Genomic DNA, 144179 nt, shown 5'->3' with positions numbered 1-144179 from the left:
ACATGGCCAAATATCACGGGTGTACAAGAAATCACCGGTGATTTACAAGGAGATGTTCAGCTGGAACAGCCAGAGTCATACCAGCAGCAAGATTCCGGAATTTTCCTAAGAAGCCTTGAAAGCAGTGAAACGCTTCTATGGTGCAATAAGTCAGAACCTCATTCTGAGTGTTCCCGGCAGAGGTCATTCGGCTGAATACAACCGTGGAGTAATTTGAGCCAGATGTAGGCAGTGCCGTTCATAGTGCTGGATGGACAGTGGTGGCGTGCCAAAAAACTGAGCTCTAGTTCTCAAAACTTTCACAATGCCATCAGTTGACGTTCAACCCACTGCTCCATTTGAGTAGAGTGTAGCCGTCAAAGTTGGAATCAGTAGTTCTCAGGTGAGAAGAACGGGAAGCAGATATACCCAGTCCGCTGGCAGTGTCCTACCGGGACCAGCCTATCTGGCTGCCATGCCTGAATGTTTGCAACCGTCGCAGAGCTAGGCAGTCGCAATTGTGCAGCAATGCAAACTGCATAACCTGGCCAAATATCAGGGGTGTACAAGAAACCACGGAGGATTTACAAGGAGATGTTCACCCGGAACATCCGGAGGCCTGCTGGCAGCAAGATTCCAGAATTCTTCCTAAGCAGCCTTGAAAGTACTGAAACGCTCCTATGTTCAATTATCTCAGAACCTCATTCTGAGTGTTCCCGGCAGAGGTCATTCGGCTGAACCGAACCATGGACTAATTAGAGCCAGATGTAGGCAGGGCCGTCCATAGTGCTGGATGGACAGTGAGGTGGGCCAAACAACTGAGCTCTAGTTCTCAACATTTTAACAAATTGCCATCAGTTGAGGTTCAACTTACTCCTCCGGTTGAGTAGAGTGTAGCCGTCAAAGCTGGAATCAGAAGCACTTAGGTGAGAACGGGAAGCAGATATACCCATCCGCTGGCAGTGTCCTACCGGGACCAGCCTATCTGGCTTCCACGCCTGAATGTTTGGAACCGCGGCAGAGCTAGGCAGGCGCAATTGTGCAGCAATGCAAACTGCATAACCTCCCAAATTTCACGGGTGTTCAAGAAACCACTGTGGATTTACAAGGAGATGTTCACCAGGAACAGCTGGAGGCCTGCCGCCAGCAAGATTTCGGATTTCTTCAGAAGAAGCCTTGAAAGCAGTGAAACGCCCCTATGTTGCAATAACTCATAACCTCTTTCTGAGTGTTCCCGGCAGAGGTCATTCGGTTGAACACAACCGTGGACTAATTAGAGCCAGATGTAGGCAGTGCCGTCCATCATGCTGGATGGACAGTGGTGGCGTGCAATCAACTGAGCTCTAGCTCTAAACACTTTCACAAACTGCCATAAGTTCAGGTTCAACTTACTGCTCCAGTTGAGTAGAGTGTACCGTCAAAGCTGGAATCAGTAGCACTCAGGTGAGAAGAACGGGAAGCAAATAGACCCAGTTCGCTGGCAGTGTTCTACGGGGACCAGCCTATCTGGATGCCAGGCCTGAATGTTTGTAACTGCGGGAGAGCTAGGCAGGTCCAATTGTGCAGGACTGCAAACTGCATATCCTGGCCAAATTTCACGGGTGTACAAGAAACCATGGGGGATTTACAAGGAGATGTTCACCCGGAACAGCCGGAGGCCTGCCGGCAACAAGTTTCTGGAATTTTTTTTGAGAAGCTTTGAAATCAGTGAAACGCTCCTATGTTGCAATAACCCAGAACCTCATTCTGAGTGTTCCTGGCAGAGGTCTTTTGGCTGAACAAAACCGTGGACTAATTAGAGCCAGATGTAGGCAGTGCCGTCCATAGTGCTGTTTGGACAGTGGTGGCGTGCCAAACAACTGAGCTTTAGTTCTCAACACTTTCACAAAATGCCATCAGTTGAGGTTCAACTTACTTCTCCGGTTGAGTACATTGTAGCCTTCAAGGCTGGAATCACTAGCACTCAGGTGAGAAGAACGTGAAGCAGATATACCCAGTGCGCTGGCAGTGTCCTACGGGGACCAACCTATCTGGCAACCACGCCTGAATGTATGCAATCGCGGCAGAGCTAGGGAGGTGCAATTGTACAGCAATGCAAACTGCATAACCTGGCCAAATTTCACGGGTGTACAAGAAGCCACGGGGGATTTACAAGGAGATGTTCACCTGGAACAGCCGGAAACCTGCCGGCAGGAACCTTCCCGAATTCTTCCTAAGAAGCCTTGAAAGCAGTGAAACATTCCTATATTGCAGTAAGTCAGAACCTCATTCTGAGTGTTCCCGGCAGAGGTCATTCGGCTGAACACAACCTTGGACTAATTAGAGCCAGATGTAGGCAGTGCCGTCCATAGGGCTGGATGGACAGTGGTGGCGTGACAAACAACTGAGCTCTAGTTCTCAACACTTTCACAAAATGCCATAAGGTGAGGTTCAACTTACTGCTCCGGTAAAGTAGAGTGTAGCCGTTAAATCTGAAATCAGTAGCACTCAGGTGAGAAGAACGGGAAGCAGATATACCCAGTCCGCTGGCAGTGTCCTACGGGGACCAGCCTATCTGGATGCCACGCCTGAATGTTTGCAACCGCGGCAGAGCTTGGCAGGCGCAATTGTGCAGCAATACAAACTGCATAAACTGGCCAAATTTCACAGGTGTACAAGAAACCACGGGGGATTTACAAGGAGATGTTCACCCAGAGTAGCCGAAGGTCTGCCGGCAACAAGATTCCGTAATCCTTCCTAAGAAGCATAGAAAACATTGAAACGCTCCATGTTGCAATAACTCAGAACCTCATTCTGAGTGTTCCCGGCACAGGTCATTCGGCTGAACACAACCGTGGACTACTTAGAGCCAGATGTAGGCAGTGCCGACCATAGTGCTGGATGGACAATGGTGGCGTGCCAAACAACTGAGCTCTAGTTCTCAACACTTTCACAAATTGCCACAAGTTGAGGTTCAACTTACTGCCCGGTTGAGTTGTGTGTAGCCGTCAAAGCTGGAATCAGTAGCCCTCAGGTGAGTAGAACGGGAAGCAGATATACCCAGTCCGCTGACAGTGTCCTTCGGGGACCAGCCTATCTGGATGCCACGCCTGAATGTTTGCAACCGCGGCAGAGCTAGGCAGGCGCAATTGTGCAGCAATGGAAGCTGCATAACCTGGCCAAATTTCACGGGTGTACAAGAAACCACGGGGGATTTACAAGGAGATGTTCACCCGGAAAAGCCGGAAGCCTGCCTGCAGCAAGATTCCGGAATCCTTGCTAAGACTCCTTGAAAGCAGTGAAATGCTCCTATGTTGCAATAACTCAGAACCTCATTCTGAGGGTTCTCGGCAGAGGTCATTCGGCTGAACACAACCTTTGACTAATTAGAGGCAGATGAAGGCAGGTCCGTTCATAGTGATTGATGGACAGTGGTGGCCTGTAAAACAACTGAGCTCTAGTTCTCAACACTTTCGCAAAGTGCCACAAGTTGAGGTACACCGTACTGCTCCGGTTGAGTAGAGTGTAGCCGTCAAAGCTGGAATCAGTAGGACTCAGGTGAGAAGAACGGGAAGCAGATATACCCAGGCCGCTGGCAGTGTCCTACGGGGACCAGCCTATCTGGCTGCCAAGCCTGAATGTTTGCAATCGCGGCAGAGCAAGGCAGGCGCAATTGTGCAGCAATGCAAATTGTATCCTCTTGCCAAATTTCCAGGGTGTACAAGAATCCACGGGGGATTTACAAGGAGATGTTCACGCAGAACAACCGGAGGCCTGCCGGCAGCAAGATTCCGGAATCCTTCCTAAGAAGCCTTGAAAGCACTGAAACGCTCTTATGTTGCAATAACTCAGAACTTCATTCTGAGGGTTCCGGACAGAGGTCATTCGGCTCAACACAACCGTAGACGAATTAGAGCCAGATGTAGGCAGTGCCGTCCATAGTGCTGGATGGAGTGTGGAGGCGTGCCAAACAACTGAGCTCTATTTCTCAACATTTTCAAAAATTGCCTTAAGTTGAGGTTCAACTTACTGGTCCGGTTGAGTAGAGTGTAACAGTCAAAGCTGGAATCAGTAGCACTCATGTGAGAAGATAGGGAAGCAGATATACCCAGTCCGCTGGCAGTGTCCTACGGGGACCAGCCTATTTGGCTGCCAGGCCTGAATGTTTGCAACTGTGGCAGAGCTAGGCAGGCGCAATTGTGCAGCAATTCAAACTGCATAACCTGGCCAAATTTCTCGGGTGTACAAAAAACCACGGCGGATTTACAAGGAGATGTTCACCCGGAACAGCCGGAGGACTGCCGGCAGCAAAATTCCGGAATCAATCCTAAGAAGCCTTGAAAGCAGTGAAACGCTCCTATGTTGCAGTAACTCAGAAACTCATTCTGAGTGTTCCCGGCAGCGGTCATTCTGCTGAACACAACCGTGGACTCATTACAGCCAGGTATAGGCAGTGCCGTCCAGAGTGCTGGATGGACAGTGGTGGCGTGCCTAACAACTGAGCTCTAGTTCTGAACACTTTCACAGAGTGCCATAAGTTGAGGTTCAACTTACTGCTCCTGTTGAGTAGAGTGTAACCGTCAAAGCTGGAATCAGTAGCACTCAAGTGAGAAGTACGTGAAGCAGATATACCCAGTCTGATGCCAGTGTCCAACGCGGACCAATCTATCAGGCTGCCACGCCTGAATGTTTGCAACCGTGGCAGAGCTAGGCTGGCGTGATTGTGCAGCAATGCAAACTGCATCACCTGGCCAAATTTCACGGGTGTACAAAAAACCACGGGGGATTGACAAGGAGATGTTCACCCGGAACAGCCGGAGACCTGCCGGCAGCAATATTCTGGAATTCTTTTTAAGAAGCCTTGAGAGCAGTGAAACACTCCTATGTTGCAATAACTGAGAACCTCATTCTGAGTGTTCCCGGCAGAGGTCATTTGGCTGAACACAACGGTGGACTAATTAGAGCCAGATGTAGGCAGTGCCGTCCATAGTGCAGGATGGATAGTGGTGGCGTGCCAAACAACAGAGCCCTAGTTCTCAACACTTTCACAAAGTGCCATCAGTTGCGGTTCAACTTACTGCTCCGGTTGAGTAGATTGTAGCCGTCAAAGCTGGAATCAGTAGCACTCAGGTGAGAAGAACGGGAAGCAGATATACCCAGTCCGCTGGCAGGGTCCTACGGGGACCAGCCTATCTGGCTGCCACGCCTGAATGTTTGCAACCGCAGCAGAGCTAGGCAGGCGCAATTGTGCAGCAATTCAAACTGCATAACCTGGCCAAATTTCAGGGGTGTACAAGAAACAACGGGGGATTTACAAGCAGATATTCACCTGAAACAGCCCGAGGCCTGCTGCCAGCAAGAATCCGGAATTCGTCTGAAGAAGCCTTGAAAGCAATGAAATGCTCCTATGTTGCAATAACGGAGAACCTCATTCTGAGTGTTCCCGGCAGAGGTCATTCGGCTGAACACAACCGTGGACTAATTAGAACCAGATGTAGGCAGTGCCGTCCATAGTGCTGGATGGATCGTGGTGGCGTGACAAACAACTGAGCTCTAGTTCTCAACACTTTCACAAAGTTCCATCAGTTGAGGTTCAACTTACTGCTCCGGTTGAGTAGAGTGTAGCCGTCTAAGCTGGAATCAGTAGCACTCAGGTCAGAAGAACGGGAAGCAGATATACCCAGTCCGCTGGCAGTGTCTTACGGGGACCAGCCTATCTGGTTGCCACGCCTGAATGTTTTCAACCGAGGCAGAGCTAGGCTAGCGCAATTGTGCAGCAATGCAAACTGAATAACCAGGCCAAATTTCACGGGTGTACAAGAAACCACGTGGGATTTACAAGGAGATGTTCAACCGAAACAGCCGGAGGACTGACAGCAGCAATATTCCGGAATTCTTCCTAAGAATCCTTGAAAGCAGGAAACGGTCCTACGTTGCAATAACTCAGAATCTCATTGTGAGTGTTACTGGGAGAGGTCATTCGGCTGAACACAACCGTGGACTAATTAGAGCCAGATGTAGGCAGTGCCGTCCATAGTGCTGGATGGACAGTGGAGGCTGGCCAAACAACTGAGCTCTAGTTCTCAACACTTTCACAAATAGCCATCAGTGGAGATTCAATTCACTGTTCCGGTAGAGTAGAGTGTAGCCGTCAAAGCTGGAATCGGTAGCACTCAGGTGAAAAGAACGGGAAGCAGATATACCCAGTCCCCTGGCAGTGTCCTACGGGGACCAGCCTATCTGGCTGCCACGCCTGAATGGTTGCAACCCCGGCAGAGCTAGGCAGACGCAATTGTGAAGCATTGCAAACTGCATAACCTGGCCAAATTTCACGGCTGTACAATAAACTCCCGGGATTTACAAGGAGATGTTCACCGGGAACACTCGGAGGCCTGCCGGTAGCAAGATTCAGGAATTCTTCCTAAGAAGCCTTGAAAGCAGTTAAATGCTCCTATGTTGCAGTAACTCAGAAACTGATTCTGAGTGTTCACGGTAGAGGTCATTCGACTGAACACAACCGTGGACTAATTAGATCCAGATGCAGGCAGTGCCGTCCATAGTGCTGGATGGACAGTGGTGGCGTGCCAAACAACTGAGCTCTAGTTCTCAACACTTTCACAAAGTGCCATCTGTTGAGGTTCAACTAACTGCACAGGTTGAGTAGAGTGTAGACTTCAAAGCTGGAATCAGTAGCACTCAGGTGAGAAGAACGGGAAGCAGATATACACAGATCGCTGGCAGTGTTTCACGGGGACCAGCCTATCTGGCTGTCAAGCCTGAATGTTTGCAAGTGCGGCAGAGCTAGGCTAGGACAATTGTGCAGCAATGCAAACTGCATAACCTGGCCAAATTTCATGGGTGTACAAGAAACCACGGGGGATATACAAGGAGATGTTCACCTGGAACACCCGAAGGCTTGCCGGCAGCAAGATTCCGGCATTCTACCTAAGAAGCCTTGAAAGCAGTGAAGCGCTCCTATGTTGCAATAACTGAGAACCTCATTCTGAGTGTTCCCAGCAGAGGACATTTGACTATACTCAACGGTGGAGTAATTAGAGCCAGATGTAGGCAGTGCAGTCCATAGTGCTGGATGGACAGTGGTGGCGGGCCAAACAACTGAGCTCTAGTTCTCAACACTTTCACAAAATGCCATCAGTTGAGTTTCAACTTCCTGCTTCCGTTGAGTAGAGTGTAGCCGTCAAAGCTGGAATCAGTAGCACTCAGGTGAGAAGAACGGGAAGCAGATAGACACAGTCCTCTGGCAGTGTCCTACGTGGACCAGCCTATCTGGCTGCCACGCCTGTTTGTTTGCAACTGCGGCAGAGCTAGGGAGGCGCAATTGTGCAGCAATGCAAACTGCATAACCTGGCTAAATTTCTCGGGTGTACAAGAAACCACGGAAATTTACAAGGAGATGTTCACCCGGAACAGCTGGAGGCCTGCCGGCAGCAAGATTCCGGAACTCTTCCTAAGAAGCCTTGAAAGCAGTGAAACGCTTCTATGTTGCAATTACTCAGAACCTCATTCTGAGTGTTCCCGGCAGAGGACATTCACCTGAACACTACCATGGACTAATTAGAGCCAGATGTAAGCAGTGCGGTCCATAGTGCTGGATGGACAGTGGTGGCGTGCCAAACAACTGAGTTCTAGTTCTCAACACTTTCACAAAGTGCCATAAGTTGAGGTTCCACTTACTGTTCCGGTTGAGTAGAGTGAAGCCGTCAAAGCTGGAATCAGTACCCTTCAGGTGAGAACGGGAAGCAGATATACCCAGTCCGCTGGCAATGTCCTACGGGGACCAGCGTATTTGTCTGCAACGCCTGAATGTTTGCAACCTCGGCACAGCTAGGCAGGCGCAATTGTGCAGCAATGCAAACTGCATAACCTGGCAAAATTTCATGGGGGTACAATAAACAACGGAGGATTTACAAGGAGATGTTCACCCGGAACCGCCGGAGGCCTTCCGGCAGCAAGATTCCGGAATTCATCCTAAGAAGCCTTGAAAGCAGTGAAAGGTTCCTATGTTGCAGTAACTCAGAACCTCATTCTGAGTGTTCTCGGCAGAGGTCATTAGGTTGAACACAACCATGGACTAATTAGAGCCAGATGTACGCAGTGCCGTCCATAGTGCTGGATGGACAGTGGTGGCGTGCCAAACAACTTAGCTCTAGTTGTCAACACTTTCACAAAGTGCCATAAGTGGAGGTTCAGCGTACTGCTGCGGTTGACTAGAGTTTAGCCGTCAAAGCTGGAATCAGTAGCACTCAGGTGAGAAGAACGGGAAGCCGATATACCCAGTCCGCTGGTAGTGTCCTATGGGAACCAGCCTATCTGGCTGCCAGGCCTGAATGTTTGCAACTGCGGCAGAACTAGGCAGGCGCAATTGTGCAGCAATGGAAACTGCATAACCTGGCCAAATTTCACGGGTGTACAAGAAACCACGGGGGATTTAAAAGGAGACATTCACCCGGAACAGCTGGAGGCCTCCCGGTAGCAATATTCCGGAATTCTTCCTAAGAAGCCTTGAAAGTAGTTAAATGCTCCTATGTTGGAATAACTCAGAAACTGATTCTGAGTTCCCGGCAGAGGTCATTTGGCTGAACACAACCGTGGACTAATTAGAGCCAGATGTAGGCAGTGCCGTCCATAGTGCTGGATGGACAGTTTTGGCGTCCAAAACAACTGAGCTCTAGTTCTCAACACTTTCACACAGTGCCATCAGTTGAGGTTCATCTTACTGCTCCGGTTGAGTAGAGTGTAGCTCTCAAAGCTGGAATCAGTAGCACTCAGGTGAGAAGAACGGGAAGCAGATATACCCAGTCCACTGGCAGTGTCCTACGTGGACCAGCCTATCTGGCTGCCATGCCTGAATGTTTTCAACCGCAGCAGAGCTAGGCTGGCGCAATTGTGAAGCAATGCAAACTGCATAACCTTGCCAAATTTCACGGGTGTACAAGTAACCACGGGGGATTTACAAGGAGATGTTCACCCGGAACTGCTGGAGTCCTGCGGGCAGCAAGATTCCGGAATTCTTCCTAAGAATCCTTGAAAGCAGTGAAACGGTCCTATGTTGCAATAACTCAGGACCTCATTCTGAGTGTTCCCGGCAGAGGTCATTTGGTTGTACACAAAGGTGGAGTAATTAGAGCCAGATGTAGGCCCTGACGTCCATAGTGCTGGATGGATAGTTGTGGCATGACAAACAACTGAGCTCTAGTTCTCAACACTTTCACAAAGTGCCATCAGTTGAGGTTAAACTTACTGCTCCGGTTTAGTAGAGTGTAGCCGTTAAAGCTGGAATCAGTAGCACTCAGGTCAGAAGAATGGGAAGTAGATATACCAAGTCTGCTGGCAGTGTCTTATGGGGACCTGCCTATCTGGTTGCCACGCCTGAATGTTTGCAACCGAGGCAGAGCTAGGCTGGCGCAATCGTGCAGCAATGCAAACTGCATAACCTGGCCAAATTTCACGGGTGTACAAGAAACCACGGGGGATTTACAAGGGGATGTTCACCCGCAACTCCTGGAGTCCTGCGGGCAGCAAGATTCCAGTATTCTTATTAAGAATCCTTGAAAGCAGTGAAACGGTCCTATGTTGCAATAACTCAGAACCTCATTCTGAGTGTTCCCGGCAGAGGTCATTTGGTTGTACACAAAGGTGGACTAATTAGAGCCAGATGTAGGCCCTGACGTCCAAAGTGCTGGATGGAGAGTGGTGGCGTGACAAACAACTGAGCTCTAGTTCTCAACACTTTCACAAAGTGCCATCAGTTGAGGTTCAACTTACGGCTCCGGTTGAGTAGAGTGTAGCCTTCAAATCTGGAATCAGTAGCACTCAGGTCAGAAGAATGGGAAGCAGATATACCCAGTCCACTGGCAGTGTCTTACGGGGACCAGCCTATCTGGTTGCCACGCCTGAATGTTTGCAACCGAGGCAGAGCTAGGCTGGCTCAATCGTGCAGCAATGCAAACTGCATAACCTGGCCAAACTTCACGGGTGTACAAGAAACCACAGGGGATTTACAAGGAGATGTTCACCCGAAACAGCCGGAGGACTGACAGCAGCAGGATTCCGGAATTCTTCCTAAGAAGCCTTGAAAGCAGTGAAACGCTCCTATGTTGCAGTAACTCAGAACCTCATTCTGAGTGTTCCTGGCAGTGGTCATTCTGCTGAACACAACCATGGACTAATTAGAGCCAGATGTAAGCAGTGCCCTCCATAGTGCTGGATGGACAGTGGTGGCGTGCCAAACAACTGAGCTCTAGTTCTCAACACTTTCACAAAGTGCCATAAGTGGAAGTTCAGCGTACTGCTGCGGTTGAGTAGAGTGTAGCTGTCAAAGCTGGAATCAGTAGCACTCAGGTGAGAAGAACGGGTAGCTGATATACCCAGTCTGCTGGCAGTGTCCTACGGGGACCAGCCTATCTGGCTGCCACGCCTGAATGTTTGCAACTGCGGCAGAGCTAGTCAGGCGCAATTGTGCAGCAATGGAAACTGCATAACCTGGCCAAATTTCACAGGTGTACAAGAAACCACGGGGGATTTAATAGGAGACGTTCACCCGGAACAGCTGGAGGCCTCCCGGTAGAAATATTCCGGAATTCTTCCTAAGAAGCCTTGAAAGCAGTTAAATGCTCCTATGTTGCAATAACTCAGAAAATGATTCTGAGTTCCCGGCAGAGGTCATTCGGCTGAACACAACCGTGGAATAATTAGAGCCAGAGGTAGGCAGTGCCGTCCATAGTGCTGGATGGACAGTGGTGGCGGGCCAAACAACTGAGCTCTAGTTCTCAACACTTTCACAAATTGCCATCAGTTGAGGTTCAACTTACTGCTCCTGTTGAGTACAGTGTAGCCGTCAAAGCTGGAGTCAGTAGCACTCAGGTGAGAACGGGAGGCAGATATACCCTGTCCGCTGGCAGTGTCCTATGGGGACCAGACTATTTGGCTGCCACGCCTGAATGATTGCAACCAAGGTAGAGCTAGGCAGGCGCAATTGTGCAGCAATGCAAACTGCATAACCTGGACAAATTTCACGGGTGTTCAAGAAACCACGGGGGATTTACAAGGAGATGTTTACCCGGAACAGCCGGAGGCCTGCCGCCAGCAAGATTTCGGATTTCTTCTGAAGAAGCCTTGAAAGCAGTGAAACGCACCTATGTTGCAATAACTCAGAAACTCATTCTGAGTGTTACTGGCAGGGGTCATGCGGCTGAAGACTACCATGGACTAATTAGAGCCAGAGGTAGGCCCTGACGTCCATAGTGCTGTATGGACAGTGGTGGCATGCCAAACAACTGAGCTCTAGTTCTCAACACTTTCTCAAAGTGCCATAAGTTGACGTTCATCTTATTGCTCCGGTTGAGTAGAGTGTAGCCATCAAAGCTGGAATCAGTAGCATTCAGGTGAGAAGAACAGGAAGCAGATATACGCAGTCCGCTGGCAGTGTCTTACGGGGACCAGCATATCTGGCTGACACGCCTGAATGTTTGCAACCGCGGCAGAGCTAGGCAGGCGCAATTGTGCAGCAATGGAAACTGCATAACCTGGCCAAATTTCACGGGTGTACAAGAAACCACGGGGGATTTACAAGCCGATGTTCGTCAGGAAGAGCTGGAGGCCTGCCAGCAGCAACATTCTGGAATTTTTCCTAAGAAGCCTTGAAACAGTGAAACGGTCCTATGTTGCAATAACTCAGAACCTCATTCTGAGTGTTCCCGGCAGAGGCCATTCGGCTGAACACAACCGTGGACTAATTAGAGCCAGATGTAGGCAGTGCCGTCCATAGTGCTGGATGGAGAGTTGTGGCGGGCCAAACAACTGAGCTCTAGTTCTCAACATTTTCACAAAGTGCTATAAGTTGAGGTTCAACTTACTGCTCCTGTTGAGTAGAGTGTAGCTGCCAAAGCTGGAATTAGTAGCACTCAGGTGAGAAGAACGGGAAGCAGATATACCCAGTCCGGTGGCAGTGTCCTACGGGGACCAGCCTATCTGGCTGCCACGCCTGAATGTTTCTAACCGCGGCAGAACTAGGCAGGCGCAATTGTGCAGCAATGCAAACTGCATAAGCTGACCAAATTTCACGGGTTTACAAGAAACCACGGGGGATTTACAAGGAGATGTTCACCCGGAAAAGCCGGAGGCTGGCCGTCAGCAAGATTCCGGAATTCTTCCGAAGAAGCCTTGAAAGCAGTGAAACGCTACTATGTTGCAATAATTCAGAAACTCTTTCTGAGTGTTCCCGACAGAGGTCATTCGGCTGAAAACAACCGTGGACTAATTAGAGCCAGATGTAGGTAGTGCAGTTCATAGTGCTGGATGGACAGTGGTGGCGTGCCAAACAACTGTGCTCTAGTTCTCAACAATTTCATAAAGTGCCATAAGTTAAGGTTGAACTTACTGCGCCGGTTGAGTAGAGTGTAGCCGTCAAAGCTGGAATCAGTAACACTCAGGTGAGAAGAACGGGAAACAGATATACCCAGTCCACTGGCAGTGTCCTACGGGGACCAGCCTATCTGGTGGCCACGCCTGAATGTTTGCAACCGCGGCAGAGCTAGGCAGGCGCAATTGTGCAGCAATGCAAACTGCATCACCTGCCCAAATTACACGGGTGTACAAGAAACCACGGGGGATTTACAAGCTGATGTTCAACCGGAAGAGCTGGAGGCCTGTCAGCAGAAACATTCTGGAATTTTTCCTAAGAAGCCTTGAAAGCAGTGAAACCCTCCTATGTTGTAATAACTAAGAACCTCATTCTGATTGTTCCCGGCAGAGGTCAATCGGCTGAACAGAACCGTGGACTAATTAGAGCCAGATGTAGGCAGTGCCGTCCATAGTGCTGAATGGACAGTGGTGGCGTGCCAAACAACTGAGCTCTAGTTCTCAACACTTTCACAAAGTGCCATCAGTTGAGGTTCAACTCACTGCTGCGGTTGAGTAGAGTGTAGCCGTCTAAGCTGGAATCAGTAGCACTCAGCTGAGAATATCGGGAAGCAGATATACCCAGTCTGCTGGCAGTGTCCTACCGGAACCAGCCTATCTGGCTGCCACGCCTCAATGTTTGCAACCGCGGCAGAGCAAGGCAGGCACAATTGTGCAGCAATGCAAACTGCATAACCTGGCCAAATTACACGGGTGTACAAGAAACCACTAGGGGATTTACAAGCTGATGCTCAACCGGAAGAGCTGGAGGCTTGTCAGCAGCAATATTCCGGAATTTTCCATAAGAAGCCTTGAAAGCAGTGAATCGCTCCTATGTTGCAATAACTCAGAACCTCATTCTGAGTGTTCCCGGCAGAAGTCTTTCGGCTGAACACAACCGTGTACTAATTAGAGCCAGATGTAAGCAGTGCCGTCCATAGTGCTGGATGGACAGTGGTGGCGTGCCAAACAACTGGGCTCTAGTTCTCAACACTTTCACAAAATGCCATAAGTTGAGGTTCATCTTACTGCTCCGGTTGAGTAGAGTGTAGCCATCAAAGGTGGAATCAGTAGCACTCAGGTGAGTAGAACGGGAAGCAGATATACACAGTCCGATGGCAGTGTCTTACGGGGACCAGCCTCTCTGGCTAACAAGCCTGAATGTTTGAAACCGCGGGAGAGCTAGGCAGGCGCAATTGTGTAGCAATGGAAACTGCATAACCTGGCCAAATTTCACGGGTGTACAAGAAACCACGGGGGATTTACAAGCCGATGTTCATCAGGAAGAGCTGGAGGCCTGCCAGCAGCAACATTCTGGAATTTTTCCTAAGAAGCTTTGAAAGCAGTGAAACGCTCCTATGTTGCAATAACTCAGAACCTCATTCTGAGTGTTCACGGCGGAGGCCATTCGGCTGAACACAACCGTGGACTAATTAGAGCCAGATGTAGGCAGTGCCGTCCACAGTGCTGGATGGAGAGTTGTGGCGGGCCAAACAACTGAGCTCTAGTTCTCAACATTTTCACAAAGTGCTATAAGTTGAGGTTCAACTTACTGCTCCTGTTGAGTAGAGTGTAGCTGCCAAAGCTGGAATCAGTAGCACTCAGGTGAGAAGAACGGGAAGCAGATATACCCAGTCCGGTGGCAGTGTCCTACGGGGACCAGCCTATCTGGTTGCCACGCCTGAATGTTTCCAACCGCGGCAGAGCTAGGCTGGCGCTATTGTGCAGCAAGTCAAACTGCATAACCTGGCCAAATTTCACGGGTGTACAAGAAACTACGGGGGTTGTACCAGGAGATGTTCACACGGAACAGCCGGAGGCCTGCGGGCAGCAAGATTCGGGAATTCTTCCTAAGAAGCCTTGAAAGCAGTGAAACGGTCCTATGTTGCAATAACTCAGAACCTCATTCTGAGTGTTCCCGGCAGAGGTCATTCGGCTGAACACAACGATGGTGGATTACTTAGAGCCAGATGTAGGCAGTGCCGTCCATAGTGCTGGATGGACAGTGGTGGCATGCCAAACAACTGAGCTCTAGTTCTCAACACTTTCACAAAGTTCCATATGTTGAGTTTCAACTTACTGCTCCGGTTGAGTAGATTGTAGCCTTCGAAGCGGGAATAAGTAGCACTCAGGTGAGAAGGAGAGGAAGCAGATATACCAGGTCCACTGGCAGTGTCCTACGGTGACCAGCCTATCTGGCTGCCACGCCTGAATATTTGCAACCGCGGCAGAGCTAGGCAGGCGCAATTGTGCAGCAATGCAAAATGCATAACCTGGCCACATTTCACGGGTTTACAAGAAACCACGGGGGATTTACAAGGAGATGTTCAACCGGAAGAGCTGGGGGCCTGCCAGCAGCAAGATTCCGGAATTCTTCCTAAGAAGCTTTGAAAGCTGTGAAACGCTCCTATGGTGCAATAACTGAGAACCTCATTCTGAGTGTTCCCGGCAGAGGTCATTCGGCTGAACACAACCGTGGACTAATTAGAGCCAGATGTAGGCAGTGCCGTCCATATTAGTGGATGGAGAGTGGTGGCGTGCCAAACAACTGGGCTCTAGTTGTCAACACTTTCACAACGTGCCACAAGTTGAGGTTCACCTTACTTCGCCAGGTGAGTAGAGTGTAGCCCTCAAAGCTGGAATCAGTAGCACTCAGGTGAGAAGAACGGGAAGCAGATATACCCAGTCCACTGGCAGTGTCTTACGGGGACAAGCCTATCTGGCTGCCACGCCTGAATGTTTGCAACTTAGCAGAGCTAGGCAGGCTCGATTGTGCAGCAATGCAAACTGCATCACCTGGCCAAATTTCACGGGTGTAAAAGAAACCACGGGGGATTTACAAGGAGATGTTCACCCGGAACAGCCGGAGGCCTGCCGGCAGCAAGATTCCGGAATCCTTCCTAAGCAGCCTTGAAATAAGTGAAATGCTCCTATGTTACAGTAACTCAGAACCTCATTCTGAAAGTTCCAGGCAGAGGTCATTCATCTGAACACAACCGTGGACTAATTAGAGCCAGATGTAGGCAGTGCAGTCCATAGTGCTGGATGGACAGTGTTGGCGTGCCAAACAACTGAGCTCTAGTTCTCAACACTTTCACAAAGTGCCATAAGTTGAGGTTAAACTTACTGCTCCGGTTTAGTAGAATGTATCCGTCAAAGCTGGAATAAGTAGCACTCAGGAGAGAAGAAAGGGAAGCAGATATACCCACTCTACTGGAAGTGTCCTATGGGGACCAGCCTATGTGGCTGTCACGCCTGAATGTTTGCAACTGTGGCATATTTTACGGGTGTACAAAAAACCAAGGGGGATTTACCAGGAGATGTTCACCCGGAACAGCCAGAGGCCTGGCTGCAGCAAGATTCCTGAATTCTTCCTAAGAAGCCTTGAAAGCAGTGAAACGCTCCTATGTTGCAATAACTCAGAACCTCATTCTGAGTGTTCCCGGCAGAGGTATTTCGGCTGAACACAAACGTGGACTAATTAGAGCCAGATGTAGGCAGTGCCGTCCATAGTGCTGGATGAACAGTTGTGGCGTGCCAAACAACTGAGCTCTAGTTCTCAACACTTTCACAAAGTGCCATCAGTTGAGGTTCAACTTACTGCTCCGGTTGCGTAGAGTGTAGCCGTCAAAGCTGGAATCAGTAGCACTCAGGAGACAAGCACGGGAAGCAGATATACACAGACCCATGGCATTGTCCTACGGGGACCAGCCTATTTGGCTGCCACGCCTGAATGTTTGCAAGTGCGGCAGAGCTAGGCTAGCATGATTGTGCACCAATGCAAACTGCATAACCTGGCCAAATTTCACGGGTGTACAAGAAACCACGGAGGATTTACAAGGAGATGTTCACACCGTACAGCTTGAGGCCTGCCGGCAACAACATTCCGGAATTCTTCCTAAGAAGCCTTGAAAGCACTGAAACGCTCCTATGTTGCAGTAACTCATAACCTCGTTCTGAGTGTTCCCTGCAGAGGTCATTCGGCTGAACACAACCGTGGACTAATTAGAGCCAGATGTAGGCAGTGCCGTCCATAGTGCTGGATGGACAGTGGTGGCATGCCAAACAACTGAGCTCTAGTTCCCAGCACTTTCCCAAAGGGCCATAAGTTGAGGTTCATCTTACTGCTCCGGTTGAGTAGAGTGTAGCCGTCAAAGCTGGAATCAGTAGCACTCAGGTGAGAAGAACGGGAATCAGATATACCCAGTTTGCTGGCAGTGTCCTACGGGGACCAGCCTATCTGGCTACAACGCCTGAATGTTTGCAAATGCTGCAGAGCTAGTCGGACGCAATTGTGCAGCAATGCACGCTGCATAACCTGGCCAAATATCACGGGTGTACAAGAAACCATGGGGGATTTAAAAGGAGATGTTCACCCTGAACAGCCGGAGGCCATCCGGCAACAAGATTCCGGAAATCTTAATGTGAAGCCTTGAAAGCAGTGAAACGCTCCTATGTTGAAATAACTCAGAACCTCTTTCTGAGTGTTCCCGGCAGAGGTCATTCGGCTGAACACAATCGTGGACTAATTAGAGCCAGATGTAGGCAGTGCCGTCCATACTGCTGGATGGACAGTGGTGGCGTGCCAACAACTGAGCTCTAGTTCTCAACACTTTCACAAAGGGCCGTCAAAGCTGGAATCAGTAGCACTCAGGTGAGAAGAACGGGAAGCAGATATACCCAGTCCGCTGGCAGTTTCCGACGGGGACCAGCATATCGGGCTGCCACGCCTGAATGTTTGCAAACGCGGAAGAGCTAGGCAGGCAAAATTGTCCAGCAATGCAAACTGCACAACCTGGCCAAATTTCACGGGTGTACAAGAAACCACGGGGGATTTACAAGGAGATGTTACCCGGAACAGCCCGAGGCCTGCTGGCAGCAAGATTTCGAAATTCTTCCTAAGAAGCCTTGAAAGAAATGAAACGCTACTATGTTGCAATAACTCAGAACCTCATTCTGAGTGTTCGCGGCAGAGGTTATTCGGCTGAACACAACCCTGGACTAATTAGAGCCAGATGTAGGCAGTGCCGTCCATAGTGCTGGATGGACAGTGGTGGCGTGCCAAACAACTGAGCTCTAGTTCTCAACACTTTCACAAAGGGCCATAAGTTGATGTTCAACTTACTGCTCCAGTTGAGTAGAGTGTAGCCGTCAAAGCTGGAATCAGTAGCAATCAGGCGAGAAGAACGGGAAGCAGATATACGCTGTCCGCTGGCAGTTTCCTACGGGGACCAGCCTATCTTGCTGACACGTCTGAATGTTTGCAACCGCGGCAAAGCTAGGCATGCGCAATTGTGCAGCAATGTAAACTGCATAAACTGGCCAAATTTCACGGGTGAAAAAGAATCCAAGGGGGATTTACAAGGAGATGTTCACCCAGAACGGCCGGAGGCCTGCCGGCAGCAAGATTCCGGAATCCTTCCTAAGAAGCCTTGAAAGAAATGAAATGCTCCTATGTTACAGTAACTCTGAACCTCATTCTGAGTGTTCCCGGCAGAGGTCATTCGTCTGAACACAACCGTGGACTAATTAGAGCCAGATGTATGCAGTGCCGTCCATAGTGCTGGATAGACAGTGGTGGCGCGCCTAACAACTGAGCTCTTGTTCTCAACACTTTCACAAAGTGCCATAAGTTGGGGTTCAACTTACTGCTCCGGTTGAGTAGAGTGTAATTGTCAAAGCTGGAATCAGTAGCCCTCAGGTGAGAAGAAAGGGAAGCAGATATACCCAGTCCGCTGGCATTGTCCTACGGGGACCAGCCTATCTGGCTGCCACGCCTGAATGTTTGCAACCCCGGGAGAGGTAGGCAGGCACAATTGTGCAGCAATGCAAACTGCATAACCTGGCCAAATTTCACGGGTGTATAAGAAACCACCGGTGATTTACAAGGAGATGTTCAGCTGGAACAGCCGGAGTCATACCGGCATCAAGATTCCGGAATTTTCCTAAGAAGCCTTGAAAGCAGTGAAACGCTTCTATGGTCAAAAACTCAGAACCTCATTCTGAGTGTTCCCGGCAGAGGTCATTCGGCTGAACACAACCGTGGAGTAATTAGAGCCAGATGTAGGCAGTGACGTCCATAGTGCTGGATGGACAGTGGTGGCGTGCCAAAAAACTGAGCTCTAGTTCTCAAAACTTTCACAAAGTGCCATCAGTTGACGTTCAACTCACTGCTCCATTTGAGTAGAGTGTAGCCGTCAAAGCTATAATCAGTAGTTCTCAGGTGAGAAGAACGGGAAGTAGATACACCCAGTCCGCTGGCAGTGTCCTACCGGGACCAGCCTATCTGGCTGCCATGCCTGAATGTTTGCAACCGTCGCAGAGCTAGTTAGGCACAATTGTGCAGCAATGCAAACTGCATAACCTGGCCAAATTTCACTGGTGTACAAGAAACCACAAGGGATTTACAAGGAGATGTTCACCCGGAACAGTCGGAGGCCTGCCGGCAGCAAGATTCCAGAATTCTTCCTAAGAAGCCTTGAAAGCAGTGAAACGCTCCTATGTTGCAGTAACTCAGAACCTCATTCTGAGTGTTCCCGGCAGAGGTCATTCGGCTGAACACAACCGTGGACTAATTAGAGGCAGATGTAGGCAGTGCCGTTCATGGTGCTGGATGGACAGTGGTGTCGTGCCAAACAACTGAGCTCTAGTTCTCAACACTTTCACAAAGTGCCATAAGTTGAGGTTATACTTACAGCTCCGATTGAGTAGAGTGTACCCACAAAGCTGGAATCAGTAGCACTCTGGTGAGAAGAACGGGAAGCAGATATACCCATTCCGCTGGCAGTGTCCTACGGGGACCAGCCCATCTGGCTGCCACGCCTGAATGTTTACAACCGTGGCAGAGCTAGGCAGTTGCCATTGTGCAGCAATGCAAACTGCATAACCTGGCCAAATTTCACGTTTGTACAAGAAACCTAGGGGGATTTACTAGGAGATGTTCACCTGGAACAACCAGAGGCCTGCCGGCAGCAAGATTACGGAATCCTTCCTAAGAAGCCTTGAAAGCAGTGAAACGCTCCTATGTTGCAGTAACTCAGAACTTCATTCTGGGTGTTCTCGGCAGAGGTCATTGGGCTGAACACAACCGTGGACTAATTAGAGGCAGATGTAGACAGTGCCGTCCATAGTGCTGGATGGACAGTGGTGGCGTGCCAAACAACTGAGCTCTAATTCTCAACACTTTCACAAAGTGCCATAAGTTGAGGTTCACCTTACTGGGCCGGGTGAGTATTGTGTAGCCGTCAAAGCTGGAATCAGTAGCACTCAGGGGAGAAGAACGGGAATCAGATATACCCAGTCCGCTGGCAGTGTCCTACGGGGACCAGCCTATCTGGCTGCCACGCCTGAATGTTTGCGAATGAGGCAGAGCTAGGCAGGCAAAATGGTGCAGCAATGCAAACTGCATAACCTGTCCAAATTTCACGGGTGTACAAGAAACCTCCGGGGATTTACTAGGAGATGTTCACCTGGAACAACCGGAAGCCTGCCGGCAGCAAGATTACGGAATACTTCCTAAGAACTCTTGAAAGCAGTGAAATGCTCCTATTTTGCAATAATTCAGAACCTCATTATGAGTGTTCCCGGCAGAGGTCATTCGGCTGAACACAACTCTGGACTAATTAGAGCCAGATGTAGGGAGTTCGTCCATAGTGCTGGATGGACAGTGGTGGCGTGCCAAACAACTGAGCTCTAGTTCTCAACACTTTCACAAAGGGCCATAAGTTGAGGTTCAACTTACTGCTCCGGGTGAGTAGAGTGTAGCCGTCAAAGCTGGAATCAGTAGCAATCAGGCGAGAAGAACTGGAAGCAGATATACGCTGTCCGCTTGCAGTTTCCTACAGGGACCAGCCTATCTTGCTGACACGTCTGAATGTTTGCAACCGCGGCAAAGCTAGGCATGCGCAATTGTGCAGCAATGTAAACTGCATAAACTGGCCAAATTTCACGGGTGAAAAAGAATCCAAGGGGGATTTACAAGGAGATGTTCACCCAGAATAGTCGGAGGCCTGCCGGCAGCAAGATTCCGGAATCCTTCCTAAGAAGCCTTGAAAGAAGTGAAATGCTCCTATGTTACAGTAACTCTGAACCTCATTCTGAGTGTTCCCGGCAGAGGTCATTCGTCTGAACACAACCGTGGACTAATTAGAGCCAGATGTATGCAGTGCCGTCCATATTGCTGGATAGACAGTGATGGCGTGCCTAACAACTGAGCTCTTGTTCTCAACACTTTCACAAAGTGCCATAAGTTGGGGTTCAACTTACTGCTCCAGTTGAGTAGAGTGTAATTGTCAAAGCTGGAATCAGTAGCCCTCAGGTGAGAAGAAAGGGAAGCAGATATACCCAGTCCGCAGGCATTGTCCTACTGGGACCAGCCTATCTGGCTGCCATGCCTGAATGTTTGCAACCGTCGCAGAGCTAGGCAGGCACAATTGTGCAGCAATGCAAACTGCATAACCTGGCCAAATTTCACTGGTGGACAAGAAACAACGGGGGATTTATGAGGAGATGTTCACCCGAACCAACCCGAGGCCGCCGCCAGCAAGATTCCGGAATTCTTCCGAAGAAGCCTTGAAAGCAGTGAAATGCTCCTATGTTGCAATAACTGAGAAACTCATTTTGAGTGTTCCCGGCAGAGGTCATTCGGCTGAACACAACCCTGGACTAATTAGAGCCAGATGTATGCAGTTCCGTCCATAATGCTGGATGGACAGTGGTGGCGTGCCAAACAACAGAACTCTAGTTCTCAAGACTTTCACAAAGTGCCATGAGTTCAGGTTCAACTTACTGCTCCGGTTGAGTAGAGTGTAGCCGTCAAAGCTGGTATCAGTAGCACTCAGGTGAGTAGAACGGGAAGCAGATATACCCAGTCGGCTGGCAGTGTCCTACGGGGACCAGCCTATCTGGCTGCCACGCCTGAATGTTTGCAACCGCGGCAGAGTTAGGCAAGCACATTTGTGCAGGAATGCACGCTGCATAACCTGGCCAAATATCAGGAGTGTACAAGAAACCACGGGGGATTTACAAGGAGATGTTCACCCGGAACTGCCGGAGCCCTACCGGCAGCAAGATTCCGGAATCCTTCCTCAGAAGCCTTGAAAGCAGTGAAACGCTCCTATGGTACAATAACTCAGAACCTCATTCTGAGTGTTCCCGGTAGAGGTCATTCCGCTGAACACAACCATGGAAAATTAGAGGCAGATGTAGGCAGTGCGGTCCATAGTGCTGGATGGACAGTGTTGTCGTGCCAAACAACTGAGCTCTAGTTCTCAACACATTCACAAAGGGCCATAAGTTGAGGTTCAACTTACTTCTCCGGTTGAGTAGAGTGTAGCCGTCAAAGCTGGAATCAGTAGCACTCAGGTGAGAAGATCTGGAAGCAGATATACCCAGTCCGCTTGCAGTGTACTACGGGGACCAGCCTATCTGGCCGCCACGCCTCAATGTTTGCAAACGCCGCAGAGCTAGTCAGGCGCAATTGTGCAGCAATGAAAATTGCATAACCTGGCCAAATTTCACGGGTGTACAAGAAACCACGGGGATTTACAAGAAGATGTTAACCCGGAACAGCCAGAGGCCTGCCGGCATCAAGATTCCGGAATTCTTCCTAGGAAGCCTTGAAAGCAGTGAAACGCTCCTATGTTGCCATAACTCACAACCTCATTCTGAGTGTTCCCGGCAGAGGTCATTCGGCTGAACACAACCGTGGACTAATTAGAGCCAATTGTATGCAGTGCCGTCCATAGTGCTAGATGGACAGTGTTGGCGTGCCAAACAACTGAGCCCTAGTTCTCAACACTTTCACAAAGTGCCATAAGTTGAGGTTCAACTTACTGCTCCGGTTGAGTAGAGTGTAGCCGTCAAAGCTGGAATCAGTAGCACTCAGGAGGGAAGAATGGGAAGCAGATATTCCCAGTCCGCTGGCAGTGTCCTACGGGGACCAGCCTATTTGGCTCCACGCCTGAATGTTTGCAACCGCGGCAGAGCAAGGCTGGCGCAATTGGGCAGCAATGGAAACTGCATAACCTGGCCAAATTTCACGGGTGAACAAGAAACTACGGGGGATTTACAAGGAGATGTTCACCCAGAACTTTCGGAGTCCTGCCGGGAGCATGATCCCGGAATTCTTCCTAAGAAGCCTTGAAAGCAGTGAAACGCTCCTATGTTACCGTAACTCATAACATCATTCTGAGTGTTCCAGGCAGAAGTCATTGGGATGAACACGACCGTTGACTAATTAGAGCCAGATGTATGCAGTTCCGTCCATAGTGCTGGATGGACAGTGGTGGCGTGCCAAACAACAGAACTCTAGTTCTCAAGACTTTCACAAAGTGCCATAAGTTGAGGTTCAACTTACTGCTCCGGTTGAGTAGAGTGTAGCCGTCAAAGCTGGTATCAGTAGCACTCAGGTGAGTAGAACGGGAAGCAGATATACCCAGTCGGCTGGCAGTGTCCTATGGGGACCAGCCTATCTGGCTGCCACGCCTGAATGTTTGCAACCGCGGCAGAGTTAGGCAAGCACAATTGTGCAGGAATGCACGCTGCATAACCTGGCCGAATATCAGGAGTGTACAAGAAACCACGGGGGATTTACAAGGAGATGTTCACCCGGAACAGCCGGAGCCCTACCGGCAGCAAGATTCCGGAATCCTTCCTCAGAAGCCTTGAAAGCAGTGAAACGCTCCTATGGTACAGTAACTCAGAACCTCATTCTGAGTGTTCCCGGTAGAGGTCATTCCGCTGAACACAACCATGGAAAATTAGAGGCAATGTAGGAAGTGCGGTCCATAGTCCTGGATGGACAGTGTTGTCGTGCCAAATAACTGAGCTCTAGTTCTCAACACATTCACAAAGGGCCATAAGTTGAGGTTCAACTTACTGCTCCGGTTGAGTAGAGTGTAGCCGTCAAAGCTGGAATCAGTAGCACTCAGGTGACAAGAACGGGAAGCAGATATACCCATTCCGCTGGCAGTGTCCCACGGGCACCAGCCTATCTGGCTCCCACGCCTAAATGTTTGCAAGCGCGCCAGAGCTAGGCAGGCACAATTGTGCAGCAATGCAAACTGCATAACCTGGCCAAATATCAGGAGTGTACAAGAAACCACGGGGATTTACAAGGAGATGTTCACCCGGAACAGCCGGAGCCCTGCCTGCAGCAAGATTCCGGAATCCTTCCTCAGAAGCCTTGAAAGCAGTGAAACGCTCCTATGGTACAGTAACTCAGAACCTCATTCTGAGTGTTCCCGGTAGAGGTCATTCCGCTGAACACAACCATGGAAAATTAGAGGCAGATGTAGGCAGTGAGGTCCATAGTGCTGGATGGACAGTGTTGTCGTGCCAAACAAGTGAGCTCTAGTTCTCAACACATTCACAAAGGGCCATAAGTTGAGTTTCAACTTTCTGCTCCGGTTGAGTAGAGTGTAGCCGTCAAAGCTGGAATCAGTAGCAATCAGGTGACAAGAACGGGAAGCAGATATACCCATTCCGCTGGCAGTGTCCCACGGGGACCAGTCTATCTGGCTCCCACGCCTAAATGTTTGCAAGCGGGGCAGAGCTAGGCAGGCGCAATTGTGCAGCAATGCAAACTGCATAACCTGGCCAAATTTCATGGGTGTACAATAAACCACGGGGGATTTACAAGGAAATGTTTACCCGGAACAGCCGGAGGCCTGCCGGCAGCAATATTCCGGAATCCTTCCTAAGAAGCCTTGAAAACAGTGAAACACTCAAATGTTGCAATAACTCTGAACCTCATTCTGAGTGTTCCCGGCAGAGGTCATTCTGCTGAACACAATGGTGGACTAATTAGAGCCGGATGTAGGCAGTGCCGTCCAGAGTGCTGGATGGACAGTGGTGGTGAGCCAAAAAACTGAGCTCTAGTTCTCAACACTTTCACAAAGTGCCATAAATTGAGGTTCAACTTACTGCTCCGGTTTAATAGAGTGTAGCCGTCAAAACTGGAATCAGTAGCACTCAGGTGAAAAGAACGGAAAGCAGATATACCCAGTCCGCTGGCAGTGTCCTACGGGAACCAGCCTATCTGGCTGCCACGCCTGAATGTTTGCAACTGCGGCAGAGCTAGGCAGGCATGATTGTGCAGCAATGCAAGCTGCATAACCTGGCCAAATTTCACGGGTGTACAAAACACCACGGGGGATTTACGAGGAGATGTTCACCCGGAACAGCCGGAGGCCTGCCGGCAGCAATATTCGGTAATCCTTCCTAAGAAGCCTAGAAAGCATTGAAACGCTACTATGTTGATATAACTCAGAACCTCATTCTGAGTGTTCCCAGCAGAGGTCATTCGGCTCAACACGACCGTGGACTAATTAGAGACAGATGTAGGCAGTGCCGTCCATAGTGCTGGATGGAAAGTGGTGGCGTGCCAAACAACTGAGCTCTAGTTGTCAACACTTTCACAAAGGGCCATAATTTGAGGTTCAACTAACTGGTCCGGTTAAGTAGAATGTAGCCGTCAAAGCTGGAATCAGTAGCACTCAGGTGAGAAGAACGGGAAGCAGATATACCCAGTCCGCTAGCAGTGTCCTACGGGGACGAGCCTATCTGGCTCCCACGCCTGAATGTTTGCAACCGTGGCAGAGCTAGGCAGGCGCAATTGTGCAGCAATGCAAACTGCATAACCTGGCCAAATTTCACGGGTGTACAAGAAACCACGCGGGATTTACAAGGAGATGTTCACCCGGAACAGCCGGAGGCATGCCGGCAGCAAGATTCCGGAATCCTTCCAGAGAAGCATGAAAGCAGTGAAACTCTCCTATGTTACTGTAACTCAGAACCTCATTCTGAGTGTTCGGGACAGAGGTCATTCGGCTGAACACAACCGTGGACTTATTAGAGACAGATATATGCAGTGACTTTCATAGTGCTGGATGGACAGTGGTGGCGGGCCAAACAACTGAGCTCTAGTTCTCAACAATTTCACAAAGTGCCCCAAGTTGAGGTTCACCTTACTGCTCCAGTTGAGTAGAGTGTAGCCGTCAAAGCTGGAATCAGTAACACCCAGTTGAGAAGAATGGGAAGCAGATATACCCAGTCCGCTGGGAGTGTCCTACGGGAACCAGCCTATCTGGCTGCCACGCCTGAATGTTTGCAACCGCTTCAGAGCTACGCAGGCGTAATTGTGCAGCATTGCAAACTGCATAACCTGGCCAAATTTCACGGGTGTACAAGAAACCACGGGGGATTTACAAGGAGATGTTCACCCGGAAGAGAAGGAGGCCTGACGGCACCAACATTCTGGAATTCTACCTGAGAAGCATTGAAAGCAGTGAAACGCTCCTATGTTCCAATAATTCAGAACCTCATTCTGAGTGTTCCAGGCAGAGGTCTTTGGGTTGAACACAAGCGTGGATTAATTAGAGCCAGATGTAGTCAGTGCCGTCAATAGTGCTGGATGGACAGTGGTGGCGGGCCAAACAACTGAGCTCTAGTTCTCAACACTTTCACAAAGTGCCATGAGTTGAGGTTCAACTTACTGTTCCGGTTGAGTAGAGTGTAGCCGTCAAAGCTGGAATCAGTAGCACTCAGGTGAGAAGATCGGGAAGCAGATATACCCAGTCCGCTGGCAGTGTCCTACGAGGACCAGCCTTTCTGGCTGCCACGCCTGAATGTTTGCAACCGCAGCGGAGCTAGGTAGTTGGAAATGTGCAGCAATGCAAGCTGCATAACCTGGCCAAATTTCACGGATGTACAAGAAACCACGGGGGATTTACAAGGAGATGTTCACCCGGAACAGCCCGAGGCCTGCGGCACCAACATTCTGGAATTATGCCTGAGATGCTTTGAAAGCAGTGAAACGCTCCTATGTTGCAATAACTCAGAACCTTATTCTGAGTGTTCCCGGCAGAGGTCATCGGCTGAACACAACTGTGGACTAATTAGAGCCAGAAATAGGCAATGTCGTCCATAGTGCTGGATGGACAGTGGTGGTGTGCGAAACAACTGAGCTCTAGTTCTCAATACTTTCACAAAGGGCCATAAGTTGAGGTTCAAATTACTGCTCCGGTTGAGTAGAGTGTAGCCGTCAAAGCTGGAATCAGTAGCACTCAGGTGAGAAGAACGGGAAGCAGATATACCCAGTCCGCTGGCAGTGACTTATGGGGACCAGCCTATCTGGATGCCAAGCCTGAATGTTTGCAACCGCGTCAGACCTAGGCAGGCGCAATTGTGCAGCAATGCAAACTGCATCGCCTTGCCAAATTTCCCGGGTGTACAAGAATCCAAGGGGGATTTACAAGGAGATGTTCACTCGGAACAGCCAGAGGCCTGCCGGCAGTAAGATTACGGAATTCTTCCTAAGAAGCCGTGAAAGTACTGAAACGCTCCTATTTTTCAGTAACTCAGAACCTCATTCTGAGTGTTCCCGGCAGAGGTCATTTGGCTAAACACAACCGTGGACTAATTAGAGCCAGATGTAGGCAGTGCCGTCCATAGTGCTGGATGGACAGTGCTGGCGTGCCAAACACATGCGCTCTAGTTCTCAACACTTTCACAAAGTGCCATAAGTTGAGGTTCAACTTACTGCTCCGGGTGAGTAGAGTGTAGGGGTCAAAGCTCGAATCAGTTGTTCTCAGGTGAGAAGAACGGGAAGCAGATATACCCAGTCCGCCGGCAGTGTCCTACGGGGACCAACCTATCTGGGTGCCATGCCTGAATGTTTGCAACCGCTGTAGAGCTAGGCAGGAGCAATTGTGCAGCAATGCATTCTGCATAACCTGGCCAAATATCACGAGTGTACAAGAAACCACGGGGGATTTACAAGATGTTCACCCAGAACAGCCGGAGGCCTGCCGGAAGCAAGATTACGGAATCCTTCCTAAGAAGCCTTGAAAGCAGTGAAACGCTCCAATGTTGCAATAACTCAGACCCTCATTCTGGGTGTTCCCGGCAGAGGTCATTCAGCTGAACACAACCGTGGACTAATTAGATGTACATGTAATCAGTGCTGTCCATAGTGCTGGATGGACAGTGGTCGCGTGCCAAACAACTGAGCTCTAGTTCTCTACACTTTCACAAAGTGCCATAAGTTGAGGTTCATCTTACTGCTCCAGTTGAGTAGAGTGTAGCCGTCAAAGCTGGAATGAATAGCACTCAGCTGAGAAGTACGGGAAGCAGATATACCCAGTCCGGTGGCAGTGTACTAGGGGGACCTCCCTATCAGGCTCCAACGCCTGAATGTTTGCAAACGCGGCAGAGATAGTCAGGCGCAATTGTGCAGCAATGCACGCTGCATAACCTGGCCAAATATCACTACTGTACGAGAAAACACGGGGGATTTACAAGGAGATGTTCACCCGGAACTGCCAGCGGACTGCCGGCAGCAAGATCCCGGAATCCTTCCTGAGAAGGCTTGAAAGCAATGAAACGCTCCTATGTTGCAATAACTTAGAAGCTCATTCTGAGTGTTCCCGGCAGAGGTCATTCGGCTGAACACAACCGTGGACTAATTAGAGCCAGATGTAGGCAGTGCCGTCCATAGTGCTGGATGGACAGTGGTGGCGTGCCAAACAACTGAGCTCTAGTTCTCAACACTTTCACAAAGTGCCATATATGCAGGTTCACCTTACTGCTCCGGTTGAGTAGATTGTACCCGTCAAACCTGGAATGAGTAGCACTCAGCTGAGAAGTACGGGAAGCAGATATACCCATTCCGCTGGCAGTGTCCTACGGGGACCAGCCTATCTGGCCGCCACGCCTGAATGTTTGCAACCGTGGCAGAGCTAGGCAGGCCAATTGTGCAGAAATGAATACTGCATAACCTGGCCAAATTTCAGGGGTGTAAAAGAAACCACGGGGGATTTACAAGGAGATGTTCACCCGGAACAGCCGGAGGCCTGCCGGCAGCAAGATTCCGGAATTCTTCCTAAGAAGCCTTGAAAGCAGTATAACGCTCCTATGTTGCCATAACTCACAACCTCATTCTGAGTGTTCCCGGCAGAGGTCACTCGGCTGAACACAACCGTGGACTAATTAGATGCAGATGTAAGCAGTGCCGTCCATAGTGCTGGATGGACAGTGGTGGCGTGCCAAACAAATGAGCTCTATTTCTCAACACTTTCACAAGAGCCATAAGGTTAGGTTTAACTTACTGGTCCAGGTGAGTAGAGTGTAGCGGTCAACGCTCGAATCACTGGCACTCAGGTGTGAAGAACGGGAAGCAGATATACCTAGTCCGTCGGCAGTGTCCTATGGAGACCAGCCAATCTGTCTGCCACGCCTGAATGTTTGCAACCGTGGCAGAGCTAGGCAGGCGCAAATGTGCAGCAATGCACGCTGCATAACATGGCCAAATATCATGAGTGTACAAGAAACCACCGGGGACTTACAAGGAGATGTTCACCCGGAACAGCCAGAGGCCTGCCTGCAGCAAGATTACGGAAACCTTCGTAAGAAGACTGGAAAGCAGTGAAACGTCTAATATTGCAATAACTCAGACCCTCATTCTGAGTGTTCCCGGCAGAGGTCTTTCGGATGAACACAAACGTGAACTAATGAGAGCCAGATGTAGGCAGTGCCGTCCATAGTGATTGATGGACAGTGTGGGCGTGCCAAACAACTGAGCTCTTGTTCTCTACGCTTTCACAAAATGCCATAAGTTGAGGTTCAACTTACTGCTCCGTTTGAATAGAGTGTAGCCATCAAAGCTGGAATCAATAGCACGCAGGTGAGTAGAACGGGAAGCAGATATACCCAGTCCGCTGGCAGTGTCCTACGAGGACCAGCCTTTCTGGCTGCCACGCCTGAATGTTTGCAACCGCGGCAGAGCAAGGCAGGCGCAATTGTGCAGCATTGAAAACTGCATAACCTGGCCAAATTTCACGGGTGTACAAGAAACCACGGGGGATTTACAAGGAGATGTTCACCCGGAAGAGAAGGAGGCCTGACGGCACCAACATTCTGGAATTTTACCTGAGAAGCCTTGAAAGCAGTGAAACGTCTAATGTTGCAATAACTCAGACCCTCATTCTGAGTGTTCCCGGCAGAGGTCTTTCGGATGAACACAAACGTGGACTAATGAGAGCCAGATGTAGTCAGTGCCGTCCATAGTGCTGGATGGACAGTGGTGGCGGGCCAAACAACTGAGCTCTAGTTCTCAACACTTTAACAAATTGCCATATGTGGATTTTCAACTCACTGCTCCGGTTGAGTAGAGTGTAGCCGTCAAAGCTGGAATAAGTAGCACTCAGGTGTGAAGATCGGGAAGCAGATATACCCAGTCCCCTGGCAGTGTCCTACGGCGACCAGCCTATCTGGCTGCCACGCCTGAATGTTTGCAACCGCGGCAGAGCAAGGCAGGCGCAATTGTGCAGCAATACAAACTGCATAACCTGTCCATATTTCACGGGTGTACAAGAAACCACGGGGGATTTACAAGGAGATGTTGATGCAGAACAGCCTGCCGGCAGAAAGATTCCGGAATCCTTCCTAAGAAGCCTTGAAAGCAGTGAAACACTACTATGTTGAAATAACTCAGAACCTCATTCTGAGTCTTCCCGGCAGAGGTCATTCGGATGAACACAACCGTGGACTAATTAGAGCCAGATGTAGGCAGTGCCGTCCAGAGTGCTGGATGGGCAGTGGTGGCGTGCCAAACAACTGAGCTCTAGTTCTCAACACTTTCACAAAGGGCCATAAGTTGAGTTTCACCTTACTGCTTCGGTTGAGTAGAGTGTAGCCGTCAAAGCTGGAATCAGTAGCACTGAAGTGAGAAGAACGAGAACAGATATACCCAGTCTGCTGGCAGTGTCTTACGGGGACCAGCCTATCTTGCTGCCACCCCTGAATGTTTGCAACCGCGGCAGAGCTAGTCAGGCGTGATTGTGCAAGAAGGCAAGCTGCATAAGCTGGCCAAATTTCACGGGTGTACAAGAAACCACGGTGGATTTACAAGGAGATGCTCACCCGGAGCAGCCGGAGGCCTGCCGCCAGCAACATTCAGGAATCATGCCTAAGAAGCCTTGAAAGCAGTGAAACGCTCATTTGTTGCAATAACTCAGAACCTCATTCTGAGTGTTCCCGGCAGAGGTCATTCGGCTGAACACAACATTGGACTCATTAGAGCCAGATTTAGGCAGTGCCTTCCATAGTGCTGGATGGACAGTGGTGGCGTGCCAAACAACTGCGCTCTAGTTCTCAACACTTTCACAAAGTTCCACAAGTTGAAGTTCACCTTACTGCTCCGGTTTAGTAGAGTGTAACTGTCAAAGCTGGAATCAGTAGCACTCAGGTGAGAAGAACGGGAAGCAGATATACCCAGTGCCTTGGCAGTGTACTACAGGGACCAGCCTATCTGGCTCCCACGCCTGAATGTTTGCAACATCGGCAGAGCCAGGCAGGCGTGATTGTGCAGCAATGCAAACTGCATAATCTGGCTAAATTTCACGGGTGTACAAGAAACGACGGGGGATTTACAGGGAGATGTTTACCCGGAATAGCCGGAGGCCTGCCGGAACCAACATTCTGGAATTCTGCCTGAGAAGCATTGAAAGCAGTGAAAAGCTCCTATGTTGCAATAACTCAGAGCCGCATTCTGAGTGTTCCCAGCAGAGGTCATTCAGCTGATCACAACCGTGGACTAATTAGAGCCAGACTTAGGCAGTGCCTTCCATAGTTCTCAACACTTTCACAAAGTGCCACAAGTTGAGGTTCAACTTACTGCTCCCGTTGAATAGATTGTAGTCGTCAAAGCTGGAATCAGTAGCACTCAGGTGAGAAGAACGGGAAGCAGATATATACAGTCCGCTGGCAGTGTCCTAAGGGGACCAGCCTATCTGGCTGCCACGCCTGAATGTTTGCAACCGCGGCAGAGGTAGTCAGGCCCAATTGTGTAGCAATGCAAACTGCATCACCTGGACAAATTTCACGGGTGTACAAGAATCCACGGGGGATTTACAAGGAGATGTTCTCTCGGAACAGCCGGAGGCCTGCCAGCAGCAAGATTCCGGCATCCTTCCTAAGAAGCCTTGAAAGCAGTGAAATGCTTCTATGTTACAATAACTCAGAAACTCATTCTGAGTGTTCCCGGCAGAGGTCATTGGGGTGAACACAAGCGTGGACTAATTAGAGCCAGATGTAGCCAGTGCCGTCCATAGTGCTGGATGGACAGTGGTGGCGTGCCAAACAACTGAGCTCTAGTTCTCAACACTTTCACAAACTGCCACAAGTTGAGGTTCATCTTACTGCTCTGGTTGAGTACAGTGTAGCCGTCAAAGCTGGAATCAGTAGCACTCAGGTGAGAATAACTGGAAACAGATATACCCAGTCGGCTAGCAGTGTCTTACGGGTACCAGCCTATCTGGCTGCCATCCCTGAATGTTTGCAACTGCGGCAGAGTTAGTCAGGCACAATTGTGCAGCAATGCAAAATGCATAAGCTGGCTACATTTCACGGGTGTACAAGAAACCACGGGGGATTTACAAGGAGATGTTCAACCGGAACAGCCTGAGGCCTGCCAGCAGCAAGATTCCTGAAACATTCCTAAGAAGCCTTGAAAACAGTGAAACGCTCCTATGTTGCAATAACTCAGAACCTCATTCTGAGTGTTCCCGGCAGAGGTCATTCAGCTGAACACAACCGTGGATTAATTAGAGCCAGATGTAGACAGTGCCGTCCATAGTGCTGGTTGGACAGTGGTGGCGTGCCAAACAACTGAGCCCTAGTTCTCAACACTTTCACAAAGTGCCATAAGTTGAGATTCTACTTACTGCTCCGGTTGAGTAGATTGTAGCCGTCAAAGCTGGAATCAGTAGCACTCAGGTGAGAAGAACGGGAAGCAGATATACCCAGTCAGCTGGCAGTGTCCTACGGTGACAAGCCTATCTGGCTGCCAAGCCTGAATGTTTGCAACCACGGCAGAGCTTGAAATGCGCAATTGTGCAGCAATGCAAACTGCATAACCTGGCCAAATTTCACGGGTGTACAAGAAAACACCGGGGATTTACAAGGAGATGTTCACGCGGAACAGCCGCAGGCCTGTCGGCAAAAAAATTCTGGAATTCTGCCTGAGAAGCCTTGAAAGCAGTGAAACACTCCTATGTTGCAATAACTCACAACGTCATTCTGAGTGTTCCTGGCAGAGGTTATTCGTCTGAACACAACCGTGGACTAATTAGAGCCAGATGTAGGCAGTGCCGTCCATAGTGCTGGATGGACAGTGATGGCGTGCCAAACAACTGAGCCCTATGTCTCAACACTTTCACAAAGTGCCATAAGTTTAGGTTCAACTTACTGCTCCGGTTGAGTAGAGTGTAGCAGTCAAAGCTGGAATCAGTAGCACTCAGGTGAGAAGAACTGGAAGCAGATATACCCAGTCCGCTGGCACAGTCCTACGGGGACCAGCCTATCTGGCTGCCACGCCTGAATGTTTGCAAGCCTGGCAGAGCTAGGGAGGCGCAATTGTGCAGCAATGCAAACTGCATAACCTGGCCAAATTGCACAGGTGTACAAGAAACCACCGGGGATTTACAAGGAGATGTTCACCCGGAACAGCCTTAGGCCTGCCGGCAGCAAGATTCCGCAATTCGTCCGAAGAAGCCTTGAAAGCAGTGAAACTCTCCTATGTTACAGTAAGTCAGAACCTCATTCTGAGTGTTCCCGGCAGAGGTCATTCGGCTGAACACAACCGGGGACTAATTAGAGACAGATGTAGGCAGTGCCGGCCATAGTGCTGGATGGACAGTGGTGGCGTGCCAAACAACTGAGCTCTAGTTCTCAACACTTTCACAAATTGCCATTAGTGGAGGTTCTACTTACAGCTCCGGTTGAGTAGAGTGTAGCCGTCAAAACTGGAATCAGTAGCACTCAGGTGAGAAGAACGGAAAGCAGATATACCCAGTCCCCTGGCAGTGTCCTACGGGGACCAGCCTATCTGGCTGCCACGCCTGAATGTTTGCAACCGCGGCAGAGCTAGGCAGACGCAATTGTGAAGCATTGCAAACTGCATAACCTGGCCAAATTTCACGGCTGTACAATAAACTCCCGGGATTTACAAGGAGATGTTCACCGGGAACACTCGGAGGCCTGCCGGTAGCAAGATTCAGGAATTCTTCCTAAGAAGCCTTGAAAGCAGTTAAATGCTCCTATGTTGCAGTAACTCAGAAACTGATTCTGAGTGTTCACGGTAGAGGTCATTCGACTGAACACAACCGTGGACTAATTAGATCCAGATGCAGGCAGTGCCGTCCATAGTGCTGGATGGACAGTGGTGGCGTGCCAAACAACTGAGCTCTAGTTCTCAACACTTTCACAAAGTGCCATCTGTTGATGTTCAACTAACTGCACCGGTTGAGTAGAGTGTAGACTTCAAAGCTGGAATCAGTAGCACTCAGGTGAGAAGAACGGGAAGCAGATATACACAGATCGCTGGCAGTGTTTCACGGGGACCAGCCTATCTGGCTGTCAAGCCTGAATGTTTGCAAGTGCGGCAGAGCTAGGCTAGGACAATTGTGCAGCAATGCAAACTGCATAACCTGGCCAAATTTCATGGGTGTACAAGAAACCACGGGGGATATACAAGGAGATGTTCACCTGGAACACCCGAAGGCTTGCCGGCAGCAAGATTCCGGCATTCTACCTAAGAAGCCTTGAAAGCAGTGAAGCGCTCCTATGTTGCAATAACTGAGAACCTCATTCTGAGTGTTCCCAGCAGAGGACATTTGACTATACTCAACGGTGGAGTAATTAGAGCCAGATGTAGGCAGTGCAGTCCATAGTGCTGGATGGACAGTGGTGGCGGGCCAAACAACTGAGCTCTAGTTCTCAACACTTTCACAAAATGCCATCAGTTGAGTTTCAACTTCCTGCTTCCGTTGAGTAGAGTGTAGCCGTCAAAGCTGGAATCAGTAGCACTCAGGTGAGAAGAACGGGAAGCAGATAGACCCAGTCCTCTGGCAGTGTCCTACGTGGACCAGCCTATCTGGCTGCCACGCCTGTTTGTTTGCAACTGCGGCAGAGCTAGGGAGGCGCAATTGTGCAGCAATGCAAACTGCATAACCTGGCTAAATTTCTCGGGTGTACAAGAAACCACGGAAATTTACAAGGAGATGTTCACCCGGAACAGCTGGAGGCCTGCCGGCAGCAAGATTCCGGAACTCTTCCTAAGAAGCCTTGAAAGCAGTGAAACGCTTCTATGTTGCAATTACTCAGAACCTCATTCTGAGTGTTCCCGGCAGAGGACATTCACCTGAACACTACCATGGACTAATTAGAGCCAGATGTAAGCAGTGCGGTCCATAGTGCTGGATGGACAGTGGTGGCGTGCCAAACAACTGAGTTCTAGTTCTCAACACTTTCACAAAGTGCCATAAGTTGAGGTTCCACTTACTGTTCCGGTTGAGTAGAGTGAAGCCGTCAAAGCTGGAATCAGTACCCTTCAGGTGAGAACGGGAAGCAGATATACCCAGTCCGCTGGCAATGTCCTACGGGGACCAGCGTATTTGTCTGCAACGCCTGAATGTTTGCAACCTCGGCACAGCTAGGCAGGCGCAATTGTGCAGCAATGCAAACTGCATAACCTGGCAAAATTTCATGGGGGTACAATAAACAACGGAGGATTTACAAGGAGATGTTCACCCGGAACCGCCGGAGGCCTTCCGGCAGCAAGATTCCGGAATTCATCCTAAGAAGCCTTGAAAGCAGTGAAAGGTTCCTATGTTGCAGTAACTCAGAACCTCATTCTGAGTGTTCTCGGCAGAGGTCATTAGGTTGAACACAACCATGGACTAATTAGAGCCAGATGTACGCAGTGCCGTCCATAGTGCTGGATGGACAGTGGTGGCGTGCCAAACAACTTAGCTCTAGTTGTCAACACTTTCACAAAGTGCCATAAGTGGAGGTTCAGCGTACTGCTGCGGTTGACTAGAGTTTAGCCGTCAAAGCTGGAATCAGTAGCACTCAGGTGAGAAGAACGGGAAGCCGATATACCCAGTCCGCTGGTAGTGTCCTATGGGAACCAGCCTATCTGGCTGCCAGGCCTGAATGTTTGCAACTGCGGCAGAACTAGGCAGGCGCAATTGTGCAGCAATGGAAACTGCATAACCTGGCCAAATTTCACGGGTGTACAAGAAACCACGGGGGATTTAAAAGGAGACATTCACCCGGAACAGCTGGAGGCCTCCCGGTAGCAATATTCCGGAATTCTTCCTAAGAAGCCTTGAAAGTAGTTAAATGCTCCTATGTTGGAATAACTCAGAAACTGATTCTGAGTTCCCGGCAGAGGTCATTCGGCTGAACACAACCGTGGACTAATTAGAGCCAGATGTAGGCAGTGCCGTCCATAGTGCTGGATGGACAGTTTTGGCGTCCAAAACAACTGAGCTCTAGTTCTCAACACTTTCACACAGTGCCATCAGTTGAGGTTCATCTTACTGCTCCGGTTGAGTAGAGTGTAGCTCTCAAAGCTGGAATCAGTAGCACTCAGGTGAGAAGAACGGGAAGCAGATATACCCAGTCCACTGGCAGTGTCCTACGTGGACCAGCCTATCTGGCTGCCATGCCTGAATGTTTTCAACCGCAGCAGAGCTAGGCTGGCGCAATTGTGCAGCAATGCAAACTGCATAACCTTGCCAAATTTCACGGGTGTACAAGAAACCACGGGGGATTTACAAGGAGATGTTCACCCGGAACTACTGGAGTCCTGCGGGCAGCAAGATTCCGGAATTCTTCCTAAGAATCCTTGAAAGCAGTGAAACGGTCCTATGTTGCAATAACTCAGGACCTCATTCTGAGTGTTCCCGGCAGAGGTCATTTGGTTGTACACAAAGGTGGAGTAATTAGAGCCAGATGTAGGCCCTGACGTCCATAGTGCTGGATGGATAGTTGTGGCATGACAAACAACTGAGCTCTAGTTCTCAACACTTTCACAAAGTGCCATCAGTTGAGGTTAAACTTACTGCTCCGGTTTAGTAGAGTGTAGCCGTCAAAGCTGGAATCAGTAGCACTCAGGTCAGAAGAATGGGAAGTAGATATACCTAGTCTGCTGGCAGTGTCTTATGGGGACCTGCCTATCTGGTTGCCACGCCTGAATGTTTGCAACCGAGGCAGAGCTAGGCTGGCGCAATCGTGCAGCAATGCAAACTGCATAACCTGGCCAAATTTCACGGGTGTACAAGAAACCACGGGGGATTTACAAGGGGATGTTCACCCGGAACTCCTGGAGTCCTGCGGGCAGCAAGATTCCAGTATTCTTATTAAGAATCCTTGAAAGCAGTGAAACGGTCCTATGTTGCAATAACTCAGAAACTCATTCTGAGTGTTCCCGGCAGAGGTCATTTGGTTGTACACAAAGGTGGACTAATTAGAGCCAGATGTAGGCCCTGACGTCCAAAGTGCTGGATGGAGAGTGGTGGCGTGACAAACAACTGAGCTCTAGTTCTCAACACTTTCACAAAGTGCCATCAGTTGAGGTTCAACTTACGGCTCCGGTTGAGTAGAGTGTAGCCTTCAAATCTGGAATCAGTAGCACTCAGGTCAGAAGAATGGGAAGCAGATATACCCAGTCCACTGGCAGTGTCTTACGGGGACCAGCCTATCTGGTTGCCACGCCTGAATGTTTGCAACCGAGGCAGAGCTAGGCTGGCTCAATCGTGCAGCAATGCAAACTGCATAACCTGGCCAAACTTCACGGGTGTACAAGAAACCACAGGGGATTTACAAGGAGATGTTCACCCGAAACAGATGGAGGACTGACAGCAGCAGGATTCCGGAATTCTTCCTAAGAAGCCTTGAAAGCAGTGAAACGCTCCTATGTTGCAGTAACTCAGAACCTCATTCTGAGTGTTCCTGGCAGTGGTCATTCTGCTGAAAACAACCATGGACTAATTAGAGCCAGATGTAAGCAGTGCCCTCCATAGTGCTGGATGGACAGTGGTGGCGTGCCAAACAACTGAGCTCTAGTTCTCAACACTTTCACAAAGTGCCATAAGTGGAAGTTCAGCGTACTGCTGCGGTTGAGTAGAGTGTAGCTGTCAAAGCTGGAATCAGTAGCACTCAGGTGAGAAGAACGGGTAGCTGATATACCCAATCCGCTGGCAGTGTCCTACGGGGACCAGCCTATCTGGCTGCCACGCCTGAATGTTTGCAACTGCGGCAGAGCTAGTCAGGCGCAATTGTGCAGCAATGGAAACTGCATAACCTGGCCAAATTTCACAGGTGTACAAGAAGCCACGGGGGATTTAATAGGAGACGTTCACCCGGAACAGCTGGAGGCCTCCCGGTAGAAATATTCCGGAATTCTTCCTAAGAAGCCTTGAAAGCAGTTAAATGCTCCTATGTTGCAATAACTCAGAAAATGATTCTGAGTTCCCGGCAGAGGTCATTCGGCTGAACACAACCGTGGAATAATTAGAGCCAGAGGTAGGCAGTGCCGTCCATAGTGCTGGATGGACAGTGGTGGCGGGCCAAACAACTGAGCTCTAGTTCTCAACACTTTCACAAATTGCCATCAGTTGAGGTTCAACTTACTGCTCCTGTTGAGTACAGTGTAGCCGTCAAAGCTGGAGTCAGTAGCACTCAGGTGAGAACGGGAGGCAGATATACCCTGTCCGCTGGCAGTGTCCTATGGGGACCAGACTATTTGGCTGCCACGCCTGAATGATTGCAACCAAGGTAGAGCTAGGCAGGCGCAATTGTGCAGCAATACAAACTGCATAACCTGGACAAATTTCACGGGTGTTCAAGAAACCACGGGGGATTTACAAGGAGATGTTTACCCGGAACAGCCGGAGGCCTGCCGCCAGCAAGATTTCGGATTTCTTCTGAAGAAGCCTTGAAAGCAGTGAAACGCACCTATGTTGCAATAACTCAGAAACTCATTCTGAGTGTTACTGGCAGGGGTCATGCGGCTGAAGACTACCATGGACTAATTAGAGCCAGAGGTAGGCCCTGACGTCCATAGTGCTGTATGGACAGTGGTGGCATGCCAAACAACTGAGCTCTAGTTCTCAACACTTTCTCAAAGTGCCATAAGTTGACGTTCATCTTATTGCTCCGGTTGAGTAGAGTGTAGCCATCAAAGCTGGAATCAGTAGCATTCAGGTGAGAAGAACGGGAAGCAGATATACCCAGTCCGCTGGCAGTGTCTTACGGGGACCAGCATATCTGGCTGACACGCCTGAATGTTTGCAACCGCGGCAGAGCTAGGCAGGCGCAATTGTGCAGCAATGGAAACTGCATAACCTGGCCAAATTTCACGGGTGTACAAGAAACCACGGGGGATTTACAAGCCGATGTTCGTCAGGAAGAGCTGGAGGCCTGCCAGCAGCAACATTCTGGAATTTTTCCTAAGAAGCCTTGAAACAGTGAAACGGTCCTATGTTGCAATAACTCAGAACCTCATTCTGAGTGTTCCCGGCAGAGGCCATTCGGCTGAACACAACCATGGACTAATTAGAGCCAGATGTAGGCAGTGCCGTCCATAGTGCTGGATGGAGAGTTGTGGCGGGCCAAACAACTGAGCTCTAGTTCTCAACATTTTCACAAAGTGCTATAAGTTGAGGTTCAACTTACTGCTCCTGTTGAGTAGAGTGTAGCTGCCAAAGCTGGAATTAGTAGCACTCAGGTGAGAAGAACGGGAAGCAGATATACCCAGTCCGGTGGCAGTGTCCTACGGGGACCAGCCTATCTGGCTGCCACGCCTGAATGTTTCTAACCGCGGCAGAACTAGGCAGGCGCAATTGTGCAGCAATGCAAACTGCATAAGCTGACCAAATTTCACGGGTTTACAAGAAACCACGGGGGATTTACAAGGAGATGTTCACCCGGAAAAGCCGGAGGCTGGCCGTCAGCAAGATTCCGGAATTCTTCCGAAGAAGCCTTGAAAGCAGTGAAACGCTACTATGTTGCAATAATTCAGAAACTCTTTCTGAGTGTTCCCGACAGAGGTCATTCGGCTGAAAACAACCGTGGACTAATTAGAGCCAGATGTAGGTTGTGCAGTTCATAGTGCTGGATGGACAGTGGTGGCGTGCCAAACAACTGTGCTCTAGTTCTCAACAATTTCATAAAGTGCCATAAGTTAAGGTTGAACTTACTGCGCCGGTTGAGTAGAGTGTAGCCGTCAAAGCTGGAATCAGTAACACTCAGGTGAGAAGAACGGGAAACAGATATACCCAGTCCACTGGCAGTGTCCTACGGGGACCAGCCTATCTGGTGGCCACGCCTGAATGTTTGCAACCGCGGCAGAGCTAGGCAGGCGCAATTGTGCAGCAATGCAAACTGCATCACCTGCCCAAATTACACGGGTGTACAAGAAACCACGGGGGATTTACAAGCTGATGTTCAACCGGAAGAGCTGGAGGCCTGTCAGCAGAAACATTCTGGAATTTTTCCTAAGAAGCCTTGAAAGCAGTGAAACCCTCCTATGTTGTAATAACTAAGAACCTCATTCTGATTGTTCCCGGCAGAGGTCAATCGGCTGAACAGAACCGTGGACTAATTAGAGCCAGATGTAGGCAGTGCCGTCCATAGTGCTGAATGGACAGTGGTGGCGTGCCAAACAACTGAGCTCTAGTTCTCAACACTTTCACAAAGTGCCATCAGTTGAGGTTCAACTCACTGCTGCGGTTGAGTAGAGTGTAGCCGTCTAAGCTGGAATCAGTAGCACTCAGCTGAGAATATCGGGAAGCAGATATACCCAGTCTGCTGGCAGTGTCCTACCGGAACCAGCCTATCTGGCTGCCACGCCTCAATGTTTGCAACCGCGGCAGAGCAAGGCAGGCACAATTGTGCAGCAATGCAAACTGCATAACCTGGCCAAATTACACGGGTGTACAAGAAACCACTAGGGGATTTACAAGCTGATGTTCAACCGGAAGAGCTGGAGGCTTGTCAGCAGCAATATTCCGGAATTTTCCATAAGAAGCCTTGAAAGCAGTGAATCGCTCCTATGTTGCAATAACTCAGAACCTCATTCTGAGTGTTCCCGGCAGAAGTCTTTCGGCTGAACACAACCGTGTACTAATTAGAGCCAGATGTAAGCAGTGCCGTCCATAGTGCTGGATGGACAGTGGTGGCGTGCCAAACAACTGGGCTCTAGTTCTCAACACTTTCACAAAATGCCATAAGTTGAGGTTCATCTTACTGCTCCAGTTGAGTAGAGTGTAGCCATCAAAGGTGGAATCAGTAGCACTCAGGTGAGTAGAACGGGAAGCAGATATACACAGTCCGATGGCAGTGTCTTACGGGGACCAGCCTCTCTGGCTAACAAGCCTGAATGTTTGAAACCGCGGGAGAGCTAGGCAGGCGCAATTGTGTAGCAATGGAAACTGCATAACCTGGCCAAATTTCACGGGTGTACAAGAAACCACGGGGGATTTACAAGCCGATGTTCATCAGGAAGAGCTGGAGGCCTGCCAGCAGCAACATTCTGGAATTTTTCCTAAGAAGCTTTGAAAGCAGTGAAACGCTCCTATGTTGCAATAACTCAGAACCTCATTCTGAGTGTTCACGGCGGAGGCCATTCGGCTGAACACAACCGTGGACTAATTAGAGCCAGATGTAGGCAGTGCCGTCCACAGTGCTGGATGGAGAGTTGTGGCGGGCCAAACAACTGAGCTCTAGTTCTCAACATTTTCACAAAGTGCTATAAGTTGAGGTTCAACTTACTGCTCCTGTTGAGTAGAGTGTAGCTGCCAAAGCTGGAATCAGTAGCACTCAGGTGAGAAGAACGGGAAGCAGATATACCCAGTCCGGTGGCAGTGTCCTACGGGGACCAGCCTATCTGGTTGCCACGCCTGAATGTTTCCAACCGCGGCAGAGCTAGGCTGGCGCTATTGTGCAGCAAGTCAAACTGCATAACCTGGCCAAATTTCACGGGTGTACAAGAAACTACGGGGGTTGTACCAGGAGATGTTCACACGGAACAGCCGGAGGCCTGCGGGCAGCAAGATTCGGGAATTCTTCCTAAGAAGCCTTGAAAGCAGTGAAACGGTCCTATGTTGCAATAACTCAGAACCTCATTCTGAGTGTTCCCGGCAGAGGTCATTCGGCTGAACACAACGATGGTGGATTACTTAGAGCCAGATGTAGGCAGTGCCGTCCATAGTGCTGGATGGACAGTGGTGGCATGCCAAACAACTGAGCTCTAGTTCTCAACACTTTCACAAAGTTCCATATGTTGAGTTTCAACTTACTGCTCCGGTTGAGTAGAGTGTAGCCTTCGAAGCGGGAATAAGTAGCACTCAGGTGAGAAGGAGAGGAAGCAGATATACCAGGTCCACTGGCAGTGTCCTACGGTGACCAGCCTATCTGGCTGCCACGCCTGAATATTTGCAACCGCGGCAGAGCTAGGCAGGCGCAATTGTGCAGCAATGCAAAATGCATAACCTGGCCACATTTCACGGGTTTACAAGAAACCACGGGGGATTTACAAGGAGATGTTCAACCGGAAGAGCTGGGGGCCTGCCAGCAGCAAGATTCCGGAATTCTTCCTAAGAAGCCTTGAAAGCAGTGAAACGCTCCTATGGTGCAATAACTGAGAACCTCATTCTGCGTGTTCCCGGCAGAGGTCATTCGGCTGAACACAACCGTGGACTAATTAGAGCCAGATATAGGCAGTGCGCTCCATAGTGCTGGATGGACAGTGGTTGCGTGCCAAACAACTGAGAACTAGCTCTCAACACTTTCACAAAGTGCCATCAGTTGAGGTTCAACTCACTGCTCCGGTTGAGTAGAATGTAGCCGTAGAAACTGGAATCAGTAGCACTCAGGTGGGAAGAACGAGAAGCATATATACCTAGTCCTCTGGCAGTGTCCTACGGGGACCAGCCTATCTGGCTGCCATGCCTGAATGTTTGCAACCGCAGCAGAGCTAGGCAGGTGCAATTGTGCAGCAATGCAAACTGCATAACCTGGCCAAATTTCAGCGGTGCATAAAAAACCACGGAGGATTACATGGAGATGTTCACCCGAAACATCCGGAGGCCTGCTGTCAGCAAGATTCCAGAATTCTTCCTAAGCAGCCTTGAAAGTACTGAAACGCTCATATATTCAATTATCTCAGAACCTCATTCTGAGTGTTCCCCGCAGAGGTTATTTGGCTGAACACAACCGTGGACTAATTAGAGCCAGATGTAGGCAGTGCCGTCCATAGTGCTGGATGGACAGTGGTGGGGTGCCAAACAACTGAGCTCCAGTTATCAACACTTTCACAAAGTGCCATAAGTTGAGGTTCAAATTACTGCTCCAGTTGAGTAGAGTGTAGCCGTCAAAGGTGGAATCAGTAGCACTCAGGTGAGAAGAATGGGAAGCAGATATATTCAGTCCACTGGCAGTGTTCTATGGGGAAAGCCTATCTGGCTGCCACGCCTGAGTGTTTGCAACCACGACAGAGCTAGGCAGGCACAATTGTGCAGCAATGCAAACTGCATAACCTGGCCAAATTGCACGGGTGTTTAAGAATCCACCGGTGATTTACAAGGAGATGTTCAGCTGGAACAGCCGGAGTCATACCAGCAGCAAGATTCCGGAATTTCCTAAGAAGCCTTGAAAGCAGTGAAACGCTTCTATGGTGCAATAACTCAGAACCTCATTCTGAGTGTTCCCTGCAGAGGTCATTCGGCTGAACACAACCGTGGAGTAATTAGAGCCAGATGTAGGCAGTGACGTCCATAGTGCTGGATGGACAGTGGTGGCGTGCCAAAAAACTGAGCTCTAGTTCTCAAAACTTTCACAAAGTGCCATCAGTTGACGTTCAACTCACTCCTCCATTTGAGTAGAGTGTAGCCGTCAAAGCTATAATCAGTAGTTCTCAGGTGAGAAGAATGGGAAGCAGATATACCCAGTCCGCTGGCAGTGTCCTACCGGGACCAGCCTATCTGGCTGCCATGCCTGAATGTTTGCAACCGTCGCAGAGCTAGGCAGGCACATTTGTGCAGCAATGCAAACTGCATAACCTGGCCAAATTTCACGGGTGTATAAGAAACCACCGGTGATTTACAAGGAGATGTTCAGCTGGAACAGCCAGAGTCATACCGGCAGCAAGATTCCGGAATTGTCCTAAGAAGCCTTGAAAGCAGTGAAACGCTTCTATGGTGCAATAACTCAGAACCTCATTCTGAGTGTTCCCGGCAGAGGTCATTCGGCTGAACACAACCCTGGACTAATTAGAGCCAGATGTAGGCAGTGACGTCCATAGTGCTGGATGGATAGTGGTGGCGTGCCAAACAACTGAGCTCTAGTTCTCAACACTTTCACAAAGTGCCATCAGTTGAGGTTCAACTTACTGCTACGGTTGAGTAGAGTGTACCCGTAAAAGCTGGAATCAGTAGCACGCAAGTCAGAAGAACGGGAAGCAGATATACCCAGTCCGCTGGCAGTGGCCTACGGGGACCACCAACATGGTTGCCACGCCTGAATGTTTGCAACCGAGGCAGAGCTAGGCAGGCGCAATTGTGCAGCAATGCAAACTGCATAACCTGGCCAAATTTCACGGGTGTACAAGTAACCACGGGGGATTTACAAGGAGATTTTCACCGAAAACAGTCGGAGGAATGAGAGCAGCAATATTCAGGAATTCTTCCTAAGAATCCTTGAAAGCAGTGAAACGGTCCTATGTTGCAATAACTCGGAATCTCATTGTGAGTGTTCCCGGCAGAGGTCATTCGGATGAACACAATCGTGGACTCATTAGAGCCAGATATATGCAGTGCCGTCCACAGTGCTGGATGGACAGTGGTGGCATGCCAAAGAACTGAGCTCTAGTTCTCAACACTTTCACAAAGTGCCATAAGTTGAGGTTCACCTTACTGCTCCAGTTGAGTAGAGTGTAACCGTCAAAGCTGGAGTTAGTAGCACTCAGGAGAGAAGAATGGGAAGCAGATGTACCCAGTCTGCTGGCAGTGTCCAACGGGGACCAGCCTATCTGGCTGCCACTCCTGAATGTTTGCAAACGCGGCAGAGCTAGGGATGCGCAATCGTGCAGCAATGCAAACTGCATAACCTGGCCAAATTTCACGGGTGTTCAAGAAACCACGGGGGATTTACAAGGAGATGTTCACCGGGAACAGCTGGAGGCCTGCCGCCAGCAAGATTTCGGATTTCTTCTGAAGAAGCCTTGAAACAGTGAAACGCTCCTATGTTGCAATAACTCAGAACCTCATTATGAGTGTTACCGGCAGAGGTCATTCGGTGAACAAAACCGTGGACTAATTAGAGCCAGATATAGGCAGTGCATTTCATAGTGCTGGATGGACAGTGGTGGCGTGCCAAACAACTGAGCTCTAGTTCTCAACAATTTCACAAAGTGCGACAAGTTGAGGTTCACCTTACTGCGCCAGGTGAGTAGAGTGTAGCTGTCAAAGCTGGAATCAGTAGCACTCAGGTGAGAAGAACGGGAACCAGATATACCCAGTCCGCTGGCAGTGTCCTACGGGGATCAGCCTATCCGGCTGCCAAGCCTGAATGTTTGCAACCGCGGCAGAGCTAGGCAGGCGCAATTGTGCAGCAATGCAAACTGCATAACCTGGTCAAATTTCACGGGTGTACAAGAAACTACGGGGGATTTACAAGGAGATGTTCATCTGGAACAGCCAGAGGCCTGCATGCAGTAAGATTCCGGAATCCTTCCTAAGAAGCTTTGAAAGCTGTGAAACGCTCCTATGGTGCAATAACTGAGAACCTCATTCTGAGTGTTCCCGGCAGAGGTCATTCGGCTGAACACAACCGTGGACTAATTAGAGCCAGATGTAGGCAGTGCCGTCCATATTAGTGGATGGAGAGTGGTGGCGTGCCAAACAACTGGGCTCTAGTTGTCAACACTTTCACAACGTGCCACAAGTTGAGGTTCACCTTACTTCGCCAGGTGAGTAGAGTGTAGCCCTCAAAGCTGGAATCAGTAGCACTCAGGTGAGAAGAACGGGAAGCAGATATACCCAGTCCACTGGCAGTGTCTTACGGGGACAAGCCTATCTGGCTGCCACGCCTGAATGTTTGCAACTTAGCAGAGCTAGGCAGGCTCGATTGTGCAGCAATGCAAACTGCATCACCTGGCCAAATTTCACGGGTGTAAAAGAAACCACGGGGGATTTACAAGGAGATGTTCACCCGGAACAGCCGGAGGCCTGCCGGCAGCAAGATTCCGGAATCCTTCCTAAGCAGCCTTGAAATAAGTGAAATGCTCCTATGTTACAGTAACTCAGAACCTCATTCTGAAAGTTCCAGGCAGAGGTCATTCATCTGAACACAACCGTGGACTAATTAGAGCCAGATGTAGGCAGTGCAGTCCATAGTGCTGGATGGACAGTGTTGGCGTGCCAAACAACTGAGCTCTAGTTCTCAACACTTTCACAAAGTGCCATAAGTTGAGGTTAAACTTACTGCTCCGGTTTAGTAGAATGTATCCGTCAAAGCTGGAATAAGTAGCACTCAGGAGAGAAGAAAGGGAAGCAGATATACCCACTCTACTGGAAGTGTCCTATGGGGACCAGCCTATGTGGCTGTCACGCCTGAATGTTTGCAACTGTGGCACATTTTACGGGTGTACAAAAAACCAAGGGGGATTTACCAGGAGATGTTCACCCGGAACAGCCAGAGGCCTGGCTGCAGCAAGATTCCTGAATTCTTCCTAAGAAGCCTTGAAAGCAGTGAAACGCTCCTATGTTGCAATAACTCAGAACCTCATTCTGAGTGTTCCCGGCAGAGGTATTTCGGCTGAACACAAACGTGGACTAATTAGAGCCAGATGTAGGCAGTGCCGTCCATAGTGCTGGATGAACAGTTGTGGCGTGCCAAACAACTGAGCTCTAGTTCTCAACACTTTCACAAAGTGCCATCAGTTGAGGTTCAACTTACTGCTCCGGTTGCGTAGAGTGTAGCCGTCAAAGCTGGAATCAGTAGCACTCAGGAGACAAGAACGGGAAGCAGATATACACAGACCCATGGCATTGTCCTACGGGGACCAGCCTATTTGGCTGCCACGCCTGAATGTTTGCAAGTGCGGCAGAGCTAGGCTAGCATGATTGTGCACCAATGCAAACTGCATAACCTGGCCAAATTTCACGGGTGTACAAGAAACCACGGAGGATTTACAAGGAGATGTTCACACCGTACAGCTTGAGGCCTGCCGGCAACAACATTCCGGAATTCTTCCTAAGAAGCCTTGAAAGCACTGAAACGCTCCTATGTTGCAGTAACTCATAACCTCGTTCTGAGTGTTCCCTGCAGAGGTCATTCGGCTGAACACAACCGTGGACTAATTAGAGCCAGATGTAGGCAGTGCCGTCCATAGTGCTGGATGGACAGTGGTGGCATGCCAAACAACTGAGCTCTAGTTCCCAGCACTTTCCCAAAGGGCCATAAGTTGAGGTTCATCTTACTGCTCCGGTTGAGTAGAGTGTAGCCGTCAAAGCTGGAATCAGTAGCACTCAGGTGAGAAGAACGGGAATCAGATATACCCAGTTTGCTGGCAGTGTCCTACGGGGACCAGCCTATCTGGCTACAACGCCTGAATGTTTGCAAATGCTGCAGAGCTAGTCGGACGCAATTGTGCAGCAATGCACGCTGCATAACCTGGCCAAATATCACGGGTGTACAAGAAACCATGGGGGATTTAAAAGGAGATGTTCACCCTGAACAGCCGGAGGCCATCCGGCAACAAGATTCCGGAAATCTTAATGTGAAGCCTTGAAAGCAGTGAAACGCTCCTATGTTGAAATAACTCAGAACCTCTTTCTGAGTGTTCCCGGCAGAGGTCATTCGGCTGAACACAATCGTGGACTAATTAGAGCCAGATGTAGGCAGTGCCGTCCATACTGCTGGATGGACAGTGGTGGCGTGCCAACAACTGAGCTCTAGTTCTCAACACTTTCACAAAGGGCCGTCAAAGCTGGAATCAGTAGCACTCAGGTGAGAAGAACGGGAAGCAGATATACCCAGTCCGCTGGCAGTTTCCGACGGGGACCAGCATATCGGGCTGCCACGCCTGAATGTTTGCAAACGCGGAAGAGCTAGGCAGGCAAAATTGTCCAGCAATGCAAACTGCACAACCTGGCCAAATTTCACGGGTGTACAAGAAACCACGGGGGATTTACAAGGAGATGTTACCCGGAACAGCCCGAGGCCTGCTGGCAGCAAGATTTCGAAATTCTTCCTAAGAAGCCTTGAAAGAAATGAAACGCTACTATGTTGCAATAACTCAGAACCTCATTCTGAGTGTTCGCGGCAGAGGTTATTCGGCTGAACACAACCCTGGACTAATTAGAGCCAGATGTAGGCAGTGCCGTCCATAGTGCTGGATGGACAGTGGTGGCGTGCCAAACAACTGAGCTCTAGTTCTCAACACTTTCACAAAGGGCCATAAGTTGATGTTCAACTTACTGCTCCAGTTGAGTAGAGTGTAGCCGTCAAAGCTGGAATCAGTAGCAATCAGGCGAGAAGAACGGGAAGCAGATATACGCTGTCCGCTGGCAGTTTCCTACGGGGACCAGCCTATCTTGCTGACACGTCTGAATGTTTGCAACCGCGGCAAAGCTAGGCATGCGCAATTGTGCAGCAATGTAAACTGCATAAACTGGCCAAATTTCACGGGTGAAAAAGAATCCAAGGGGGATTTACAAGGAGATGTTCACCCAGAACGGCCGGAGGCCTGCCGGCAGCAAGATTCCGGAATCCTTCCTAAGAAGCCTTGAAAGAAATGAAATGCTCCTATGTTACAGTAACTCTGAACCTCATTCTGAGTGTTCCCGGCAGAGGTCATTCGTCTGAACACAACCGTGGACTAATTAGAGCCAGATGTATGCAGTGCCGTCCATAGTGCTGGATAGACAGTGGTGGCGCGCCTAACAACTGAGCTCTTGTTCTCAACACTTTCACAAAGTGCCATAAGTTGGGGTTCAACTTACTGCTCCGGTTGAGTAGAGTGTAATTGTCAAAGCTGGAATCAGTAGCCCTCAGGTGAGAAGAAAGGGAAGCAGATATACCCAGTCCGCTGGCATTGTCCTACGGGGACCAGCCTATCTGGCTGCCACGCCTGAATGTTTGCAACCCCGGGAGAGGTAGGCAGGCACAATTGTGCAGCAATGCAAACTGCATAACCTGGCCAAATTTCACGGGTGTATAAGAAACCACCGGTGATTTACAAGGAGATGTTCAGCTGGAACAGCCGGAGTCATACCGGCATCAAGATTCCGGAATTTTCCTAAGAAGCCTTGAAAGCAGTGAAACGCTTCTATGGTCAAAAACTCAGAACCTCATTCTGAGTGTTCCCGGCAGAGGTCATTCGGCTGAACACAACCGTGGAGTAATTAGAGCCAGATGTAGGCAGTGACGTCCATAGTGCTGGATGGACAGTGGTGGCGTGCCAAAAAACTGAGCTCTAGTTCTCAAAACTTTCACAAAGTGCCATCATTTGACGTTCAACTCACTGCTCCATTTGAGTAGAGTGTAGCCGTCAAAGCTATAATCAGTAGTTCTCAGGTGAGAAGAACGGGAAGTAGATACACCCAGTCCGCTGGCAGTGTCCTACCGGGACCAGCCTATCTGGCTGCCATGCCTGAATGTTTGCAACCGTCGCAGAGCTAGTTAGGCACAATTGTGCAGCAATGCAAACTGCATAACCTGGCCAAATTTCACTGGTGTACAAGAAACCACAAGGGATTTACAAGGAGATGTTCACCCGGAACAGTCGGAGGCCTGCCGGCAGCAAGATTCCAGAATTCTTCCTAAGAAGCCTTGAAAGCAGTGAAACGCTCCTATGTTGCAGTAACTCAGAACCTCATTCTGAGTGTTCCCGGCAGAGGTCATTCGGCTGAACACAACCGTGGACTAATTAGAGGCAGATGTAGGCAGTGCCGTTCATGGTGCTGGATGGACAGTGGTGTCGTGCCAAACAACTGAGCTCTAGTTCTCAACACTTTCACAAAGTGCCATAAGTTGAGGTTATACTTACAGCTCCGATTGAGTAGAGTGTACCCGCAAAGCTGGAATCAGTAGCACTCTGGTGAGAAGAACGGGAAGCAGATATACCCATTCCGCTGGCAGTGTCCTACGGGGACCAGCCCATCTGGCTGCCACGCCTGAATGTTTACAACCGTGGCAGAGCTAGGCAGTTGCCATTGTGCAGCAATGCAAACTGCATAACCTGGCCAAATTTCACGTGTGTACAAGAAACCTAGGGGGATTTACTAGGAGATGTTCACCTGGAACAACCAGAGGCCTGCCGGCAGCAAGATTACGGAATCCTTCCTAAGAAGCCTTGAAAGCAGTGAAACGCTCCTATGTTGCAGTAACTCAGAACTTCATTCTGGGTGTTCTCGGCAGAGGTCATTGGGCTGAACACAACCGTGGACTAATTAGAGGCAGATGTAGACAGTGCCGTCCATAGTGCTGGATGGACAGTGGTGGCGTGCCAAACAACTGAGCTCTAATTCTCAACACTTTCACAAAGTGCCATAAGTTGAGGTTCACCTTACTGGGCCGGGTGAGTATTGTGTAGCCGTCAAAGCTGGAATCAGTAGCACTCAGGGGAGAAGAACGGGAATCAGATATACCCAGTCCGCTGGCAGTGTCCTACGGGGACCAGCCTATCTGGCTGCCACGCCTGAATGTTTGCGAATGAGGCAGAGCTAGGCAGGCAAAATGGTGCAGCAATGCAAACTGCATAACCTGTCCAAATTTCACGGGTGTACAAGAAACCTCCGGGGATTTACTAGGAGATGTTCACCTGGAACAACCGGAAGCCTGCCGGCAGCAAGATTACGGAATACTTCCTAAGAACTCTTGAAAGCAGTGAAATGCTCCTATTTTGCAATAATTCAGAACCTCATTATGAGTGTTCCCGGCAGAGGTCATTCGGCTGAACACAACTCTGGACTAATTAGAGCCAGATGTAGGGAGTTCGTCCATAGTGCTGGATGGACAGTGGTGGCGTGCCAAACAACTGAGCTCTAGTTCTCAACACTTTCACAAAGGGCCATAAGTTGAGGTTCAACTTACTGCTCCGGGTGAGTAGAGTGTAGCCGTCAAAGCTGGAATCAGTAGCAATCAGGCGAGAAGAACTGGAAGCAGATATACGCTGTCCGCTTGCAGTTTCCTACAGGGACCAGCCTATCTTGCTGACACGTCTGAATGTTTGCAACCGCGGCAAAGCTAGGCATGCGCAATTGTGCAGCAATGTAAACTGCATAAACTGGCCAAATTTCACGGGTGAAAAAGAATCCAAGGGGGATTTACAAGGAGATGTTCACCCAGAACAGTCGGAGGCCTGCCGGCAGCAAGATTCCGGAATCCTTCCTAAGAAGCCTTGAAAGAAGTGAAATGCTCCTATGTTACAGTAACTCTGAACCTCATTCTGAGTGTTCCCGGCAGAGGTCATTCGTCTGAACACAACCGTGGACTAATTAGAGCCAGATGTATGCAGTGCCGTCCATATTGCTGGATAGACAGTGATGGCGTGCCTAACAACTGAGCTCTTGTTCTCAACACTTTCACAAAGTGCCATAAGTTGGGGTTCAACATACTGCTCCACTTGAGTAGAGTGTAATTGTCAAAGCTGGAATCACTAGCCCTCAGGTGAGAAGAAAGGGAAGCAGATATACCCAGTCCGCAGGCATTGTCCTACTGGGACCAGCCTATCTGGCTGCCATGCCTGAATGTTTGCAACCGTCGCAGAGCTAGGCAGGCACAATTGTGCAGCAATGCAAACTGCATAACCTGGCCAAATTTCACTGGTGGACAAGAAACAACGGGGGATTTATGAGGAGATGTTCACCCGAACCAACCCGAGGCCGCCGCCAGCAAGATTCCGGAATTCTTCCGAAGAAGCCTTGAAAGCAGTGAAATGCTCCTATGTTGCAATAACTGAGAAACTCATTTTGAGTGTTCCCGGCAGAGGTCATTCGGCTGAACACAACCCTGGACTAATTAGAGCCAGATGTATGCAGTTCCGTCCATAATGCTGGATGGACAGTGGTGGCGTGCCAAACAACAGAACTCTAGTTCTCAAGACTTTCACAAAGTGCCATAAGTTCAGGTTCAACTTACTGCTCCGGTTGAGTAGAGTGTAGCCGTCAAAGCTGGTATCAGTAGCACTCAGGTGAGTAGAACGGGAAGCAGATATACCCAGTCGGCTGGCAGTGTCCTACGGGGACCAGCCTATCTGGCTGCCACGCCTGAATGTTTGCAACCGCGGCAGAGTTAGGCAAGCACATTTGTGCAGGAATGCACGCTGCATAACCTGGCCAAATATCAGGAGTGTACAAGAAACCACGGGGGATTTACAAGGAGATGTTCACCCGGAACTGCCGGAGCCCTACCGGCAGCAAGATTCCGGAATCCTTCCTCAGAATCCTTGAAAGCAGTGAAACGCTCCTATGGTACAATAACTCAGAACCTCATTCTGAGTGTTCCCGGTAGAGGTCATTCCGCTGAACACAACCATGGAAAATTAGAGGCAGATGTAGGCAGTGCGGTCCATAGTGCTGGATGGACAGTGTTGTCGTGCCAAACAACTGAGCTCTAGTTCTCAACACATTCACAAAGGGCCATAAGTTGAGGTTCAACTTACTTCTCCGGTTGAGTAGAGTGTAGCCGTCAAAGCTGGAATCAGTAGCACTCAGGTGAGAAGATCTGGAAGCAGATATACCCAGTCCGCTTGCAGTGTACTACGGGGACCAGCCTATCTGGCCGCCACGCCTCAATGTTTGCAAACGCCGCAGAGCTAGTCAGGCGCAATTGTGCAGCAATGAAAATTGCATAACCTGGCCAAATTTCACGGGTGTACAAGAAACCACGGGGATTTACAAGAAGATGTTAACCCGGAACAGCCAGAGGCCTGCCGGCATCAAGATTCCGGAATTCTTCCTAGGAAGCCTTGAAAGCAGTGAAACGCTCCTATGTTGCCATAACTCACAACCTCATTCTGAGTGTTCCCGGCAGAGGTCATTCGGCTGAACACAACCGTGGACTAATTAGAGCCAATTGTATGCAGTGCCGTCCATAGTGCTAGATGGACAGTGTTGGCGTGCCAAACAACTGAGCCCTAGTTCTCAACACTTTCACAAAGTGCCATAAGTTGAGGTTCAACTTACTGCTCCGGTTGAGTAGAGTGTAGCCGTCAAAGCTGGAATCAGTAGCACTCAGGAGGGAAGAATGGGAAGCAGATATTCCCAGTCCGCTGGCAGTGTCCTACGGGGACCAGCCTATTTGGCTCCACGCCTGAATGTTTGCAACCGCGGCAGAGCAAGGCTGGCGCAATTGGGCAGCAATGGAAACTGCATAACCTGGCCAAATTTCACGGGTGAACAAGAAACCACGGGGGATTTACAAGGAGATGTTCACCCAGAACTTTCGGAGTCCTGCCGGGAGCAAGATCCCGGAATTCTTCCTAAGAAGCCTTGAAAGCAGTGAAACGCTCCTATGTTACCGTAACTCATAACATCATTCTGAGTGTTCCAGGCAGAAGTCATTGGGATGAACACGACCGTTGACTAATTAGAGCCAGATGTATGCAGTTCCGTCCATAGTGCTGGATGGACAGTGGTGGCGTGCCAAACAACTGAGCTCTAGTTCTCAACACTTTCACAAAGTGCCATCAGTTGAGGTTCAACTTACTGCTCCGGTTGCGTAGAGTGTAGCCGTCAAAGCTGGAATCAGTAGCACTCAGGAGACAAGAACGGGAAGCAGATATACACAGACCCATGGCATTGTCCTACGGGGACCAGCCTATTTGGCTGCCACGCCTGAATGTTTGCAAGTGCGGCAGAGCTAGGCTAGCATGATTGTGCACCAATGCAAACTGCATAACCTGGCCAAATTTCACGGGTGTACAAGAAACCACGGAGGATTTACAAGGAGATGTTCACACCGTACAGCTTGAGGCCTGCCGGCAACAACATTCCGGAATTCTTCCTAAGAAGCCTTGAAAGCACTGAAACGCTCCTATGTTGCAGTAACTCATAACCTCGTTCTGAGTGTTCCCTGCAGAGGTCATTCGGCTGAACACAACCGTGGACTAATTAGAGCCAGATGTAGGCAGTGCCGTCCATAGTGCTGGATGGACAGTGGTGGCATGCCAAACAACTGAGCTCTAGTTCCCAGCACTTTCCCAAAGGGCCATAAGTTGAGGTTCATCTTACTGCTCCGGTTGAGTAGAGTGTAGCCGTCAAAGCTGGAATCAGTAGCACTCAGGTGAGAAGAACGGGAATCAGATATACCCAGTTTGCTGGCAGTGTCCTACGGGGACCAGCCTATCTGGCTACAACGCCTGAATGTTTGCAAATGCTGCAGAGCTAGTCTGACGCAATTGTGCAGCAATGCACGCTGCATAACCTGGCCAAATATCACGGGTGTACAAGAAACCATGGGGGATTTAAAAGGAGATGTTCACCCTGAACAGCCGGAGGCCATCCGGCAACAAGATTCCGGAAATCTTAATGTGAAGCCTTGAAAGCAGTGAAACGCTCCTATGTTGAAATAACTCAGAACCTCTTTCTGAGTGTTCCCGGCAGAGGTCATTCGGCTGAACACAATCGTGGACTAATTAGAGCCAGATGTAGGCAGTGCCGTCCATACTGCTGGATGGACAGTGGTGGCGTGCCAACAACTGAGCTCTAGTTCTCAACACTTTCACAAAGGGCCGTCAAAGCTGGAATCAGTAGCACTCAGGTGAGAAGAACGGGAAGCAGATATACCCAGTCCGCTGGCAGTTTCCGACGGGGACCAGCATATCGGGCTGCCACGCCTGAATGTTTGCAAACGCGGAAGAGCTAGGCAGGCAAAATTGTCCAGCAATGCAAACTGCACAACCTGGCCAAATTTCACGGGTGTACAAGAAACCACGGGGGATTTACAAGGAGATGTTACCCGGAACAGCCCGAGGCCTGCTGGCAGCAAGATTTCGAAATTCTTCCTAAGAAGCCTTGAAAGAAATGAAACGCTACTATGTTGCAATAACTCAGAACCTCATTCTGAGTGTTCGCGGCAGAGGTTATTCGGCTGAACACAACCCTGGACTAATTAGAGCCAGATGTAGGCAGTGCCGTCCATAGTGCTGGATGGACAGTGGTGGCGTGCCAAACAACTGAGCTCTAGTTCTCAACACTTTCACAAAGGGCCATAAGTTGATGTTCAACTTACTGCTCCAGTTGAGTAGAGTGTAGCCGTCAAAGCTGGAATCAGTAGCAATCAGGCGAGAAGAACGGGAAGCAGATATACGCTGTCCGCTGGCAGTTTCCTACGGGGACCAGCCTATCTTGCTGACACGTCTGAATGTTTGCAACCGCGGCAAAGCTAGGCATGCGCAATTGTGCAGCAATGTAAACTGCATAAACTGGCCAAATGTCACGGGTGAAAAAGAATCCAAGGGGGATTTACAAGGAGATGTTCACCCAGAACGGCCGGAGGCCTGCCGGCAGCAAGATTCCGGAATCCTTCCTAAGAAGCCTTGAAAGAAATGAAATGCTCCTATGTTACAGTAACTCTGAACCTCATTCTGAGTGTTCCCGGCAGAGGTCATTCGTCTGAACACAACCGTGGACTAATTAGAGCCAGATGTATGCAGTGCCGTCCATAGTGCTGGATAGACAGTGGTGGCGCGCCTAACAACTGAGCTCTTGTTCTCAACACTTTCACAAAGTGCCATAAGTTGGGGTTCAACTTACTGCTCCGGTTGAGTAGAGTGTAATTGTCAAAGCTGGAATCAGTAGCCCTCAGGTGAGAAGAAAGGGAAGCAGATATACCCAGTCCGCTGGCATTGTCCTACGGGGACCAGCCTATCTGGCTGCCACGCCTGAATGTTTGCAACCCCGGGAGAGGTAGGCAGGCACAATTGTGCAGCAATGCAAACTGCATAACCTGGCCAAATTTCACGGGTGTATAAGAAACCACCGGTGATTTACAAGGAGATGTTCAGCTGGAACAGCCGGAGTCATACCGGCATCAAGATTCCGGAATTTTCCTAAGAAGCCTTGAAAGCAGTGAAACGCTTCTATGGTCAAAAACTCAGAACCTCATTCTGAGTGTTCCCGGCAGAGGTCATTCGGCTGAACACAACCGTGGAGTAATTAGAGCCAGATGTAGGCAGTGACGTCCATAGTGCTGGATGGACAGTGGTGGCGTGCCAAAAAACTGAGCTCTAGTTCTCAAAACTTTCACAAAGTGCCATCAGTTGACGTTCAACTCACTGCTCCATTTGAGTAGAGTGTAGCCGTCAAAGCTATAATCAGTAGTTCTCAGGTGAGAAGAACGGGAAGTAGATACACCCAGTCCGCTGGCAGTGTCCTACCGGGACCAGCCTATCTGGCTGCCATGCCTGAATGTTTGCAACCGTCGCAGAGCTAGTTAGGCACAATTGTGCAGCAATGCAAACTGCATAACCTGGCCAAATTTCACTGGTGTACAAGAAACCACAAGGGATTTACAAGGAGATGTTCACCCGGAACAGTCGGAGGCCTGCCGGCAGCAAGATTCCAGAATTCTTCCTAAGAAGCCTTGAAAGCAGTGAAACGCTCCTATGTTGCAGTAACTCAGAACCTCATTCTGAGTGTTCCCGGCAGAGGTCATTCGGCTGAACACAACCGTGGACTAATTAGAGGCAGATGTAGGCAGTGCCGTTCATGGTGCTGGATGGACAGTGGTGTCGTGCCAAACAACTGAGCTCTAGTTCTCAACACTTTCACAAAGTGCCATAAGTTGAGGTTATACTTACAGCTCCGATTGAGTAGAGTGTACCCGCAAAGCTGGAATCAGTAGCACTCTGGTGAGAAGAACGGGAAGCAGATATACCCATTCCGCTGGCAGTGTCCTACGGGGACCAGCCCATCTGGCTGCCACGCCTGAATGTTTACAACCGTGGCAGAGCTAGGCAGTTGCCATTGTGCAGCAATGCAAACTGCATAACCTGGCCAAATTTCACGTTTGTACAAGAAACCTAGGGGGATTTACTAGGAGATGTTCACCTGGAACAACCAGAGGCCTGCCGGCAGCAAGATTACGGAATCCTTCCTAAGAAGCCTTGAAAGCAGTGAAACGCTCCTATGTTGCAGTAACTCAGAACTTCATTCTGGGTGTTCTCGGCAGAGGTCATTGGGCTGAACACAACCGTGGACTAATTAGAGGCAGATGTAGACAGTGCCGTCCATAGTGCTGGATGGACAGTGGTGGCGTGCCAAACAACTGAGCTCTAATTCTCAACACTTTCACAAAGTGCCATAAGTTGAGGTTCACCTTACTGGGCCGGGTGAGTATTGTGTAGCCGTCAAAGCTGGAATCAGTAGCACTCAGGGGAGAAGAACGGGAATCAGATATACCCAGTCCGCTGGCAGTGTCCTACGGGGACCAGCCTATCTGGCTGCCACGCCTGAATGTTTGCGAATGAGGCAGAGCTAGGCAGGCAAAATGGTGCAGCAATGCAAACTGCATAACCTGTCCAAATTTCACGGGTGTACAAGAAACCTCCGGGGATTTACTAGGAGATGTTCACCTGGAACAACCGGAAGCCTGCCGGCAGCAAGATTACGGAATACTTCCTAAGAACTCTTGAAAGCAGTGAAATGCTCCTATTTTGCAATAATTCAGAACCTCATTATGAGTGTTCCCGGCAGAGGTCATTCGGCTGAACACAACTCTGGACTAATTAGAGCCAGATGTAGGGAGTTCGTCCATAGTGCTGGATGGACAGTGGTGGCGTGCCAAACAACTGAGCTCTAGTTCTCAACACTTTCACAAAGGGCCATAAGTTGAGGTTCAACTTACTGCTCCGGGTGAGTAGAGTGTAGCCGTCAAAGCTGGAATCAGTAGCAATCAGGCGAGAAGAACTGGAAGCAGATATAAGCTGTCCGCTTGCAGTTTCCTACAGGGACCAGCCTATCTTGCTGACACGTCTGAATGTTTGCAACCGCGGCAAAGCTAGGCATGCGCAATTGTGCAGCAATGTAAACTGCATAAACTGGCCAAATTTCACGGGTGAAAAAGAATCCAAGGGGGATTTACAAGGAGATGTTCACCCAGAACAGTCGGAGGCCTGCCGGCAGCAAGATTCCGGAATCCTTCCTAAGAAGCCTTGAAAGAAGTGAAATGCTCCTATGTTACAGTAACTCTGAACCTCATTCTGAGTGTTCCCGGCAGAGGTCATTCGTCTGAACACAACCGTGGACTAATTAGAGCCAGATGTATGCAGTGCCGTCCATATTGCTGGATAGACAGTGATGGCGTGCCTAACAACTGAGCTCTTGTTCTCAACACTTTCACAAAGTGCCATAAGTTGGGGTTCAACTTACTGCTCCACTTGAGTAGAGTGTAATTGTCAAAGCTGGAATCAGTAGCCCTCAGGTGAGAAGAAAGGGAAGCAGATATACCCAGTCCGCAGGCATTGTCCTACTGGGACCAGCCTATCTGGCTGCCATGCCTGAATGTTTGCAACCGTCGCAGATCTAGGCAGGCACAATTGTGCAGCAATGCAAACTGCATAACCTGGCCAAATTTCACTGGTGGACAAGAAACAACGGGGGATTTATGAGGAGATGTTCACCCGAACCAACCCGAGGCCGCCGCCAGCAAGATTCCGGAATTCTTCCGAAGAAGCCTTGAAAGCAGTGAAATGCTCCTATGTTGCAATAACTGAGAAACTCATTTTGAGTGTTCCCGGCAGAGGTCATTCAGCTGAACACAACCCTGGACTAATTAGAGCCAGATGTATGCAGTTCCGTCCATAATGCTGGATGGACAGTGGTGGCGTGCCAAACAACAGAACTCTAGTTCTCAAGACTTTCACAAAGTGCCATAAGTTCAGGTTCAACTTACTGCTCCGGTTGAGTAGAGTGTAGCCGTCAAAGCTGGTATCAGTAGCACTCAGGTGAGTAGAACGGGAAGCAGATATACCCAGTCGGCTGGCAGTGTCCTACGGGGACCAGCCTATCTGGCTGCCACGCCTGAATGTTTGCAACCGCGGCAGAGTTAGGCAAGCACATTTGTGCAGGAATGCACGCTGCATAACCTGGCCAAATATCAGGAGTGTACAAGAAACCACGGGGGATTTACAAGGAGATGTTCACCCGGAACTGCCGGAGCCCTACCGGCAGCAAGATTCCGGAATCCTTCCTCAGAAGCCTTGAAAGCAGTGAAACGCTCCTATGGTACAATAACTCAGAACCTCATTCTGAGTGTTCCCGGTAGAGGTCATTCCGCTGAACACAACCATGGAAAATTAGAGGCAGATGTAGGCAGTGCGGTCCATAGTGCTGGATGGACAGTGTTGTCGTGCCAAACAACTGAGCTCTAGTTCTCAACACATTCACAAAGGGCCATAAGTTGAGGTTCAACTTACTTCTCCGGTTGAGTAGAGTGTAGCCGTCAAAGCTGGAATCAGTAGCACTCAGGTGAGAAGATCTGGAAGCAGATATACCCAGTCCGCTTGCAGTGTACTACGGGGACCAGCCTATCTGGCCGCCACGCCTCAATGTTTGCAAACGCCGCAGAGCTAGTCAGGCGCAATTGTGCAGCAATGAAAATTGCATAACCTGGCCAAATTTCACGGGTGTACAAGAAACCACGGGGATTTACAAGAAGATGTTAACCCGGAACAGCCAGAGGCCTGCCGGCATCAAGATTCCGGAATTCTTCCTAGGAAGCCTTGAAAGCAGTGAAACGCTCCTATGTTGCCATAACTCACAACCTCATTCTGAGTGTTCCCGGCAGAGGTCATTCGGCTGAACACAACCGTGGACTAATTAGAGCCAATTGTATGCAGTGCCGTCCATAGTGCTAGATGGACAGTGTTGGCGTGCCAAACAACTGAGCCCTAGTTCTCAACACTTTCACAAAGTGCCATAAGTTGAGGTTCAACTTACTGCTCCGGTTGAGTAGAGTGTAGCCGTCAAAGCTGGAATCAGTAGCACTCAGGAGGGAAGAATGGGAAGCAGATATTCCCAGTCCGCTGGCAGTGTCCTACGGGGACCAGCCTATTTGGCTCCACGCCTGAATGTTTGCAACCGCGGCAGAGCAAGGCTGGCGCAATTGGGCAGCAATGGAAACTGCATAACCTGGCCAAATTTCACGGGTGAACAAGAAACCACGGGGGATTTACAAGGAGATGTTCACCCAGAACTTTCGGAGTCCTGCCGGGAGCAAGATCCCGGAATTCTTCCTAAGAAGCCTTGAAAGCAGTGAAACGCTCCTATGTTACCGTAACTCATAACATCATTCTGAGTGTTCCAGGCAGAAGTCATTGGGATGAACACGACCGTTGACTAATTAGAGCCAGATGTATGCAGTTCCGTCCATAGTGCTGGATGGACAGTGGTGGCGTGCCAAACAACAGAACTCTAGTTCTCAAGACTTTCACAAAGTGCCATAAGTTGAGGTTCAACTTACTGCTCCGGTTGAGTAGAGTGTAGCCGTCAAAGCTGGTATCAGTAGCACTCAGGTGAGTAGAACGGGAAGCAGATATACCCAGTCGGCTGGCAGTGTCCTATGGGGACCAGCCTATCTGGCTGCCACGCCTGAATGTTTGCAACCGCGGCAGAGTTAGGCAAGCACAATTGTGCAGGAATGCACGCTGCATAACCTGGCCGAATAACAGGAGTGTACAAGAAACCACGGGGGATTTACAAGGAGATGTTCACCCGGAACAGCCGGAGCCCTACCGGCAGCAAGATTCCGGAATCCTTCCTCAGAAGCCTTGAAAGCAGTGAAACGCTCCTATGGTACAGTAACTCAGAACCTCATTCTGAGTGTTCCCGGTAGAGGTCATTCCGCTGAACACAACCATGGAAAATTAGAGGCAATGTAGGAAGTGCGGTCCATAGTCCTGGATGGACAGTGTTGTCGTGCCAAATAACTGAGCTCTAGTTCTCAACACATTCACAAAGGGCCATAAGTTGAGGTTCAACTTACTGCTCCGGTTGAGTAGAGTGTAGCGGTCAAAGCTGGAATCAGTAGCACTCAGGTGTCAAGAACGGGAAGCAGATATACCCATTCCGCTGGCAGTGTCCCACGGGCACCAGCCTATCTGGCTCCCACGCCTAAATGTTTGCAAGCGCGCCAGAGCTAGGCAGGCACAATTGTGCAGCAATGCAAACTGCATAACCTGGCCAAATATCAGGAGTGTACAAGAAACCACGGGGATTTACAAGGAGATGTTCACCCGGAACAGCCGGAGCCCTGCCTGCAGCAAGATTCCGGAATCCTTCCTCAGAAGCCTTGAAAGCAGTGAAACGCTCCTATGGTACAGTAACTCAGAACCTCATTCTGAGTGTTCCCGGTAGAGGTCATTCCGCTGAACACAACCATGGAAAATTAGAGGCAGATGTAGGCAGTGAGGTCCATAGTGCTGGATGGACAGTGTTGTCGTGCCAAACAAGTGAGCTCTAGTTCTCAACACATTCACAAAGGGCCATAAGTTGAGTTTCAACTTTCTGCTCCGGTTGAGTAGAGTGTAGCCGTCAAAGCTGGAATCAGTAGCAATCAGGTGACAAGAACGGGAAGCAGATATACCCATTCCGCTGGCAGTGTCCCACGGGGACCAGTCTATCTGGCTCCCACGCCTAAATGTTTGCAAGCGGGGCAGAGCTAGGCAGGCGCAATTGTGCAGCAATGCAAACTGCATAACCTGGCCAAATTTCATGGGTGTACAATGAACCACGGGGGATTTACAAGGAAATGTTTACCCGGAACAGCCGGAGGCCTGCCGGCAGCAATATTCCGGAATCCTTCCTAAGAAGCCTTGAAAACAGTGAAACACTCAAATGTTGCAATAACTCTGAACCTCATTCTGAGTGTTCCCGGCAGAGGTCATTCTGCTGAACACAATGGTGGACTAATTAGAGCCGGATGTAGGCAGTGCCGTCCAGAGTGCTGGATGGACAGTGGTGGTGAGCCAAACAACTGAGCTCTAGTTCTCAACACTTTCACAAAGTGCCATAAATTGAGGTTCAACTTACTGCTCCGGTTTAATAGAGTGTAGCCGTCAAAACTGGAATCAGTAGCACTCAGGTGAAAAGAACGGAAAGCAGATATACCCAGTCCGCTGGCAGTGTCCTACGGGAACCAGCCTATCTGGCTGCCACGCCTGAATGTTTGCAACTGCGGCAGAGCTAGGCAGGCATGATTGTGCAGCAATGCAAGCTGCATAACCTGGCCAAATTTCACGGGTGTACAAAACACCACGGGGGATTTACGAGGAGATGTTCACCCGGAACAGCCGGAGGCCTGCCGGCAGCAATATTCGGTAATCCTTCCTAAGAAGCCTAGAAAGCATTGAAACGCTACTATGTTGATATAACTCAGAACCTCATTCTGAGTGTTCCCAGCAGAGGTCATTCGGCTCAACACGACCGTGGACTAATTAGAGACAGATGTAGGCAGTGCCGTCCATAGTGCTGGATGGAAAGTGGTGGCGTGCCAAACAACTGAGCTCTAGTTGTCAACACTTTCACAAAGGGCCATAATTTGAGGTTCAACTAACTGGTCCGGTTAAGTAGAATGTAGCCGTCAAAGCTGGAATCAGTAGCACTCAGGTGAGAAGAACGGGAAGCAGATATACCCAGTCCGCTAGCAGTGTCCTACGGGGACGAGCCTATCTGGCTCCCACGCCTGAATGTTTGCAACCGTGGCAGAGCTAGGCAGGCGCAATTGTGCAGCAATGCAAACTGCATAACCTGGCCAAATTTCACGGGTGTACAAGAAACCACGCGGGATTTACAAGGAGATGTTCACCCGGAACAGCCGGAGGCATGCCGGCAGCAAGATTCCGGAATCCTTCCAGAGAAGCATGAAAGCAGTGAAACTCTCCTATGTTACTGTAACTCAGAACCTCATTCTGAGTGTTCGGGACAGAGGTCATTCGGCTGAACACAACCGTGGACTTATTAGAGACAGATATATGCAGTGACTTTCATAGTGCTGGATGGACAGTGGTGGCGGGCCAAACAACTGAGCTCTAGTTCTCAACAATTTCACAAAGTGCCCCAAGTTGAGGTTCACCTTACTGCTCCAGTTGAGTAGAGTGTAGCCGTCAAAGCTGGAATCAGTAACACCCAGTTGAGAAGAATGGGAAGCAGATATACCCAGTCCGCTGGGAGTGTCCTACGGGAACCAGCCTATCTGGCTGCCACGCCTGAATGTTTGCAACCGCTTCAGAGCTACGCAGGCGTAATTGTGCAGCATTGCAAACTGCATAACCTGGCCAAATTTCACGGGTGTACAAGAAACCACGGGGGATTTACAAGGAGATGTTCACCCGGAAGAGAAGGAGGCCTGACGGCACCAACATTCTGGAATTCTACCTGAGAAGCATTGAAAGCAGTGAAACGCTCCTATGTTCCAATAATTCAGAACCTCATTCTGAGTGTTCCAGGCAGAGGTCTTTGGGTTGAACACAAGCGTGGATTAATTAGAGCCAGATGTAGTCAGTGCCGTCAATAGTGCTGGATGGACAGTGGTAGCGGGCCAAACAACTGAGCTCTAGTTCTCAACACTTTCACAAAGTGCCATGAGTTGAGGTTCAACTTACTGTTCCGGTTGAGTAGAGTGTAGCCGTCAAAGCTGGTATCAGTAGCACTCAGGTGAGAAGATCGGGAAGCAGATATACCCAGTCCGCTGGCAGTGTCCTACGGGAAACAGCCTATGTGGCTGCCACGCCTGAATGTTTGCAACCGCAGCGGAGCTAGGTAGTCGGAAATGTGCAGCAATGCAAGCTGCATAACCTGGCCAAATTTTACGGATGTACAAGAAACCACGGGGGATTTACAAGGAGATGTTCACCCGGAACAGCCCGAGGCCTGCGGCACCAACATTCTGGAATTATGCCTGAGATGCTTTGAAAGCAGTGAAACGCTCCTATGTTGCAATAACTCAGAACCTTATTCTGAGTGTTCCCGGCAGAGGTCATCGGCTGAACACAACTGTGGACTAATTAGAGCCAGAAATAGGCAATGTCGTCCATAGTGCTGGATGGACAGTGGTGGTGTGCGAAACAACTGAGCTCTAGTTCTCAATACTTTCACAAAGGGCCATAAGTTGAGGTTCAAATTACTGCTCCGGTTGAGTAGAGTGTAGCCGTCAAAGCTGGAATCAGTAGCACTCAGGTGAGAAGAACGGGAAGCAGATATACCCAGTCCGCTGGCAGTGACTTATGGGGACCAGCCTATCTGGATGCCAAGCCTGAATGTTTGCAACCGCGTCAGACCTAGGCAGGCGCAATTGTGCAGCAATGCAAACTGCATCGCCTTGCCAAATTTCCCGGGTGTACAAGAATCCAAGGGGGATTTACAAGGAGATGTTCACTCGGAACAGCCAGAGGCCTGCCGGCAGTAAGATTACGGAATTCTTCCTAAGAAGCCGTGAAAGTACTGAAACGCTCCTATTTTTCAGTAACTCAGAACCTCATTCTGAGTGTTCCCGGCAGAGGTCATTTGGCTAAACACAACCGTGGACTAATTAGAGCCAGATGTAGGCAGTGCCGTCCATAGTGCTGGATGGACAGTGCTGGCGTGCCAAACACATGCGCTCTAGTTCTCAACACTTTCACAAAGTGCCATAAGTTGAGGTTCAACTTACTGCTCCGGGTGAGTAGAGTGTAGGGGTCAAAGCTCGAATCAGTTGTTCTCAGGTGAGAAGAACGGGAAGCAGATATACCCAGTCCGCCGGCAGTGTCCTACGGGGACCAACCTATCTGGGTGCCATGCCTGAATGTTTGCAACCGCTGTAGAGCTAGGCAGGAGCAATTGTGCAGCAATGCATTCTGCATAACCTGGCCAAATATCACGAGTGTACAAGAAACCACGGGGGATTTACAAGATGTTCACCCAGAACAGCCGGAGGCCTGCCGGAAGCAAGATTACGGAATCCTTCCTAAGAAGCCTTGAAAGCAGTGAAACGCTCCAATGTTGCAATAACTCAGACCCTCATTCTGGGTGTTCCCGGCAGAGGTCATTCAGCTGAACACAACCGTGGACTAATTAGATGTACATGTAATCAGTGCTGTCCATAGTGCTGGATGGACAGTGGTCGCGTGCCAAACAACTGAGCTCTAGTTCTCTACACTTTCACAAAGTGCCATAAGTTGAGGTTCATCTTACTGCTCCAGTTGAGTAGAGTGTAGCCGTCAAAGCTGGAATGAATAGCACTCAGCTGAGAAGTACGGGAAGCAGATATACCCAGTCCGGTGGCAGTGTACTAGGGGGACCTCCCTATCAGGCTCCAACGCCTGAATGTTTGCAAACGCGGCAGAGATAGTCAGGCGCAATTGTGCAGCAATGCACGCTGCATAACCTGGCCAAATATCACTACTGTACGAGAAAACACGAGGGATTTACAAGGAGATGTTCACCCGGAACTGCCAGCGGACTGCCGGCAGCAAGATCCCGGAATCCTTCCTGAGAAGGCTTGAAAGCAATGAAACGCTCCTATGTTGCAATAACTTAGAAGCTCATTCTGAGTGTTCCCGGCAGAGGTCATTCGGCTGAACACAACCGTGGACTAATTAGAGCCAGATGTAGGCAGTGCCGTCCATAGTGCTGGATGGACAGTGGTGGCGTGCCAAACAACTGAGCTCTAGTTCTCAACACTTTCACAAAGTGCCATATATGCAGGTTCACCTTACTGCTCCGGTTGAGTAGAGTGTACCCGTCAAACCTGGAATGAGTAGCACTCAGCTGAGAAGTACGGGAAGCAGATATACCCATTCCGCTGGCAGTGTCCTACGGGGACCAGCCTATCTGGCCGCCACGCCTGAATGTTTGCAACCGTGGCAGAGCTAGGCAGGCCAATTGTGCAGAAATGAATACTGCATAACCTGGCCAAATTTCAGGGGTGTAAAAGAAACCACGGGGGATTTACAAGGAGATGTTCACCCGGAACAGCCGGAGGCCTGCCGGCAGCAAGATTCCGGAATTCTTCCTAAGAAGCCTTGAAAGCAGTATAACGCTCCTATGTTGCCATAACTCACAACCTCATTCTGAGTGTTCCCGGCAGAGGTCACTCGGCTGAACACAACCGTGGACTAATTAGATGCAGATGTAAGCAGTGCCGTCCATAGTGCTGGATGGACAGTGGTGGCGTGCCAAACAAATGAGCTCTATTTCTCAACACTTTCACAAGAGCCATAAGGTTAGGTTTAACTTACTGGTCCAGGTGAGTAGAGTGTAGTGGTCAACGCTCGAATCACTAGCACTCAGGTGTGAAGAACGGGAAGCAGATATACCTAGTCCGTCGGCAGTGTCCTATGGAGACCAGCCAATCTGTCTGCCACGCCTGAATGTTTGCAACCGTGGCAGAGCTAGGCAGGCGCAAATGTGCAGCAATGCACGCTGCATAACATGGCCAAATATCATGAGTGTACAAGAAACCACCGGGGACTTACAAGGAGATGTTCACCCGGAACAGCCAGAGGCCTGCCTGCAGCAAGATTACGGAAACCTTCATAAGAAGACTGGAAAGCAGTGAAACGTCTAATATTGCAATAACTCAGACCCTCATTCTGAGTGTTCCCGGCAGAGGTCTTTCGGATGAACACAAACGTGAACTAATGAGAGCCAGATGTAGGCAGTGCCGTCCATAGTGATTGATGGACAGTGTTGGCGTGCCAAACAACTGAGCTCTTGTTCTCTACGCTTTCACAAAATGCCATAAGTTGAGGTTCAACTTACTGCTCCGTTTGAATAGAGTGTAGCCATCAAAGCTGGAATCAATAGCACGCAGGTGAGTAGAACGGGAAGCAGATATACCCAGTCCGCTGGCAGTGTCCTACGAGGACCAGCCTTTCTGGCTGCCACGCCTGAATGTTTGCAACCGCGGCAGAGCAAGGCAGGCGCAATTGTGCAGCATTGAAAACTGCATAACCTGGCCAAATTTCACGGGTGTACAAGAAACCACGGGGGATTTACAAGGAGATGTTCACCCGGAAGAGAAGGAGGCCTGACGGCACCAACATTCTGGAATTTTACCTGAGAAGCCTTGAAAGCAGTGAAACGTCTAATGTTGCAATAACTCAGACCCTCATTCTGAGTGTTCCCGGCAGAGGTCTTTCGGATGAACACAAACGTGGACTAATGAGAGCCAGATGTAGTCAGTGCCGTCCATAGTGCTGGATGGACAGTGGTGGCGGGCCAAACAACTGAGCTCTAGTTCTCAACACTTTAACAAATTGCCATATGTGGATTTTCAACTCACTGCTCCGGTTGAGTAGAGTGTAGCCGTCAAAGCTGGAATAAGTAGCACTCAGGTGAGAAGAACGGGAAGCAGATATACCCAGTCCCCTGGCAGTGTCCTACGGCGACCAGCCTATCTGGCTGCCACGCCTGAATGTTTGCAACCGCGGCAGAGCAAGGCAGGCGCAATTGTGCAGCAATACAAACTGCATAACCTGTCCATATTTCACGGGTGTACAAGAAACCACGGGGGATTTACAAGGAGATGTTGATGCAGAACAGCCTGCCGGCAGAAAGATTCCGGAATCCTTCCTAAGAAGCCTTGAAAGCAGTGAAACACTACTATGTTGAAATAACTCAGAACCTCATTCTGAGTCTTCCCGGCAGAGGTCATTCGGATGAACACAACCGTGGACTAATTAGAGCCAGATGTAGGCAGTGCCGTCCAGAGTGCTGGATGGGCAGTGGTGGCGTGCCAAACAACTGAGCTCTAGTTCTCAACACTTTCACAAAGGGCCATAAGTTGAGTTTCACCTTACTGCTTCGGTTGAGTAGAGTGTAGCCGTCAAAGCTGGAATCAGTAGCACTGAAGTGAGAAGAACGAGAACAGATATACCCAGTCTGCTGGCAGTGTCTTACGGGGACCAGCCTATCTTGCTGCCACCCCTGAATGTTTGCAACCGCGGCAGAGCTAGTCAGGCGTGATTGTGCAAGAAGGCAAGCTGCATAAGCTGGCCAAATTTCACGGGTGTACAAGAAACCACGGTGGATTTACAAGGAGATGCTCACCCGGAGCAGCCGGAGGCCTGCCGCCAGCAACATTCAGGAATCATGCCTAAGAAGCCTTGAAAGCAGTGAAACGCTCATTTGTTGCAATAACTCAGAACCTCATTCTGAGTGTTCCCGGCAGAGGTCATTCGGCTGAACACAACATTGGACTCATTAGAGCCAGATTTAGGCAGTGCCTTCCATAGTGCTGGATGGACAGTGGTGGCGTGCCAAACAACTGCGCTCTAGTTCTCAACACTTTCACAAAGTTCCACAAGTTGAAGTTCACCTTACTGCTCCGGTTTAGTAGAGTGTAACTGTCAAAGCTGGAATCAGTAGCACTCAGGTGAGAAGAACGGGAAGCAGATATACCCAGTGCCTTGGCAGTGTACTACAGGGACCAGCCTATCTGGCTCCCACGCCTGAATGTTTGCAACATCGGCAGAGCCAGGCAGGCGTGATTGTGCAGCAATGCAAACTGCATAATCTGGCTAAATTTCACGGGTGTACAAGAAACGACGGGGGATTTACAGGGAGATGTTTACCCGGAATAGCCTGAGGCCTGCCGGAACCAACATTCTGGAATTCTGCCTGAGAAGCATTGAAAGCAGTGAAAAGCTCCTATGTTGCAATAACTCAGAGCCGCATTCTGAGTGTTCCCAGCAGAGGTCATTCAGCTGATCACAACCGTGGACTAATTAGAGCCAGACTTAGGCAGTGCCTTCCATAGTTCTCAACACTTTCACAAAGTGCCACAAGTTGAGGTTCAACTTACTGCTCCCGTTGAATAGATTGTAGTCGTCAAAGCTGGAATCAGTAGCACTCAGGTGAGAAGAACGGGAAGCAGATATACACAGTCCGCTGGCAGTGTCCTAAGGGGACCAGCCTATCTGGCTGCCACGCCTGAATGTTTGCAACCGCGGCAGAGGTAGTCAGGCCCAATTGTGTAGCAATGCAAACTGCATCACCTGGACAAATTTCACGGGTGTACAAGAATCCACGGGGGATTTACAAGGAGATGTTCTCTCGGAACAGCCGGAGGCCTGCCAGCAGCAAGATTCCGGCATCCTTCCTAAGAAGCCTTGAAAGCAGTGAAATGCTTCTATGTTACAATAACTTAGAAACTCATTCTGAGTGTTCCCGGCAGAGGTCATTGGGGTGAACACAAGCGTGGACTAATTAGAGCCAGATGTAGCCAGTGCCGTCCATAGTGCTGGATGGACAGTGGTGGCGTGCCAAAAAACTGAGCTCTAGTTCTCAACACTTTCACAAACTGCCACAAGTTGAGGTTCATCTTACTGCTCTGGTTGAGTACAGTGTAGCCGTCAAAGCTGGAATCAGTAGCACTCAGGTGAGAATAACTGGAAACAGATATACCCAGTCGGCTAGCAGTGTCTTACGGGTACCAGCCTATCTGGCTGCCATCCCTGAATGTTTGCAACTGCGGCAGAGTTAGTCAGGCACAATTGTGCAGCAATGCAAAATGCATAAGCTGGCTACATTTCACGGGTGTACAAGAAACCACGGGGGATTTACAAGGAGATGTTCAACCGGAACAGCCTGAGGCCTGCCAGCAGCAAGATTCCTGAAACATTCCTAAGAAGCCTTGAAAACAGTGAAACGCTCCTATGTTGCAATAACTCAGAACCTCATTCTGAGTGTTCCCGGCAGAGGTCATTCAGCTGAACACAACCGTGGATTAATTAGAGCCAGATGTAGACAGTGCCGTCCATAGTGCTGGTTGGACAGTGGTGGCGTGCCAAACAACTGAGCCCTAGTTCTCAACACTTTCACAAAGTGCCATAAGTTGAGATTCTACTTACTGCTCCGGTTGAGTAGATTGTAGCCGTCAAAGCTGGAATCAGTAGCACTCAGGTGAGAAGAACGGGAAGCAGATATACCCAGTCAGCTGGCAGTGTCCTACGGTGACAAGCCTATCTGGCTGCCAAGCCTGAATGTTTGCAACCACGGCAGAGCTTGAAATGCGCAATTGTGCAGCAATGCAAACTGCATAACCTGGCCAAATTTCACGGGTGTACAAGAAAACACCGGGGATTTACAAGGAGATGTTCACGCGGAACAGCCGCAGGCCTGTCGGCAAAAAAATTCTGGAATTCTGCCTGAGAAGCCTTGAAAGCAGTGAAACACTCCTATGTTGCAATAACTCACAACGTCATTCTGAGTGTTCCTGGCAGAGGTTATTCGTCTGAACACAACCGTGGACTAATTAGAGCCAGATGTAGGCAGTGCCGTCCATAGTGCTGGATGGACAGTGATGGCGTGCCAAACAACTGAGCCCTATGTCTCAACACTTTCACAAAGTGCCATAAGTTTAGGTTCAACTTACTGCTCCGGTTGAGTAGAGTGTAGCAGTCAAAGCTGGAATCAGTAGCACTCAGGTGAGAAGAACTGGAAGCAGATATACCCAGTCCGCTGGCACAGTCCTACGGGGACCAGCCTATCTGGCTGCCACGCCTGAATGTTTGCAAGCGTGGCAGAGCTAGGGAGGCGCAATTGTGCAGCAATGCAAACTGCATAACCTGGCCAAATTGCACAGGTGTACAAGAAACCACCGGGGATTTACAAGGAGATGTTCACCCGGAACAGCCTTAGGCCTGCCGGCAGCAAGATTCCGCAATTCGTCCGAAGAAGCCTTGAAAGCAGTGAAACGCTCCTATGTTACAGTAAGTCAGAACCTCATTCTGAGTGTTCCCGGCAGAGGTCATTCGGCTGAACACAACCGGGGACTAATTAGAGACAGATGTAGGCAGTGCCGGCCATAGTGCTGGATGGACAGTGGTGGCGTGCCAAACAACTTAGCTCTAGTTCTCAACACTTTCACAAATTGCCATTAGTGGAGGTTCTACTTACAGCTCCGGTTGAGTAGAGTGTAGCCGTCAAAACTGGAATCAGTAGCACTCAGGTGAGAAGAACGGAAAGCAGATATACCCAGTCAGCTGGCAGTGTCCTACGGTGACAAGCCTATCTGGCTGCCACGCCTGAATGTTTGCAACTGCGGCAGAGCTAGGCAGGCGTGATTGTGCAGCAATGCAAGCTGCATAACCTGGCCAAATTTCACGGGTGTACAAGAAACCACGGGGGATTTACGAGGAGATGTTCACCCGGAACAGCCAGAGGCCTGGCGGCAGCAATATTCGGTAATCCTTTCTAAGAAGCCTAGAAAGCATTGAAACGCTACTATGTTGATATAACTCCGACCCTCATTCTGAGTGTTCCCGGCAGAGGTCATTTGGCTCAACACAACCATGGACTAATTAGAGCCAGATGTAGGCAGTGCCGTCCATAGTGCTGGATGGAAAGTGGTGGCGTGCCAAACAACTGAGCTCTAGTTCTCAACACTTTCACAAAGGGCCATAATTTGCGGTTCAACTAACTGCTCCGGTTAAGTAGAATATAGCCGTCAAAGCTGGAATCAGTAGCACTCAGTTGAGAAGAACGGGAAGCAGATATACCCAGTTCGCTGGCAGTGTCCTACGGGGACGAGCCTATCTGGCTCCCACGCCTGAATGTTTGCAACCGTGGCAGAACTAGGCAGGCGCAATTGTGCAGCAATGCAAACTGCATAACCTGGCCAAATTTCACGGGTGTACAAGAATCCACGGGGGATTTACAAGGAGATGTTCACCCGGAACAGCCCGAGGCCTGCCGGCAGCAAGATTCCGGAATTCTTCCTGAAAAGCATGAAAGCAGTGAAACGCTCCTATGTTACAGTAACTCAGAACCTCATTCTGAGTGTTCCGGGCAGCGGTCATATGGCTGAACACAACCGTCGACTTATTAGAGACAGATATAGGCAGTGACTTTCATAGTGCTGGATGGAGAGTGGTGGCGTGCCAAACAACTTAGCTCTAGTTCTCAACAATTTCACAAAGTGCCACAAGTTGAGGTTCACCTTACTGCTCCGGTTGAGTAGAGTGTAGCCGTCAAAGCTGGAATCAGTAACACTCAGGTGAGAAGAATGGGAAGCAGATATACCTAGTCCGCTGGGAGTGCCCTAGGGGATCCAGCCTATCTGCCTGCCACGCCTGAATATTTGCAACCGCTTCAGAGCTACGCAGGCGTAATTGTGCAGCAATGCAAACTGCATAACCTTGCCAAATTTCACGGGTGTACAAGAAACCACGGGGGATTTACAAGGAGATGTTCAGCCGGAACAGTCAGAGGCCTGCCGGCAGCAACATTCCGGAATCATTCCCATGAAACCTTGAAAGGAGTGAAATGTTCCTATGTTGCAATAACTCAGAAACTCATTCTGAGTGTTCCCGGCAGAGGTCATTAGGCTGAACACAACCGTGGACTAATTAGAGCCAGATGTAGGCAGTGCCGTCCATAGTGCTGGATGGACAGTGGTGGCGTGCCAAACAACTGAGCTCTAGTTCTCAACACTTTCACAAACTGCCACAAGTTGAGGTTCAACTTACTGCTCTGGTTGAGTAGAGTGTAGCCGTCAAAGCTGGAATCAGTAGCACTCAGGTGAGAAGAACAGGAAGCAGATATACCCAGGCCGCTAGCAGTGTCTTACGGGTACCAGCCAATCTGGCTGCCATGCCTGAATGTTTCCAACTGCGGCAGATCTAGGCGGGCGCAATTGTGCAGCAATGCAAACTGCATAAGCTGGCCAAATTTCACGGGTGTACAAGAAACCACGGGGGATTTACAAGGAGATGTTCACCCGGAACAGTGGGAGTCCTTCCGGCAGCAAGATTCCGGAATTCTTCCTAAGTAGTCTTGAAAGCAGTGAAACGCTCCTATGGTACCGTAACTCATAACCTCATTCTGAGTGTTCCAGGGAGAGGTCATTGGGATGAACACAACCGTGGACTAATTAGAGCCAGATGTAGGCAGTGCCGTCCATAGTGCTGGATGGACAGTGGTGGCGTGCTAAACAACAGAACTCTATTTCTCAACACTTTCACAAAGTGCCATAAGTTGAGGTTCAACTTACTGCTCCGGTTGAGTAGATTGTAGCCTTCAAAGCTGGTATCAGTAGCACTAAGGTGAGTAGAACGAGAAGCAGAAATAACCAGTCCGCTGGAAGTGTCCTACTGGGACCAACCTATCTGGCTGCGACTACTGAATGTTTGAAATTGCGGCAGAGCTAGGCAGGCGCAATTTTGGAGCAATTCAAACTGCATAACCTGGCCAAATTTCACGGGTGTACAAGAAACCACGGGGGATTTACAAGGAGATGTTCACCAGGAAAAGCCGGAAGCCTGCCTGCAGCAAGATTCCGGAATCCTTCCTAAGAAGCCTTGAAAGCAGTGAAACGCTCCTAACTTGCAATAACTCAGAACGTCATTCTGAGAGTTCCCGGCAGAGGTCATTCGGCTGAACACAAACTTTGACTAATTAGAGCCAGATGAATGCAGGGCCTTTCATAGTGCTTGATGGACAGTGGTGGCCTGCAAAACAATTGAGCTCTAGTTCTCACTTTCACAAAGTGCCACAAGTTGAGGTTCAACTTACTGCTCCGGTTGAGTAGAGTATAGCCGTCAAAGCTGGAATCAGTAGCACTCAGGTGAGAAGAACGGGAAGAAGATATACCCAGTCCGCTGGGAGTGTCGTACGGGGACCAGCCTATCTGGCTGCCACGCCTGAATGTTTGCAACCACGGCAGAGCTAGGCAGGCGCAATTGTGCAACAATGCACGCTGCATAACCTGGCCAAATATCTCGGGTGTACAAGAAACCACGGGTTATTTACAAGGAGATGTTCACCCGGAACAGATGGGGGCCTGCCAGCAGCAAAATTCCGGAATCATTCCTAAGAAGCCTGGAAAGCAGTGAAACACTCCTATGTTGCAATATCTCAAACTCATTCTGAGTGTTCCCTGCAGAAGTCTTTTGGCTGACCACAACCGTGGACTAATTAGACCCAGATGTATGCAGGACCATTCATAGAGCTGGATGGACACTGGTGGCATGACAAACAACTAAGCCCTAGTTCTCAACACTTTCACAAATTGCCATAAGTTGAGGTTCAACTTACTGCTCCAGTTGAGTAGAGTGTAGCCGTCAAAGCTGGAATCATTAGCACCCAGGTGAGAAGAATAGGAAGCAGATATATCCAGTCTGCTGGCAGTGTTCTACGGGGACCAGCCTATCTGGATGCCACGCCTGAATGTTTGCAACCACCGCAGAGCTAGGCAGGCACAATTGTGCAGGAATGCAAACTGCATAACCTGGCCAAATTTCACGGGTGTACAAGAAACCACTGGGGATTAACGAGGAGATGTTCACCAGGAACAGCCGGAGGCCTGGCCGCAGCAAGATTCTGTAATCCTTCCTAAGAAGCCTAGAAAACATTGAAATGCTACTATGTTGAAATAACTAAGAACCTCATTCTGAGTGTTCCCGGCAGAGGTCATTCGGCTCAACAAAACCGTGGACTAATTAGAGCCAGATGTATGCAGTGCTGTCCATAGCGCTGGATGGACAGTGGTGGCGTGCCAAACAACTGAGCTCTAGTTCTCAACACTTTCACAAAGTGCCATCAGTTGAGGTTCAACTTACTGCTCTGGTTGAGTAGAGTGTAGCCGTCAAAGCTGTAATCAGTAGCACTCAGGTGAGAAGAACGGGAAACAGATATACCCAGTCCGCTGGCAGTGTCCTACGTGGACCAGACTCTCTGGCTGCCACGCCTGAATGTTTGCAACCGTGGCACACCTAGGCAGACGAAACTGTGCAGCAATGCAAACTGCATAACCTGGCCAAATTTCACAGGTGTACAAGAAACCCCCGGGGATTTACAAGGAGATGTTTACCAGGAACAGCTGGAGGCCTGCCGGCACAAACATTCTGGAATTCTGCCTGAGAAGCCTTGAAACCAGTGAAACCCTCCTATGTTGCAATAACTCAGAACCTCATTCTGAGTGTTCCCGACAGAGGTCATTTGCAGAACATAACCGTGGACTAATTAGAGCCAGATGTAAGTAGTGCCGTCCAGAGTGCTGGATGGAGAGTGGTGGAGTGCCAAACAACTGAGCTCTAGTTCTCAAAACTTTCAATAAGGGCCATAAGTTGAGGTTCAACTTACTGCTCCGTTTGAGTAGAGTGTAGCCGTCAAAGCTGGAATCAGTAGCACTCAGGTGAGAAGAACGGGAAGCAGATATACCCAGTCGGCTGGCAGTGTCCTAAAGGGACCAGCCTATCTGGCTGACACGCCTGATTGTTTGCAACCGCGGCAGAGCTTGTCAGGCGTGATTGTGCAGCAAAGCAAGCTGCATAACCTGGCCAAATTACACGAGTGTACAAGAAACCACGGGGAATTTACAAGGAGATGTTCACCCGGAACAGCCGGAGGCCTGCCGGCAGCAAGATTCCGGAATTCTTCCTGAGAAGCCTTGAAAGCAGTGAAAGGCTCCTATGGTACAGTCACTAAGAACCTCAATCTGAGAGTTCACGGCAGAAGTCATTCGGTTGAACACAACCGTGGACTAATTAGAGCCAGATATAGGCAGTGCCGTCCATAGTGCTGGATGGACAGTGGTGGCGTGCCAAACAACTGAGATCTAGTTCTCAACACTTTCACAAATGGCCATAATTTGAGGTTCAACTTACTGCTCCTGTTGAATAGAGTGTAGCCGGGGAAGCTGGAATAAGTAACCCTCTCGGGAGAAGATCGGGAAGCAGATATACACAGTCCGCTGGCAGTGTCCTACTGGGAACCAGCCTATCGGGCTGCCACGCCTGAATGTTTGCAACCACGGCAGTGGTAGGCAGGCGCAATTGTGCAGCAATGCAAACTTCATAACCTGGCCAAATATCACGGTTGTACAAGAAACCACGGGGGATTTACAGGGAGATGTTCACCCGGAACAGCCGGAGGCCTGCCGGCTGAAAGAGTCCTGAATTCTTCCTAAGAAGCCTTGAAAGAAGTGAAACGCTCTTATGTTACAGTAACTCAGAACCTCATTCTGAGTGTTCCCTGCAGATGTCATTCGGCTGAACACAACCGTGGACTCATTAGAGCCAGATATAGTCAGGGCCGTCCATAGTGCTGGATGGACAGTGGTGGCGTGACAAACCACTGAGCTCTAGTTCTCAACACTTTCACAAAGTGCCATAAGTTGAGGTTCACCTTACTGCTCCGGTTGAGTAGAGTGTAACCGTCAACGCTGGAATCAGTAGCACTCAGGTGAGAAGAACGGGAAGCAGATATACCCAGTCCGCTGGCAGTGTCCATCGGGGACCAGGCTATCTGGCTGCTAGGCCTGAATTTTTGCAAACGCGGCAGAGCTAGGCAGGCGCAATTGTGCAGCAATGCAAACTGCATAACCTGGCCAAATTTCACGGGTGTACAAGAAACCACTGGGGATTTACAAGCCGATGTTCATCAGGAAGAGCTGGAGGCCTGCCAGCAGCAACATTCCTGAATCCTTCCTAAGAAGCCTTGAAAGCAGTGAAACGCTGAAATGTTGCATTATCTCAGAACCTCATTCTGAGTGTTTTCGGCAGAGGTCATTCAGCTAAACACAACAGTGGACTAATTAGAGCCAGATATATGGAGTGCCTTTCATAGTGCTGGATGGAGAGTGGTGGCGTGCCAAACAACTGAGCTCTAGTTCTCAACACTTTCGCAAAGGGCCATAATTTGAGGTTAAACTAACTGCTCCGGGTGAGTAGAGTGTACCCGTCAAAGCTGGAATCAGTAGCACTCAAGTGAGAAGAACGGGAAGCAGATATACCCAGTCCGCTGGCAGTGTCCTACGGGGACCAGCCTATCTGGCTGCCACGCCTGAATGTTTGCAAGCGCGGCCGAGCTTGGCAGACGCAATTGTGCAGCAATGCAAACTGCATAACCTGGCCAAATTTCTCGGGTGTACGAGAAAACACTGGGGATTTACAAGGAGATGTTCACCCACAGCAGCCGGAGGTCTGCAGGCAACAAGATTCCGTAATCCTTCCTAAGAAGCATAGAAAGCATTGAAACGCTACTATATTGAAATAACTCAGAACCTCATTCTGAGTGTTCCCGGCAGAGGTTATTCTGCTGAACACAACCGTGGACTCATTAGAGCCAGGTAGATGCAGTGCCGTCAAGAGTGCTTAATGGACGATGGCGGCGTGTCAAACAACTGAGCTCTAGTTCTCAACACTTTCACAGAGTGCCATAAGTTGAGGTTCAACTTACTGCTCCTGTTGAGTAGAGTGTAACCGTCAAAGCTGGAATCAGTAGCACTAAAGTGAGAAGAACGGGAAGCAGATAGACCCAGTCCTCTGGCAGTGTCCTACGGGGACCAGCCTATCTGGCTGCCACGCCTGAATGTTTGCAACCACCGCAGACCTAGGCAAGCGCATTTGTGCACCAATGCAAACTGCATAACCTGGCCAAATTTCAGGGATGTACAATAAACCACGGGGGATTTACAAGGAGATGTTCACCCGAAACAGCCCGAGGCCTGCCGCCAGAAAGATTCCGGAATTCTTCTGAAGAAGCCTTGAAAGCAGTGAAATGCTCCTATGTTGCAATAACTGAGAACCTCATTCTGAGTGTTCCCGGCAGAGGTCATTCGGCTGAACACAACTGTGGACTAATTAGAGCCACATGTAGGCAGTGCCGTCCATAGTGCTGGATGGACAGTGGTGGCGGGCCAAACAACTGAGCTCTAGTTCTCAACACTTTCACGAACTGCCTTCAGTTGAGGTTCACCTTACTGCTCCGTTTGAGTAGAGTGTAGCCGTCAAAGCTGGAATCAGTAGCACTCAGGTGAGAACGGGAAGCAGATATACAAAGTCCGCTGGCAATGTCCTACGGGGACCAGCCTATCTGGCTGCCACGCCTGAATGTTTGCAGCCGCGACAGAGCTAGGCAGGCGCAATTGTGCAGCAATGCAAACTGCATCACCTGGCCAAATTTCACGGCTGTACAAGAAAACACGGGGTATTTACAAGGAGATGTTCAACCGGAACAGCCGGAGGCTTGCCGGCAGGAACTTTCCGGAATTGTTACTAAGAAGCCTTGAAAGCAGTGAAAAGGTCCTATGTTGCAATAACTCAGAATCTCATTCTGACTGTTCCCGGCAGAGGTCATTCGGCTGAACTCAACCGTGGACTAATTAGAGCGAGATGTAGGCAGTGCAGTCCATAGTGCTGGATGGACAGTGGTGGCGTGCCAAACAACTGAGCTCTAGTTCTCAACACTTTCACAAAGTGCCATCAGTTGAGGTTCAACTTACTGCTTCCGTTGAGTAGAGTGTAGCCGTCAAAGATGGAATCAGTAGCACTCAGGTGAGAAGAATGGGAAGCAGATAGACCCAGGCCGCTGGCAGTGTCCTACGGGGACCAGCCTATCTGGCTGCCACGCCTGAATGTTTGCAACCGCGGCAGAGCTAGGCAGGCAGAATTGTGCAGCAATGCAAACTGCATAAGCTGGCTAAATTTCTCGGGTGTACAAGAAACCATGGGGGATTTACAAGGAGATGTTCACCCGGAACAGCCGCAGGCCTGCCGGCAGCAAGATTCCGGAATTCTTCCTAAGAAGCCTTGAAAGTCGTGAAACGCTCCTATGTTGCAATAACTCAGAACCTCATTCTGAGTGTTCCCGGCAGAGGATATTTGGCTGCACACAACGGTGGAGTAATTAGAACCAGATGTAGGCAGTGCCTTCCATAGTGCTGGATGGACACTGGTGGCTTGCCAAACAACTGAGCTCTAGTTCTCAACACTTTCACAAAATGCCATCAGTTGAGGTTCAACTAACTGCACCGGTTGAGTAGAGTGTAGCCATCAAAGCTGGAATCAGTAGCACTCAGTTGAGAAGAACGGGAAGCAGATATACACAGTCCGCTGTCAGTGTCCCACGGGGACCAGCCTATCTGGCTGCCACGATGAATGTTTGCAAGTGCGGCAGAGCTAGGCTAGCACAATTGTGCAGCAATGCAAACTGCATAACCTGGCCAAATTTTACGTGTGTACAAGAAACCACGGAGGATTTACAAGGAGATGTTCACCCGGAACAGCTTGAAGCCTGCCCGAAACAACATTCCGGAATTCTTCCTAAGAAACCTTGAAAGCAGTTAAATGCTCCTATGTTGCAATAACTCAGAAACTGATTCTGAGTGTTCCCGGCATAGGTCATTCGGCTGAACACAACCGTGGACTAATTAGAGCCAGATGTAGGCAGTGCCGTCCATAGTGCTGGATGGATAGTTTTGGCGTGAAAAGCAAATGAGCTCTAGTTCTCAACACTTTCACAAAGTGCCATCAGTTGAGGTTCAACTTACTGCTCCGGTTGAGTAGAGTGTAGCCCTCAAAGCTGGAATCAGTAGCACTCAGGTGAGAAGAACGGGAAACAGTTAGACCCAGTCCGCTGGCAGTGTCCTACGGGGACCAGCCTATCTGGGTACCACGCCTGAATGTTTGCAACCGAGGCAGAGCTAGGCTGGCGCAATTGTGCAGCAATGCAAACGGGTGTACAAGAAACCCCGGGGGATTTACAAGGAGATATTCAACCGAAACAGCTGGAGGACTGACAGCAGCAATATTCCGGAATTCTTCCTAAGAATCCTTGAAAGCAGTGAAACGGTCCTACGTTGCAATAACTCAGAATCTCATTCTGAGTGTTCCCGGGAGAGGTCATTCGGCTGAACACAACCGTGGACTAATTAGAGCCAGATGTAGGCAGTGCCGTCCATAGTGCTGGATGGACAGTGGTGGCGGGTCAAACAACTGAGCTCTAGTTCTCAACAATTTCACAAATTGCCATCAGTTGAGGTTCAATTTACTCCTCCGGTTGAGTAGAATGTAGCCCTCAAAGCTGGAATCAGTAACACTCAAGTGAGAAGACAGGAAGCAGATATACCCAGTCCGCTTGTAGTGTACTACGGGGACCTGTCTATCTGGCTGCCACGCCTGAATGTTTGCAACCGCAGCAGAGCTAGGCAGGCTCAATTGTGCAGCAATGCAAATTGTATCCCCTTGCCAAATTTCCCGGGGGTACAAGAATTCACGGGTGATTTACAAGGAGATGTTCACGCAGAACAGCCGGAGGCCTTCCGGCAGTAAGATTCCCGAAATCTTCCTAAGAACCCGTGAAAGTACTGAAACGCTCCTATGTTGCAGTAACTCAGAACCTCATTCTGGGTCTTCTCGGCAGAGGTCATTCGGATGAACACAACTGTGGACTAATTAGAGCCAGATGTAGGCAGTGCCTTCCATAGTGCTGGATGGACAGTGGTGGCGTGCCAAACAACAGAGCTCTAGTTCTCAAAACTTTCACAAAGTGCCACAAGTTGAGGATCAACTTACTGCTATGGTTGAATAGAGTGTAACCGTCAAAGCTGGAATCAGTGGCACTCAGGTGAGAACGGGAAGCAGATATACCCAGTCCGCTGGCAGTGTCCAACGGGGAATAGCCCATCTGGCTGCCACGCCTGAATGTTTGCAACCGCGGCAGAGCTAGGAAGGCGCAATTGTGCAGCAATGCAAACTGCATAACCTGTCCAAATTTCAGGGGTGTAAAAGAAACCACCGGGGATTTACAATGAGATGTTCACCCGGAACAGCCGGAGGCCTGCCGGCAGCAAGATTCCATCCGGAATTCATCCTAATAAGCCTTGAAAGCAGTGAAACACTCCTATGTTGCAATAACTCAGAACCTCATTCTGAGTGTTCCCGGCAGAAGTCATTCGGCTGAACACAACCGTGGACTAATTAGAGCCAGATGTAGGCAGTGCCGTCCATAGTGCTGGATGGACAGTACTGGCAAGCCAAACAACTGAGCTCTAGTTCTCAACACTTTCACAAACTGCCATCAGTTGAGGTTCAACTCACTGCTCCGGTTGAGTAGATTGTAGCCTTAGAAGCTGGAATAAGTAGCACTCAGGTGAGAAGAACGGGAAGCAGATATACTCAGACCGCTGGCAGTGTCCTACGGGGAGCAGCCCATCTGGCTGCCACGCCTGAATGTTTGCAAACGTGGCAGAGCTAGGCAGGCGCAATTGTGCAGCAATGCAAACTGCATAACCTGGCCAAATTTAACGGGTGGACAAGAATCCACGGGGGATTTAAAGGAGATGTTCACCCGGAACAGCCGGAGGCTGGCCGCCAGCAAGATTCCGGAATTCTTCTGAAGAAGCCCTGAAAGCAGTGAAACGCTCCTATTTTGCAATAATTGAGAATCTCATTCTGAGTGTTCCCGGCAGAGGTCATTCGTCTGAACACAACCGTGGACTAATTAGAGCCAGATGTAGGCAGTGCCGTCCATAGTGCTGGATGGAGTGTGGTGGCGTGAGAAACTACTGAGCTCTAGTTCTCAACACTTTCACAAAGTGCCATCAGTTGAGGTTCAACTTACTGCTCCGGTTGAGTAGAGTGTAGCCGTCAAACCTGGCATCAGTAGCACTCAGGTGGGAAGAACGGGAAGCATATATACCCAGTCCTCTGGCAGTGTCCTAAGGGGACCAGCCTATCTGGCTGCTATGCCTGAATGTTTGCAACCGCGGCAGAGCTAGGCAGGTGCAATTGTGAAGCAATGCCAAATGCATAACCTGGCCAAATTTCAGGGGTGTACAAGAAACCACGGAGGATTTACAAGGAGATGTTCACCCGGAACATCCGGAGGCCTGCAGGCAGCAAGTTTCCAGAATTCTTCTTAAGCAGCCTTGAAAGTAGTGAAACGCTCATATGTTCAATTATCTCAGAACCTCATTCTGAGTGTTCTCGGCAGAGGTCATTCGGCTGAACACAACCGTGGACTAATTAGAGCCAGATGTAGACAGTGCAGTCCATAGTGCTGGATGGACAGTCGTGGCGTGCCAACCAACTGAGCTCTAGTTCTCAACACTTTCACAAAGTGCCATAAGTTGAGGTTCAATTGACTTCTCCGTTGGAGTAGAGTGTAGCCTTCAAAGCTTGAATCAGTAGCACTCAGGTGAGAAGAACGGGAAGCAGATATACCCAGTCCGCTGGCACTGAACTACGGGGACCAGCCTATCTGGCCTCCACGCCTGAATGTTTGCAATCGCGGCAGAGCTAGGCAGGCGCAATTGTGCAGCAATGCAAACTGCATAACCTGGCCAAATTTCACGGGTGTACAAGAAACCACGGGCGATTTACAAGGAGATGATCACCCGGAACAGACGGAGTCCTGCCGGCAGCAAGATTCCGGAATCCTTCCTAAGAAGCCTTGAAAGTAGTGAAACGCTCCTATGTTGCAATAACTCAGAACCTGATTCTGAGTGTTTCAGGCAGAGGTCATTCGGCTGAACACAACCGTGGACTAATTAGAGCCAGATGTAGGCAGTGCCGTCCATAGTGCTGGATGGACAGTGGTGGCGTGCAAAACAACTGTGCTCTAGTTGTCAACACTTTCACAAAGTGCCACAAGTTGAGGTTCACTTTACTTCGCCAGGTGAGTAGAGTGTAGCCCTCAAAGCTGGAATCAGTAGCACTCAGGTGAGAAGAACGGGAAGCAGATATACCCAGTCCACTGGCAGTGTCTTACGGGGACAAGCCTATCTGGCTGCCACGCCTGAATGTTTGCAACCGCGGCAGAGCTAGGCAGGCGCGATTGTGTAGCAATGCAAACTGCATCACCTGACCAAATTTCACTGGTGTACAAGAAATCACAGGGGATTTACAAGGAGATGTTCACCCAGAACAGCCGGAGGCCTGCTGGCAGCAACATTCCGGAACCCTTCCTAAGAAGCCTTGAAAGCAGTGAAACGCTCCTATATTGCAATAACTCAGAACTTCATTCTGACTGTTCCCGGCAGATGTCATTCGGCTGAAAACAACCGTGGACAAATTAGAGCCAAATGTAGGCAGTGCAGTCCATAGTGCTTGATGGACTGTTGTGGCGTGCCAAACAACTGAGTTCTAGTTCTCAACACTTTCACAAAGTGCCATAAGTTGAGGTTCAACATACTGCTCCGATTCAGTAGAGTGTATTCGTCAAAGCTGGAATCAGTAGCACTCAGGAGAGAAGAACGGGAAGCAGATATACCCAGTCTACTGGAAGTGTCCTATGGGGACCAGCCTATCTGGCTGTCACGCCTGAGTGTTTGCAACTGCGGCAGAGCTAGGCATGCCCAATTGTGCAGCAATGCAAACTGCATAACCTGGCCAAATTTCACGGGTGTACAAGAAACCACGGGCGATTTACAAGCAGATGTTCACCCGGAACAGACGGAGTCCTGCCGGCTGCAAGATTCCGGAATCCTTCATAAGAAGCCTTGAGAGCAGTGAAACGCTCCTATGTTGCAATAACTCAGAACCTCATTCTGAGTGTTCCCCGCAGAGGTCATTCGGCTGAACACAACTGTGGACTCATTAGAGCCAGATATAGTAAGGGCCATCCATAGTGCTGGATGGACAGTGGTGGCGTGACAAACCACTGAGCTCTAGTTCTCAACACTTTCACAAAGTGCCATAAGTTGAGGTTCACCTTACTGCTCCGGTTGAGTAGAGTGTAACCGTCAACGCTGGAATCAGTAGCACTCACGTGAGAAGAACGGGAAGCAGATATACCCTGTCCGCTGGCTGTGTCCATCGGGGACCAGCCTATCTGGGTGCCACACCTGAATGTTTGCAACCGCGGCACAGCTAGGCAGGCGCAATTGTGCAGCAATGCACACTGCATAACTTGGCCAAATTTCACGGGTGTACAAGAAACCACGGGGGATTTACAAGCCGATGTTAATCAGGAAGAGCCTGAGGCCTGCCAGCAGCAACATTCCTGAATCCTTCCTAAGAAGCCTTGAAAGCAGTGAAACGCTCAAATGTTGCATTAACTCAGAACCTCATTCTGAGTGTTTTCGGCAGAGGTCATTCGGCTAAACACATCCGTGGACTAATTAGAGTCAGATATATGGAGTGCCTTTCATAGTGCTGGATGGAGAGTGGTGGCTTGCCAAACAACTGAGCTCTAGATCTCAACACTTTCGCAAAGGGCCATAATTTGAGGTTAAACTAACTGCTCCGGGTGAGTAGAGTGTAGCCGTCAAAGCTAGAATCACTAGCACTCAGTTGAGAAGAACAGGAAGCAGATATACCCAGTACGTTGGCAGTGTCCTACGGGGACCAGCACATCTGGCTGCCTCGCCTGAATGTTTGCAACCGCGGCAGAGCTAGGAAGGAGCAATTGTGCAGCAATGCAAACTGCATAACCTGGCCAAATTTCACGGGTGTACAAGCAACCACGGGGAATTTACAAGGAGATGTTCACCCGGAACAGCTGGAGGATTGCCGGCAGCAAGATTCCGTAATCCTTCCTAAGAAGAGTAGAAAGCATTGAAACGCTACTATGTTGAAATAACTCAGAATGTCATTCTGAGTGTTCCCGACAGAGGTCAGTCGTCTGAACACAACCGTGGACTTATTACTTCCACATGTAGGCAGTGCCGTCCATAGTGCTGGATGGAGAGTGGTGGCGTGCCAAACAACTGACCTCTAGTTCTCAACACTTTCACAAAGGGCCATAATTTGAGGTTCAACTAGCTGTTCCGGTTGAGTAGAGTGTAGCCGTCAAAGCTAGAATCAGTTGCACTCAGGTGAGAAGAACGGGAAGCAGATATACCCAGTCCGCTGGCAGTGACCTAAGGGGACAGCCTATCTGGCTCCCAAGCCTGAATATATGCAACCGCTGCAGAGCTAGGCAGGCGCAATTGTCCAGCAATGCAAACTGCATCACCTGGCCAAATTTCACCAGTGTACAAGAAACCACGGGGGATTTACAAGGAGATGTTCACCCGGAACAGCCGGACGCCTGCTGGCAGCAAGATTCCGGAATTCTTCCTTGGAAGCCTTGAAAGCAGTGAAACGCTCCTATGTTACAGTAACTCAGAACCTCATTGTGAGTGTTCCCGGCAGAGGTCATTTGGCTGAACACAATCGTGGACGAATTAGAGCCAGATGTAGGCAGTGCCGTTCATAGTGTTGGATGGACAGTGGTGGCGTGCCAAAGAACTGAGCTCTAGTTCTCAACACTTTCACAAAGTGCCATAAGTTGAGTTTCAACTTACTGCTCCGGTTGAGTAGAGTGTAACCGTCAAAGCTGGAATCAGTAGCACTCAGGTGAGAAGAACAGGAAGCAGATATACCCAGTCCACTGGCAGTTCCCTACGGGGATCAGCCTATCTGGCTGCCACGCCTGAATGTTTGCAACCGCGGCAGAGCTAGGCAGGCGCGATTGTGTAGCAATGCAAACTGCATCACCTGGCCAAATTTCACGGGTGTACAAGAAACCACGGTGAATTGACAAGGAGATGTTCACCCGGACAGCCGGAGGCCTGCCGGCAGCAAGATTCCGGAATTCTTCCTGAGAAGCCTTGAAATCAGTGAAACGCTCCTATGGTACAGTAACTCAGATCCTCATTCTGAGTGTTCCCGGCAGAGGTCATTTGGCTGAACACAACCGTGGATTCATTAGATCCAGATATAGGCAGTGCAGTCCATAGTGCTGGATGGACAGTGTTGGCGTGCCAAACAACTGAGCTCTAGTTCTCAACACTCTCACAAAGGGCCAAAGGTTGAGATTCACCTTGCTGCTTCGGTTCAGTAGAGTGTAACCGTCAAAGCTGGAATCAGTAGCACTCAGGTGAGAAGAACGGGAAGCAGATATACCCAGTCCGCTGGCAGTGTCCTACGGCGACCAGCCGTTCTGGCTGCCACACCTGAATATTTGCAAGCGTCGCACACCTAGGCAGACGAAATTGTGCAGCAATGCAAACTGCATAACCTGGCCAAATTTCACTGGTGTACAAGAAACCACGGGGGATTTAAAGGAGATGTTCACCCTGAACAGCCGGAGGCCTTCAGGCAGCAAGATTCCGGAATTATTCCTAAGAAGCCTTGAAAGCAGTGAAACGCTCCTATGTTGCAAAAACTCACAACCTCATTCTGAGTGTTCCCGGCAGAGGTCATTCGGCCGAACACAACCATGGACTAATTAGAGGCAGAAGTAGGCTGTGCTGTCCATAGTGCTGGATGGACAGTGATGTCGTGCCAAACAACTGAGCCCTAGTTCTCAACACATTCACAAAGTGCCATAAGTTGAGGTTCAAATTACTGCTCCAGTTGAGTAGAGTGTAGCCGTCAAAGCTGGAATCAGTAGCACTCATGTGTGAAGAACGGGAAGCAGATATACCCAGTCCGCCGGCAGTGTGCTACGGGGACCAACCTATCTGTCTGCCACGCCTGAATGTTTGCAAACGCGGCAGAGCAAGGCAGGCGTAATTGTGCAGCAATACAAACTGCATAACCTGGCCAAATTTCACGGGTGTACAAGAAACCACGCGGGATTTACAAGGAGATGTTCACCCGGAACAGCCGGAAGCCTGATGGCAGCAAGATTCCAGAATCCTTCCTAAGAAGCCTTGAAAGCAGTGAAACGCTCCTATGTTGCAATAACTCAGAATCTCATTATGAATGTTCCCGGCAGATTTCATTCGGCTGAACCCAACCGTGGACTAATTAGAGCCAGGTGTATGCAGTGCCGTACATAATTCAGGATGGACAGTGGTGGCGTGCAAACAACTGAGCTCTAGTTCTCAACACTTTCACAAAGTGCCATAAGTGGAGGTTCAACTTACTGCTCCGGTTGAGTAGAGTGTAGCCGTAAAAGCTGGAATCAGTAGCACTTAGGTGAGAAGAAACGGAAGTAGATATACCCAGTTGGCTGGCAGTGTCCTACGGGGACCAGCCTATCTGGCTGCCACGCCTGAATGTGTGCAACCGCGGCAGAGCTAGTTAGTCGCAATTGTGCAGAAATGCAAGCTGCACAACCTGGCCAAATTTCACGGGTGTACAAGAAACCACGGGGGATTTACAAGGAGATCTTTACCCGGAACAGCCCGAGGCCTGCCGGCACCAACATTCTGGAATTCTGCCTGAGAAGCCTTGAAAGGACTGAAACGCTCCTATGTTGCAATAACTCAGAACCTCATTCTGAGTATTCCCGGCAGAGGTCATTCGGCTAAACACAACCGTGGACTAATTAGAGCCAGATGTAGGCAGTGCCGTCCATAGTGCTGGATGGACAGTGGTGGCGTGCCAAACAACTGCGCTCTAGTTCTCAACACTTTCACAAAGTGCCATAAGTTGAGGTTCAACTTACTGCTCCGGGTGAGTAGACTTTAGCGGTCAAAGCTCGAATCAGTAGCACTCAGGTGAGAAGAACGGGAAGCAGATATTCCCAGTCCGCTGGCAGTGTCCTCCGGGGACCAGCCTATCTGGCTGTCACGCCTGAATGTTTGCAACCGCTGCAGAGCTAGGCAGGAACAATTGTGCAGCAATGCACGCTGCATAACCTGGCCAAATATCACGAGTGTACAAGAAACCACGGGGATTTACAAGATGTTCACCCGGAACAGCCGGAGGCCTGCCGGCAGCAAGATTACGGAATCCTTCCTAAGAAGCCTTGAAAGCAGTGAAACGCACCTATGTTGCAATGACTCAGAACCTCATTCTGAGTGTTCCCGGCAGAGGTCATTCGGCGTGCCAAACAACTGAGCTCTAGTCCTCAACACTTTCACAAAGTGCCGTCAGTTGAGATTCAACTTACTGCTCCGGTTGAGTAGAGTGTAGCCGTCAAAGCGGGAATCAATAGCACTCAGGTGAGAACGGGAAGCAGATATACCCATTCCGCTGACAGTGTCCTAATGGGACCAGTCTATCTAGCTGCCACGCCTGTATATTTGCCACCCCAGCGGAGCTAGGCAGGCGCAATTGTGCAGCAATGCAAACTGCATAACCTGGCCAAATCTCAGGGATGTAAAAGAAACCACCGGGGATTAACAATGAGATGTTCACCCGGAACAGCCGGAGGCCTGCCGGCAGCACAATTCCATCCGGAATTCTTCCAAAGAAGCCTTGAATGCAGTGAAACACTCCTATGTAGCAATAACTCAGAACCTCATTCTGAGTGTTCCCGGCAGAAGTCATTCGGCTGAACACAACCGTGGACTAATTAGAGCCAGATATAGGTAGTGCCGTCCATAGTTCTGGGTGGACAGTGGTGGCGTGCCAAACAACTGAGCTCTAGTTCTCAACACTTTCACAAAGTGCCGTCAGTTGAGATTCAACTTACTGCTCCGGTTGAGTAGAGTGTAGCCGTCAAAGCGGGAATCAGTAGCACTCAGGTGAGAACGGGAAGCAGATACACCCATTCCGCTGGCAGTGTCCTAATGGGACCAGTCTATCTAGCTGCCACGCCTGAATGTTTGCAACCCCAGCGGAGCTAGGCAGGCGCAATTGTGCAGCAATGCAAACTGCATAACCTGGCCAAATCTCAGGGGTGTAAAAGAAACCACCGGGAATTTACAATGAGATGTTCACCCGGAACAGCCGGAGGCCTGCCGGCAGCAAGATTCCGGAATCCTTCCTAAGAAGACTTGAAAGAAGTGAAATGCTCCTATGTTACAGTAACTCAGAACCTCATTCTGAGTGTTCCCGGCAGAGGTCATTCATCTGAACACAACCGTGGACTAATTAGAGCCAGATGTAGGCAGTGCCGTCCATAGTGCTGGATGGACAGTGGTGGCGTGCCGAACAACTGAGCTCTTGTTCTCAATACTTTCACAAAGTGCCATATGTTGGGGTTCAAATTACTGCTCCGGGTGAGTAGACTGTAGCCGTCAAAGCTGGAATCAGTAGCACTCAGGTGAGAAGAACGGGAAGCAGGTATACCCAGTCCGTTGGCAGTGTCCTACGGGGACCAGCCTATCTGGCTGCCATGCCTGAATGTTTGCAACCGGCAGAGCTAGGCAGGCGCAATTGTGCAGCAATGCAAACTGCATAACCTGGCCAAATATCACGGGTGTACAAGAAACCACAAGGGATTTACAAGGAGATGTTTACCAGGAACAGCCGGAGGCCTGCTGGCACCAACATTCTGGAATTATGCCTGAGAAGCCTTGAAAGCAGTGCAACGCTCCTATGTTGCAGTAACTCAGAACCTCATTCTGAGTGTTCCCGGCAGAGCTCATTCAGCTGAACACAATCGTGCATTAATTAGAGCCAGATGTAGGCAGTCCTGTCCAGAGTGCTGGATGGACAGTGGTGGCGGACCAAACAACTGAGCCCTAGTTCTCAACACTTTCACAAAGTGCCACAAGTTGAGGTTCAACTTACAGCTCCGGTGGAGTGGATTGTAGCCGTAAAAGATGTAATCAGTAGCACTCAGTTGAGAAGGACGGGAAGCAGATATACCCAGTCCGCTGGCAGTGTCCTACTGAGACCAGCCTATCTGGCTGCCACGCATGAGTGTTTGCAACCGCGGCAGAGCTAGGCAGGCACAATTGTGCAGCAATTCAAACTGCATCACCTGGCCAAAATTCACGGGTGTACAAGAAACCACGGGGGATTTACAAGGAGATGTTCACATGGAACCGCTGGAAGCCTGCCCGCAGCAAGAGTCCGTACTCCTTCCTAAGAAGCCTAGAATGCAGTGAAACACTCCTATGTTGCAGTAACTCAGAACCTCATTCTGAGGGTTCCCGGCAGAGATCATTCGGCTGAACACAACCGTGGACTAATTAGAGCCAGATGTAGGCAGTGCCGACCATAGTGCTGGATGTACAGTGGTGGCGAGCTAAACAACTGCGCTCTAGTTGTTAACACTTTCACAAAGTGCCACAAGTTGAGGTTCACCTTACTTCGCCCGGTGAGTAGAGTGTAGCCGTCAAAGCTGGAATCAGTAGCACTCAGGTGAGAAGAACGGGAAGCAGATATACCCAGTCCGCTGGCAGTGTCCTACGGTGACCAGCCTATCTGGCTGGCACGCCTGAATATTTGCAACCGCGGCAGAGCTAGGAAGGCGCAATTGTGCAGCAATGCAAACTGCATAACCTGACCAAATTTCACGGGTGTAGAAGAAATCACGGGGGATTTACAAGGAGATGTTCTCCCAGAACAGCCAGAGGCCTGCCTGCAGCAACATTCCGGAACCCTTCCTAAGAAGCCTTGAAAGCAGTGAAACGCTCCTATATTGCAATAACTCAGAACTTCATTCTGAGTGTTCCCGGCAGAGGTCATTCGGCTAAAAACAACCATGGACAAATTAGAGCCATATGTAGGCAGTGCAGTCCATAGTTCTGGTTGGACTGTGGTGGCGTGCCAAACAACTGAGTTGTAGTTCTCAACACTTTCACAAAGTGCCATAAGTTGAGGTTCAACATACTGCTCCGATTGAGTAGAGTGTATCCGTCAAAGCTGGAATCAGTAGCACTCAGAGAGAAGAACGCGAAGCAGATATACCCAGTCTACTGGAAGTGTCCTATGGGGACCAGCCTATCTGGTTGTCACGCCTGAGTGTTTGCAACTGCGGCAGAGCTAGGCATGCCCAATTGTGCAGCAATGCAAACTGCATAACCTGGCCAAATTTCACGGGTATACAAGAAACCACCAGGGATTTACAAGGAGATGTTCACCCGGAACAGCCGGAGGCCTGCTGGCAGCAGGATTTCGGAATTATTCCTAATAAGCCTTGAAAGTAGTGAAACGCTCATATGTTGAAGTATCTCAGAACCTCATTCTGAGTGTTCCTGGCAGAGGTCATTAGGGTGAACACAACCGTGGACTAATTAGAGCCAGATGTATGCGGTGCCGTCCAGAGTGCTGGATGGACAGTGGTGGCGTTCCAAACTACTGAGCTCTAGTTCTCAACACTTTCGCAAAGGGCCATAAGTTGAGATTCACCTTACTGCTCCGGTTGAGTAGAGTGTAGCCGTCAAAGCTTGAATCAGTAGCACTCACGTGAGAAGAACAGGAAGCAGATATACCCGGTCCGCTGGCAGTGTCCTACGGGGACCAGCCTATCTGGGTGCCACGCCTGAATGTTTGCAACCGCGGCAAAGCTAGGCAGGCGCAATTGTGCAGCAATGCAAACTGCATAACCTGGCCAAATTTCACGGGTGTACAAGAAACCACAGGGGATTTACAAGGAGATGTTCACCCGGAACAGCAAGAGGCCTGCCGGCAGTAAATTTCCAGAATTCTTCCTAAGAAGCTTTGAAAGCAGTGAAACGCTCCTATGTTGCAATAACTCAGAACCTCATTCTGAATGTTCCCGGCAGAGGTCATTCAGCTGAACACAACCGTGGATTAATTAGAGCCAGATGTAGGCAGTGCTGTCCATAGTGCTGGATGGACAGTGGTGGCGTGCTAAACAACTGAGCTCTAGTTCTCAACACTTTCACAAAGTGCCATAAGTTGAGGTTCAACTTACTGCTCCGGTTGAGTAGATTGTAGCCGTCAAAGCTGGAATAAGTAGCACTCAGGTGAGTAGAACGCGATGGAGATATACCCAGTCCTCTGGCAGTGTCCTACTTGGACCAGCCTATCTGGCTGCCACGCCTGAATGTTTGCAAGCGTCGCACACCTACGCAGACAAAACTGTGCAGCAATGCAAACTGCATAACCTGGCCAAATTTCACGGGAGTACAAGAAACCACTAGGGATTTACAAGGAGATGTTTATCCGGAACAGCCGGAGGCCTGCCGCACCAACATTCTGGAATTCTGCCTGAGAAGCCTTGAAAGCAGTGAAACGCTCCTATGTTGCAATAACTCAGAACCTCATTTTGAGTGGTCCCGGCAGAGGTCATTTGGCTGAACACAACCGTGGAATAATTAGAGCCAGATGTAGGCAGGGCCTTCCATAGTGCTGGATGGACAGTGGTGGCATGCCAAACAACTGCGCTCTAGTTCTCAATACATTCACAAAGTGCCACAAGTTGAGGATCAACTTACTGCTCCGGTTGAGTAGAGTGTAGTCGTCAAAGCTGGAAATAGTAGCACTCAGGTGAGAAGAACGGGAAGCAGATATACCCAGTCCGCTGGCAGTGTCCTACGGGGAACAGCCTATCTGGCTGCCACGCCTGAATGTTTGCAACCGCAGCAGAGCTGGTCAGGTGCAATTGTACAGAAATGCAAGCTGCATAACCTGGCCAAATTTCACGGGTGTACAAGAAACCTCGGGGGATTTACAAGAGATGTTCACCCGGAACAGCAGGAGGCCTGCAGGCAGCAACATTCCGGAATCATTCCTAAGAAGCCTTGAAAGCAGTGAAACGCTCCTATGTTGCAATAACTCAGAACATCATTCTGAGTGTTGCCGGCAGAGGTCATTCAGCTGAACACAATCGTGGATTAATTAGAGCCAGATGTAGGCAGTGCTGTCCAGAATGCTGGATGGACAGTGGTGGCGGACCAAACAACTGAGCCCTAGTTCTTAACACTTTCACAACGTGCCACAAGTTGAGGTTCAACTTACTGCTCCGGTTGAGTAGATTGTAGAAGTCAAAGATGGAATCAGTAGCACTCAGGTGAGAAGAACGGGAAGCAGATATACCCAGTCCGCTGGCAGTGTCCTACTGAGACCAGCCTTTCTGGCTGCCACGCATGAGTGTTTGCAACCGCGGCAGAGCTAGGCAGGCACAATTGTGCAGCAATTCAAACTGCATCACCTAGCCAAAATTCACGGGTGTACAAGAAACCACCGGGGATTTACAAGCCGATGTTCATCAGGAAGAGCCTGAGGCCTGCCAGCAGCCACATTCCTGAATCCTTCCTAAGAAGCCATGATAGCAGTGAAACGGTCAAATGTTGCATTAACTCAGAACCTCATTTTCAGTGTTTTCGGCAGAGGTCATTCGGCTAAACACAACTAATTAGAGCCAGATATATGGAGTGCCTTTCATAGTGCTGGATGGAGAGTGGTGGCATGCCAAACAACTGAGCTCTAGATCTCAACACTTTCGCAAAGGGCCATAATTTGAGGTTAAACTAACTGCTCCGGGTGAGTAGAGTGTAGCCATCAAAGCTAGAATCACTAGCACTCAGGTGAGAAGAACGGGAAGCAGATATACCCAGTACTTTGGCAGTGTCCTTTGGGGACCAGCACATCTGGCTGCCTCGCCTGAATATTTGCAACCGTGTCAGAGCTAGGCAGGCGCAATTGTGCAGCAATGCAAACTGCATAACCTGGCCAAATTTCACGGGTGTACAAGCAAACACGGGGAATTTACAAGGAGATGTTCACCCGGAAGAGCCGGAGGCCTGCCGGCAGAAAGATGCGGTAATCCTTCCTAAGAAGCCTAGAAAGCATTGAAACACTTCTATGTTGAAATTACTCAGAACCGCATTCTGAGGGTTCCCGGCAGAGGTCATTCGGCTGAACACAACTGTGGACTAATTAGAGCCTGATGTAGGCAGTGCCGTCCATAGGGCTGGATGGAAAATGGTGGCGTGCCAAACAACTGCGCTCTAGTTGTCAACACTTTCAAAAAGTGCGACAAGTTGAGGTTCACCTTACTCCGCCGGGTGAGTAGAGTGTAGCCGTCAAAGCTGGAATCAGTAGCACTCAGGTGAGAAGAACGGGAAGCAGATATACCCAGTCCGCTGTCAGTGTCCTATGGGGACCAGCCTATCTGGCTGCCACGCCTGAATGTTTGCAACCGCGGCAGAGCTAGGCAGGCGCGATTGTGCAGCAATGCAAACTGCATCACCTGGCCAAATTTCACGGGTGTACAAGAAACCACGGTGAATTGACAAGGAGATGTTCACCCGGACAGCCGGAGGCCTGCCGGCAGCAAGATTCCGGAATTCTTCCTGAGAAGCCTTGAAATCAGTGAAACGCTCCTATGGTACAGTAACTCAGATCCTCATTCTGAGTGTTCCCGGCAGAGGTCATTCGGCTGAACACAACCGTGAATTCATTAGATCCAGATATAGGCAGTGCAGTCCATAGTGCTGGATGGACAGTGTTGGCGTGCCAAACAACTGAGCTCTAGTTCTCAACACTTTCACAAAGGGCCAAAGGTTGAGATTCACCTTGCTGCTTCGGTTCAGTAGAGTGTAACCGTCAAAGCGGGAATCAGTAGCACTCAGGTGAGAAGAACGGGAAGCAGATATACGCAGTCCGCTGGCAGTGTCCTACGGCGACCAGCCGTTCTGGCTGCCACACCTGAATATTTGCAAGCGTCGCACACCTAGGCAGACGAAATTGTGCAGCAATGCAAACTGCATAACCTGGCCAAATTTCACGGGTGTACAAGAAACCACGGGGGATTTAAAGGAGATGTTCACCCTGAACAGCCGGAGGCCTTCAGGCAGCAAGATTCCGGAATTATTCCTAAGAAGCCTTGAAAGCAGTGAAACGCTCCTATGTTGCAAAAACTCACAACCTCATTCTGAGTGTTCCCGGCAGAGGTCATTCGGCCGAACACAACCATGGACTAATTAGAGGCAGAAGTAGGCAGTGCTGTCCATAGTGCTGGATGGACAGTGATGTGCCAAACAACTGAGCCCTAGTTCTCAACACATTCACAAAGTGCCATAAGTTGAGGTTCATATTACTGCTCCAGTTGAGTAGAGTGTAGCCGTCAAAGCTGGAATCAGTAGCACTCATGTGTGAAGAACGGGAAGCAGATATACCCAGTCCGCCGGCAGTGTGCTACGGGGACCAACCTATCTGTCTGCCACGCCTGAATGTTTGCAAACGCGGCAGAGCAAGGCAGGCGTAATTGTGCAGCAATACAAACTGCATAACCTGGCCAAATTTCACGGGTGTACAAGAAACCACGCGGGATTTACAAGGAGATGTTCACCCGGAACAGCCGGAAGCCTGCTGGCAGCAAGATTCCAGAATCCTTCCTAAGAAGCCTTGAAAGCAGTGAAATGCTCCTATGTTGCAATAACTCAGAATCTCATTATGAATGTTCCCGGCAGATTTCATTCGGCTGAACCCAACCGTGGACTAATTAGAGCCAGGTGTATGCAGTGCCGTACATAATTCAGGATGGACAGTGGTGGCGTGCAAACAACTGAGCTCTAGTTCTCAACATTTTCACAAAGTGCCATAAGTGGAGGTTCAACTTACTGCTCGGGTTGAGTAGAGTGTAGCCGTAAAAGCTGGAATCAGTAGCACTTAGGTGAGAAGAAACTGAAGTAGATATACCCAGTTGGCTGGCAGTGTCCTACGGGGACCAGCCTATCTGGCTGCCACGCCTGAATGTGTGCAACCGCGGCAGAGCTAGTTAGTCGCAATTGTGCAGAAATGCAAGCTGCACAACCTGGCCAAATTTCACGGGTGTACAAGAAACCACGGGGGATTTACAAGGAGATCTTTACCCGGAACAGCCCGAGGCCTGCCGGCACCAACATTCTGGAATTCTGCCTGAGAAGCCTTGAAAGGACTGAAACGCTCCTATGTTGCAATAACTCAGAACCTCATTCTGAGTATTCCCGGCAGAGGTCATTCGGCTAAACACAACCGTGGACTAATTAGAGCCAGATGTAGGCAGTGCCGTCCATAGTGCTGGATGGACAGTGGTGGCGTGCCAAACAACTGCGCTCTAGTTCTCAACACTTTCACAAAGTGCCATAAGTTGAGGTTCAACTTACTGCTCCGGGTGAGTAGACTTTAGCGGTCAAAGCTCGAATCAGTAGCACTCAGGTGAGAAGAACGGGAAGCAGATATTCCCAGTCCGCTGGCAGTGTCCTCCGGGGACCAGCCTATCTGGCTGTCACGCCTGAATGTTTGCAACCGCTGCAGAGCTAGGCAGAAACAATTGTGCAGCAATGCACGCTGCATAACCTGGCCAAATATCACGAGTGTACAAGAAACCACGGGGATTTACAAGATGTTCACCCGGAACAGCCGGAGGCCTGCCGGCAGCAAGATTACGGAATCCTTCCTAAGAAGCCTTGAAAGCAGTGAAACGCACCTATGTTGCAATGACTCAGAACCTCATTCTGAGTGTTCCCGGCAGAGGTCATTCGGCGTGCCAAACAACTGAGCTCTAGTCCTCAACACTTTCACAAAGTGCCGTCAGTTGAGGTTCAACTTACTGCTCCGGTTGAGTAGAGTGTAGCCGTCAAAGCGGGAATCAATAGCACTCAGGTGAGAACGGGAAGCAGATATACCCATTCCGCTGACAGTGTCCTAATGGGACCAGTCTATCTAGCTGCCACGCCTGTATATTTGCCACCCCAGCGGAGCTAGGCAGGCGCAATTGTGCAGCAATGCAAACTGCATAACCTGGCCAAATCTCAGGGGTGTAAAAGAAACCACCGGGGATTAACAATGAGATGTTCACCCGGAACAGCCGGAGGCCTGCCGGCAGCAAGATTCCATCCGGAATTCTTCCTAAGAAGCCTTGAATGCAGTGAAACACTCCTATGTAGCAATAACTCAGAACCTCATTCTGAGTGTTCCCGGCAGAAGTCATTCGGCTGAACACAACCGTGGACTAATTAGAGCCAGATGTAGGTAGTGCCGTCCATAGTTCTGGGTGGACAGTGGTGGCGTGCCAAACAACTGAGCTCTAGTTCTCAACACTTTCACAAAGTGCCGTCAGTTGAGATTCAACTTACTGCTCCGGTTGAGTAGAGTGTAGCCGTCAAAGCGGGAATCAGTAGCACTCAGGTGAGAACGGGAAGCAGATACACCCATTCCGCTGGCAGTGTCCTAATGGGACCAGTCTATCTAGCTGCCACGCCTGAATGTTTGCAACCCCAGCGGAGCTAGGCAGGCGCAATTGTGCAGCAATGCAAACTGCATAACCTGGCCAAATCTCAGGGGTGTAAAAGAAACCACCGGGAATTTACAATGAGATGTTCACCCGGAACAGCCGGAGGCCTGCCGGCAGCAAGATTCCATCCGGAATTCTTCCTAAGAAGCCTTGAATGCAGTGAAACACTCCTATGTAGCAATAAATCAGAACCTCATTCTGAGTGTTCCCTGCAGAAGTCATTCGGCTGAACACAACCGTGGACTAATTAGAGCCAGATGTAGGCAGTGCCGTCCATAGTGTTGGATGGACAGTGGTGGCATGCCAAACAACTGAGCTCTAGTTCTCAACACTTTCACAAAGTGCCATCAGTTGAGGTTCAACTTACTGCTCGGATTGAGTACAGTGCAGCCGTCTAACCTGGAATCAGTAGCACTCAGGTGAGAAGAACGGGAAGCCGATATACCCAGTCCGTTGGCAGTGTCCTATGGGGACCAGCCTATCTGGCTGCCACGCCTGAATGTTTGCAACCTTGGCAGAGCTAGGCAGGCGCAATTGTGCAGCAATACAAACTGCATAACCTGGCCAAATTTCACGGGTGCATAAGACCACCGGTGATTTACAAAGAGATGTTCAGCTGGAACAGCCGGAGTCATACCAGCAGCAAGATTCCGGAATTTTCCTAAGAAGCCTTGAAAGTAGTGAAAGGCTTCTATGTTGCAATAACTCAGAACCTTATTCTGAGTGTTCCCGGCAGAGGTCATTCGGCTGATCACAACCGTGTAGTAATTAGAGCCAGATGTAGGCAGTGCCGTCCGTAGTGATGTATGGACACTGGTGGCGTGCCAAACAACTGAGCTCTAGTTCTCAAAACTTTCACAAAGTGCCATCAGTTGACGTTCAACTCACTGCTCCGGTTGAGTAGAGTGTAGCCGTCAAAGCTGGAATCAGTAGTTTTCAGGTGAGAAGAACGGGAAGCAGATATACCCAGTCCGCTGGCAGAGTCCTACCGGGACCAGCCTAACTGGCTGCCATGCCTGAATATTTGCAACCGTGTCAGAGCTAGGCAGGCGCAATTGTGCAGCAATGCAAACTGCATAACCTGGCCATATTTCAGGGGTGTACAAGAAACCACCGGTGATTTACAAGAAGATGTTCAGCTGGAACAGCTGGAGTCATACTGGCAGCAAGATTCCGGAATTCTCCTAAGAAGCCTTGAAAGCAGTGAAACGCTTCTATGTTGAAATAACTCAGAACCTCATTCTGAGTGTTCCCGGCAGAAGTCATTCGGCTGAACACAACCGTGGAGTAAATAGAGCCAGATGTAGGAAGTGCCGTCCATAGTGGTGGATGGATAGTGGTGGCGTGACAAACAACTGAGCTCTAGTTCTCAACACTTTCACAAAGTGCCATCAGTTGAGGTTCAACTTACTGCTCCGGTTGAGTAGAGTGTAGCCGTCAAAGCTGGAATAAGTAGCACTCAGGTCAGAAGAATGGGAAGCAGATATACCCAGTTCGCTGGCAGTGTCGTACCGGGACCAGCCTATCTGGTTGTCACGCCTGAATGTTTGCAACCGAGGCAGAGGTAGGCTGGCGCAATTGTGCAGCAATGCAAACTGCATAACCTGGCCATATTTCAGGGGTGTACAAGAAACCACGGGGGATTTACAAGGAGATGTTCACCGGAAACAGCTGGAGGACTGACAGCAGCAATTTTCAGGAATTCTTCCTAAGATGCCTTGAAAGCAGTGAAATGCTCCTATGTTTCAATATCTCAGAACTTCATTCTGAGTTTTCCCGGCAGAGGTCATTCGGCTGAACACAACCGTGGACTAATTAGAGCCAGAAGTAGGCAGTGCCGTCCATAGTGCTGGATGGACAGTGGTGGCGTGCCTAACAACTGAGCTCTAGTTCTCAACACTTTCACAAAGTGCCATCAGTTGAGGTTCATCGTACTGCTGCGGTTGAGTAGAGTGTAGCCGTCAAAGCTGGAATCAGTAGCACTCAGGTGAGAAGAACGAACGGGAAGCAGATATACCCAGTTGGCTCGCAGTGTCCTACGGGGACCAACTTATCTGGATGCCACGCCTGTATGTTTGCAACCGCGGCAGAGCTAGTTAGTCGCAATTGTGCAGAAATGCAAGCTGCATAACCTGGCCAAATTTCACGGGTGTACAAGAAACCACGGTGGATTTACAAGGAGATGTTCACCCGGAACAGCCGGAGGCCTGCTGGCATCAGGATTCCGGAATTCTTCCTAAAAACCCTTGAAAGTAGTGAAAGGCTCCTATGTTGAAGTATCTCAGAAAGTCATTCTGAGTGTTCCTGACAGAGGTCATTGGGCTGAACACAACCGTGGACTAATTAGAGCCAGATGTAGGCAGTGCCGTCCAGAGTGCTGGATGGACAGTGGTGGCGTGCCAAACTACTGAGCTCTAGTTCTCAACACTGTCCCAAAGGGCCATAAGTTGAGGTTCAACTTACTGCTCCGGTTGAGTAGAGTGTAGCCATCAAAGCTTGAATAAGTAGCACTCAGTTGAGAAGAACGGGAAGTAGATATACCCCGTCCGCTGGCAATGTCCTACGGGGACCAGCCTATCTGGCTGCCACGCCTGAATGTTTCCAACCGCGGCACAGTTAGGCAGGCGCAATTGTGCAGCAATGCAACCTGCATAACCTGGCCAAATTTCACGGGTGTACAAGAAACCACGGGGGATTTACAAGGAGATGTTCACCCAGAACAGCCGGAGGCCTGTCGGCAGCAAGATTCTGGAATCCTTCCTAAGAAGCCTTGAAGGCAGTGAAAAACTCCTATGTTGCAATAACTCAGAACCTCATTCTGTGGGTTCCCAGCAGAGGTCATTCGGCTGAACACAACCGTGGACTAATTAGAGCCAGATGTAGGCAGTGCCGTCCATAGTGCTGGATGGACAGTGGTGGCGTGCCAAACAACTGCGCTCTAATTGTCAACACATTCACAAAGTGCCACACGTTGAGGTTCACCTTACTTCCCCGGGTGAGTAGAGTGTAGCCGTCAAAGCTGGAATCAGTAGCACTCAGGTCAGAAGAACGGGAAGCAGATATACCCAGTCCGCTGGCAGTGTCCTCTGGGGACCAGCCTATCTAGCGGCCACGCCTGAATGTTTGCAACCGCGGCAGAGCTAGGCAGGCGCGATTGTGCAGCAATGCAAATTGCATCACCTGGCCAATTTTCACGGGTGTACAAGAAACCACGGGGTATTTACAAGGAGTTGTTCACCCGGAACAGCCGGAGGCCTGCCGGCAGCAAGATTCCGTAATCCTTCCTAAGAAGGCTAGAAAGCATTGAAACGCTACTATGTTGAAATAACTCAGAACCTCATTCTGAGTGTTCCTGGCAGAGGTCATTCGTCTGAACACAACCGTGGACTAATTACTGCCACATGTACGCAGTGCCGTCCATAGTGCTGGAAGGACAGTGGTGGCGTGCCAAACAACTGAGCTTTAGTTCTCAACAATTTCACAAAGCATAATTTGAGGTTCAACTAACTGTTCCGGTTGAGTAGAGTGTAGCCGTCAAAGCTGGAATCAGTAGTTTTCAGGTGAGAAGAACGGGAAGCAGATATACCCAGTCCGCTGGCAGAGTCCTACCGGGACCAGCCTATCTGGCTGCCATGCCTGAATGTTTGCAATCGCGGAAGAGCTAGGCAGGCTCAATTGTGCAGCAATACAAACTGCATCACCTGGCCAAATTTCACAGGTGTACAAGAAACCACGGGAGATTTACAAGGAGATGTTCATCCGGAACAGCCGGAGGCCTGCCGGCAGCAAGATTCCGGAATCCTTCCTAAGAAGCCTGGAAAGAAGTGAAATGCTCCTATGTTACAGTAACTCAGAACCTCATTCTGAGTGTTCCCGGAAGAGGTCATTCATCTGAACACAACCGTGGACTAATTAGAGCCAGATGTAGGCAGTGCCGTCGATAGTGCTGGATGGACAGTGGTGGCGTGCCTAACAACTGAGCTCTTCTTCTCAATACTTTCACAAATTGCCATAAGTTGGGGTTCAACATACTGCTCGGGTTGAATAGAGTGTAGCCGTCAAAGCTGGAATCAGTAGCACTCAGGTGAGAAGAACGGGAAGCAGATATACCCAGTCCGCTGGCAGTGTCCTACGGGGACCAGCCTATCTGGGTACCACGCCTGAATGTTTGCAACCGCGGCAGAGCGACGAAGGCGCAATTGTGCAGCAATGCAAACTGCATAACCTGGCCAAATTTCACGGGTGTACAAGAAACCCCCGAGGATTTGCAAGGGGATGTTCACCCGGAACAGCCGGTGGCCTGCCGGCAGCAAGATTCCGGAATTCTTCCTAAGAAGCCTTGAAAGCAGTGAAACGCTCCTATGTTGCAATAACTCAGAACATCATTCTGAGTGTTCCCGGCAGAGGACATTTGGCTGAACACAACGGTGGAGTAATTAGAACCAGATGTAGGCAGTGCCGTCCATAGTGCTGGATGGACAGTGGTGGCTTGCCAAACAACTGAGCTCTAGTTCTCAACACTTTCACAAAGTGCCATCAGTTGAGGTTCAAATAACTGTACCGGTTGAGTAGAGTGTAGCCGTCAAAGCTGGAATCAGTAGCACTCAGGTGAGGATAACGGGAAGCAGATATACACAGTCCGCTGGCAGTGTCCCACGGTGACCAGCCTATCTGGCTGCCACGCTTGAATGTTTGCAAGTGCGGCAGAGCTAGGCTAGCACAATTGTGCAGCAAAGCAAACTGCATAACCTGGCCAAATTTCACGTGTGTACAAGAAACCACGGAGGACTTACAAGGAGATGTTCACCGGAACAGCTTGAGGCCTGCCGGCAACAACATTCCGGAATTCTTCCTAAGAAGCCTTGAAAGCACTGAAACGCTCCTATGTTGCAGTAACTCATAACCTCATTCTCAGTGTTCCCGGCATAGGTCATTAGGCTGAACACAACCGTGGACTAATTAGAACCAGATGTAGGCAGTTCCTTGATAGTGCTGGATGGACAGTGGTGGCGTGCCAAACAACTGAGCTCTAGTTCTCAACACTTTCACAAAGTGCCATAAGTTGAGGTTCAGCTTACTGCTTCCGTTGAGTAGAGTGTAATTGTCAAAGCTGGAATCAGTAGCACTCATGTGAGAAGTACAGGAAGCCGATATACCCAGTCCGCTGGCAGTGTCCAACCTGAACCAGCCTATCTGGCTGCCACGCCTGAATGTTTGCAACCGCGGCAGAGTTAGGCAGGCGAAATTGTGCAGCAATGCAAACTGCATAACCTGGCCAAATTTCACGGGCGTATAAGAAACCATCGGTGATTTACAAGGAGATGGTCAGCTGGAACAGCCGGAGTCCTACCGGCAGCAAGATTCCGAAATTTTCCTAAGAAGCCTTGAAAGCAGTGAAACGCTTCTATGTTGCAATAACTCACAAGCTCATTCTGAGTGTTCCCGGCAGAGGTCATTCGGCTGAACACAACCGTGTAGTAATTAGAGCCAGATGTAGGCAGTGCCGTCCATAGTGCTGGATGGACAGTGGTGGCGTGCCAAACAACTGAGCTCTAGTTCTCAAAACTTTCACAAAGTGACATCAGTTGAGGTTCAACTCACTAATCCGGTTGAGTAGAGTGTAGCCGTCAAAGCTGGAATCAGTAGTTCTCAGGTGAGAAGAACGGGAAGTAGATATACCCAGTCCGCTGGCAGAGTCCTACCGGGACCAGCCTATCTGGCCGCCATGCCTGAATGTTTGCAACCGTCGCAGAGCTAGGCTGGCAAAATTGTGCAGCAATGCAAACTGCATAACCTGGCCAAATTTCAGGGGTGTTCAAGAAAGCACGGGGGATTTATGAGGATATGTTCACCGAAACAATCTGAGGCCTGCCGCCAGCAATATTCCGGAATTCTTCCGAAGAAGCCTTGAAAGCAGTGAAATGCTCCTATGTTCCTATAACTGAGAATCTCATTCTGAGTGTTCCCGGCAGAGGTCATTCGGCTGATCACAACCGTGGACTAATTAGAGCCAGATGTAGGCAGTGCCGTCCATAATGCTGGATGGATAGTGGTGGCGTGACAAACAACTGAGCTCTAGTTCTCAACACTTTCACAAAGTGCCATCAGTTGAGGTTCAACTTACTGCTCCGCTTGAGTAGAGTGTACCCGTCAAAGCTGGAATAAGTAGCACTAAGGTCAGAAGAACTGGAAGCAGATATACCCAGTCCGCTGAGAGTGTCCTACCGGGACCAGCCTATCTGGTTGCCACGCCTGAATGTTTGCAACGGAGGCAGAGGTAGGCTGGCGCAATTTTGCAGCAATGCAAACTGCATACCCTGGCCAAATATCACGGGTGTACAATAAACGACCGGGGATTTACAACGAGATGTTCACCCGGAACAGCCGGAGGCCTGCCGCCAGCAAGATTCCGGAATTCTTCCTGAGAAGCCTTGAAAGCAGTGAAAAGCTCCTAGGTTGCAATAACTCAGAACCTCATTCTGAGTTATCCCGGCAGAGGTCATTCGGCTGAACACAAACGTGGACGAATTAGAGCCAGATGTACGCAGTGCCATCCATAATGCTGTATGGACAGTGTTGGCGTGCCAAACAACTGAGCTCTAGTTCTCAACACTTTCACAAACTGCGATAAGTTGAGGTTCAACTTTCTGCTCCGTTTGACTAGAGTTTAGCGGTCAAAGATGGAATCATTAGCACTGAGGTGAGAACGGGAAGCAGATATATCAGTCAGCTGGCAGTGTCCTATGGGGACCAGCCTATCTGGCTGCCACGCCTGAATGTTTGCAACCGCGGCAGAGCTAGGCAGGCGCAATTGTGCAGCAATGCAAACTGCATAACCTGGCCAAATTTCACAGGTTTACAAGAAAACCTCGGGGATTTACAAGGAGATGTTCACCTGGAACAGCCGGAGGCCTGCCAGCAGCAAGATTTCCGAATTCTTCCGAAGAAGCCTTGAAAGCAGTGAAATGCTCCTATGTTGCAATAACTCAGAACCTCATTCTGAGTGTTCCCGGCAGAGGATATTTGGATGAACACAACGGTGGAGTAATGAGAACCAGATGTAGGCAGTGCCTTCCATAGTGCTGGATGGAAAGTGGTGGCTTGCCAAACAACTGAGCTCTAGTTCTCAACACTTTCACAAAGTGCCATCAGTTGAGGTTCAACTAACTGCACCGGTTGAGTAGAGTGTAGCCGTCAAAGCTGGAATCAGTAGCACTCAGGTGAGGATAACGGGAAGCAGATATAAACAGTCCGCTGGCAGTGTCCCACGGAGACCAGCCTATCTGGCTGTCACGCCTGAATGTTTGCAAGTGCGGCAGAGCTAGGCTAGCACAATTGTGCAGCAAAGCAAACTGCATAACCTGGCCAAATTTCACGTGTGTACAAGAAACCACGGAGGACATACAAGGAGATGTTCACCGGAACAGCTTGAGGCCTGCCGGCAACAACATTCCGGAATTCTTCCTAAGAAGCCTTGAAAGCACTGAAACGCTCCTATGTTGCAGTAACTCATAACCTCATTCTCAGTGTTCCCGGCAGAGGTCATTCGGCTGAACACAAACGTGGACTAATTAGAACCAGATGTAGGCAGTTCCTTGATATTGCTGGATGGACAGTGGTGGCGTGCCAAACAACTGAGCTCTACTTCTCAACACTTTCACAAAGTGCCATAAGTTGAGGTTCAGCTTACTGCTTCCGTTGAGTAGAGTGTAATTGTCAAAGCTGCAATCAGTAGCACTCATGTGAGAAGTACGGGAAGCCGATATACCCAGTCCGCTGGCAGTGTCCAACGGGAACCAGCCTATCTGGCTGCCACGCCTGAATGTTTGCAACCGCGGCAGAGCTAGGCAGGAGAAATTGTGCAGCAATGCAAACTGCATAACCTGGCCAAATTTCACGGGTGTATAAGAACCCATCGGTGATTTACAAGGAGATGGTCAGCTGGAACAGCCGGAGTCATACCGGCAGCAAGATTCCGAAATTTTCCTAAGGAGCCTTGAAAGCAGTGAAACGCTTCTATGTTGCAATAACTCACAAGCTCATTCTGAGTGTTCCCGGCAGAGGTCATTCGGCTGAACACAACCGTGTAGTAATTAGAGCCAGATGTAGGCAGTGCCGTCCATAGTGCTGGATGGACAGTGGTGGCGTGCCAAACAACTGAGCTCTAGTTCTCAAAACTTTCACAAAGTGACATCAGTTGAGGTTCAACTCACTAATCCGGTTGAGTAGAGTGTAGCCGTCAAAGCTGGAATCAGTAGTTCTCAGGTGAGAAGAACGGGAAGCAGATATACCCAGTCCGCTGGCAGAGTCCTACCGGGACCAGCCTATCTGGCTGCCATGCCTGAATGTTTGCAACCATCGCAGAGCTAGGCAGGCGCAATTGTGCAGCAATGCAAACTGCATAACCTGGCCAAATTTCAGGGGTGTACAAGAAACCACGGGGGATTTACGAGGATATGTTCACCGAAACAATCTGTGGCCTGCCGCCAGCAATATTCCGGAATTCTTCCGAAGAAGCCTTGAAAGCAGTGAAATGCTCCTATGTTCCAATAACTGAGAACCTCATTCTGAGTGTTCCCGGCAGAGGTCATTTGGCTGATCACAACCGTGGACTAATTAGAGCCAGATGTAGGCAGTGCCGTCCATAGTGCTGGATGGATAGTGGTGGCGTGACAAACAACTGAGCTCTAGTTCTCAACACTTTCACAAAGTGCCATCAGTTGAGGTTCAACTTACTGCTCCGCTTGAGTAGAGTGTACCCGTCAAAGCTGGAATAAGTAGCACTAAGGTCAGAAGAACTGGAAGCAGATATACCCAGTCCGCTGCCAGTGTCCTACCGGGACCAGCCTATCTGGTTGCCACGCCTGAATGTTTGCAACGGAGGCAGAGGTAGGCTGGCGCAATTGTGCAGCAATGCAAACTTCATACCCTGGCCAAATTTCACGGGTGTACAATAAACGACCGGGGATTTACAACGAGATGTTCACCCGGAACAGCCGGAGGCCTGCCGACAGCAAGATTCCGGAATTCTTCCTGAGAAGCCTTGAAAGCAGTGAAAAGCTCCTAGATTGCAATAACTCAGAACCTCATTCTGAGTGTTCCCAGCAGAGGTCATTCGGCTGAACACAAACGTGGACGAATTAGAGCCAGATGTACGCAGTGCCGTCCATAATGCTGTATGGACAGTGTTGGCGTGCCAAACAACTGAGCTCTAGTTCTCAACACTTTCACAAACTGCGATAAGTTGAGGTTCAACTTTCTGCTCCGTTTGACTAGAGTTTAGCGGTCAAAGATGGAATCATTAGCACTGAGGAGAGAACGGGAAGCAGATATATCAGTCAGCTGGCAGTGTCCTATGGGGACCAGCCTATCTGGCTGCCACGCCTGAATGTTTGCAACCGCGGCAGAGCTAGGCAGGCGCAATTGTGCAGCAATGCAAACTGCATAACCTGGCCAAATTTCACGGGTTTACAAGAAAACCTCGGGGATTTACAAGGAGATGTTCACCCGGAACATCCGGAGGCCTGCCGGAAGCAAGATTTCCGAATTCTTCCGAAGAAGCCTTGAAAGCAGTGAAATGCTCCTATGTTGCAATAACTCAGAACCTCATTCTGAGTGTTCCCGGCAGAGGATATTTGGATGAACACAACGGTGGAGTAATGAGAACCAGATGTAGGCAGTGCCTTCCATAGTGCTGGATGGACAGTGGTGGCTTGCCAAACAACTGAGCTCTAGTTCTCAACACTTTCACAAAGTGCCATCAGTTGAGGTTCAACTAACTGCACCGGTTGAGTAGAGTGTAGCCGTCAAAGCTGGATTCAGTAGCACTCAGGTGAGGATAACGGGAAGCAGATATAAACAGTCCGCTGGCAGTGTCCCACGGGGACCAGCCTATCTGGCTGTCACGCTTGAATGTTTGCAAGTGCGGCAGAGCTAGGCTAGCACAATTGTGCAGCAAAGCAAACTGCATAACCTGGCCAAATTTCACGTGTGTACAAGAAACCACGGGGGACTTACAAGGAGATGTTCACCGGAACAGCTTGAGGCCTGCCGGCAACAACATTCCGGAATTCTTCCTGAGAAGCCTTGAAAGCACTGAAACGCTCCTATGTTGCAGTAACTCATAACCTCATTTTCAGTGTTCCCGGCAGAGGTCATTCGGCTGAACACAACCGTGGACTAATTAGAACCAGATGTAGGCAGTTCCTTGATAGTGCTGGATTGACAGTGGTGGCGTGCCAAACAACTGAGCTCTAGTTCTCAACACTTTCACAAAGTGCCATAAGTTGAGGTTCAACTTACTGCTCCGGTTGAGTAGAGTGTAGCAGTCAAAGCTGGAATCAATAGCACTCAGGTGAGAAGAATGGGAAGGAGATATACCCAGTGAGCTGGCAGTGTCCTACGGGGACCAGCCTATCTGGCTGACACGCCTGAATATTTGGAACCATGGCAGAGCTAGGCAGGCGCAATTGTGCAGCAATGCAAACTGCATAACCTGACCAAATTTCACAGGTGTACAAGAAACCACGCGGGATTTACAAGGTGATGTTCACCTGGAACAGCCGGAGGCCTGCCGGCAGCAAGATTCCGGAATTCTTCCGAATAAGCCTTGAAAGCAGTGGAACGCTCCTAGGTTGCAATAACTCAGAACCTCATTCTGGTGTTCCCGACAGAGGTCATTCGGCTGAAGACAACCGTGGACTAATTAGAGTCAGATGTAGGCAGTGCCGTCAATAGTCCTGTATGGACAGTGGTGGCGTGCCAAACTACTGAGCTCTAGTTCTCAACACTTTCACAAAGTGCCATAAGTTGAGGTTCAACTTACTGCTCCGGTTGAGTAGAGTGTAGCGGTCAAAGCTCGAATCAGTAGCACTCAGGTGAGAAGAACGGGAAGCAGATATACCCAGTCCGCTGGCAGTGTCCTCCGGGGACCAGCCTATCTGGCTGCCACGCCTGTATGTTTGCAACCGCCGCAGAGCTAGGCAGGAAAAATTGTGCAGCAATGCACGCTGCATAACCTGGCCAAATATCACGAGTGTACAAGAAACCACGGGGGATTTACAAGATGTTCACCCGGAACAGCCGGAGGCCTGCCGGCAGCAAGTTTACGGAATCCTTCCTAAGAAGCCTTGAAAGCATTGAAAGGCACCTATGTTGCAATGACTCAGAACCTCATTCTGAGTGTTCCCGGCAGAGGTCATTCGGCTGAACACAACCGTGGACTAATTAGAGCCAGATGTATTCAGTGCCGTCCATAGTGATTGATGGACAGTGGTGGCGTGCCAAACAACTGAGCTCTAGTTCTCAACACTTCCACAAAGTGCCATAAGTTGAGGTTCAACTTTCTGTTCCGTTTGAGTACAATTTAGGGGTCAAAGCTGGAATCAGTAGCACTCAGGTGAGAAGAACTGGAAGCAGATATACCCAGTCCGCTGGCATTGTCCTACAGGGACCAGCCTATCTGGCTGCCACACCTGAATGTTTTCAACCGCGGCAGAGCTAGGCAGGCGCAATTGTGCAGCAGTGCAAACTGCATAACCTGTCCAAATTTCACGGGTGTACAAGAAACCACGGGGGATTTACAAGGAGATGTTCACACGGAACAGCTGGAGGCCTGCTGGCAACAAGATTCTGGAATTCTTCCTAGGAAGCCTTGAAATCAGTGAAACGCTCCTATGTTGCAATAAGTCAGAACCGCATTCTCAGCGTTCCCGGCAGAGGTCATTCGCCTGAACACAACCACGGACTAATTAGAGCCAGATGTAGGCATTGCCGTCCATAGTGCTGGATGGACAGTGGTGGCGTGCCAAACAACTGAGCTCTAGTTCTCAACACTTTCACAAAGTGCCATAAGTTGAGGTCCCACTTACTCCTCCCGTTGAGTAGAATTTAGCCGTCAAAGCTGGAATCAGTAGCACTCAGGTGAGAAAAACGGGAAGCAGATATACCCAGACTGCTGGGAGTGTCCTAAGGGGAGCATCCCATCTGGCTGCCACGCCTGAATTTTTGCAACCGCATCAGAGCTAGGCAGGCGCAATTGTGCAGCAATGCAAACTGCATAACCTGGCCAAATTTCACGGGTGGACAAGAAAACACGGGGGATTTACAAGGAGATGTTCACCCAGAACAGCCGGAGGCTGGCCGCCATCAAGATTCCGGAATTCTTCCGAAGAAGCCTTGAAAGCAGTGAAACGCTCCTATGTTGCAATAATTCAGAACCTCATTCTGAGTGTTCCCAGCAGAGGTCATTCGGCTGAACACAACCGTGGACTAATTAGAGCCAGATGTAGGCAGTGCCATCCATAGGGCTGGATGAACAGTGGTGGGGTGAGAAACAACTGAGCTCTAGTTCTCAACACTTTCACAAAGTGCCATGTGTTGAGGTTCAACTTACTGCTCCGGTTGAGTAGAGTGTAGCCGTCAAACATGGCATCAGTAGCACTCAGGTGGGAAGAACGGGAAGCAGATATACCCAGTCTGCTGGCAATGTCCTACGGGGTCCAGCCTATCTGGCTGCCACGCTTGAATGTTTGCAACTGCAGCAGAGCTAGGCATGCACAATTGTGTAGCAATGCAACCTGCATAACCTGGCCAAATTTCACGGGTGTACAAGAAACCACGGGGGATTTACAAGGAGATGTTGACCCGGAACAGCCGGAGTCCTGCCGGCAGCAAGATTCCGGAATCCTTCCTAAGAAGCCTTGAAAGCAGTGAAACGCTCCTATGTTGCAATAACTCAGAATCTCAATCTGAGTGTTCCCAGCAGAGGTCATTCGGCTGAACACAACCGTGGACTAATTAGAGTAAGATGTAGGCAGTGCCGTCCATAGTGCTGGATGGACAGTGGTGGCGTGCCAAACAACTGAGCTCTAGTTCTCAACACTTTCACAAAGTGCCATCAGTTGAGGTTCAACTTACTGCTCCGGTTGAGTAGAGTGTAGCCGTCAAACCTGGCATCAGTAGCACTCAGGTGGGAAGAACGGGAAGCAGATATACCCAGTCCGCTGGCAGTGTCCAACGGGGACCAGCCTATCTGGCTGCCACGCCTGAATGTTTGCAACCGCGGCAGAGCTAGGCAGGCGCAATTGTGCAGCAATGCAAACTGCATAACCTGGCCAAATTTCACGGGTTTACAAGAAAACCTCGGGGATTTACAAGGAGATGTTCACCCGGAACATCCGGAGGCCTGCCGGAAGCAAGATTTCCGAATTCTTCCGAAGAAGCCTTGAAAGCAGTGAAATGCTCCTATGTTGCAATAACTCGGAACCTCATTCTGAGTGTTCCCGGCAGAGGATATTTGGATGAACACAACGGTGGAGTAATGAGAACCAGATGTAGGCAGTGCCTTCCATAGTGCTGGATGGACAGTGGTGGCTTGCCAAACAACTGAGCTCTAGTTCTCAACACTTTCACAAAGTGCCATCAGTTGAGGTTCAACTAACTGCACCGGTTGAGTAGAGTGTAGCCGTCAAAGCTGGAATCAGTAGCACTCAGGTGAGGATAACGGGAAGCAGATATAAACAGTCCGCTGGCAGTGTCCCACGGGGACCAGCCTATCTGGCTGTCACGCTTGAATGTTTGCAAGTGCGGCAGAGCTAGGCTAGCACAATTGTGCAGCAAAGCAAACTGCATAACCTGGCCAAATTTCACGTGTGTACAAGAAACCACGGGGGACTTACAAGGAGATGTTCACCGGAACAGCTTGAGGCCTGCCGGCAACAACATTCCGGAATTCTTCCTGAGAAGCCTTGAAAGCACTGAAACGCTCCTATGTTGCAGTAACTCATAACCTCATTTTCAGTGTTCCCGGCAGAGGTCATTCGGCTGAACACAACCGTGGACTAATTAGAACCAGATGTAGGCAGTTCCTTGATAGTGCTGGATTGACAGTGGTGGCGTGCCAAACAACTGAGCTTAAGTTCTCAACACTTTCACAAAGTGCCATAAGTTGAGGTTCAACTTACTGCTCCGGTTGAGTAGAGTGTAGCAGTCAAAGCTGGAATCAATAGCACTCAGGTGAGAAGAATGGGAAGGAGATATACCCAGTGAGCTGGCAGTGTCCTACGGGGACCAGCCTATCTGGCTGACACGCCTGAATATTTGGAACCATGGCAGAGCTAGGCAGGCGCAATTGTGCAGCAATGCAAACTGCATAACCTGACCAAATTTCACAGGTGTACAAGAAACCACGCGGGATTTACAAGGTGATGTTCACCTGGAACAGCCGGAGGCCTGCCGGCAGCAAGATTCCGGAATTCTTCCGAATAAGCCTTGAAAGCAGTGGAACGCTCCTAGGTTGCAATAACTCAGAACCTCATTCTGGTGTTCCCGACAGAGGTCATTCGGCTGAAGACAACCGTGGACTAATTAGAGTCAGATGTAGGCAGTGCCGTCAATAGTCCTGTATGGACAGTGGTGGCGTGCCAAACTACTGAGCTCTAGTTCTCAACACTTTCACAAAGTGCCATAAGTTGAGGTTCAACTTACTGCTCCGGTTGAGTAGAGTGTAGCGGTCAAAGCTCGAATCAGTAGCACTCAGGTGAGAAGAACGGGAAGCAGATATACCCAGTCCGCTGGCAGTGTCCTCCGGGGACCAGCCTATCTGGCTGCCACGCCTGTATGTTTGCAACCGCCGCAGAGCTAGGCAGGAAAAATTGTGCAGCAATGCACGCTGCATAACCTGGCCAAATATCACGAGTGTACAAGAAACCACGGGGGATTTACAAGATGTTCACCCGGAACAGCCGGAGGCCTGCCGGCAGCAAGATTACGGAATCCTTCCTAAGAAGCCTTGAAAGCATTGAAAGGCACCTATTTTGCAATGACTCAGAACCTCATTCTGAGTGTTCCCGGCAGAGGTCATTCGGCTGAACACAACCGTGGACTAATTAGAGCCAGATGTATTCAGTGCCGTCCATAGAGATTGATGGACAGTGGTGGCGTGCCAAACAACTGAGCTCTAGTTCTCAACACTTCCACAAAGTGCCATAAGTTGAGGTTCAACTTTCTGTTCCGTTTGAGTACAGTTTAGCGGTCAAAGCTGGAATCAGTAGCACTCAGGTGAGAAGAACTGGAAGCAGATATACCCAGTCCGCTGGCATTGTCCTACAGGGACCAGCCTATCTGGCTGCCACACCTGAATGTTTGCAACCGCGGCAGAGCTAGGCAGGCGCAATTGTGCAGCAGTGCAAACTGCATAACCTGTCCAAATTTCACGGGTGTACAAGAAACCACGGGGGATTTACAAGGAGATGTTCACACGGAACAGCTGGAGGCCTGCTGGCAACAAGATTCTGGAATTCTTCCTAGGAAGCCTTGAAATCAGTGAAACGCTCCTATGTTGCAATAAGTCAGAACCGCATTCTCAGCGTTCCCGGCAGAGGTCATTCGCCTGAACACAACCACGGACTAATTAGAGCCAGATGTAGGCATTGCCGTCCATAGTGCTGGATGGACAGTGGTGGCGTGCCAAACAACTGAGCTCTAGTTCTCAACACTTTCACAAAGTGCCATAAGTTGAGGTCCCACTTACTCCTCCCGTTGAGTAGAATTTAGCCGTCAAAGCTGGCATCAGTAGCACTCAGGTGAGAAAAACGGGAAGCAGATATACCCAGACTGCTGGGAGTGTCCTAAGGGGAGCATCCCATCTGGCTGCCACGCCTGAATGTTTGCAACCGCATCAGAGCTAGGCAGGCGCAATTGTGCAGCAATGCAAACTGCATAACCTGGCCAAATTTCACGGGTGGACAAGAAAACACGGGGGATTTACAAGGAGATGTTCACCCAGAACAGCCGGAGGCTGGCCGCCATCAAGATTCCGGAATTCTTCCGAAGAAGCCTTGAAAGCAGTGAAACGCTCCTATGTTGCAATAATTCAGAACCTCATTCTGAGTGTTCCCGGCAGAGGTCATTCGGCTGAACACAACCGTGGACTAATTAGAGCCAGATGTAGGCAGTGCCATCCATAGGGCTGGATGAACAGTGGTGGGGTGAGAAACAACTGAGCTCTAGTTCTCAACACTTTCACAAAGTGCCATGTGTTGAGGTTCAACTTACTGCTCCGGTTGAGTAGATTGTAGCCGTCAAACATGGCATCAGTAGCACTCAGGTGGGAAGAACGGGAAGCAGATATACCCAGTCCGCTGGCAATGTCCTACGGGGTCCAGCCTATCTGGCTGCCACGCTTGAATGTTTGTAACTGCAGCAGAGCTAGGCATGCACAATTGTGTAGCAATGCAACCTGCATAACCTGGCCAAATTTCACGGGTGTACAAGAAACCACGGGGGATTTACAAGGAGATGTTGACCCGGAACAGCCGGAGTCCTGCCGGCAGCAAGATTCCGGAATCCTTCCTAAGAAGCCTTGAAAGCAGTGAAACGCTCCTATGTTGCAATAACTCAGAATCTCAATCTGAGTGTTCCCAGCAGAGGTCATTCGGCTGAACACAACCGTGGACTAATTAGAGTAAGATGTAGGCAGTGCCGTCCATAGTGCTGGATGGACAGTGGTGGCGTGCCAAACAACTGAGCTCTAGTTCTCAACACTTTCACAAAGTGCCATCAGTTGAGGTTCAACTTACTGCTCCGGTTGAGTAGAGTGTAGCCGTCAAACCTGGCATCAGTAGCACTCAGGTGGGAAGAACGGGAAGCAGATATACCCAGTCCGCTGGCAGTGTCCAACGGGGACCAGCCTATCTGGCTGCCACGCCTGAATGTTTGCAACCGCGGCAGAGCTAGGCAGGCGCAATTGTGCAGCAATGCAAACTGCATAACCTGGCCAAATTTCAAGGGTGCATAAGACCACCGGTGATTTACAAAGAGATGTTCAGCTGGAACAGCCGGAGTCATACCTGCAGCAAGATTCCGGAATTTTCCTAAGAACCCTTGAAATTAGTGAAACGCTTCTATGTTGCAATAACTCAGAACCTTATTCTTAGTGTTCCCGGCAGAGGTCATTCGGCTGAACACAACCGTGTAGTAATTAGAGCCAGATGTAGGCAGTGCCGTCCATAGTGCTGTATGGACAGTGGTGGCGTGCCAAACAACTGAGCTCTAGTTCTCAAAACTTTCACAAAGTGCCATAAGTTGAGGTTCAGCGTACTGCTGCGGTTGAGTAGAGTGTAGCCGTCAAAGCTGGAATCAGTAGCACTCAGGTGAGAAGAACGAACGGGAAGCAGATATACCCAGTTGGCTCGCAGTGTCCTACGGGGACCACCCTATCTGGATGCCACGCCTGTATGTTTGCAACCGCGGCAGAGCTAGTAAGTCGCAATTGTGCAGAAATGCAAGCTGCATAACCTGGCCAAATTTCACGGGTGTACAAGTAACCAAGGGGGATTTACAAGGAGATGTTCACCCGGAACAGCCGGAGGCCTGCTGGCAGCAGGTTTCCGGAATTCTTCCTAAAAAGCCTAGAAAGTAGTGAAACGCTCCTATGTTGAAGTATCTCAGAACGTCCTTCTGAGTGTTCCTGGCAGAGGTCATTCGGCTGAACACAACCGTGGACTAATTAGAGCCAGATGTAGGCAGTGCCGTCCAGAGTGCTGGATGGACAGTGGTGGCGCGCCAAACTACTGAGCTCTAGTTCTCAACACTGTCCCAAAGGGCCATAAGTTGAGGTTCAACTTACTGCTCCGGTTGAGTAGAGTGTAGCCATCAAAGCTTGAATAAGTAGCACTCAGTTGAGAAGAAAGGGAAGCAGATATACCACGTCCCCTGGCAATGTCCTACGGGGACCAGCCTATCTGGCTGCCACGCCTGAATGTTTCCAACCGCGGCACAGTTAGGCAGGCGCAATTGTGCAGCAATGCAACCTGCATAACCTGGCCAAATTTCACGGGTGTACAAGAAACCACGGGGGATTTACTAGGAGATGTTCACCCAGAACAGCCGGAGGCCTGCCGGCAGCAAGATTCCGGAATCCTTCCTAAGAAGCCTTGAAGGCAGTGAAACACTCCTATGTTGCAATAACTCAGAACCTCTTTCTGTGGGTTCCCAGCAGAGGTCATTCGGCTGAACACAACCGTGGACTAATTAGAGCCAGATGTAGCCTGTGACGTCCATAGTGCTGGATGGACAGTGGTGGCGTGCCAAACAACTGCGCTCTAATTGTCAACACATTCACAAAGTGCCACACGTTGAGGTTCACCTTACTTCCCCGGGTGAGTAGAGTGTAGCCGTCAAAGCTGGAATCAGTAGCACTCAGGTCAGAAGAACGGGAAGCAGATATACCCAGTCCGCTGGCAGTGTCCTATGGGGACCAGCCTATCTGGCTGCCACGCCTGAATGTTTGCAACCGCGGCAGAGCTAGGCAGGCGAGATTGTGCAGCAATGCAAACTGCATCACCTGGCCAATATTCACGGGTGTACAAGAAACCACGGGGGATTTACAAGGAGTTGTTCACCCGGAACAGCCGGAGGCCTGCCGGCAGCAAGATTCCGTAATCCTTCCTAAGAAGCCTAGAAAGCATTGAAACGCTACTATGTTGAAATAACTCAGAACCTCATTCTGGGTGTTCCTGGCAGAGGTCATTCGTCTGAACACAACCGTGGACTAATTACTGCCACATGTAGGCAGTGCCGTCCATAGTGCTGGATGGACAGTGGTGGCGTGCCAAACAACTGAGCTCTAGTTCTCAACAATTTCACAAAGCCATAATTTGAGGTTCAACTACCTGTTCGGTTGAGTAAAGTGTAGCCGTCAAAGCTGGAATCAGTTGCACTCAGGTGAGAAGAACGGGAAGCAGATATACCCAGTCCGTTGGCAGTGTCCTAAGGGGACAGCCTATCTGGCTGTCACGCCTGAATATTTGCAACCGCGGAAGAGCTAGGCAGGCTCAATTGTGCAGCAATAGAAACTGCATCACCTGGCCAAATTTCACAGGTGTACAAGAAACCACGGGAGATTTACAAGGAGATGTTCATCCTGAACAGCCGGAGGCCTGCCGGCAGCAAGATTCCGGAATCCTTCCTAAGAAGCCTGGAACGAAGTGAAATGCTCCTATGTTACAGTAACTCAGAACCTCATTCTGAGTGTTCCCGGCAGAGGTCATTCATCTGAACACAACCGTGGACTAATTAGAGCCAGATGTAGGCAGTGCCGTCCATCGTGCTGGATGGACAGTGGTGGCGTGCCTAACAACTGAGCTCTTCTTCTCAATACTTTCACAAAGTGCCATAAGTTGGGGTTCAACATACGGCACGGGTTGAATAGAATGTAGCCGTCAAAGCTGGAATCAGTAGCACTCAGGTGAGAAGAACGGGAAGCAGGTATACCCAGTCCGCTGGCAGTGTCCTACAGGGACCAGCCTATCTAGCTGCCACGCTTGAATGTTTGCAACCGCGGCAGAGCTAGGCAGGCGCAATTGTGCAGCAATGCAAACTGCATAACCTGGCCAAATTTCACGGGTGTACAAGGAACCACGGGGGATTTACAAGGAGATGTTCACCCGGAACAGCCAGAGGCCTGACGGCAGCAAGTTTCCTGAATTCTTACTAAGAAGCCTTGAAAGCAGTGAAACGCTCCTATGTGGCAATAACTCAGAACCTCATTCTGAGTGTTCCCGGCAGAGGTCATTTGGCTGAACCCAACCGTGGACTAATGAGAGCCAGATGTAGGCAGTGCCGTCCATAGTGCTGGAGGGACAGTGGTGGCGTGCTAAACAACTGAGCTCTAGTTCTCAACACTTTCACAAAGTGCCATAAGTTGAGGTTCAACTTACTGCTCCGGTTGAGTAGATTGTAGCCGTCAAAGCTGGAATCAGTAGCACTCAGGTGAGTAGAACGGAATGCAGATATACCCAGTCCTCAGGCAGTGTCTTACGTGGACCAGCCTATCTTGCTGCCATGCCTGAATGTTTGCAAGCGTGGCACACCTAGGCAGAGGAAATTGTGCAGCCATTCAAACTGCATAACATGGCCAATTTTCACGGGTATACAAGAAACCACGGGGGATTTACAAGGAGATGTTCACCCGGAAAAGCCGGAAGCCTGCCTGCAGCAAGATTCCGGAATCCTTCCTTAGAAGCCTTGAAAGCAGTGAAACGCCCTATGTTGCAATAACTCAGAACCTCATTCTGAGGGTTCCCGGCAGAGGTCATTCGGCTGAACACAACCTTTGACTAATTAGAGCCAGATAAGTGCAGGGCCGTTCATAGTGCTGGATGGACAGTGGTGGCCTGCAAAACAACTGAGCTCTAGTTCTCAACACTTTCACAAAGTGCCACAAGTTGAGGTTCAACTTACTGCTCCAGTTGAGTAGAGTGTAACCGTCAAAGCTGGAATCAGTAGCACTCAGGTGAGAAGAACAGGAAGCAGATATACCCAGTCCACTGGCAGTTCCCTACGGGGATCAGCCTATCTGGCTACCACGCCTGAATGTTTGCAACCAGGGCAGAGCTAGGCAGGCGCAATTGTGCAGCAATGCAAGCTGCATAACCTGGCCAAATTTCACTGGGGTACAAGAATCCACGGGGGATTTACAAGGAGATGTTCACCCGGAACAGCCGGAGGCCTGCCATCAGTAATATTCCGGAATTCTTCCTAAGAAGCCGTGAAAGTACTGAAACGCTCCTATGTTGCAGTATCTCAGAACCTCATTCTGAGTGTTCCCGGCAGAGGTCATTCGGCTAAATACACCCGTGGACTCATTAGAGCCAGATATATTCAGGGCCATCCATAGTGCTGGATGGAGAGTGGTGGCGTGCCAAACAACTGAGCTCTAGTTCTCAACACTTTCACAAAGTGCCATAAGTTGAGGTTCAATTTACTGCTCCGGTTGACTAGAGTGTAGCAGTCAAAGCTGGAATCAGTAACACTCAGGTGAGGAGAATGGGAGGCAGATATACCCAGTGAGCTGGCAGTGCCCTACGGGGACCAGCCTATCAGGCTGCTACGCCTGAATGTTTGCAACCACGGCATAGCTATGCAGGAGCAATTGTGCAGCAATGCAAACTGCATAACCTGGCCAAATTTCACAGGTGTACAAGAAACCACGGGGGATTTACAAGGAGATGTCCACCCGGAACAGCCGGAGGCCTGCTGGCAGCAAGATTCCGGAATTCTTCCGAAGAAGCCTTGAAAGCAGTGGAACGCACCTAGGTTGCAATAACTCAGAACCTCATTCTGGTGATCCCGGCAGAGGTCATTCGGCTGAACACAACCGTGGACTAATTAGAGCCAGATGTAGGCAGTGCCATCCATAGTGCTGTATGGACAGTGGTGGCGTGCCAAACAACTGAGCTCTAGTTCTCAACACTTTCACAAATTTCCATAAGTTGAGGTTCAACTTTCTGCTCCGGTTGAGTAGAGTTCAGCCATCAAAGCTGGAATCAGTAGCACTCAGGTGAGAACGGGAAGCAGATATACCAGTCAGCTGGCAGTGTCCTATGGGGACCAGCCTATCTGGCTGTCACGCCTTAATGTTTGCAACCTCGGCAGAGCTAGGCTGGCGCAATTGTGCAGCAATGCAAACTGCATCACCTGGCCAAATTTTACGGGTGTACAAGAAACCACAGGGGATTTGCAAGGAGATGTTCACCCGGAACAGCCGGAGGCCTGCAGGCATCAAGATTCCGGAATTCTTCCTAAGAAGCCTTGAAAGCAGTGAAACGCTCCTATGTTGCAATAACTCAGACCCTCATTCTCAGTGTTCCCGGCAGAGGTCATTTGGCTGAACACAATCGTGGACTAATTAGAGCCAGATGTAGGCAGTGCCGTCCATCATGCTGGATGGACAGTGGTGGCGTGCCTAATAACTGAGCTCTAGTTCTCAACACTTTCACAAAGTGCCATAAGTTGGGGTTCAACTTACTGCTCCGGTTGAGTAGAGTGTAGCCGTCAAAGCTGGAATCAGTAGCACTCAGGTGAGAAGAACGGGAAGCAGGTATACCCAGTCCGCTGGCCGTGTCCTACGCGGCCCAGCCTATCTGGCTGCCACGCCTGAATGTTTGCAACCGTGGCAGAGCTAGGCAGGCGCAATTGTGTAGCAATGCAAACTGCATAACCTGGCAAAATTTTACGGGTGTATAAGAAACCACCGGTGATTTACAAGTAGATGTTCACCCGGAACACCCGGAGGCGTGTCGGCAGCAAGGTTACGGAATCCTCCTAAGTAGCCTTGAAAGCATTGAAACGCTCCTATGTTGCAATAACTCAGAATCTGATTCTGAGTGTTCCCGGCAGACTTCATTCGGCTGAGCACAACCGTGGACTAATTAGAGCAAGATGTTGGCAGTGCCGTCCATAGTGCTGGATGGACAGTGGTGGCGTGCCAAACAACTGAGATCTAGTTCTCAATACTTTCACAAAGTGCCATAAGTTGAGGTTCAGCTTACTGCTTCCGTTGAGTAGAGTGTAGCCGTCAAAGCTGGAATCAGTAGCACTCAGGTGAGAAGAACGGGAAGCAGATATATCCAGTCCGCTGGCAGTGTCCTACGGGGTCCAGCCAATCTGGCTCCCACGCCTGAATGTTTGCAACCGCGGCAGAGCTAGGCAGGCGCAATTGTGCAGCAATACAAACTGCATCACCTGGCCAAATTTCACGGGTGTACAAGAAACCACGGGGGATTTACAAGAGGATATTCACCCGGAACAGCCGGAGGCCTGCCGGCAGCAAGATTACGGAATTCTTCCTGCGAAGCCTTGAAAGCAGTGAAACGCTCCTATGTTACAGTAACTCAGAACCTCATTCTGTGTTTTCCCGCAGAGGTCATTTGGGTGAACACAACCGTGGACTAATCAGAGCCAGATGTAGGCCGTGCCGTCCATAGTGTTGGATTGACCGTGGTGGCGTGCCAAACTACTGAGCTCTAGTTCTCAACACTTTCACAAAGTGCCATAAGTTGAGGTTCAACTTACTGCTCCGGTTGAGTAGAGTGTAGCGGTCAAAGCTCGAATCAGTAGCACTCAGGTGAGAAGAACGGGAAGCAGATATACCCAGTCCGCTGGCATTGTCCTCCGGGGACCAGCCTATCTGGCTGCCACGCCTGTATGTTTGCAACCGCCGCAGAGCTAGGCAGGAACAATTGTGCAGCAATGCACGCTGCATAACCTGGCCAAATATCACGAGTGTACAAGAAACCACGGGGGATTTACAAGATGTTCACCCGGAACAGCCGGAGGCCTGCTGGCAGCAAACTTACGGAATCCTTCCTAAGAAGCCTTGAAAGCAGTGAAACGCTCCAATGTTGCAATAACTCAGACCCTCATTCTGCGTGTTCCCGGCAGAGGTCATTCGGCTGAACACAACCGTGGACTAATTAGAGCAAGATGTATGCAGTGCTGTCCATAGTGCTGGATGGACAGTGATGGCGTGCCACACAACTGAGCTCTAGTTCTCTACACTTTCACAAAGTGCCATAAGTTGAGGTTCAACTTACTGCTCCAGTTGAGTAGCGTGTAGCCGTCAAAGCTGGAATGAGTAGCACTCAGCTGAGAAGTACGGGAAGCAGATATACCCAGTCCGCTGGCAGTGTCCTACGGGGACAAAACTATCTGGCTGCAACGCCTGAATGTTTGCAACCGTGGCAGAGCTAGTCAGGCGCAATTGTGCCGCAATGCACGCTACATAATCTGGTCCAATATCTCCAGTGTACAAGAAACCACGGGGGATTTACAAGGAGATGTTCACCCGGAACAGCCGGAGGCCTTCCGGCAACAAGATTCCGGAAATCTTAATGTGAAGCCTTGAAAGCATTGAAAGGCACCTATGTTGCAATGACCCAGAACCTCATTCTGAGTGTTCCCGGCAGAGGTCATTCGGCTGAACACAACCGTGGACTAATTAGAGCCAGATGTATGCAGTGCCGTCCATAGTGATGGATGGACAGTGGTGGCGTGCCAAACAACTGAGCTCTAGTTCTCAACACTTCCACAAAGTGCCATAAGTTGAGGTTCAACTTTCTGTTCCGTTTGAGTACAGTTTAGTGGTCAAAGCTGGAATCAGTAGCACTCAGGTGAGAAGAACTGGAAGCAGATATACCCAGTCCGCTGGCAGTGTCCTACAGGGACCAGCCTATCTGGCTGCCACACCTGAATGTTTGCAACCTCGGCAGAGCTAGGCAGGCGCAATTGTGCAGCAGTGCAAACTGCATAACGTGTCCAAATATCATGGGTGTACAAGAAACCACGGGGGATTTACAAGGAGATGTTCACACGGAACAGCTGGGGCCTGCTGGCAACAAGATTCTGGAATTCTTCCTAGGAAGCCTTGAAATCAGTGAAACGCTCCTATGTTGCAATAAGTCAGAACCACATTCTCAGTGTTCCCGGCAGAGGTCATTCGCCTGAACACAACCACGGACTAATCAGAGCCAGATGTAGGCCGTGCCGTCCATAGTGTTGGATTGACCGTGGTGGCGTGCCAAACTACTGAGCTCTAGTTCTCAACACTTTCACAAAGTGCCATAAGTTGAGGTTCAACTTACTGCTCCGGTTGAGTAGAGAGTAGCGGTCAAAGCTCGAATCAGTAGCACTCAGGTGAGAAGAACGGGAAGCAGATATACCCAGTCCGCTGGCATTGTCCTCCGGGGACCAGCCTATCTGGCTGCCACGCCTGTATGTTTGCAACCGCCGCAGAGCTAGGCAGGAACAATTGTGCAGCAATGCACGCTGCATAACCTGGCCAAATATCACGAGTGTACAAGAAACCACGGGGGATTTACAAGATGTTCACCCGGAACAGCCGGAGGCCTGCTGGCAGCAAACTTACGGAATCCTTCCTAAGAAGCCTTGAAAGCAGTGAAACGCTCCAATGTTGCAATAACTCAGACCCTCATTCTGCGTGTTCCCGGCAGAGGTCATTCGGCTGAACACAACCGTGGACTAATTAGAGCAAGATGTATGCAGTGCTGTCCATAGTGCTGGAAGGACAGTGATGGCGTGCCACACAACTGAGCTCTAGTTCTCTACACTTTCACAAAGTGCCATAAGTTGAGGTTCAACTTACTGCTCCAGTTGAGTAGCGTGTAGCCGTCAAAGCTGGAATGAGTAGCACTCAGCTGAGAAGTACGGGAAGCAGATATACCCAGTCCGCTGGCAGTGTCCTACGGGGACAAAACTATCTGGCTGCAACGCCTGAATGTTTGCAACCGTGGCAGAGCTAGTCAGGCGCAATTGTGCCGCAATGCACGCTACATAATCTGGTCCAATATCTCCAGTGTACAAGAAACCACGGGGGATTTACAAGGAGATGTTCACCCGGAACAGCCGGAGGCCTTCCGGCAACAAGATTCCGGAAATCTTAATGTGAAGCCTTGAAAGCATTGAAAGGCACCTATGTTGCAATGACCCAGAACCTCATTCTGAGTGTTCCCGGCAGAGGTCATTCGGCTGAACACAACCGTGGACTAATTAGAGCCAGATGTATGCAGTGCCGTCCATAGTGATGGATGGACAGTGGTGGCATGCCAAACAACTGAGCTCTAGTTCTCAACACTTCCACAAAGTGCCATAAGTTGAGGTTCAACTTTCTGTTCCGTTTGAGTACAGTTTAGCGGTCAAAGCTGGAATCAGTAGCACTCAGGTGAGAAGAACTGGAAGCAGATATACCCAGTCCGCTGGCAGTGTCCTACAGGGACCAGCCTATCTGGCTGCCACACCTGAATGTTTGCAACCTCGGCAGAGCTAGGCAGGCGCAATTGTGCAGCAGTGCAAACTGCATAACGTGTCCAAATATCATGGGTGTACAAGAAACCACGGGGGATTTACAAGGAGATGTTCACACGGAACAGCTGGGGCCTGCTGGCAACAAGATTCTGGAATTCTTCCTAGGAAGCCTTGAAATCAGTGAAACGCTCCTATGTTGCAATAAGTCAGAACCACATTCTCAGTGTTCCCGGCAGAGGTCATTCGCCTGAACACAACCACGGACTAATTAGAGCCAGATGTAGGCATTGCCGTCCATAGTGCTGGATGGACAGTCATGGCGTGCCAAACAACTGAGCTCTAGTTCTCAACACTTTCACAAAGTGCCATAAGTTGAGGTCCCACTTATTCCTCCCGTTGAGTAGAATTTAGCCGTCAAAGCTGGAATCAGTAGCACTCAGGTGAGAAGAACGGGAAGCAGATATACCCAGACCGCTGGGAGTGTCCTACGGGGAGCATCCCATCTGGCTGCCACTCCTGAATGTTTGCAACCGCAGCAGAGCTAGGCAGGCGCAATTGTGCAGCAATGCAAACTGCATAACCTGGCCAAATTTCACGGGTGTACAAGAAACCACGGGGGATTTACAAGGAGATGTTCACCCAGAACAGCCGGAGGCTGGCCGCCATCAACATTCCGGAATTCTTCCGAAGAAGCCTTGAAAGCAGTGAAACGCTCCTAGGTTACCATAACTCATAACCTCATTCTGAGTGCTCCAGGCAGAAGTCAGTGGGATGAACACAACCGTTGACTAATTAGATCCAGATGTATGCAGTGCCGTCAATAGTACTGGATGGACATTGGTGGCGTGTCAATCAACAGAACTCTAGTTCTCAACACTTTTACAAAGTGCCATAATTTCAGGATCAATTTACTGCTCCGGTTGAGTAGCGTGTAATCGTCAAAGCTGGAATCAGTAGCACTCAGGTGAGCAAAAAGGGAAGCAGATATACCCAGTCCGCTGGCAGTGTCCAACGGGGACCAGCCTATCTGGCTGCCAGGCCTGAATGATTGCAAACGCGGCAGAGCTAGGCAGGCGCAATTGTGCAGCAATGCAAACTGCATCACCTCGCCAAATTTCACGGGTGTACAAGAAACGACGGGGGATTTACAGGGAGATGTTCACCCGGAACAGCCGGAGGCCTGCCGGCAGCAAGATTCCGGAATTCTTCCTAAGAAGCCTTGAAAGCAGTGAAACGCTCCTATGTTGCAATAACTCAGAACCTCATTCTGAGTGTTCCCGGCAGAGGTCATTCGGCTGAACACAACCGTGGACTAATTAGAGCCAGATGTAGGCAGTGACGTCCATAATGCTGTATGGACAGTGGTGGCATGCCAAACAACTGAGCTCTAGTTCTCAACACTTTCACAAACTGCCATAAGTTGAGGTTCAACTTTCTGCTCCGTTTGAGGAGAGTTAAGCGGTCAAAGCTGGAATCAGTAGCACTGAGGTGAGAACGGGAAGCAGATATATCAGTCAGCTGGCAGTGTCCTATGTGGACCACCCTATGTGGCTGCCACGCCTGAATGTTTCCAAACGCGGCAAAGCTAGGCAGGCGCAATTGTGCAGCAATGCAAACTGCATAACATGGCCAAATTTCTCGGGTGTACAAAAATCCACCGGGGATTTACAAGGAGATGTTCACCCGGAACACTGGGAGGCCTACTTGTAACAAGATTCAGGAATTCTTCCTAATAATCCTAGAAAGCAGTTAAATGCTCCTATGTTGCAATAACTCAGAAACTGATTCTGAGTGTTCGCGGCAGAGTTCATTGGACTGAACACAACCGTGGACTAATTAGAGCCAAATGTAAGCAGTGCCTCCATAGTACTGGATGGACAGTGGGGGCGTGCCAAACAACTGAGCTCTTGTTCTCAACATTTTCACAAAGTGCCATAAGTTGGGGTTCAACTTACTGCTCCGGTTGAGTAGAGTGTAGCCGTCAAAGCTGGAATCAGTAGCACTCAGGTGAGAAGAACGGGAAGAAGGTATACCCAGTCCGCTGGCAGTGTCCTACGGGGACTAGCCTATCTGGCTGCCACGCTTGAATGTTTGCAACCGCGGCAGAGCTAGGCAGGCGCAATTGTGCAGCAATGAAAACTGCATAACCTGGCCAAATTTCACGGGTGTATAAGAAACCACCGGTGAAATACAAGGAGATGTTCACCCGGAACAGCCGGAGACGTGCAGGCAGCAAGGTTACGGAATTCCTCCAAAGAAGCCTTGAAAGCATTGAAACGCTCCTATGTTGCAATAACTCAGAATCTCATTCTGAGTGTTCCCGGCAGAGGTCATTCGGCTGAACACAACCGAAGACTAATTAGAGCAAGATGTAAGCAGTGCCATCCATAGTGCTGGATGGACAGTGGTGGCGTGCCAAACAACTGAGCTCTAGTTCTCAACACTTTCACAAAGTGCCGTAAGTTGCGGTTCAGCTTACTGCTTCCCTTGAGTAGAGTGTAGCCGACAAAGCTGGAATGAGTAGCACTCAGGTGAGAAGAACGGGAAGCAGATAGACCCAGTCCGCTGGCAGTGTCCCAAGGGGACCAGCCTACCTGGCTACCACGCCTGAATGTTTGCAACCCCGGGAAAGCTAGGCAGGCGCAATTGTGCAGCAATGCAAACTGCAAAACCTGGCCAATTTTCAGGGGTGTACAAGAAACCACCGGGGATTTACAAGGAGATGTTCCCCCGGAACAGCCAGATGCCTGCCGGCAGCAAGATTCCTGAATTCTTCATAAGAAGCCTTGAAAGCAGTGAAACACTCCTATGTTGCAGTAACTCAGAACCTCATTCTGAGTGTTCCTGGCAGAGGTCATGTGGCTGAACACAACCATGGACTAATTAGAGCCAGAGGTATGCAGTGCCGTCCATAGTGCTGGATGGACAGTGGTGGGGTGCCAAACAACTGAGCTCTAGTTCTCAACACTTTCGCAAAGTGCCATAAGTTGAGGTTCACCTTACTGCTCCGGTTGATTAGAGTTTAACCGTCAAACCTGGAATCAGTAGCACTCAGGTGAGAAGAACGGGAAGCAGATAGACACAGTCCGCTTCAGTGTCATATGGTGACCAGCGTATCTGGCTGCCATGCCTGAATGTTTTCAAGTGTGGCAGAGCTAGGCTAGCACAATAGTGCAGCAATGCAAACTGCATAACCTGGCCAAATTTCACGTGTGTAAAAGAAACCACGGGGATTTAAAAGGAGATGTTCACCAGGAACAGCTTGAGGCCTGCGGGCAACAACATTCCAGAATTCTTCCTAAGAAGCCTTGAAAGCAGTGAAACGCTCCTATGTTCCAATAACTCAGAACCTCATTCTGAGTGTTCCCGGCAGAGGACATTTGGCTGAACACAATGGTGGAGTAATTAGAACAAGATGTAGGCAGTGCCTTCCATAGTGCTGGATCGACAGTGGTGGCTTGCCAAACAACTGAGCTCTAGTTCTCAACACTTTCACAAAGTCCCATCAGTTGAGGTTCAACTAACTGCACCGATTGAGTAGAATGTAGCCGTCAAAGCTGGAATCAGTAGCACTCAGGTGAGGATAACGGGAAGCAGATATACACAGTCCGCTGGCAGTGTCCCACGGGGACCAGCCTATCTGGCTGCCACCCCTGAATGTTTGCAACCGCGGCAGAGCTAGGCTAGCACAATTGTGCAGCAATGCAAACTGCATAACCTGGCCAAATTTCACAGGTGTACAAGAAACCACGGGGTATTTACAAGGAGATGTTCACCCGAAAGAGCCGGAAGCCTGCCGGCAGCAAGATTCCGGAATTCTTCTGAAGAAGCCTTGAAAGCAGTGGAACGCTCCTAGGTTGCAATAACTCAGAACCTCATTCTGGTGTTCCCGGCAGAGTTCATTCGGCTGAACACAACCGTGGACTAATTAGAGCCAGATGTAGGCAGTGCCGTCCATAATGCTGTATGGACAGTGGTGGCGTGCCTAACAACTGAGCTCTAGTTCTCAACACTTTCACAAAGTGCCATAAGTTGAGGTTCAACTTTCTACTCCGGTTGAGTAGAGTTTAGCCATCAAAGCTGGAATCAGTAGCACTCAGGTGAAAAGAACGGGAAGCAGATAGACCCAATGAACTGGCAGTGTCCTATGGGGACCAGCCTATCTGGCTGCCACGCCTGAATGTTTGCAACTGCGGCAGAGCTAGGCAGGCGCAAATGTGCAGCAATGCAAAGTGCATCACCTGGCCAAATTTTACGGTTGTACAAGAAACCACGGGGGATTTGCAAGGAGAGGTTCACCCTGAAAATCCGGAGGCCTGCCGGCAGCAGGTTTCCGGAATTCTTCCTAAGAATCCTTGAAAGCAGTGAAACGCTCCTATGTTGCAATAACTCAGAACCTCATTCTGAGTGTTCCCGCAGAGTTCATTCGGCTGAACACAACCGTGGACTAATTAGAGCCAGATGTAGGCAGTGCCGTCCATAATGCTGTATGGACAGTGGTGGCGTGCTAAACAACTGAGATCTAGTTCTCAACATTTTCACAAAGTGCCATCAGTTGAGGTTCAACGTACTGCTCCGGTTGAGTAGAGTATAGCCGTCCAAACTAGAAACAGTAGCACTCAGGTGAGAAGAATGGGAAGCAGATATAACCAGTCACCTGGCAGTGTCCTAAGGGGACCAGCCTATCTGGCTGCCACGTCTGAATGTTTGTAACAGTGGCAGAGCTAGGCAGGCGCAATCGTGCAGAAATGCAAACTGCATATCCTGGCCAAATTTCTCGGGTGTACAAAAACCACCGGGGATTTACAAGAAGATGTTCACCCGGAACACTCGGAAGCCTGCCGGTAGCAAGATTCAGGAATTCTTCCTAAGAAGCCTTGGAAGCAGTTAAATGCTCCTATGTTGCAATAACTCAGAAACTGATTCTGAGTTTTCCCGGCAGAGGTCATTTGACTGAACACAACCGTGGACTAATTAAAGCCAGATGTAGGCAGTGCCGTCCATAGTGCTGGATGGACATTGGTGGCGTGCCAAACAACTGAGCTCTAGTTCTCAACACTTTCACAAAGTGCCATCAGTTGAGGTTCAACTAATTGCACCGGTTGAGTAGAGTGTAGCCGTCAAAGCTGGAATCAGTAGCACTCAGGTGAGAAGAACGGGAAGCAGATATACACAGTCTGCTGGCAGTGTCCCATGGGGACCAGCCTATCTGGCTGCCACGCCTGAATGTTTGCAAGTGCGGCAGAGCTAGGCTAGCACAATTGTGCAGCAATGCAAACTGCATAACCTGGACAAATTTCACGTGTGTACAAGAAACCACGGAGGATGTAGAAGGAGATGTTAACCCGAAACAACTTGAGGCCTGCCGGCACCAACATTCCGGAATTCTTCCTAAGAAGCCTTGAAAGCAGTGAAACGCTCCTATGTTTCAATAAGTCAGAACCTCATTCTCAGTGTTCCCGGCAGAGGTCATTCGCCTGAACACAAACATGGACTATTTAGAGCCAGATGTAGGCAGTGCCGTCCATAGTGCTGGATGGAGAGTGGTGGCGTGCCAAATAACTGAGCTCTAGTTCTCAACACTTTCACAAAGGGCCATAAGTAGAGGTTCCACTTACTACTCCGGTTGAGAAGAGTGTAGCCGTCAAAGCTGGAATCAGTAGCACTCAGGTGAGAAGAACGGGAAGCAGATATACCCAGTCTGCTGGCAGTATCCCACGTGGACCAGCATATCTGGCTGCCACGCCTGAATTTTTGCAACAGCAGCAGAGCTAGACTGGCGCAATTGTGCAGCAATGCAAACTGCATAACCTGGAAAATTTCACGGGTGTACAAGAAACCACTGGGGATTTACAAGGAGATGTTCCCCCGGAACTACCGGAGTCCTGCCGGCAGCAAGATTCCGGAATTCTTCCTAAGAAGCCTTGAAAGCAGTGAAATGGTCCTATGTTGCAATAACTCAGAACCTCATTCTGAGTGTTTCCCGCAGAGGTTATTTGGCTGAACACAAACGTGGAGTAATTAGAGCCAGATGTAGGCAGTGCTGTCCATACTGCTGGATGGACAGTTGTGGCGTGACAAACAACTGAACTCTAGTTCTCAAAACTTTCACAAAGTGCCATCAGTTGACGTTCAACTTACTGCTCCGGTTGAGTAGAGTGTAGCCGTCAAAGCTGGAATCAGTAGCACTCAGGTGAGAAGAAGGGGAAGCAGATATACCCAGTCCGCTGGCAGTGTCCTACGGGGACCAGCCTATCTGGATGCCACGCCTGAATTTTTGCAACAGCAGCAGAGCTAGACTGGCGCAATTGTGCAGCAATGCAAACTGCATAACCTGGAAAATTTCACGGGTGTACAAGAAACCACTGGGGATTTACAAGGAGATGTTCACCCCGAACAGCCAGAGGCGTGCCGGCAGCAAGGTTACGGAATCCTCCTAAGTAGCCTTGAAAGCATTGAAATGCTCCTATGCTGCAATAACTCAGAATCTCATTCTGAAAGTTCCCGGCAGAGGTCATCGGATGAACACAACCGTGGACTAATTAGAGCAAGATGTAGGCAGTGCTGTCCATAGGGCTGGATGGACAGTGGTGCAATGCCAAAGAACTGAGCTCTAGTTCTCAACACTTTCACAAAGTGCCATAAGTTGAGGTTCAGGTTACTGCTTCAGTTGAGTAGAGTGTAGCCATCAAACTGGAATCAGTAGCACTCAGGTGAGAAGAACGGGAAGCAGATATACCCAGTTCGCTGGCAGTGTCCTACGAGGACCAGCCTATCTGGCTGCCACGCATGAATGTTTGCAATCACCGCAGAGCTAGGCAGGCGCAATTGTGCAGCAATGCAAACTGCATAACCTGGCCAAATTTCAGGGTTGTACAAGAAACCACGGTGGATTTACGAGGAGATGTTCACCCGAAACAGCACGAGGCCTGCTGCTAGCAAGATTCCGGAATTCTTCCGAAGAAGCCTTGAAAGCAGTGAAATGCTCCTATGTTGCAATAACTGAGAACCTCATTGTGAGTGTTCCTGGCAGAGGTCATTCGGCTGAACACAACCGTGGACTAATTAGAGCCAGATGTAGGCAGTCCCGTCCATAGTCCTGGATGGATAGTGGTGGCATGACAAACTACTGAGCTCTATTTCTCAACACTTTCACAAAATGCCATCAGTTGAGGTTCAACTTACTGCTCCGGTTGAGTAGAGTGTAGCCGTCAAAGCTGGAATCAGTAGAACTCAGGTGAGAAGAACGGGAAGGAGATATACCCAGTCCGCTGGCAGTGTCCTACCGGGACCAGTCTATCTAGCTGCCACTCCTGAATGTTTGCAACCCCGGCAGTCCTTGGCAGGCTCAATTGTGCAGCAATGGAAACTGCATAACCTGGCCAAATTTCTGGGGTGTAAAAGAAACCACCGGGGATTTACAAGGAGATGTTCACCCCGAAGAGCCGGAGGCCTGCCGGCAGCAAGACTCTGGAATTCTTCCTTAGAAGCCTTGAAAGCAGTGAAACGCTCCTATGTTGCAATAACTCAGAACCTCATTCTGAGTGTTCCCGGCAGAGGCCATTATTCTGAGCACAACAGTGGACTAATTAGAGCCAGATGTAGGCAGTGCCGTCCATAGTCCTGGATGAAGATTGGTGGTGTGCCAAGCAACTGAGCTCTAGTTCTCAACACTTTCACAAAGTGCCATCAGTTGAGGTTCATCTCACTGCTCCGGTTGAGTAGAGTGTAGCCGTCAAAGCTGGAATCAGTAGCACTCAGGTGAGAAGAACTGGAAGCAGATATACCCAATCAGCTGGCGGTGTCCTATGGGGACCAGCCAATCTGGCTGCCACGCCTGAATGTTTGCAACCGCGGCACAGCTAGGCTGGCGCAATTGTGCAGCAAGGCAAACTGCATAACCTGGCCAAATTTCACGGGTGTACAAGAAACCACCGGGGATTTACAAGGAGATGTTTACCCGGAACAGCCGGAAGCCTGCCGGCAGCAACATTCCGGAATTCTTCCTAAGAAGCCTTGAAAGGAGTGAAACGCTCCTATGTTGCAATAACTCAGACCCTCATTCTCAGTGTTCCCAGCAGAGGTCATTCGGCTGAACACAACCATGGACTAATTTGAGCCAGATGTAGGCAGTGCCGTCCACAGTGATGGATGGATAGTGGTGGCGTACCAAACAACTGAGCTCTAGTTCTCAACACTTTCACAAAGTGCCATCAGTTTCGGTTCAACTCACTGCACCGGTTGAGTAGAGTGTAGCCCTCAAAGGTGGAATCAGCAGCACTCAGGTGAGGATAACGGATAGCAGATATACACAGTCCACTGGCAGTGTCCCACGGGGACCAGCCTTTCTGGCTGCCTTGCCTGAATGTTTGCAAGTGCGGCAGAGCTAGGCTAGCACAATAGTGCAGCAATGCAAACTGCATAACCTGGCCAAATTTCACGTGTGTACAAGTAACCACGGAGGATTTAAAAGGAGATGTTCACCCGGAACAGCTTGAGGCCTGCCGGCAACAACATTCGGGAATTCTTCCTAAGAAGCCTTGAAAGCACTGAAACGCTCCTATGTTGCAGTAACTCATAACCTCGTTCTGATTGTTCCCGGCAGAGGTCATTCGGCTGAACACAACCTTGGACTAATTAGAGCCAGATGTAGGCAGTTCCTTCCATAGTGCTCGATGGACAGTGGTGGCGTGTCAAACAACTGAGCTCTAGTTCTCAACACTTTCACAAAGTGCCATAAGTTGGGGTTCAACTTACTGCTCCGGTTGAGTAGAGTGTAGCAGTCAAATCTGGAATCAGTAGCACTCTGGTGTGAAGAATGGGAAGCAGATATACCCAGTGAGCTGGCAGTGTCCTTTGGGGACCAGCCTATCTTGCTGCCACGCCTGAATGTTTGCAACCACGGCAGAGCTAGGCAGGCGCCATTGTGCAGCAATGCAAACAGCATAACCTGGCCAAATTTCACAGGTGTACAAGAAACCACGGGGGATTTACAAGGAGATGTTCACCCGGAACAGCCGGAGGCCTGCCGGCAGTAAGATTCCGGAATTCTTCCGAAGAAGCCTTGAAAGCAGTGGAACGCTCTTAGGTTGCAATAACTCAGAACCTCATTCTGGCGTTCCCGGCTAAGGTCATTCGGCTGAACACAACCGTGGACTAATTAGAGCCAGATGTAGGCAGTGCCGTCCATCGTGCTGGATGGACAGTGGTGGTGTGCCAAACAACTGAGCTCTAGTTCTCAATACTTTCACCAAGTGCCATAAATTGAGGTTCAACTTACTGCTCCAGTTAAGTAGAGTGTAGCCGTCAAAGCTGGAATCAGTAGTACTCAGGTCAGAAGAACGGGAAGCTGATATACCCAGTCCGCTGGCAGTGTCCTATGGGGAACAGCCTATCTGGCTGCCACACCTGAATGTTTGCAATCGCGGCAGAGCTAGTCAGGCGCAATTGTGCAGCAATGCAAATTGCATAACCTGGCCAAATTTCACGGGTGTACAAGAAACCACGGGGGATTTACAAGGAGACGTTCACCCGGAACTGCCGGAGTCCTGCGTGCAGCAAGATTCCGGAATTCTTCCTAAGAATCCTTGAAAGCAGTGAAATGGTCCTATGTTGCAATAACTCAGAACCTCATTCTGAGTGTTCCCCGCAGAGGTCATTTGGCTGAACACAACCTTGGAGTAATTAGAGCCAGATGTAGGCAGTACTGTCCATAATGCTCGATGGACAGTGGTGGCGTGCCAATCAACTGAGCTCTAGTTCTCAAAACTTTCACAAAGTGCCATAAGTTGACGTTCAACTCACTGCTCCGGTTGAGTAGAGTGTAGCCGTCAAAGCTGGAATTGGTAGCACTCAGGTGAGAAGAACGGGAAGCAGATATACCCAGTCCGCTGGCAGTGTCCTACAGGGACCAGCCTATCTGGCTGCCACGCCTGAATGTTTGCAACCGCCGCAGAGCTAAGCAGGCCCAATTGTGCAGCAATGCAAACTGCATAACCTGGCCAAATTTTAGGGTTGTACAAGAAACCACGGGGGATTTATGAGGAGATGTTCACCCGAAACAGCCGGAGGACTGACAGCAGCAATATTCCGGAATTCTTCCTAAGAATCCTTGAATGCAGTGAAACGGTCCTACATTGCAATAGCTCAGAATCTCATTTTTTGTGTTCCCGGGAGAGGTCATTCGGCTGAACACAACCATGGACTAATTAGAGCCAGATGTAGGCAGTGCCGTCCATAGTGCTGGAGGGACAGTGGTGGAGGGACAAACAACTGAGCTCTAATTCTCAACACTTTTACAAATTGCCATCAGTTGAGGTTCAACGTACTGCTCTGGTTGAGTAGAGTGTAGCCGTCAAAGCTGGAATCAGTAGCACTCAGGTGAGGACGGGAAGGAGATATACCCATTCCGCTGGCAGTGTCCTACGGAGACCAGCCTATATGGCTGCCACGCCTGAATGTTTGCAACCGCGGTAGAGCTAGGCAGGCACAATTGTGCAGCAATGCAAACTGCATAACCTGGCCAAATTTCACGGGTGTTCAATAAACCACGGAGGATTTACAAGGAGATGTTCACCCGGAACAGCCAGAGGCCTGCCGCCAGCAAGATTTCGGATTTCTTCTGAAGAAGCCTTGAAAGCAGTGAAACGCTCCTATGTTGCAATAACTCAGAACCTCATTCTGAGTGTTCCCGGCAGAGGTCATGCGGCTGAACACAACCGTGGAATAATTAGAGCCAGAGGTAGGCAGTGAGGTCCATACTGCTGGATGGACAGTGGTGGCGTGCCAAACAACTGAGCTCTAGTTCTCAACACTTTCACAAAGTGACATAATTTGAGGTTCAACTTACTGCTCCGGTTGAGTAGAGTGTAGCTGTCAAAGATGGAATCAGTAGCACTCAGGTGAGAAGAACGGGAAGCAGATATACCCAGTCTGCTGGCAGTGTACTACGGGGACCAGCCTATCTGGCTGCCACGCCTGAATGTTTGCAACCGCCGCAGAGCTAGGCAGTCGCAATTGTGCAGCAATGCAAACTGCATAACCTGGCCAAATTTCACGGGTGTACACGAAACCACGGGGGATTTACAAGCCGATGTTCATCAGGAAGAGCGGGAGGCCTGCCAGCAGCAATATTCCGGAATTTTTCCTAAGAAGCCTTGAAAGCAGTGAAACGCTCCTATGTTGCAATAACTCAGAACCTCATTCTGAGTGTTCCCGGCAGAGGCCATTATTCTGAACACAACAGTGGACTAATTAGAGCCAGATGTAGGCTGTGCCATCCATAGTCCTGGATGGAGATTGGTGGTGTGCCAAACAACTGAGCTCTAGTTCTCAACATTTTCACAAAGTGCCATCAGTTGAGGTTCATCTCACTGCTCCGGTTGAGTAGAGTGTACCCGTCAAAGCTGGAATCAATAGAACTCAGGTGAGAAGAACTGGAAGCAGATATACCCAATCCGCTGGCGGTGTCCTACGGGGACCAGCCAATCTGGCTGCCACGCCTGAATGTTTGAAACCGCGGCACAGCTAGGCTGGCGCAATTGTGCAGCAAGGCAAACTGCATAACCTGGCCAAATTTCACGGGTGTACAAGAAACCACGGGGGATTTACAAGGAGATGTTCACCCGGAACAGCCGGAGGCCTGCCGGCAGCAACATTCCGGAATTCTTCCTAAGAAGCCTTGAAAGCAGTGAAACGCTCCTATGTTGCAATAACTCAGACCCTCATTCTCAGTGTTCCCAGCAGAGGTCATTCGGCTGAACACAACCATGGACTAATTTGAGCCAGATGTAGGCAGTGCCGTCCACAGTGATGGATGGATAGTGGTGGCGTACCAAACAACTGAGCTCTAGTTCTCAACACTTTCACAAAGTGCCATCAGTTGAGGTTCAACTCACTGCACCGGTTGAGTAGAGTGTAGCCCTCAAAGCTGGAATCAGCAGCACTCAGGTGAGGATAACGGATAGCAGATATACACAGTCCACTGGCAGTGTCCCACGGGGACCAGCCTTTCTGGCTGCCTTGCCTGAATGTTTGCAAGTGCGGCAGAGCTAGGCTAGCACAATAGTGCAGCAATGCAAACTGCATAACCTGGCCAAATTTCACGGGTGTACAAGAAACTACTGGGGATTAACGAGGAGATGTTCACCCGGAAGAGCCGGAGGCCTGCCCTCAGCAAGATTCTGTAATCCTTCCTAAGAAGCCTAGAAAGCATTGAAATGCTACTATGTTGAAATAACTAAGAACCTCATTCTGAGTGTTCCCGGCAGAGGTCATTCGGCTCAACAAAACCGTGGACTAATTAGAGCCAAATGTATGCAGTGCTGTCCATAGCGCTGGATGGACAGTGTTGGCGTGCCAAACAAATGCGCTCTATTTCTCAACACTTTCACAAAGTGCCACAAGTTGAGGATCAACTTACTGGTATGGTTGAGTAGAGTGTAGCCGTCAAAGCTGGAATCACTAGCACTCAGTTGAGAAGAACGGGAAACAGATATACCCAGTCCGCTGGCAGTGTCCTACGTGGACCAGCCTCTCTGGCTGCTACGCCTGAATGTTTGCAACCGTGGCACACCTAGGCAGACGAAATTGTGCAGCAATGCAAACTGCATAACCTGGCCAAATTTCACAGGTGTACAAGAAACCACCGGGGATTTACAAGGAGATGTTTAACCGGAACAGCCGGAAGCCTGCCGGCACCAACATTCTGGAATTCTGCCTGAGAAGCCTTGAAAGCAGTGAAACCCTCCTATGTTGCAATAACTCAGAACCTCATTCTGAGTGTTCCCGACAGAGGTCATTTGCAGAACACAACCGTGGACTAATTAGAGCCAGATGTAAGCACTGCCGTCCAGAGTGCTGGATGGACAGTGGTGGAGTGCGAAACAACTGAGCTCTAGTTCTCAACACTTTCACCAAGGGCCATAAGTTGAAGTTCAACTTACTGCTCCGGTTGAGTAGAGTGTAGCCGTCAAAGCTGGAATCAGTAGCACTCAGGTGAGAAGAACGGGAAGCAGATATACCTAGTCGGCTGGCAGTGTCCTAAAGGGACCAGCCTATCTGGCTGACACGCCTGATTGTTTGCAACCGCGGCAGAGCTAGTCAGGCATGATTGTGCAGCAAAGCAAGCTGCATAAGCTGGCCAAATTACACGGATGTACAAGAAACCATGGGGAATTTACAAGGAGATGTTCACCCGGAACAGCCGGAGGCCTGCCGGCAGCAAGATTCCGGAATTCTTCCTGAGAAGCCTTGAAAGCAGTGAAAGGCTCCTATGGTACAGTCACTCAGAACCTCATTCTGAGAGTTCCCGGCAGAGGTCATTCGGCTGAACACAACCGTGGACTAATTAGAGCCAGATGTAGGCAGTGCCGTCCATAGTGCTGGATGGACAGTGGTGGCGTGCCAAACAACTGAGCTCTAGTTCTCAACACTTCCACAAAGGGCCATAATTTGAGGTTCAACTAACTGGTCCGTTTGAGTAGAGTGTAGCCGTCAAAGCTGGATTCAGTAGCACTCAGGTGAGAAAAACGGGAAATAGATATACCCAGTCCGTTGACATTGTCCTACGGGGACCAGTCTATCTGGATGCCACGCCTGAATGTTTGCAACCGCTGCAGAGCTAGGCAGGCGTAATTGTGCAGAAATGCAAGCTGCATAACCTGTCCAAATGAAACGGGTGTACAAGAAACCACGGGGGATTTACAGGGAGATGTTCACCTGGAACAGCCGGAGGCCTGCCGGCTGAAAGATTCCTGAATTCTTCCTAAGAAGCCTTGAAAGCAGTGAAACGCTCTTATGTTACAGTAACTCAGAACCTCATTCTGAGTGTTCCCGGCAGATGTCATTCGGCTGAACACAACCGTGGACTAATTAGAGCCAAATGTAGGCAGTACCGTCCATAGTGCTGGATGGACAGTGGTGGCGTGCCAAACAACTGAGTTCTAGTGCTCAACACTTTCACAAAGTGTCATAAGTTGAGGTTCTACTTACAGCTACGGTTGAGTAGAGTGTACCCGTCATAGGTGGAATCAGTAGCACTCAGGTGAGAAGAAGGGGAAGCAGATATACCCAGTCCGCTGGCAGTGTCCTACTGTGACCAGCCAATCTGGCTTCCATCCCTGAATGTTTGCAACTGCGGCAGAGCTAGGCAGGCGCAATTGTGCAGCAATGCAAACTGCATAACCTAGCCAAATTTCACGGGTGTACAAGAAACCACGGAGGATTTACATGGAGATGTTCACCCGGTACAGCCGGAGGCCTGCCGGCAGCAAGATTACGGAATTCTTCCTAAGAAGCCATGAAAGCAGTGAAACGCTCCTATGTTACCGGAACTCATAACCTCATTCTGAGTGTTCCAGGCCGAGGTCATTGGGATGAACACAACCGTTGACTAATTAGAGCCAGATGTATGCAGTTCCGTCCATAGAGCTGGATGGACAGTGATGGCGTGCCAAACAACAGAACTCTAGTTCTCAACACTTTCACAAAATGCCATAAGTTGAAGTTCAACTTACTGCTCCGGTTGAGTAGAGTGTAGCCTTTAAAGCTGGTATCAGTAGCACTCAGGTGAGTTGCGCGGGAAGCAGATATACCCAGTCCGCTGAGAGTGTCCTACGGGGACCAGCCTTTCTGGCTGCCACGCCTGAATGTTTTCAACCGCCGCAGAGCTATGCTGGCACAATTGTGCAGCAATGCAACCTGCATCCCCTTGCCAAATTTCCATGGTGTACAGGAATCCACGGGGGATTTAGAAGGAGATGTTCACGCTGAACAGCCGGAGTCCTTCCGGCAGTAAGATTCCAGAATCCTTCCTAAGAAGCCTTGAAAGCATTGAAACGCTCCAATGTTGCAATAACTCAGACCCTCATTCTGAGTGTTCCCGGCAGAGGTCATTGGGCTAAACACAACCGTGGACTAATTAGAGCCAGATGTAGGCAGTGCCGTCCATAGTGCTGGATGGACAGTGGTGGCGTGCCAAACAACTGCGCTCAAGTTCTCAACACTTTCACAAAGTGCCATAAGTTGAGGTTCAACTTACTGCTCCGGGTGAGTAGAGTGTAGCGGTCAAAGCTCAAATCAGTAGCACTCAGGTGAGAAGAACGGGTAGCAGATATACCCAGTCCGCTGGCAGTGTCCTACGGGGACCAGCCTATCGGGCTGCCACGCCTGAATGTTTGCAACTGCCACAGAGCTAAGCAGGAGCAATTGTGCAGCAATGCACGCTGCATAACCTGGCCAAATATCACGAGTGTACCAGAAACCACGGGCGATTTAAAAGATGTTCACCCGGAACAGCCGGAGGCCTGCCGGCTTCAAGATTACGGAATCCTTCCTAAGAACCCTTGAAAGCAGTGAAACGCTCCAATGTTGCAATAACTCAGACCCTCATTCTGAGTGTTCCCGGCAGAGGTCATTCAGCTGAACACAACCGTGGACTAATTAGAGCCAGATGTAGGCATTGCCGTCCAGAGTGCTGGATGGACAGTGGTGGAGTGCCAAAAAACTGAGTTCTAGTTCTCAACACTTTCACAAAGGGCCATAAGTTGAGGTTCAACTTACTGCTCCTGTTGAGTAGAGTGTAGCCGTCAAAGCTGGAATCAGTAGCACTCAGGTGAGAAGAACGGGACGCAGATATACCCAGTCCGCTGGCAGTGTCCTACGGGGACCAGCCTATCTGGCGCCCACGCCTAAATGTTTGCAAGCACGGCAGAGCTAGGCAGGCGCAATTGTGCAGCAATGCAAACTGCATAACCTGGCCAAATTTCACGGGTGTACAAAAAACCACGGGGGATTTACAAGGAGATGTTCACCAGGAACAGCCGGACGCCTGCCGGCAGCAAGATTCCGGAATCCTTCGTAAGAAGCCTTGAAAACAGTGAAACGCTCAAATGTTGCAATAACTCTGAACCTCATTCTGAGTGTTCCCGGCAGAGGTCATTCTGCTGAACACAACCGTGGACTAATTAGAGCCAGATGTAGGCAGTGCCGTCCATAGATCTGGGTGGACAGTGGTGGCGTGCCAAACAACTGAGCTCTAGTTCTCAACACTTTCACAAAGTGCCATAAGTGGAGGTTCAACTTACTGCTCCGGTTGAGTAGAGTGTAGTCGTCAAAGCTGGAATCAGTAGCACTCAGATGAGTAGAACGGGAAGCAGATATACCCAGTTGGCTGGCAGTGTCCTACCGGGACCAGCCTATCTGGTTGGCACGCCTGAATGTTTGCAACGGCCGCAGAGCCAGGCAGGAACAATTGTGCAGCAATGCACGCAGCATAACCTTGCCAAATATCACGAGTGTACAAGAAATCACGGGGGATTTACAAGATGTTCATCCGGAACAGCTGGAGGCCTTCCGGCTACAAGATTCCGGAAATCTTAATGTGAAGCCTTGAAAGCATTGAAACGCTCTTATGTTGCAATGACTCAGAACCTCATTCTGAGTGTTCCCGGCAGAGGTCATTCGGCTGAACACAACCGTGGATTAATTAGAGCCAGATGTAGGCAGTACAGTCCATAGTGCTGGATGGACAGTGGTGGCGTGCCAAACAACTGATCTCTAGTTCTCAACACTTTCACAAAGTGCCATAAGTTGAAGTTCTACTTACAGCTCCGGTTGAGTAGAGTGTACCCGTCAAAGCTGGAATCAGTAGCACTCAGGTGAGAAGAAGGGGAAGCAGATATACCCAGTCCGGTGGCAGTGCCCTTCGGGGACCAGCCTATCTGGCTGCCACGCCTGAATGTTTGCAACCACGGCAGAGCTACGCAGGCGCAATTGTGCAGCAATGCAAGCTGCATAACCTGGCCAAATTTCACGGGTGTACAAGAATCCACAGTTGATTTAAAAGGAGATGTCCACCAGGAACAGCCAGAGGCCTGCCATCAGTAATATTGGGGAAATCTTCTTAAAGCCGTGAAAGTACTGTAACGCTCCTATGTTGCAGGAACTCAGAACCTCATTCTGAGTGTTCCTGGCAGAGGTCATTCGGCTGAACACAACCGTGGACTCATTAGAGCCAGATATAGGCAGTGCCGTCCATAGTGCTGGATGGACAGTGGTGGCCTGCTAAACAACTGAGCTCTAGTTCTCAACACTTTCAAAAAGTGCCATAAGTAGTGGTTCAACTTACTGCTCCCGTTGAGTAGAGTGTAACCATCAAAGCTGGAATCAGTAGCACTCAGGTGAGAAGAACGGGAAGCAGATAAACCCAGTTCGCTGGCAGTGTCCAACGGGGACCAGCCAATCTGGCTGCCACTCCTCAATGTTTGCAACCGCAGGAGACCTAGGCAGGCGCAATTGTGCACCAATGCAAACTGCATCACCTGGCCAAATATCACGGGTGTACAAGAAACAACGGGGATTTACAAGGAGATGTTCACCCGGAACAGCGGGAGGCCTGCCGGCAGTAAGATTTCAGAATCCTACCTAAGAAGCCTTGAAAGCAGTGAAACGCTCCTATATTGCAATAACTCAGAACCACATTCTAAGTGTTCCCGGCAGAGATCTTTCGGCTGAACACAACCGTGGACTAAATAGAGCCAGATATAGGCAGTGCCGTCCATAGTGCTGGATGGACAGTGGTGGCGTGCCAAGTAACTGAGCTGTAGTTCTCTACACTTCCACAAAGTGCCATAAATTGAGGTTCAATTTACTGCTCCGGTTGAGTAGAGTGTAGCCGGGAAAGCTGGAATAAGTAGCCCTCAGGTGAGAAGAACGGGAAGCAGATATACCAAGTCCACTGGCAGTGTCCTACGGGTACCAGCCTATCGGGCTGCCACGCCTGAATGTTTGCAACCGCTGCAGAGGTAGGCAGGCGCAATTGTGCAGCAATGCAAACTGCATAACCTGGCCAAATTTCACGGGTGTACAAGAAACCACGGGATATTTAAAAGGAGATGTTCACCCGGAACAGCCGGAGGCCTGCCGGCTGCAAGATTCCGGATTTCTTCCTAAGAAGCCTTGAAACCAGTGAAACGTTCTTATGTTACAGTAACTCAGAACCTCATTCTGAGTGTTCTCGGCAGAGGTCATTTGTCTGAACACAACCGTGGACTAATTAGAGCCGGATGTAGGCAGTGCCGTACAGAGTGTTGGATGGACAGTGGTGGCGTGCCAAACAACTGAGCTCTAGTTCTCAACAATTACACAAAGTGCCATGAGTTGAGGTTCTACTTACGTCTCCGGTTGAGTAGTGTGTACCCGTCAAAGCTGGAATCAGTAGCACTCATGTGAGAAGAACAGGAAGTAGATATACCCAGGCCGCTGGCAGTGTCCTACGGGGAGCAGCCTATCTGGCTGCCACGCCTGAATGTTTGCAACTGCAGCAGAGGTAGGCAGGCAAAATTGTGCAGCAATGCAAACTGCATAACCTGGCCAAATTTCACGGGAGTACAAGAAACCACGGCGTATTTACAAGGAGATGTTCACCCGGAACAGTCGGAATCCTGCCGGCAGCAAGATTCCGGAATTATTCCTAAGAAGCCTTGAAAGCAGTGAAACGCTGGTGTGTTACCGTAAATCATAACCACATTCTGACTGCTCCAGGCAGATGTCATTTGGATGAAAACAACCGTTGACTAATTAGAGCCAGATGTATCCAGTGCCATCCATAGTGCTGGAAGGACAGTGGTGGCGTGTCAAACAACAGAACTCTAGTTCTCAACACTTTCACAAATGGCCATAACTTGAGGTTCAACTTACTGCTCCGGTTGAGTAGAGTATAGCCGTCAAAGCTGGAATCAGTAGCACTCAGGTGAGAAGATCTGGAAGCAGATATACCCAGTCCGCTGGCAGTGTCCTACGGGGACCAGCCTATCTGTCCGCCACGCCTGAATGTTTGCAACCGCGGCAGAGCTAGACAGGCGAAATTGTGCAGCAATGAAAACTGCATAACCTAGCCAAATTTCACGGGTGTACAAGAAACCACGGGGGATTTAAAAGGAGATGTTCACCTGGAACAGCCGGAGGCCTGCCGGCAACAAGATTCCGGAATTCTTCCTAAGAAGCCTTGAAAGCAGTGAAGCGCTCCTATGTTGCCATAACTCACAACCTCATTCTGAGTGTTCCCGGCAGAGGTTATTCGACTGAACACAACCGTGGACTAATTAGAGCCAGATGCAAGCAGTGCCGTCCATAGTGCTGGACAGACAGTGTTGTCGTGCCAAACAACAGAACTCTAGTTCTCAACACTTTCACAAAGTGCCATAAGTTGAGGTTTAAGTTACTGCTCCGGTTGAGTAGAGTGTAGCCTTCAAAGTTGGTATCAGTAGCACTCAGGTGAGTAGAACGGGAAGCAGATATACCCAGTCCGCTGGCAGTGTCCTATGGGGACCTTCCTATCTGGATGCCACGCCTGAATGTTTGCAACCGCGGCAGAGCTAGGCAGGCACAATTGTACACAATGCAAACTGCATCCCCTTGCCAAATTTCCTGGGTGTACAAGAATCCACGGGGGATTTACAAGGAGATGTTCTCGCGGAACAGAAGGAGGCCTGCCGGCAGTAAGATTCCGGAATCCTTCCTAAGAAGCCTTGAAAGCAGTGAAACGCTCCAATGTTGCAATAACTCAGACCCTCATTCTGAGTGTTCCCGGCAGAGGTCATTCGGCTTAACACAACCGTGGACTAATTAGAGCCAGATATAGGCAGTGCCGTCCATAGTGCTGGATGGACAGTGGTGGCGTGTCAAATAACTGAGCTCTAGTTCTCTACACTTCCACAAAGTGGCATAAGTTGAGGTTCAACTTACTGCTCCTGGTGAGTAGAGTGTAGCAGTCAATGCTGGAATCAGTAGCACTCAGGTGAGAAGAAAGGGAAGCAGATATACCCATTCCGCTGGCAGTGTCCTACGGGGACCAGCCTATCGGGCTGCCACGACTGAATGTTTGCAACCGCGACAGAGCTAGGCACTCGCGATTCTGCAGCAATGCAAACTGCATCACCTGGCCAAATATCACGGGTGTACAAGAAACCACGAGGGATTTACAAGGAGATGTTCACCCGGAACTGCTGGAGGCCTGCCGGCTGCAAGATTCCGGAATTCTTCCTAAGAAGCCTTGAAAGAAGTGAAACTCTCCTATGTTACAGTAACTCAGAACCTCATTCACAGTGTTCCCGGCTGAGGTCATTCGGCTGAACACAACCGTGGACTAATTAGAGCTAGATGTATGCAGTGCTGTCCATAGTGCTGGATGGACAGTGCTGGAGTGCCAAACAACTGAGCTCTAGTTCTCAACACTTTCACAAAGTGCCATAAGTTGAGGTTCTACTTAGAGCTCCGCTTGAGTAGAGTGTAGCCTTCAAACCTGGAATCAGTAGCCCTCAGGTGAGAAGAACGGGAAGCAGATATACCCAGTCCGCTGGCAGTGTCCTACCGGTCCAGCCAATCTGGCGGCCACTCCTCAATGTTTGCAACCGCAGGAGAACTAGGCAGGCGCAATTGTGCACCAATGCAAACTGCATCACCAGGCCAAATGTCACGGGTGTACAAGAAACAACGGGGATTTACAAGGAGATGTTCACCCGGAACAGCGGGAGGCCTGCCGGCAGTAAGATTTCAGAATCCTACCTAAGAAGCCTTGAAAGCAATGAAACGCTCCTATATTGCAATAACTCAGAACCACATTCTAAGTGTTCCGGGCAGAGATCTTTCGGCTGAACACAACCGTGGACTAAATAGAGCCAGATGTAGGCAGTGCCGTCCATAGTGCTGGATGGACAGTGGTGGCGTGCCAAACAACTCAGCTCTAGTTCTCAACACATTCACAAAGGGACATAAGTTGAGGTTCAACTTACTGCTCCGGTTGAGTAGAGTGTAGCCGTCAAAGCTGGAATCAGTAGCACTCAGGTTAAAAGAACGGGAAGCAGATATACCCATTCCGCTGGCAGTGTCCCAAGGGGACCAGCCTATCTGGCTCCCACGCCTAAATGTTTGCAAGCGCGGCAGAGCTAGGCAGGCACAATTGTGCAGCAATGCAAACTGCATAACCTGGCCAAATATCAGGAGTGTACAAGAAACCACGGGGGATTTACAAGGAGATGTTCACCCGATACAGCCGGAGCCCTGCCTGCAGCAAGATTCCGGAATCCTTCCTCAGAAGCCTTGAAAGCAATGAAACGCTCCTATGGTACAGTAACTCAGAACCTCATTCAGAGTGTTCTCGGTAGAGGTCATACCGCTGAACACAACCATGGAAAATTAGAGGCAGATGTAGGCAGTGCGGTCCATAGTGCTGGATGGACAGTGTTGTCGTGCCAAACAACTGAGCTCTAGTTCTCAACACATTCACAAAGGGCCATAAGTTGAGGTTCAACTTACTGCTCCGGTTGAGTAGAGTGTAGCCGTCAAAGCTGGAATCAGTAGCACTCAGGTGAGAAGAACGGGAAGCAGATATACCCATTCCGCTGGCAGTGTCCCACGGGGACCAGCCTATCTGGCTCCCACGCCTAAATGTTTGCAAGCGCGGCAGAGCTAGGCAGGCGCAATTGTGCAGCAATGCAAACTGCATAACCTGGCCATATTTCACGGGTGTACAATAAACCACGGGGGATTTACCAGGATATGTTCTCCAGGAACAGCCGGAGGCCTGCCGGCAGCAATATTCCGGAATCCTTCCTAAGAAGCCTTGAAAACAGTGAAACGCTCAAATGTTGCAATAACTCTGAACCTCTTTCTGAGTGTTCCCGGTAGAGGTCATTCTGCTGAACACAACCGTGGACTAATTAGAGCCAGATATAGGCAGTGACTTTCATAGTGCTGGATGGACAGTGGTGGCGTGCCAAAAAATTGAGCTCTAGTTTTAAACAATTTCACAAAGTGCAACAAGTTGAGGTTCACCTTACTGCTCCGGTTGAGTAGAGTGTAGCTGTCAAAGCTATAATCAGTAACACTCAGGTGAGAAGAATGTGAAGCAGATATACCCAGTCCGCTGGGAGTGTCCTACGGGAACCAGCCTATCTGGCTGCCACGCCTGAATGTTTGCAACCGCTTCAGAGCTACGCAGGCATAATTGTGCAGCATTGCAAACTGCATAACCTGGCCAAATTTCACGGGTGTACAAGAAACCACGGGGGATTTACAAGGAGATGTTTAACCCGGAAGAGAAGGAGGCCTGACGGCACCAACATTCTGGAATTCTACCTGAGAAGCATTGAAAGCAGTGAAACGCTCCTATATTCCAATAATTCAGAAACTCATGCTGAGTGTTCAAGGCAGAGGTCTTTGGGCTGAACACAAGCGTGGATTAATTAGAGCCAGATGTAGTCAGTGCCGTCCATAGTGCTGGATGGACAGTGGTGGCGGGCCAAACAACTGAGCTCTAGTTCTCAACACTTTCACAAAGTGCCATGAGTTGAGGTTCAACTTACTGTTCCAGTTGAGTAGAGTGTAGCCGTCAAAGCTGGAATCAGTAGCACTCAGGTTAGAAGAACGGGAAGCAGATATACCCAGTCCGCTGGCAGTGTACTACGGGGACCAGCCTATCTGGCTGCCACGCCTGAATGTTTGCAACCGCAGCGGAGCTAGTTAGTCGCAATTGTGCAGAAATGCAAGGTGCATAACCTGGCCAAATTTCACGGATGTACAAGAAACCACGGGGGATTTACAAGGAGATGTTCTCCCGGAACAGCCCGACGCCCGCGGCACCAACATTCTGGAATTATGCCTGAGATGCTTTGAAAGCAGTGAAACGCTCCTATGTTGCCATAACTCAGAACCTTATTCTGAGTGTTCCCGGCAGAGGTCATCGGCTGAACACAACTGTGGACTAATTAGAGCCAGAAGTAGGCAGTGCCGTCCATAGTGCTGGATGGACAGTGGTGGCGTGCCAAACAACTGAGTTCTAGT

Source organism: Dipodomys merriami, unplaced genomic scaffold, assembly GCF_024711535.1.
Source record: "Dipodomys merriami isolate MVZ:Mamm:240054 unplaced genomic scaffold, mDipMer1.0.p SCAF_423, whole genome shotgun sequence".
Taxonomy (NCBI): domain Eukaryota; kingdom Metazoa; phylum Chordata; class Mammalia; order Rodentia; family Heteromyidae; genus Dipodomys; species Dipodomys merriami.
The sequence above is the reverse complement of the archived record's forward strand: the minus strand, read 5'-3'. Positions refer to the sequence as shown.